Source organism: Panthera onca, chromosome D4 (genome assembly GCF_046562875.1).
Source record: "Panthera onca isolate mPanOnc1 chromosome D4, mPanOnc1 haplotype 2, whole genome shotgun sequence".
In the NCBI taxonomy this organism is placed as follows: Eukaryota; Metazoa; Chordata; class Mammalia; order Carnivora; family Felidae; genus Panthera; species Panthera onca.
The window spans coordinates 62,035,140-62,179,318 of record NC_138351.1 but is presented as its reverse complement, the minus strand read 5'-3'; the positions used below and the strand labels follow the sequence as shown (position 1 = coordinate 62,179,318).

The 144,179-nt window shown below is 42.9% G+C and overlaps 3 protein-coding genes across 8 annotated transcripts; 1 reads left to right on the top strand and 2 right to left on the bottom strand.

The window, feature by feature from the left end:
- Window positions 1–25,061: 25,061 nt before the first annotated feature.
- On the bottom strand, window positions 25,062–32,034 carry SEC61B (SEC61 translocon subunit beta). The gene is made up of 4 exons (XM_060609212.3): window positions 31,831–32,034; window positions 31,541–31,638; window positions 28,840–28,941; window positions 25,062–25,345 (listed from the first exon to the last, which is right to left on the bottom strand). Exons 1-4 carry the CDS (start codon window positions 31,831–31,833, stop codon window positions 25,258–25,260), a joined length of 291 nt encoding a protein of 96 aa, XP_060465195.1. The 5' UTR covers window positions 31,834–32,034; the 3' UTR covers window positions 25,062–25,257.
- A 2-nt stretch (window positions 32,035–32,036) lies between these two features.
- Window positions 32,037–38,629, top strand: ALG2 (ALG2 alpha-1,3/1,6-mannosyltransferase). The gene is made up of 2 exons (XM_060609211.3): window positions 32,037–32,645; window positions 35,839–38,629. The coding sequence occupies exons 1-2, from the start codon at window positions 32,175–32,177 to the stop codon at window positions 36,739–36,741; spliced, it is 1,374 nt and encodes a 457-aa protein (XP_060465194.1). The 5' UTR covers window positions 32,037–32,174; the 3' UTR covers window positions 36,742–38,629.
- Window positions 38,630–85,117: 46,488 nt separating this feature from the next.
- On the bottom strand, window positions 85,118–142,381 carry TGFBR1 (transforming growth factor beta receptor 1). Of its 6 annotated transcripts, XM_060609204.3 has the most exons (10): window positions 142,160–142,381; window positions 119,724–119,826; window positions 113,992–114,237; window positions 109,847–110,089; window positions 104,617–104,847; window positions 100,255–100,422; window positions 98,474–98,630; window positions 96,256–96,380; window positions 94,413–94,543; window positions 85,118–89,646 (listed from the first exon to the last, which is right to left on the bottom strand). In XM_060609204.3, exons 1-10 carry the CDS (start codon window positions 142,379–142,381, stop codon window positions 89,521–89,523), a joined length of 1,752 nt encoding a protein of 583 aa, XP_060465187.1. In that variant the 3' UTR covers window positions 85,118–89,520. The 6 variants fall into 6 exon arrangements, with proteins under 6 accessions (XP_060465187.1, XP_060465190.1, XP_060465191.1 ...); XM_060609207.3 differs by lacking the exon at window positions 119,724–119,826 and having other exon boundaries at window positions 142,160–142,343; XM_060609208.3 differs by lacking the exon at window positions 119,724–119,826 and having other exon boundaries at window positions 109,847–110,077; window positions 142,160–142,343.
- Between the last annotated feature and the right edge of the window lie 1,798 nt (window positions 142,382–144,179).

The following is a 144,179-nucleotide window of genomic DNA, read 5'->3' as shown; positions in this document are numbered from 1 at the left end:
AAAACCATAACCCTGTTTTTTCAGAGTAATTCATTAGATTTTAACTGGAAATGTTAAGAGGCTGAAATGTCCACGTAAGACTCGAGACAAGAGGAATAGGACAGAGGAACAGAAGGCAGCTCAGCCTTATGCCCCAGGTGCTGCTTGGAGAATGAGTCTTCATTCTGAAAAGATGGAAAGGGCTTTTGCAGTCTTGATATCCATATAAAGTGTAGAAATACCATCTTAAAATCATTAAATAACAGAACACATTGAATGCTCACTGTTCAATCATTTATGCAGAGTCTGCTGTGTGCCAAGCACTTGGAATACTAAAGTACATCTAAAACTAGAGTCTAGATGAGGCTTGGAGGTGTAATGTCTCTGAGAAGATAATAAGACCTAGGCACAAAATAACTGTAATCCAAAAACAAAAGGCCTAATGTTATATGTCAGACATATGAGGTTGCATGACTCTCTGTAAAAGGCATTGGAGGAAGGTTTTATGGAGGAAGTGATAGTTAGGCTGGGCCCTTAGTAACACATAGGATTTGAACTCCAAATGATAGGAGGGAAGAACTTCTCATGCGAGACAGCAGTGTGGACAAAGCATCGAGGGTCTAAAGTATGGGCTAGGGGTGGGGGAGTAGAACCCCACTGTGGTCAGAGCATAGAGAGTGTGAAGGGGTGGGGAGGGATTAAGATCCAAGAAGTCATCCTTCAGCAATCCCACTCCCAGGTATATACCCAAGAAAATTGAAAACACGCCTCCACATAAAAATCTGTACACCAATGTTCATAGCAGCATTACTCATAATAGCCAAAAAGTGGGAACAACCCAAATAAATGTCCATCAACTGATGAATGGATAAATAAAATGTAGCATATCTATCTATACAATATTATTTAGCATTGGCAATCAAAAGCAATGAAGTTCAGATAAATGTGACAACATGGATGAACCTTGAAAACACATACTAAATGAAAGAAGCCAGAGACAAAAACCACATAGGAAAATCCATTAATATGAAAGGCCCAGAATAGGTAAATCTATAGAGACAGAAAGACTGATGGTTGCCTAGGGCTGGAGGGGATACATTATGGCATATTTCGAAGGTTACGCTTTAGGTTTTCTGGCTCTTCCCACTGTTAGAGAATTCCTCTGCTTGCAGCTCCCTCCACGACTCTCCAGCCAGACTCGCCCTTGGGGTAAGCCTGGGCAGCAATTCTGAGTGCCCCCCGACATCCCAACTGAACACCCCCCCATCACCATAAATGTCCAAAAATGACTGAGCATGCCTTCACCGAGAACAGCACCGTCCCCAGATTTTCCTGCCTTTTATTAGCACCAAATATAAGTTAACAAGTACATCTTCTCTCTCTCTCTCTCTCGCTCACTCTCTTGCTCTCTCTTTCTCTCTTTTTGGTGCACACCTCTCTCCCATTACAGAAAAGTCAGGAGGCTAAGACATACAGGACTTATTGCCTCCAAGCAAAGCTGGCATAGCTGAAATGTAAAGAAAAAGCAAAGATTCAAATTCTTGGCTTTTGGAGTGGGCTTTGGAAAGTCACAGCAAAAACAGTCTTGAAAGCCAAGAGTGTGGTTTGGAAGAGCCAAGCTTTTTAATTTAAGATCAAATAAGGCTCTGAGTCCTAGAAGCATGGTTTGCGGCATGAGAGGCCTAGCTGAAGGAATTGGGACTTCAATTCCAGCTATTTGTGATATTTCCTTCCCTCCTTAAATATATCCTCACCACACAGGCTCAACCGTTCCCATACCACCTTCCCTCCTGCCCTGCTCCAGACTGAACCCCCAACACTCCAGGCCTGGGCTCCACCTCGCGTTCCCCCTGCCCAACTTACACACCCGACCACCCTGATCTTTCTGCAATCCTACCTCAGACCCCTGCAATGTGTCCTCCTTGCCCACTGGAAATGCTTATTGAATATTTGTTAGATACTAGGCATTGTGCTAAATTGGGGTAAGCTGTGACCCCTGAGCCAAATCAGGTCTGCCACAGGTTTTTGTAAATAAAGTTTTATTGGAACACAGCCCCAATCACTCATTTACCTATCATCTAAGGAAACTGTCATGCTATGAGGGCAGAGTCAGCAGTTGTGACAGAGGCAGTATGGCCCCCAAAGCCTCAAATATTTAGTCCCAGGCCCTTTACAGAAAAAAAAAAAAAAAAAAAGACTTTACTGACCCATGTGTTAGATGCCAAGCTTACCACAGTGAGCAAAACAGGCATGGTCACCTGCCGCTTACAGACTAAGGCCTTCCACTTCCTGCCCTTTTCTTCCATTACCTTCTATTCATGAGTCCTCTGAGAGTACACTGGTTCCTAGATTTTTGGAATTCGTCCATCAGTAAAAATAATTTTCTTAATGACAGAGGATTGACATAGGTTATCAGGTAGGAATGTTTTTAAAAACCAACTACCATCTAATATCACTAACATTTTATAAGAAAGAAACATTTTAACATTAAAAAAGAGCAAGGTGGATGCACCTGGATGGCTCAGTCAGTTGAGCATCCAACTTCAGCTCAGGTCATGATCTCGTGGTCATAAGTTCGAGCCCTACATCGGACTCACCACTGTCAGCACAAAGCTCACTTCAGATCCTCTGTCCCCCTACCTGTGCCCCTCCTCGGTTTGTTCTCTCTCAAAAATAAATACACATTTTATTTAAAAAAGGAAGAAAGAAAAGAAGGAACAAGGATATCTCTTAAAATGAAGAAAAATTCCTCAAGCTACACTAGTTTTGCAAAATTCATTCTATTGGCTTTATTTTCCCCATTTTGCTGTGAAGAATGAACGTTCTTCACAAATCATCACAGGTTTGTGATCATCTGCATAGGAACCTTTGATCTAGTCTATGCAAGCTGGTTTAATTTGTATTACCCAAATTTGCCATGAATCTTCCCACACAATTTTGCATCCAGAAAGCTCTTCCTCCTTCTCTCCTGCTCACTGTTCAGAGCTCAGCTCCTCAGAGGCCGAAGGGTAGGGTTCCCTCCGGCAACAAGCTAAAAGCCCAGCTGCTCAAGCAAGCACCCAGGCTGCTGGCAGCACGGACGAGAGATATGGCTGTGGGTGTCTGTCAGCCACAGAGCAGGGTGACAGGACAGCCAGAAGGGCCACCTGGAGTGTGGCCCTTCCACTGGCACATGCAGGTGAACCCATTTGATACAGGCATGCTGACAGCTCCGTGGCAAAGGTTCCCACCCGAATGCTTGACGGATGAGCACCAGCTTTCTGATAAGTCTCTCACATGACCTGGGATGCCATGCGGCCACGGCCAGCTCCCAGTCAGCACATGGTGGCGGCCAACACAGAGAGCTCACCTTACTGGCCAGCAGCCCCAGGATGCCGGGTCCTCACTGCTCACATGAAGTTTCTGGAATCCCCTTAAACAATCTCGAAGTCTGTGGAAAAATAAGTTATGGCTCTTCCATGAAGAGAATCCCAGCATGGCCCCATACCAAGCACATTTTTCTACCTGACTTCCATTCAGAGACATTCTCCAAAAGCCCCTACTTACCTCCCCACTGGTGGGGGGGGGGCACCATAGCAACAGGGTGTCTTACCTTTTCTGCAAACAGAGTGGGGGCAGCAATTCTCCAATGGCCCTCCACAGTAGAGGTTAGAGGTTTCATTGTCCTGAGCTGGTCTCCAGCAAAATGTTTCATTTCTCAGACATTCCCATTAAACCCATTTGTGAGACAGAGTGGGAAAAAAGGTTGGATTTCCAAGGAGAAATTAGAGACCCTGAGACAAAACCGGAAAGAAACACTTCACACTACAAAGAGGGAAACTGAGGCCAGAAGGGGAAGAGAATTGCTCAAGACACCACCAGTAGAGCTGGAACTAGAAATTAGACCTTCTTGGTCAGTCTAGACCTCTTCAACTATACATTGAAACGTCCGGATTGTCATTTCCTATAATCCAACATGAAGGGACTTTTCCTTCTAGAAAATGGGAAAATAGGGACCAGCTGAGACATAGGACATGGTAAGGACAGGTGAGTCTGTGGTGAAGAGAGAGAATGTCCACTGCAGCACATAATTACACAGCATAGATTTACCCTTCAGAGTAACATTTCCATTAAAGACAGAAGGAACAGGGTCCCCAAATTTTAAGTAAAGACACCACAAAACTTGTTCTCATAATACCTTCATATTCACCCCAGACAGGGAAGCAAGGCCCTGAAGAAGGGCAGGAACCAAGTGAAGGACAAACCCAGTCAGGTGGGAGGTGGCATTAGGGGCTCGGCCTCAGAGGGTCCAGTATAGCTCTCTTCTTGGCAGGGGTTCAGACCATCGCAATCCCCGTCCTGAGGCTACAGGCCAGTCTTGAACTGAGGACTTCATCTCAGCTTTCCCTGCAGAGTCAGCTGTTCTCTCAGGCCAGTTGGACCAGGCTGATATCGCATTCCCCTCCTTGGCCCCAGGGCAAGGGACACGCTTTCCCGCAGCCTGATCCCCTCCCCCACGGTGTGATGTCTGCCTAGTGTGGCCCAGGGAGCAGCTAGTTCAGGAGCTGGCGGGTCGAGGCTCTGAGTCAGGCCTGGCTAGCTCAGTGAGGATCACCTGCCCGCCAGGAGGGCTTGTTTTACTGCCCTCTGGCCATGTGTCACAGCAGGACATACTGAACTCTCCCCGTGATCTGAGGACATAGGTTGAGCTGCCCAGGGCAGGTGGGGCAAGAACCGTGAAATTAATCCAGGCAGCATTTCCCTGGGGGCGTCTTCAGGGCACTCAGCGGGGAGGCACCAGTCTCAGGTCCTGACCTCCTGCAAGGGGAACTGACGTTGTTGGCCTCGGAACCCCTAGCTCTAGACCCGCCTCCAGCATGCCATCTTGTGAGGCCTGCCTAAGAAACCAGCAGAGCTCTCAGCAAAGGGTGGAGCGGAAAGAGATCTCTTTCCTTGGAGAGAATCAACAACATCAGAAAGTAACACCCTGCCCATTACCCAGATCACCCAGCTTCTATGGGCCAAAGGACCTCAAACAGCTTCTAGTTCAAGGCCTTGGTGGTCTAGAAAAGAAAACAGGCCCAGAGAGGGAAAGAAGCTTGCCCTAGGTCACACCGCCATTTAGAACCAGGACGAAAATCCAGTCGTGCTGTGCTGTCCAGTTCTCAGCCCACAAATGTTTTCAGAGCATGGTGGTGACAGACTTCACCCAGGCCCCTGAGCTGTGATGGAGAAACATCTCTAGGAGCCACCAGGTGCCTTCATAGGGCAAGTACTAGGTGCACCTGCTGTTCTTTGTGGTGTCAGGGGTTGCACAGAGCGACTCATGTATATCGCCTTTTTAAACATAGCCAGCAATCTTGTAAGGAAAGGGCGACTCTCATCACCACGAACAAGAGAGTAAACCTGGGGGCGCCTGGATGGCTCAGTCAATTAAGTGTCCAGCTCTTGATCTTGGTTTAGGTCATGATCTCATGGTTGGTGAGTTTAAGCCCCTCTCTCTCTGCCCCTCCTCCACTCACACTGTCTCTCTCTCTCTCTCTGTCAAAAAAGGAATAAACATTAAAAAATATTTTTTTAAAGGAGGGAAATTCTGACACATACTATCACATGGATGAAACTTGAAGACGTTATGCTAAGTGAAACATCAGTCTAAAAAGGACAAGTACTGTATGATTCCACCCCTATAAGGTGCGTAGAGTGGGCAAATTCGTAGAGACAGAAATAGAATGGCGGCTGCCAGGGGGCTGTAGGGGGAAAGGATGGGGAATCGTCGTTTAATGCGGACAGAGTTTCAGTTTTATAAGAGGAAGAGTTCAGGAGATGGATGGTGGTGATGGTTGCACAACAATGTGCATGTGCTTAATGCTAAAAAAAAAGGCTAAAATGGTAAATTTTACGTTATGTATATTTTTTTCCACAATTTTTTAAATAAGTCATTTTTAAAAATAAAAGAATGAGGAGGGAGTGTTCCAAGCAGTTCAGGTTAAGGACAAAATCCTAGACAGAAGAAACAGTTCATACAAAAGCACAGAGGTCTGAAAGCAACTGGTGCTGTCTGCAAAGAACAAAGGCGTCCCTCCATGTAAGACACAAGGGAGGCCACAGTGGGCTGGAGAATGCATTCCCTGAATGCCCCCTGGGGAGTTTTCATGCCACTCTGTGGGCTCACGGGGAGACATGGTCACAACCATAACTTAGAACAGTCAACCTGTGAGGAGCTTGGGGAGGGCGGACGGGATCCGGGACATGTATGAGGAGCAACCTCTAGATAGACGTTCAAAGGGAAACTTCTTTCTAGACAGTCCCAGCTCCTCAGCCCTGTGGTCACCCTCTGTGGTCACCTTCCCAGTGTTGCGGCGACAGTGACTCAAGGCATTTGCCCCATGAGGCCACCAGCTGATGGCAGGAAGGATTCCCCCGAAAGATGAAAGCAGGAGCAGACTAGGCTGGGGGGGAGGGGGGGGAGGGGTATGCGAGAAGCTGCCTTCTGCCCTGTCACCACCCCTGCACTGTGCAATCCATCTGGGTGAAGGCTGAAGGGTGATGGGGGGCTTGTCTCCCCACAGGTCCACTCTGTGGTTTCCACCAACTCACAGAGGCAGGTGAAGACACTCGAATGTGCATATTGGTGTGAGGAGTGGGAGGGGGCCTCTGTGAAGTCTTTGAGTCAAGAAATGTGGGAAAACCCAACTCTGCAACTTATAAATAGTGACCTTGGGCTGCCCCATGTCTCTGTGTGGGTCTCAGTTTGCCCACCTATGAAATGAAGTCAGACTCCATTGTTAGGCCCCCAACACGAGGAGGGGCAGGGCATTACCCGGCACGTGACAGTGATTAGGTCATCCAGTATGCACACACACGGTCCAAGGGATGGGGCAAAATTGATTAGCCCATGAGGGAGATACACATCACCACCTCTCACCTTCCGGGGCCTGGGCCTGAGTCACATGTCTACCACTTCCCTGAGCAGGCACGCTCTCCCTGGTGACAACTCTCTGGAGGCCTGCAGAGGAAGCTCTTAATCTTCAGCGGGGAGCCAAGCCATCTCTGTCACATAGGTGTTTCAGACACAAAGCTCTTCTCAAATGCTCAACATCCTACCCAGCTGTGTGTGGGCCTTTTCTTATACGTGGCTGTTCCTCTGTTTGGCAAACTTGTATTCTGCCCCTGCCTTAGACGTGGAACGTGTAAATGAGTGGACTTTCCCTTAAACATGGCCCTCGTGTAGTGTGTATTTGGCCCCAGCTTTGGTTTCTTCACCTGTATGGCCTCGGCCTCTGCCTCCAGCTCCTCTCTGCATCTGCCCTGGCATCTCCTTCAGCCCTGCCATTTCACAAATGGCTCCCTCTTCAACTCAGACTACGTCTTCACTCCTTAGTAAGACTTGTGCTGTCCACCTTGGAAGGTAAGGCTGGTAGAGCTCTAACAACACCAACTGGGGGCGGAAAGCTTAGCTCTGGAGAGTGAGTAGTTCCACATTTTGAGTTCTCTGTGGTAACAAAAGAAGAGGGAGTCCTTGCACTTTGAAGCCAGGAGAGCTGTCCTGGTCCCTCTTTCCCCTCACCGCAGAAACCTCTATAAACAGACCAACAAAGTACATCTCATTTAAAGACAGGGCACAAAAAAGAATAGGAGATTTCTGCTCCCAGCCAAGAGAAGCAACAGGGACCCACTTACCTCCTACCTAAAACAAGAAAAGAAGGAAAAAAAGAAAGAAAGGAAGGAAGGAAGAAAGAGAAAGAAAAAATACATAAAATAATGGTTTTCAGAGCACGGGTGGTCACACAGCAGAGGACAAACATACCTGAGACCCAAAGCACAGGGGATGAGCCCTGTGGTTGCCCCAACTTAGTATCTTATGATTGTCCTCCGGCCATAGCACAGGAAGGGAACTGGGGCAGAATTGGCCGACTCTCTGGGTTGAGCGGATGGAGCTGAGTCCAGGGGGGAACCAAAGCAGCAAGAGCTTATAATACAGAGGTCACTCAGAGATAGAACCTCAGAAATCTGCACAGGGCCCTTGGTGCACCCGCCAATTACACATGCATGAGGAGAAACTCCCTAAGATGGAAGAAGGAACCACCCGAAAGGACTAGAGGCGATAAAACCTAAAGCCCCACACAAGGCTGGAAGCAGGGCCCACAGCCAGCCATCAGACTGAAAAACTCATAATTCACAGGGCATGGGGCAAAGCACTCAGGAGGGTCTTGCCTCAGCAGTGGGCCAGCAGTCCTGGACTGCACAGCTCCAGACCTGACTAGCCAATCATAACAACAAGAACAGAAGGAACCCCCGGTTTCCCAAGTACTTAACTGCATCCAGAACAATACTTGTAATTTGCAAGAATACAAAATATCTAACATCAACAGTAAAATGTACAATGCCGATATCCCATCAAAGCTTACCAGACATGCAAAAACTCAGGAAAACATGACCAATAAGGAAGCCAATCGATCAACCAAAACCAACTCAGAACTGACACGTATGTGAGAATCGCCAGAAAAGGACCTTAAACAGGTGTTCAAAGAGTCAAGTAAACAGGGAGAATATACAAGAGACCCAAATCTGTCTTCTAGAGATCAAAACTACAATGTCTAAGGTGAAAAACATGTGGATTGCGTGAAGTGATGGGTGAAGAAAAAAAATCAGTGAACTTGAAAGTATAGAAATAGAACCTATTCCAAATGAAACACACAGAGAAAAAAGAACTTTTAAAAAATAAGAAGGACGTCAGTGAACTGTGGGGACAAGCCCAAGTGAGGATGTACCAGCTTCCAACCCTCCCCTTTCAGCCCCTCAAAGGCTGCTGGGTTACAGCTAAGGGTGGCTTTGTCCTCTCCGTGTTGCTCTTACTTGAAGTTTTTAGGGGGTCTGTATGTTTTGTATTTTTAAAAGCATCTTGCAAAGAGAGTACAGAGGTTTATTGGATGCCTTCACCCAGGTTCCCCAGATGTTAACGTCTTACAGAACCGCAGTGCGCTTGTCAAAATTAACACTGGAACATTACTATTAATGAAACTACCAACTTTATTCAGATTTCACCTGTTTTTCCCATTAATGCCCTTATTCTGCATTGTATTTAGCACTTACAGTTTTCAAGTTGAAACAGCAAGTACGTATATCATCGGTGTGCAGCTCACTTATTTTTTTTTAAATATATTTTAAAGCTTTTGGTCTTGGAGTCATTTTAGATTTGCAGAAAAATTGCAATGCACATATCCATCAAGATCAGCTGCCTACGTATCTTCATTCAAGCTAAATGAAACAGCTGGTATCTGGACCACAGCTCGTCTTATGGGGAAGAGGAAAAAGAAAGAACATGGCGTATCATGTGCTGGCTCTTAAAGATTCTGCCTGGAGGTGATTGATGTCACTTTCATTAATTACCTAAAGCACGACCAATGCTAAAGTTGGTGGTGAGGGGAAGGACAACCTTTCCCCAGAGAGGGGCAGCTAATACTTGAGAATAATAGTCAAGCTTAGGAATTGACAAACTTTTTCTATAAAGGGTTAGACTAGCTATTTTAAGCTTTGCAGACCATAGTCTCTGTCACCAGTATTCACCTCTATTCCTGAGGCAAGGAAGCAGCCATAAAAATATGTAAATGAATGAACACGGCTGTGTTCTGATAAACCTTTATTTGCACAAACAGGCAGTGGCTGCATTAGGCTGACAGGTCACCCCCTGATCTAAACTACCACAGTCGCCAATACTCACTTGAGAAAAAATGGAAAACCCAGCTCTTTTTGTAAGAAAGTAAGAACCTGAATGAAGAGTTTTTAAATTCCCCCCCCCCCCAAAGAAAGGATCCTCTAAACTTTCATGACAAACTGTTAGATGTACAAAGTGTGAAAAAACAAAATCCATGAGTTTGGATTATGACAAAGAAAGGAAGCCTTGAAACCATGGAAGCGTGAGTGGGACCCGGTGTGCCTTCTGGGTCATTCTGAAAAGCAAAATGTGTGCCTTGCTACCAGAGGAACGTAAATGCTTCCCCAACTCTGCCTGCTCTTCCCGCCTCCTCATAAACTCATTTTCCTCTTGACCACTCTGGGTCATCATGCTGTTTCCACTTGCTCCCCCTCCAACGACTATCACCACGGTACCCCAATTTGAACAGAAAACTAATGATGGACTTCCCCTTGGGAGAAGGCAATCGTGGAATTCATATTAGACTGAGAAACGGAAACTGGCTTTTGTGACTTTCCTACTGAGTGACCTTGAAAATCTCACATTCTTCATTCTCCAGATAACTCCTTGGTACAACAGGGATTAAGATTACTTTGCTGGGTGGTGATTAGGACGTAACCATTCACCAGTGAGACCGTGCTTGTAAAGGTTCACTCCAGCAGATGCTCCGGCCATCACAGGATAAACAGAACCTCTTGACAGAAGGCTCAGGAGGGGCGATGGGGTCCATCTGCTACAGGCAGGACGAGGTCTAAATCATTATTTTTTAACTTGAATAATGCACTGAAGCCTTAAAAAAAAGTCTCAAACTGCAAGGACCAACTTCAGTGACTCTTATTATACTATTCCTGATACGTGAAGAAACGTGAAACTAGGTTTGGACTTCTGGTGCTTCCTTTATAACTCATAGTGAGAGCGTCTTTTGAAGAAGCCTGAGAACAATGGTGTTGAGGTGCTGTGAACCAGGTGGAGTAAAGGCCTGAGGAAGAGAGTGGAAATAGGGTCAGCGGCCCTTCGAAAGAGATCCTCCAACTTTGGCCTGCTTTCTCTTTCTGGCGTGGAGAACAGAACCAGCTGTCTTAAGATGAACACGACTGTCGTGGGCTGAAGTTGCTCCCCCCAATTCATATATCAAAGTCCTAGCCCCCAGTCCCATGAGGGAGAAGGTGACTGGATCTGGAAACGGGGCCTTTAAAGCAGTGTTTAAGGTAAAATGAGGCCACGGGCTCACAGTGTGGGCTCTAACTCACTCTGACCGGGGTCTTTATGAAGAAATCAGGACACAAAGTGGCACAGAGGGGAACAGTGAGGAAAAGGAGGGACAACCTTGTGAGGACAGAAGTCAGCCATCGGCAAGCCGAGGAGAGAAGCTGCTGGAGATCCCAAACTTGCCAACACTTTCATCTTAGACTTCCAGTCTCCAAAACTGAGAAAATACATTTCTGTTGTCTAAGCCCCCCCCCTCCCCCCCCCCCGTCTGTGGTATTTCGTTATAGTAGCCGGAGCTGACTGACACAATGACATGAAGTTCGTGGTTTCTTTTAAAAGACTTTCTGACGCCTGGATGGCTGTCAGTTAAGCACTGGACGTTTTACTTTTATTCAAAAAAAAAATTTTTTTTAATATTTATGTATTTTTAAGAGAGAGAGAGAGAGAGAGCAAGCATGGGAGGGGTAGAGAGAGAGGAAGACACAGAATCTGAATGAAGCAGTCTCCAGGCTCTGAGCTGTGAGCTCAGAGCCCATCGCGGGGCTCAAACTCGTGGGAGTCAAACTCACGAACCTCGAGATCATGACCTGAGCTGAAGTCGGACTCTTGACTGACTGAGCCACCCAGGTGCCCCAAGTGTTGGGCTCTTGATTTTGGCTTGGGTCATAATCTCAGAATTGTGAAATCGAGCCCCACATGAGTGTGCTGGGTGTGGAGCCTGCTTAAGATTCTCTCTCTCTCTCTCTCTCTCTCTCTCTCTCTCTCTTTCTCTCTCTCTCTCTCTCTCTCTCCCTCTCTTTCTGCCTCTCTCCACTTCCTCACACTTTCTCTCCCTCTCGATGTCTCTTTAAAAAAAAAACAAAAAAAGACTTTGTGCTTGCTTCTTTGGAAGAATACTCTGTCAGGCAGAAGCTATTGTTGTAAATAGTTACAATTTGCATATGTGAATATTTATGGTTAAGCTTCTCTGGACACAGGGTGGGGGTTGGGGGACTGGCAGCAGGATGGGGGACGTTTTGCTTGCTGCTGGATGACTGTCTGCTGACTGCCAGGCTTTGGTGCCAACATAAGGCCAAACTGATTACATTTAAAAGTTTTCTCGCTGGTGTGGGCCGGGCCCACAGTGCTGTATTCATACAACCGAATATTCCACAGCAACTCGAATGAGCAAACCACCTTGCACAACGGGGCTAATCTCACAAACAGAACGGGAGAAAATGCAAGTCACAGGAGATGTGCGGGATGATCTCATTCATACAAAATTCACAAACAGGTGACTCAACTCTGCCCTACTGGGACAGAGACTTAGGTCATAAAACCAAAATGAAAAGCAAGAAATTGACTTTCCCGAAAGTGAGGTTAGTGATGACCTGCAATGGGGAGGGAGGCGTAGCTGTCCAGAGGAGAGGAGACACGGGGTGCGTGCCACGCTCCACTTCTTGACAGGGGTGGTGGTTACACAGCGGTTTGCTTTATAATTGTGCGTTAAAATGTACAAGTTTTAAAAACTTATCTCTTTGTATAAATGACATGACAAAAAAAAAAGAAGGAAAGTTGAAGCAAATATGACTAAACGTTAATTGTTCTCAATCCTGGAAGTTCTACGTTATATTATCAATTCTACTTCTCTGTAAGTTGGGTTTGTGGCTTTTTCTTTCTTATTATTATGCTGAGTGAAAGAAGCCCGGCAAAAAAGAGCACATGTGTGGCATACATTTGCATGAAAGTTAAGAAAATGCAAAGTAATCTCTAACGACAGAAAGCAGACCAGGGATTCCTGGTGGGGTGGCCGGTGGCCAGGCAGGGGCATGAGGGAAGGAGATGAGGGGAGTTTTGGGGGTGATGGATTTGTTATGCTGATCATAGTGATGGTTTCATGGGGGTATACTTATGTCAAAATGTATCAGATTATACACTTTAAATATGTACAGTTTCCGGAACGCCTGGGTGGCTCCGTCAGTTAAGGGTCTGGCTTCGGCTCAGGTCATGATCTCACAGTTCGTGAGTTCAAGCCCCACATCAGGATGCTGTCAGCGCAGAGCTTGCTTTGGATCCTCTGTCCCCCACCCTCTCTCTGCCTCTCCCCTGCTCACTCATTCTCTCTAAAATAAAATAAATAGGGTAGATCTATTTTTAATTTTTTGAGGAACCTCCACACTGTTTTCCAGAGCGGCTGCACCAGTTTGCATTCCCACCAACAGTGCAAGAGGGTTCCCGTTTCTCCACATCCTCTCCAGCATCTATAGTCTCCTGATTTGTTCATTTTGGCCACTCTGACTGGCGTGAGGTGATATCTGGGTGTGGTTTTGATTTGTATTTCCCTGATGAGGAGCGACGTTGAGCACCTTTTCATGTGCCTGTTGGCCATCCAGATGTCTTCTTTACAGAAGTGTGTATTCATGTTTTCTGCCCATTTCTTCACTGGGTTGTTTTTCTGGTGTGGAGTTTGGTGAGCTCTTTATAGATTTTGGATACTAGCCCTTTGTCCGATATGTCATTTGCAAATATCCTTTCCCATTCTGGTTGCCTTTTAGAGGGGGAAGGAGGCAAGCCATAAGAGACTCTTAAAAACTGAGAATAAACTGAGGGTTGATGGAGGGTGGGAGGGAGGGGAAAGTGGGTGATGGGCACTGAGAAGGGCACCTGTTGGGATGAGCACTGGGTGTTGTATGGAAACCAATTTGACAATAAATTTCATGTTAAAAAATAAAAAATATAAGATTTTTCTCCCTCCTGAAAAAAAAATAAATAAATATAAATTAGTTTTTAAAAATATGGATGGTTTCTGGTATGTTGATTATACATCAGTAAAGCAGTTTTTAAAAACACTTTCTTGTGTCTTTTCATAATGTTTCACATGGTCTTCAATATACGTATATTGCTTTGAAATGAGGGAGATATTTTTATTTTTATTTTTTTAATACGAAATTTATTGTCAACTTGGTTTCCATACAACACCCAGTGCTCATCCCAAAAGGTGCCCCCCTCAATACCCATCACCCACCCTCCCCTCCCACCCACCCCCCATCAACCCTCAGTTTGTTCTCAGTTTTTAAGAGTCTCTTATGCTTTGGCTGGAGGGAGATATTTTTAAATAGTGAGAGACACTGGAATAAAGTCTGATGCCAGCTCCCAGGCCATCGTATGTACCTTTGGGTCACTCATGGACATCAATCTTATCAATACATATTTGTTCTGCCTTGGATGTTAAAAGAGCCTCTACTCTTCCCCCTTCCCTCTTCTCTCCCCTCTTCTCTCTCTCTCTCCCCACTGCCTCCGTCCTACCCCCTTGGACTCCTTTGCACTTCGGCTCTGGCTCTTGCTCTCTCAGAAAACCCTTTTCTTCAGCTGAGCGGGCAGCTTTAGCAGACGTGGTGACACTCAGAATAACGATCAACCATCATTTCTGTCACTGAATTGAATCTACAGGAGGTAACATGCTTTCTCATAGCTGACTTCCGGTTGTCAGGAGAATCCCTGGGTGACGCAGCAGGAAAATAAAGGCAACTGTAACTTCCGTTCCAAGCAGGGTGGTCAGTTTCATAAGGGGGTAGGGAGCTGAATAAAGAAATAAATTAATCTCTTCGCTGCTCCTATCACTTTCAGAGATGGTTAGTGAAGACAGCAGATGAAAGAGCCAACCAGTTCTTTCACTCCAGCTCCCTCCCTTAGGCAGCGTGATGGTCTCTTAAGCTTTGATGTAATGAGTCATTGGCTATGCAAAGGGAGGTCCAGAACTGAGTTGGGCCGACATTGCTGGTTTGCCTACCCAAAATTTATTCCTCTCTTCTTACTTACACAGGGCCCTGATTTTGTTGGAGGTAGCAATGCTCCTGGCTGAAAAATTAGATTTCCCAACCTCCCTTCCAGGTAAGAGTGGCCATATGACCAACTCTGGTCCATGGAATAAAGGAATAAAGTACAGATAAGACTGCTGGAAAAGCTTCCTGAAAATGGGGCTAAGTTGACAGGTTACTTGCTGATCTTTCGTCTTCTTCTACCTGAAACATGGATGTAATGACTGGTGCTGCAGCAGCCATTTTGCGGTCCTAAGGTGATCTCGATTGAAGATGGTTGGCTTGTGCTAAGGATAGCACAATAGAAAGACAAGAAGTTAGGACATTGATGAGATTATTACACTACCACACCAGCCCTAGGATGCCTATCCCCAAAGTTCTTTTACACAGGAGAAAATTTTAAACCATATTTAAGACATTGTTTCACAAGTCTGTGTTGAAGCAAAACATAATTCCTAAATGATAGAGAATTGATGAGCTAAGTTATTCTGTGTTTTGAGGTGAGAGGGAATTTCTGGGATGAACCCTACAGAAAGAAGAGTGCTGGAAAAAGAGGGGGGAATAAGCAATACGATGATGCAAACCTCTCTGTTTCTTCAAGCCTTCTGTAGAGTCTGCGACACATGTGTAGATGCCTTGTGCGCACAGGAGGGGAAAGGGGGTTGTGGTCCCTCATCAATGGGTGTGAGGAAGGGGCAGCACCTGTGAGATGGCAAGCTGATCCACCTGCCAGATTAATTCAACCTAAACAGGATCTCAGAGCCAGAGGACAAGGAGGCAGTAGTATTGCCCTTTTATACCAGAGACTGCTAAAGAGGCTCATCTCACTACACATGGGGTGAGTTTTAGACCAATACTGCTTGCATCCCGTGTGACAGATACTGCAGTTAGCATGGGGGCATGGGGGTCACAGGAGGAAGTAGCTCCATTTTCCACATGAAGGCCAGAGAGGTGAAGTGACAGTTGGCTCAAAGGCCAGCTGTTCTAATTCAGGGTTTGTCCACTTTTTTTATTCCACCGCAGCTATGCCTGGGATTCAAGAGGTGCAGGGAGCGGGGCAAGAGGACAGCCACGGAAACACCGGGTGGCCATGTGAATCCTGGCGGTCAGTGCTGACACACAGTGCAGCCAGATGCCCTGGTCATAAACATCCTTATGGGTACACGTCACCTCCCTCCCATGTGGGTATGTACATGAGAGTCAGATAATTATCCATACAGTAAGAGATTTGTGTTAATGTAGAAAGAGCACTCCATCTGAATGTTTGAAATCTAGGCTTCCACCAGTGTGATTGCAGGCAAATCCTTTAACCTCTCTGGGCCTCAGTTTTTTCATCTGTAACAGCAAGGATTGGCCAAATTAAATTCTAAGGACCAATCCAAACCTTCTAGAAGCCTATACAAACTATATCATTAAAATAAGATTAAATCTATTAAGTGTTCAAGGAGAAGAAATTCAGCTTTATATAAACATATGCTACAGGGGCACCTGAGTGGTTCAGTCAGTTAAGCGTCTGGCTTCGGCTCAGGTCACGATCTCCGGGTGAGTGAGTTCAAGCCCCGCATCGGGCTCTGCGATGAGAGTGCGGAGCCTGCTTGGGATTCTCTTTCTCCCTCTCTCTCTCTCTCAAAATAAATAAATAAACTTGAAAAAGTATATATGCTACATAACAATGCAAATCCACTGTTGCAGAAATCCTAAGTCTTAGGAGAACAGTATGGATCTACAATTAAACGAGCCGTGAATGCGTTATGGCTCCTTCCTTCCTATATTGTGCTCCTCTTAAATCATCTCCTGGGTGACTTGATGCATAGGTATATAGGTATATTTACGTGAGAAAACCCGCCTTACACTGCGAAAATCATTTCCTTTAAATAAAAATTAAATAGACACAATGGGAATTTAAAATACATTCTGGTCTGTCCCAATAGCACAAGAGTGTGTGACATGAAGCTGGTAACATCAGACGTGGAAGGATTTTATTAGACAAATCGGGTAGCTTATATTAAACACCCCTGAGCCTTCTCGTCATAAATGCAGCCAAGCGGTCCAGAGTAATAGGTATGGGGCCCCTTGTGGGCTCTATGCTCTTTATTCTGACATTTAATGAGCATGAATAACCAGGAATAGATCGTATCATTTATGAGCGCTTGTGAACCCAAGGAAAGGGTGATTTCTAAGATTCCTTGGGGATCTTTAAGACCTTGTCTATAAAATGTGTCTGGACAAGCTGTGCTCCTCCTTCAGTCCCAAACCTCTTCTTCAGCTGGACAAGAGTCCCAGGAACCAGCTAAGGGGAGAGTCTGGAGTCTGGAACCATCACCTGTGAGGATGTGATTGAGTTATTTGCTAAATTATCCTCCAAGCAATCATTTGGTCCTGTCCTCTGGCCGCCTGCGTTATTGTTGGATAGGGAAGGGCACCTAGTTCCCTACAAGTGGAAAGCAGTTGAAACACATCAGACCTGTAAATACAGCTCCTACTTGGCATCTGCAGAATGGCCCGAAGAAGGCAGGGATTCTCAAAGAGCAGCGAGCTCCCCATCGCAGGAGGTATCCAAGCAGAGTCAGAGACTGAAGACAGGACTTTAGATTCAGATTGGAGATTTGAACTGGAATTCAAACTTTCTTTCCAGTTCTAAAAGTTGGGAATCCTACAACATATGACCAAATGCTCCTCACTGTGAACGTTACTACCTGTTATTGGAGGCTTATTACGTGCCAGGTGCCGTACTGAATGCTTTGCTTGAATTCTTTCATTTATTTCATTCATTCATTTCATTCACTTAACCCTGCCCTAAAAGATAAGGCAGGCCTAGGCCCCTTTTACATGGTGTGATGTCCAAATATCTGTGGACAAGGGACCCGAGGCTCGGGGTAGCTAAGCACCGAGATCACACAGCGGCTAGGTGCCAGGCTGCGTGAGGCTCAGACGCTGGTCTGACCCCCCAGAGCCAGCACTTTCTACCTCTCAGGGGGCTCTACCCACAGGGGCAGGAGTTGTAGCGACTGGATCCACTGGAAGTCACCCCACCTGGAATAGTCCAGTCTCCTCTGGCAACTGTTTTTCAAGATTTGCACACAAAGACAGAGGAGATTCAGGGGTAACAGAGTGGGCAAAAATAGAGTTTGAGGGCTGGGGGTGTCTCTGCAAGGTCAATGGGCTGCTGTACTGAGAACCTAAGGAAACAGTGAGAGACACAGGGCACCAGGGCCTTGGTGTCCTGAGAGGGACAGTCCAGAGAAGGGAAATTCTAGCCCATGGTGTTTCTGTTCCTTTGAGCTACATGACATTCCTCTGAAAGACTCTAGCTGGGCGGGCTGTTCGAGGCCAGAGTCGGCCCCCATTCCCCTTCCTCACCGTCCCAAACCCCTCCTGGCAGAGGGCCATCATTTCTTAAGTCTGGGCTGCCTCCCCCTGGAGCCCCTGAACTGTTCATGGCCAGAGCCATGGGGCCTGGGGTTCTCTGCTTTCTGATCCTGAGATTAGAGTCAGTAGAAGGTAGAAGAAAAATGTAAGAGACTTCGCTTTCTCTCTCTCTCTCAAAAGGCAGCCCCCAGCAGTATTTGTTCTCAGAGAAGCCCTGAGAAGAAGAGTGACCACTTTCCTTTCTCCAGGAGATAATTGAAAAGAAATAAGAAAGTGCCTGTGTTTGAGGGTGAAATGATGACAATTAATCTCTGAGCGGAGGCCCTCGCCGTTAAATTCTTTGGAGAAACAACGCCAGGAGTTTCATGACAATCAAGAGAATGAAATTGAATTAAGGGAAATAGTAATTAAATCAGGAAAGAAGTTTTTGCAAAGGGGATTGTAAAGGAAATTAAAACCAGTAATGCTGAAAAATGTGGTGAGCAGAGCAGGGGTGAGGGGTGGAGGGAGGCTTGGTGGGGAAGAGGAAGGAGCAGACACAGCAAAGCAGGTTGTGAGGGCCTGTGTTTGGCACTAGGGAAAGGAATTTGGAAATTGTTCTCGAGAGGCCACGTGTCTGCTCTTCCAATTCAGGGCTAAGTATGCCCACCTCCTTTAGGAAAATAGAAGTCTCCAGTCAGATAAAGATAAAACAGCGGTAGACTTGAAGCAGGGTGACCACCTGTCCTGGTTTGCCCTGGACCACCCCAACTTTAGTTCTCAAAGTGCCATGTCCCAGGAAACCCCTCGGTGGTAGGGATACTAGGACAGTTCATCACCCTAACGCAGAGGCAGCCGCCTGGCTTCCCAGCTCTGCTACGTGGTCGGTCACTCCATGATTTTGGGTGAGGCACGCCATCTCTGTGGGCCTCGGTTTCCTTACCTGTAAGATGAATCATCGTGGGTACCTCCAAAGATCAAAGAAGTTGCTGTCTGCCAGTGTGTCTAGAATAGTGTGTGTGAAGGAAAAGCTTGACAAATGAGAGCTGAACTGAAGACTATTGATATTAGCAAACATAGTCCAACAGCGCATTAAAAAATAATACATCAGACTGTTTCAGGGGTCCCCAAGACCACCCACATGTTTGCAGAGTTTCTAGAATGACTTGCAGGATTCAGCATATAGTTGTACTCACGGCTAAGGTTTATTACGGTGAAAGGATACACTATAGGGTCATCAGAGGAAAAAGACACATGTGTAGTCTAGAGAAATCCATGCACAGGCTTCCTATACTCTGTCCCTCCTGCAAAGGTCACGTCTAGCACGTTCCTTTCTCTAGCAGTGAAGGATGCAGGAATGTGTGCAATGCTTCTGTCCGGGAGACCCATTAAAAACTCAGTGCCAAGGACTTTATTGGCAGGGGTTTCATAGGCATCTTCTGCCTGGCAACTACCAAAAATTCTAGACTCTGGGAAGGAAAGCTGGTGTCCAGGCTAAACCACATTGTCAGTCTTACGAGTTAGGGAACGGCTCAAATGCCAAGTTTCCAGACCCCCGGTCAAGGGCCAACTTTGCAAACAGACCTTTCTGAAAATAGCAGGGTCTGCCCTGCTGTGCTAAGTCTTCTCATCCCAATGACCAAGTGGAACTCATTGCAGGAATGCAAGGAGACTATGCATAAGTGAAAACTTGAATCTAGATCCCGAGCTGGTTTGCATATCACCAAATCCCAGCTGGCAGTGCTAAGGCCTCCACTGGTCCGGGCTTTATGGCTGGTTGTAGGAATGTCATCCACTCACCTAAACAAGATCTGCTCACTACCGAATTCCCTCCCAAGAACTTGTCACCAACCAAGTTTTCCTACTTGGTCTCTTGAGTCAGAACACTAGGTTTTTCTCAGTTCATCATGAGATGAGCAAGTCTCCAGACTGAACAAGCTGGATGGAAATAGTGCTCGCCTTGTGCATAAACAGAGGCCAGGTTTTTGTTGACAGGGGACATCATCACTGCTGGTGACCCAAAACGGTTGTGCTCCAGGTTTGGGGCACCACCTTCCTCCCTCATGGGTGGGGAGGGGGGCTCCCTAGCTGCTGCAGGTGTCACAGGACTAGGAAGACAAGAAGGGGGGTGTTTAAAAGCATGGCTGAGCTATGGATTGGCTGCCCCTTCAGTGTCCTTGTGTATTAGTTTGCTAGCACTGCCATGCAAAATAGCACAAGGTAGGGAGGCTTAAACAACAGAAACGGAGTGTCTCGAAGTCCTAGAGGCTGGAAGTGCAAAATCCAGGTGCTGACAGGTTTGCTTCTTCTAAAGGCTTCGAGGGAAAGGGCTGGTCCAGGCCTGCCTTTGGCTTGTTCTTGTTGATGGATGTCTTCAAGTTCGCACGGCATTCCTCCTGCATGGCTGTGTGTGTCCAAATCTCCCTGTCTTAAAAGAACTAAGTCATATGGGATTAGGGCCTATGCTGATGGCCTCAGTTGAACTTGACTACCTCTGTAAAGAGCTTGTTTCCATATAAGGTCACATTCTGAGGTGCTAAGGGCAAGGGCTTCAACATATACATTGAGGGGACACAATTCAACTCACAACTTGCAAAAGGATAGGTGAAAATCAGAATTATTTTTTAATAACTTCCACTGGAGGATTGTTGTTTCTTTGCATGCGATAGCCCAGGAATCTGAGTTGTGTAGAACAGAAGAGAGCAAGGGGAGGAGGATCGGGGAGGAAAAGGAGAAAGAAGAAAAGGAAAAGAAGGAGGAGGGTGAGGGGAAGGAGGAAGAGGAGGAGGAGGAGCAGTGAGCTGGGTCAGACTACCAAGCCTGAGGCAGGGTCAGAGGTTGGTGAGAATTAACTCCCCACTTACCAAAATTTAATTGTGGTTTCCTACAAAGCCCACCAACAAGCAGTGCCAAATGCACCAACAAGCAGTACAAATGTAAGGCTGACAAGGTGGTCATGGCATGAACACAAATGTTTCACGGCTCCCTGGCATGTGCCACACAGGTGTACCCCAGGGGGAGATTCGGCAGCTCTCCCACAGCCAGGCAGGTGCAGGCCGAGGAGCACAGCGCCGAGGCTCCCTGCCGATCACACCTCGGGGCTGGGAGAGCGGGATGCCACGCTGGTATCCGATGGCCCACCCAGCAGGAAATCCTCGCCCAGTGAGATCATCACGTTTCAGTGGTACTGCCTCCTGGAGCCGGCTGCAGGTTCCAGTGCAGTGAGCCTCCTGCAAAAGGAAGTCTGACAAGGGCCTGTTCTGTGCATTCGTGCAGCACATCTGTAAAAAGAGGTGCTGCTATGAGAGAGAGTGAGGGAACTGAAGAAGGGGCAATCGGGACTCTGGGCCTTGCAGGGGCTCACGGCAGCCAGCTGACCACGCACACCGCCCCGCGGCAAACATACAAAATGCAAAATCCCACAAGGCAGGGTGAATTTCCCAGCACAGTGCAGACCGCAAAGCAAGTGGTACCGTGGCTGAAGCTTCAAAGACAAGAAAGGGGAACAAAAATAGCACTCCTGTGTCGGTGACAGGCCTGGGCCCACCCTGAGCCCACCCCGGGACTCCCAGGCTGCTGCCAGCCAGGTCTGCCACGCGGCAGGAGCAGACTCCTGCCAGGCGATTCTGACACATGCCAACATTTGAGAACCACTTCAGTTCTACCACCCACACCAGTTTAGAGGGGTTCTAGAACAAGCTGCCCTACAGGATCTATTGTCTACTCTGCCTCCGGCCAGAGTCAATGCGAAGAAAGACAAGCCTGTTTGCAGGACCAATTTAACCCACTCGTGTGTAATCAAGTTCTTCCCCTCATGTCCTTTGTTTTGAGATGCAGAATTCTAGACCTTGCCCCAAAACGGAGCCATATAGACTGTGTATAACTAGTCTCAGACTATTCAGTTAATTTGCACATTTTACTTTATTGTAATGTCTCTGGCACGGGAAAGAGGGCTAGTTGCTAGGAATCGGATTTGGGCAGCGCAGCCTTTACCTGAGCCCTCTTCGGTCAGTCTCGCTGTGTGCTTGGCTCACCTACCACCTGTGGTCCCGAGAATGCAAACATGCCCTTCGGCTGGCCGCTTCTCCCGACTGTCTCCCCATGAAGTCTTATGAACCTGCTGACTTTCTCCCAAATTTAGTGACTTATTCATTTTATTTCTACTGGCTAACCTTGCTGGCTTCACTCCTCCCCCTTTGACCAACACTGCCCAGTAACTCCAAAGCCCACCGCTGTTTATCTAGTCCCAGAGCCTAGCCTCTAGAAAGAGGTCGCTGACTTATGCACGGGCCCAAAATAGGGTCACAATGCGGTTCTGAGGAGGAGCCCTGGTCTGGAATCGGGAAGCCTGGTCTCTGGCCTCTGCTCTATGAACTCGCGGTACAATCTTGCCTCCAGGCCCCAGGCGCTTCTATTAAACACTGGGAGGATGCAGTGAATTCTTAGTCTCTCCAGCTAGGGGACCCCGGCTCTCTGGTTTTCTTCTGTCGGACAAGTGACCATACAGTAGGGATTTCCTGAAAGGCAGTGACAATTTTTCAATCCCCGGCACCACTGCCCATACACCACAAGTGTACTGATTCCGTGCTGGCTTCTGTCCACTTGGAAGTGGCTAGAATTATAGCCGATAGTGAAGGGGGGTTGAGAATTCCTTGGGTCAAGGTAAGCGTAAAGCAGAAAAAGATCTGATTTGTTAGACTTTCAGAACTATGAATAGCTTACAGTCCCCTAGGGCTCAAGAAACAGCCTAGAAATCTCTATTTTGAAAGAAAGGAACACAAAAGGTGGTATATACATTCAAATGGGAGTATCATCCAGCCTTAAAAAGGCTGACAAAGGCAATTCTGAGTACGCAATTCTGCTACAACACTGATGAATCTTGAAGACCTTATGCTGAGTTGAATAGGCCATCACAAAAGGACAAAATGCTATATGATCCCACCCCTGTGAGGTACTTAGAGAATGAAATTCAGAGACAGAAAGTAGAATGGTGGTTGCCAAGGGCTGATGGGAGAAGAGGAGAGGGGAGTTTTTATTTGTAGGTTTAGAGTTTCAGTTTTGCAAGATGAAAAAGAATCCTATAGATGGACGGTGGCAATGGCTGCGTGTGAATGTGCCTAACACCACTGACCTACACTCTGAAAAATGGTGAAGATGGTACATTTTACAGTATGTGTACTTTACCCTAGTTTTCAAAAATGAAAAAGAAAAGAGAAAGGAACAGCTTGAACACTGAAATTCTCAGCTATGGTATTAGCATTGTATCATCAGAGCCAAAAGTAGCTACATAACATAATAGATGTCGTACATTTTTATGCCCAACCACCAATTTTCCTTCTGCTGAAAGAAACATCTCCCTGCTCTGCCACTGACAACTAGTATTTTCTGACAAATCACTAGCTCAGAAAATTCCGTGACTTTCAGCCACCAGTCCACTGGAGATCACTGAGGCAGGCAGGGCTAGCGGGCAGTATCTTGCAGCGAAGAGAACGTGCCCCCCGCAGCCAAACAGCTCCTCCAAGTGACTTCAGCTTCTCCCCCAGAGAAAAAGGGACCCTCTGGAGAGAGGAACAGATTTCTTTTTCAAATGAAATGCATAACTTTTAGTTGTTACTGGAACCATCAACCTGAATATCAGGGAAAAAAATCCATTACGGATAACATAATCTTTCGTTTCTTCCAAATGAAAATTGACTTTGTCTCCTGAATTTCAACATGAAGATAGCTATGCATTTTCATGCAATAAGCAGCGGCCAGGATGCAAAGGAACCAGTTTTTCCTCCTTTTCCCCCAATAATTGGCCATTTGTTTGGATTTACAAGAGCTCGCTCACCCATCTATTGCCTTAGGAAATCTTTTTACAAGATACATACTTTTTCCTTCATTTAAACTTGATACTCTGGACCTAAATTACTTTATAGCCAGGACTTAAGAAAGAAACTCGGGAAACTGCTTAAATGTTCTAAGAAGTTTTTCTTAAACAGACTTAAGAGGTTTTTAAAATCAGCTATTTTTTTTTTTTTTAAATTTTTTTTTTCAACGTTTTTTATTTATTTTTGGGACAGAGAGAGACAGAGCATGAACGGGGAAGGGGCAGAGAGAGAGGGAGACACAGAATCGGAAACAGGCTCCAGGCTCCGAGCCATCAGCCCAGAGCCCGACGCGGGGCTCGAACTCACGGACCGCGAGATCGTGACCTGGCTGAAGTCGGACGCTTAACCGACTGCGCCACCCAGGCGCCCCAACTATTTTTTAAACTAATACACCACCTCTCCATTTTCTGATTGTACAGAACAACTAGGGCATTTCATATGGATCTCTCACTCTTTAGAAATTCTGGCTTAGAGTCCTAGACTCCTGGAATATGCACTGTGAGCTATTCTTGGTATTTCCTAGGGTCTATGAGAAACTGAATGCTTTTCCTAGAAAGACAACATAAGCTAAGTGAAACTTCAAACTTTTTTATTTTGAGTTGGAATTGTATCAGCTCAGTTTAGAAATGCTGGTATCTCACTGATTATTAAGATCTTTAATTTTCAAAATGAAACAAATTTTGTTTTGATAAATCTAATGTACCAAATAAATTCTTTCAAAACAGATTTAGCAACCAGTGATAAATAAATGGACATCTCGGGTCTACACTCACAGAATTAAGAACTGAGAGAGAGAAGAGGCAAAAATATTATCTACAGTTTTAGAGACAAAGAACAGAATGAGGAACCATTTTATCCAAGATATCTGGTTTATGATCCCTATGGCTGTTCCCTTGGGTACCAGCTGCCTCTGAACACAGATCTGCCTGATGGGAGTCACAGACACACTCGTTAACAATCACAGCACACATAAAATGACAATCACCAGGACAGAAATACTTGGAAGAAAACAAGCCAAGGCCAGTTACAGTATCTTGGATTTGAGTGACTACATGGTCATATAAGGAACTGTGAATCCAACAAAGAAAACAATCTCCCCAAGACGTGTTTTCTGCATATTCACCTGTAAATCTGGAGAGACTAAGGGCCCTGGTAGTCAGGGATCAGCAACGAGACTTGGTATAAATTAATTAAAAAGTTTATTAGCCATAGAAAAAAATTGATTCCTTAAAACCAATTCTTGTTAAGTTCCCTGTAAAACAATAAGCTTACAGTATATTTCTTTCTCACAAACAGAAAATCACTATGCTTTTGGTCCAAGATATGTTGGGTTTCTTTCCTTCTTCTTCAGATGACAGACAGATGGATGTAGCCGAATCTATGAACGAGTGTACTTGCCCCAAATGTGCAACATAAATACAGAAGCGATGAACAGAAGACTCATAACCAATACTGGAACAGGGCCACTGGAAATAAGAAGAGAAGGCAGGCTTACTTTTAGTACTAATACATTATTTTATCTGTAACACTAAAGATTGCCTAGGGGAAAAGCAGGGGGCGTACCTGAGATTCATGCAAGAATATCATTACAACATTTAGTAATATTCCCCCAAATTATTATTATGGATATTTTGAGGCTGTGGAAATGGCATGATGCTTACTTAGAAAGGAAAAATCCTTATCTTTTAGTAGACATACTAAAAGATACATAAATAAAATGATTTGATGTCTTGGAGACACAAGTCTCTGTAATTTCACGTACTTGATATTTTCCATAATAAAAAGTAGGAAGAAAAATTTCCCAAACTCTCTATGTGCAAATAACCCAATTACCAAACTGTTATTTCAAGTTAATATTTATTTAAAGACAACCTTCATTGTCTAACTAGAATGTATCAGGCATAAAAAGACACATATCACATTCTAAGTTACAAGGTGTTTTCAAATATGTAATTCCACTTGATCAACAAAACTCATGACCCAGAACAAATATTAATCTCATTTTATAAATAAGGAAAACTGATGTTCAGAGACTAATTATTACTTGCGTAACAGCACACAGCCAGAATAGGAAGGAAGAGATTTGAGCTCAGGTTTCGTAATTCCATACATAGTGCTCATCTTACTCTTTAAGGTTCCCATCTAGTTCAATTTAGGAGTTTATCATAAGAAGGAAACAGATTCTACCCATCAACGCTTCCCTAATCAAATCAGTTTTTCAAGTTGAGAATTGGTACATGGGTTTCTTAAAGGGAGAACCCTTTGATCTCACACAACCTGTGAATGCTAGCTGGTGAAATGAGCCCACTCCCCACCCCGTTAAGATGTTGCTTCACACTGGGTGTTGTATGGAAACCAATTTGACAATAAATTTCATATATTGAGAAAAAAAAAAAAAAAAAAAAGATGTTGCTTCACCTCCCAGATACAACTGGGGAGTGGATATTGGAAAAGACCCCAGAATATCGTGAAGGCAGTGAGTGGAGTAACCCAGTGGAGCAGTGGAGTAAGAGTCCATCAGTGGCCGATAAACAACACAGATCAAAGTCCTTGCTACACTATTCCGTTCTTCCAAAATCTGTACAATTACTGAAATAAACAAATTTAAAAATACATGGGAAGCAATCTTCATTGAGTTACACTTGATCATACCCTCTACTTTGGTGCAATGTTAGAGCAACACCAGACACGGAACATAAAGCTGAGAGCGCAGCTCCCAGAGAGCTGGAGTCTGGGACCCAACTCTGTCACTCATGAGCTGTGACCATGGCCCTGTTACTTACCTTCTCCGAGCCTCATTTTCCTCATCTGTAAAATGGGGATAATCCCGGCGCCTCTCCCATAGGGTTGTTGAGGTGTTAAATAAATAATACGAACACAATGCAGGCTTACACTAAGCTCCAGGAAATGCAATTATTATCAGCCTGAAAATAATTCTGAACTCCTAAGAAGAACCAGCAACAAGACCCAAGATGTGAATCTGTGGATATAAATTCCCAACTGCATCCTTTCATCAAAAATATCGCTCTCCTCCTGAGGATGAAACTGTGGTTTACGACACTTCAAGGAACAGCTTCTATCCTGGGAGGACTCAAGCACTAAGCAGCAGCAAGCAAGCCTGGCGGTTCAACAACACAAAGCCCAGAGCAAGCACAAGCCAGACGCCTACGAAGAGGTTTTACCACCTTCTTGACAAGAGTATACAATTAAGTCCTCTGGATACCATGAAGAGCAAGAGGCTTCAAAATTTCTCTCTGAAATACTCCTAAAGATTACCTCGAACAAAGACCAAAAGGTTTTTAATACCAACTCACACATCCCAACCCCAAGAATTATTTCCTAAATATGTTCTCACCTCATAAATCTTCACGACAACAGTAAAAAATCAAGTAAAACCAAATCTCAAGAATTCCAAGGAACTCTTACTCAACTACATTTGCGATCCGAGTCAAGCTACTAGTCAAGTTAATTAAGCTAATCCAAGTAAATGTAATTTTGTCTTTTTCTAGCAGACAAGCCATGTGGAAAGAGCATGGGACTGCACAGTCAGAAGGTGTATTCCAGCTCCTGCCCGGCTGCTGGAAGTGCAAACTGGTGCAGACGCTCCGGAACACAGTGTGGAGGCTCCTCAAAACATTAAAAATAGAACTACCCTATGACCAGCAATAGCACTACTGGGAATTTATCCAAAGGATGCAGGAATGCTGATGCATAGGGGCACATGTACCCCAATGTTTATAGCAGCGCTTTCAACAGTAGCCAAATTATGGAAAAAGCCTAAATGTCCATCAGCGGATGAATGGATAAAGAAAATGTGGTTTATATATCCAATGGAATACTACTTGGCAATGAGAAAGAATGAAATCTGGCCATTTGCAGCAACGTGGATGGAACTGGGGGGTATTATGCTAAGTGAAATAAGTTAAGGACAGACACTGTATGTTCTCACTCATATGTAGATCTTGAGAAACTTACCAGAAGACGATGGGGAGGGGAAGGGGAAAAAAAAAAGTTACAAACAGGGAGGGAGGGAGGCAAAGCATAAGAGACTCTTAAATAGTGAGAACAAACTGAGAGTTTATGGGGGTGGGGGAGAGCGAAAAGCGGGTGATGAGCACTGGGCGTTGTATGGAAGCCAATGTAACAATAAATTGTAATAAAAATAAATAAATAAGTAAGTGAGGGGGAAAAAAAAAAAGATGTAGTTCCAGCTCCTGCTGTCTTTGCCTTGTAAGTGCCTCTGTGAGCAAACGAGCGCATCAGTATTCCAGTTCCTCAGCTGCAGGAAACAGCTGTAAGCAGTGGTGTTCTGGAGCCTCACACGCAGAGACCTGCGGATCAGGTCTGGCACACAGTACCAGAAACTGCAAGGCGAGCGAGGCCTAGGGACCCTGGGGACCCTGGACGCCCACTTCCCATCACCTAATGAGCACTGCCGGACCTACGAACTCAGAAAGTGACATGTTCACCCTCCAGGGTCTACTCACCGCCCAGCAAACGCAAGGAGGCCAAAGAACGTCTGGTAACACAGCCTGACGGAGAAACTCCCATTAGGCTGTAACAGTATCAGCCTGTTCCTCCAGGAGAGCTTTGCAAACTCACCCGACGCCAATTCAAGCGGTCACTCCTATTACTCACGGTGGGACAAGAACACCAAACGAAGAGCAATTTCACCTCATTAAGCAGCTTTCCCTCCAGCTCTCTCTGTTCCCATTCATTTCTTCTGACACAGCCACGTGAAGATTCTCCCTTGCTGCCACTCAATCCAAGGAGAGATGTTATTCCAGGCCCTAAGCTGATTGACTGATACACAGACAAACCAAACCCAGCCCGCCTGGCACGAATGCAGCCGTTGTGCACTGTAAATCTCATCAAAGCAAACCCCGCTGGTGGCAGAGACAGCGCTGCCGACGGCCATGCGACACTGGACAGAAATGCAAGGTCGGCTCCCAAAACTTACACCTTGAGCCCAGGGGAGTCTTCGGTGTAGAATCGCCACATGCCCCCTGTGCCTGCTGAGGTTGTGCGACCCGCACTCCTTGTTCCACAGCTAGCATTTTTTCTGGAAAGAAAAGAAATATTACAAACGGCTACTTCTCTGATGCCCTTATGCCAGCATTATAGCATTTGTGACCACTACGTTGTTAAAGACCAAACAAACAACAAAAAAAAAAACCCACAAAAAAACCAAAAAACTTCTCTTCCCTTGAACCCCCCAAATTCTTGCTTTTACTCCATTATCAGGAAAACCACTAAGGACTGAGTACTGCCATATCCCAAGGAATACAACAACCCCAGTAAGTAGTCACCATTTCCATTTTATAAATGAGGGAAACAGGCTCATAAAAGGTTAAGTAAAGGGCCTAGGACCACACAGCCAGCAAGCAGCCAACCTAGGCAGTGGACCCAGTTCTGACTCGAGCCCATCCACTTGCCCACATACCATGGGTGCCTCATTTGGACAATGCACTTCAGTTTCTCTTCAAACGTGTTTTTGTGAAGTCAAGTAATAAACCCCTGCTTAAAAGCCCTGCATCCATTTAATCAGATTTTAAAATGACTACTTTAAAATGTTTTTAAGTTACTGTACTTGCTACCAAAAAAACCAAAACAATTAAGCTCTTACTGTAATCCAGGTCCTAAAATGGAGTATAGAGTTTAGAAAAAATTATTTTGTAATCCGTTTTCTCTATTTGGATATACTATCTATAGATCTTGGGCAGAGAGGTAAGATATGAAAACCGCAGACAACATCCAGCCAGAACGTCCCTCACAAGGGGATCAAGGGTTGGCAAACGAGTTGTGTGGTACAGGCAGCCCTAGAACACAGAAGTAGCCAAATAGCACTTTGCCACCGACCAGGGTACACAGGGAAAAGCCAGAAGTGAAAACCCTGCTGCCCCTATCTCTTCTCGCTGCCCTTCCAGCTCTGCTCCTAATCCCCTTGCCATGGGGCCTTTACCCCAGACTCTAGTGCAGACACATTGATTATAGGCTATACGGTAGCCTGGGGACTTAGAAGTCCATGTATATGGCTGTTTCTATGAGAAAGCTGATTGTAAATAGCAAACATAATCATACAGGGATTGGAACAGCCTTTACACACAAGGATATACATCGTTTAAGCTGTGGGGTAGGTACCTGAAATTTTCCTCCTTGTTCATAAAAAGGAACTTGAACTAGATAGTAAATCCAGTATGGACAGGATAAGTCACCAGTTGAGCCAGGACTAGGACCCACGCACTTCCCACTATTCCCACAACCTCCCAACTGCAGTGCTTATTCTCAAAGTCTCCCGGAATTACAGGAGATCCAAAGAAATCAGTCTAGGCTCTTTACAGATTTTTCATATCTACTGGCACATGGGACAATGCAGAGGACTTGATAATCAGGGTATCTGGAAATACCAAATGTACTCAAAACACTACCCATCTCTCCACTGGAAAGCCAGGTAGAAGTTGACAGAGCCCATTTTAATCCCTTAAATTTCTATTAGGGGTCTATTTTACCCTTCCTTTCTGGTCACAGTGTAACTGCCTCCCACTTCCTATGCCCTATGGTTCCTTCAAAAATCCCAAGACTACAGGATGGCTATATTCCTTCCTTCATTCATCATTTATTATGCCAGGTCTTATAGTAGGACAGAGATGATGGGCCATTTCTGAAAAAGCGTAACAAAACAGATGAATACAAAAATATAAATGCTACTATAACCACATGAACAAAATGCTTTGGGAGCCAAAGAGAAGACTCATAGCTACTGCTGCTTTCCAAGTCAGGAAAGGCCTCAAGAGGAAATAACCCCTGAACTTGGTCTTGCAGAATAAATATAAATGGGTGAAGGGGCTGCCTAGTGAGTCCTGTTGGATTAAGCTCACTGCTGCTAGATCACAAAAGAGGAGAAGAGGCAAGTGGGCTGAAAAAAAACACCAAAAGCATTGGTATCCACCCCCACCCATTTTCCTTTAAAGGTTCAGCAAAAAGAAGTGAGACAGAAACTAAGAAGATGTGTGACAGAATCAGAGGGCAGTACAGATTGGAGTGGAAGTGATCTGGAGACAAGACTTTGGTAGAAAACGCAAACGTCTAGAGGAGAGAAGTTGGGCTAAACTAGAACAGTGAAAATAAAAAAGAAAAGGACGGATGAGAAGCTTTCTGTGTCCCATTCGGTCTCACAAATGACTAAATAGAGACAGAGCATAAGAAAAATCCAACACCACCCTGAAGTTTTGGCTTTGGGAAACAAGTGTTTAGTAACAGTGCCATATGGAAGTAAAGGGAAATATAACTGGGGCAGAAGCTAGGATGAAAGGAGACTGAGTTTTGTTATCAGACAAGTCCTGTTAGACTGAGTGTGATGGGACCTCCAAATAAAAATGAGACGGGAAAGCTCAGGACCAAAGACCAGTTTAATAACATCAGTTTTCTCAAAGTTGTCTCTGATCCAACTCGTGTGTTAACTTTACTCTTTTAACAGCGGTGTCCCAAACTGAACAACTGGAAGAAAACATTGCCTCCCTCTCGAGACACAAAAGACCTACAGCCACGTCGCCTGAAGCTCATTTTGCCCTGGTGATTCATTCCGGGGTCTCCTCCGGACCAGCGAATTCTTGGGCCCCATCTCTCTGACACCACAGCCAGAGGGTCGCGGGAATCCTTACCTCTGCCGGACCGTGGATCCGGCCGCCCGGGCAGCCACCGCTTTGCTGGGAGAGCGTCCTGACGAGCCCACATTAGTACCACTGGGAGTCGGACCAGGCTACAGAGAGAGACGAAACGAGAGTGTGAGCGCCGCCGGCACGCCCCCAGACCCCAGGCCCTGGCGGCCAAGACCAGCACCCGCACAGGCTGGGGACAGCGAGGCTGCCACAAGAGGAGGGCAAGGCAGACAGCAAGAGACGGGGCGCCAGGGAGAGGAAGAGTCAAACAGGGAAGACCGGGGCCGCCATACCATGCTGGAGACTAGAAGGAGTTGGAGGCAGAAACTGACGGCCAAGGCTCCGTGAAGACCTCAAAGGCCCAGCGGCAGGAGAGGCTGGCTCAGACCCCGCCCCCAGGCCCCTGGCAGGGTCCTCGGTGGCTCCAGGGACGCCTGGGTTGTCCCACCATATGCCTGCATAAATTTTGTTACAGGAGACTTGATCAGTCGCTGCGTGGGAAGTGCAGACCTTCCGCCTGCTTCCTTTGGATCGCAGCGTCCTCCATAGAGTCCATTCCCTACCAAAGGGAGGATACAGACACGGTCAGACGAGAAATTCCCTCTGGCAGACACGGGGCGCCCACAGATTTGCGCTGATGTGGCCTAACCGACGCAGGCGCCGCGAGGCGTGGTCGGCCCCGCAGAGGCCCGCTGGGAGCCGGAGAGGAGCATGCGCGGAACCCCGCAGGGGCGCGGGGCGCTGGCGCGACATCCCGGCCATGGCGGAGGAGCGGGGCCGAGACGAAGACCCTGGTCCCAACCCGTCGGTGCTGTTCCTGCACCCGGACCTGGGCGTGGGCGGCGCCGAGCGGCTGGTACTGGACGCGGCGCTGGCGCTGCAGGCGCGCGGATGTAGCGTGAAGGTCTGGACCGCGCACTACGATCCGGGCCACAGCTTCGCGGATAGTCGCGAGCTGCAGGTGCGCTGCGCGGGCGACTGGCTCCCGCGCAGCCTGGGCTGGGGCGGCCGCGGCGCGGCCGTCTGCGCCTACGTGCGCATGATCTTCTTGGCGCTGTACGTGCTGTTTCTCGGCGACGAGGAGTTCGACGTGGTCGTGTGCGACCAGGTGAGGCGGCCGTGAGTTCGGCCACGCCCGACCCCGCCTCGCCTCCTTTTCCCAGTAGGGAGGGCGCACTGCATGGCATCTGCTGAGCTCTCCCGGTCTGCGGTTCGGAAAGATCCGAACTGATCTGGAGAGATGAGAATTGGGAGTGAGACTAGTTCTCGAACTTTAGTGTGGACACATTAAAGTTGTACGTTGTCACAGGGCCCCATTCTCAGAAGCTTTCATCCTGGAGCCCTGAGGTGGGGCCCAGAAAGCTGCATTTTCGCAGGATCATCGGCGATTCTGAAATAGATGGGCCTTGGGGCTTGCTTTAAGAAGCAGAAGCGTTAGAAGTCAGCCTTCAGCCACCTTTCACTTCTGAGTAACTTGCACGTCTTCTCTCTTTGCATTATTTTTGTTGACACTTCCAGGCCACATGCATCCCACTGCCTGTAGCTTTTGAGGCCAAGCCACCCCATTCGTCCTCAGTGTAGTGTTAAAAACACCAAGCTAAGCATGTCATGCCCCTGTTAAAACTTTAACATGGCTCCCTATTAGGCTTGGGAGAAGTCAGAGTTCTTTATAAATAATGTCTACTTGGATCTGGGCTCTAGCTATTTTGGACTCTACGCCTTCTTCTTTTCTTCTTTTTTTTTTCCCTCAATTTATTTTAGAAAGTAACGTTTATTCAGAACAAAAATTCAAATAGTATAAACGTTCCATCCCAGTTCCACTCCATAAAAGTAGCCACTGTTAGCAGTTTCTCCTGGATTCTTCCCGAAATTGCCTGTGGCTGCTCTAACGTATGTGTCTGTTCTCAGATGCATCTTAATTGTAATAATGAGGATTGTGGCACACCTACTATATGATAACTTAACCTTTTTTTCACCCCAAATTTCTGTTTGAGACATCCGTATATATCAATATTAGAGATTCACTTCATGCTTCATAATGGTTGCTGGAAAATCTGCTTTTGTTTGAAAGTACTATAATTTATACATTATTCTGTTAAAGGATGCTCATTGTGACCAGTTTTTTGCAAATAGATCAGTGTTGTAGTGGGCATCCTTGTATCCTTTTTCTTTGTACTTCTGTCCGCATGTCCTTTGAGTAAATTCCTAGAAACAAAGTTGGTGTCCAAGAGGGGTTTTTTTAAATTATTTTTTAAGTATTTATTTATTTTTGAGAGACAGAGAGAGACAGAACACGAGCAGGGGATGGGAAGAGAAAGAGGGAGACCCAGAACCTGAAGCGGTCTCCAGGCTCTGAGCTGTCAACACAGAGCCCAACGTGGGGCTTGAACCCACAGACTGTGAGGTCATGACCTGAACCGAAGTTCCAAAGTCGGGTGATTAGACTCAGCCACCCAAGGGCCCCTCCAAGAGTTTATTTTATTTTATTTAAAAAAAAAATTTTAATGTTTATTTATTTTCAAGAGAGAGAATGGGGGAGGGACAGAGAGAGAGAGACAGAATCCCAAGCAGGCTCCAGGGTCTGAGTTGTCAGCACAGAGCCTGACATGGGGCTTGAACCCATGAACCTCGAGATCATGACCTGAGATGAAGTCAGACACTTAACCGATTGAGCCACCCAGGTATCCCCAAAGAGTTTATTTTAAATATCAATAGCTATTGCCAAATTAAGCTTTCAAAGAGGTCGTGTCACTTTGCTCTCCCACAGTGTTATTCCTTTTATTCCATGTTCTTCCTGTTCATGTTATTCCTGTTATTCCATGCTCTTGTGCACATTGGGTGTTATCAACCATTTTAATCTTTGCCAAACTGATAAGTGGAAAATGTTTAACATTTGTAATTGTGTGTTCCTTTAATTATTATTCCTGAATTACTTTGGTCATCCTTGCTTGTATAGAAGCTGTTTCTTTTTAAGAAATGTGGACATTTCCAAATATCCTGCATGTGTAACTAGTCATTAAGCATGAGGCAGCTGAGGGGCGCCTGGGTGGCTCAGTCGGTTGAGCATCCGACTTCGGCTCAAGGCATGATCTTGCAGTCTGTGAGTTCGAGCCCTGCGTCGGGCTCTGTGCTGACAGCTCAGAGCCTGGAGCTGTTTCGGATTCTGTGTCTCCCTCTCTCTCTGCCCCTCCCTCGCTCATGCTCGCTCTCTCTCTCTCTCTCTGTCAAAAATAAATAAACATTAAAAAAAATTTTTTTAAGTAACTGAAGAGTCATCCCAAGATCATCTGTTTCGTCCTAAAATTTAATTAAAAAAAAAAAAAAAAAAAAAGGAGGCAGCTGAGACTAGTGAATAGGGGAAAAAAACAGCTTGGAAGTAGGAGACCTGGATTTGGTTCCATATCTGCTACTTTCTAACTAAGAAGCTTTGGATAAATCTCGCAGTATTCTTCAGGTGATAAGTGAGCTAGAGATCAAGTAACTTATACAGATTACCCAACAGGAAGGTCTCTAGGAATGCCAGCATATAGTTCATGCTTAGTAATGATTATGGTTAACATTTATTGAGCACATACTGTGTGCTAAATTCTTAAGCATTTTACACACACCTGTGCATTTAATAATCACAAAAACCATACAAGGGTTTTTGGAACTGCAGCTGTTGCCTTGTTACAGAAGAGAAAACTGAGGCACAAAGAGAGGTAGATTACTTGCTCGTGATCACACAGCTGGCAATCTTGATTCCAGAGCCTATACTATAAACTACTGTAGTTCATCTAGTTCCTTAGGAGGAGAAACACTAGATAGAGCTGCTGTGTCCATTGTGGTAGCCACTAGACACATGTGGCTCTTAAGCACTTGAAGCGTGGCTAGTCTGAACTGAGATGTGGTGTAGTGTAAAATATACATCTGATTTTAAAGGTTTAATAAAAATCAAATGTAAAGTGTCTTTTATGATAATTGATTACATTTTGGAATAATAAGAATTTGATATTCTTTAAATTTCACCCTCAAAAAATTTGTAGTATGGTTATTAGATTTTTACTTCTGTCGAACAGCGCTGTTCTAGAGGAAACATTTGGATCTGCAGCTGTAAGTACTTAGCACACAGCCAGCAGGTGTCTGTGAGCCTTCTATACACCAGCCATTGTACTGGATGAGAGTCTAGGGGAACACAAGCAGAATCAGACATTGCCCACAATGAGCCCACAGACTAGCAGGCAGGGTGGATGGGTATGCTTTTGACTGGTTGAAGTTGAGTTGACCAGTCTATATCTGCTGTTGATTTTTGCTTTGGCTAGGTGTCTGCCTGTATCCCAGTGCTCAAGCTGGCCAGACGGCGTAAGAAGATCCTGTTTTATTGTCATTTCCCAGATCTGCTGCTCACCAGGAGAGATTCGTTGCTTAAACGCTTATACAGGGCTCCGATCGACTGGATAGAGGAATATACCACAGGCATGGCAGACTGCATCTTGGTCAACAGCCGGTTTACAGCTGCCATTTTCAAGGAAACATTCAAGTCCCTATCTCACGTAGACCCTGATATCCTCTACCCATCTCTGAATGTCACCAGCTTTGACTCAGCTGTTTCTGAAAAGCTTGATGACCTCATCCCCAAGGGGAAGAAATTCCTGTTCCTCTCCATCAACAGATACGAAAGGAAGAAAAATCTGACTTTGGCGCTGGAAGCCCTCATAAAACTGCGTGGAAGATTGACATCCCAAGATTGGGACAAGGTTCACCTAATCATGGCTGGTGGGTATGACGAAAGAGTCCTGGAGAATGTGGAACACTATCAGGAATTGAAGAAAATGGTCCAGCAGTCCGACCTTGCACAGTATGTGACCTTCCTGCGGTCTTTCTCAGACAAACAGAAAATCTCACTCCTCTGCGGCTGTACCTGCGTGCTTTACACACCAAGCAATGAACACTTTGGCATCGTCCCTTTGGAGGCCATGTACATGCAGTGCCCAGTCATTGCTGTTAATTCGGGTGGGCCCTTGGAGTCCATCGTCCACGGTGTCACAGGGTTTCTGTGTGAGCCTGACCCTGTGCACTTCTCAGAAGCAATGGAAAAGTTCATCCATGAACCTTCCTTAAAAGCCGCAATGGGACTGGCCGGGAGAGCCAGGGTGAAGGAAAAGTTTTCCTCTGAAGCTTTTACGGAACAGCTCTACCAGTATGTCGCCAAACTGCTGGTATAATCAGAATTTTTTAAAGGCCTTTATGCTGTATTCATAATTTCATTTTCTGTAGCTTGTAGACTCACTTTTGAAACCAAGAAAGAAACCTAGAATCTATTACAGACAAGATTAAAAGAAAAATATACTTGAATCTTGAATCTGAGCCACTTTACTATACACCACACCTTCCCATCTACTTTTTCAGAAAAAGAAGGTATGTTTTATGCTATGATTATTCCACGTCTTACCAGTATTGATTAAGATATAAAAATGATACAGTTCTACATTCAGCAGAGTATTTTAATTATATTTTCTCTGGATTTTTGTTGCTCTGCCTATGAATTTTGAGTCATAGTGTGCCTTACTTGGTTTTGATAGTCTAAGTACGTCATCATTAAAGTCGATTAATTTGGGTTCATAGCATAATGAAAACAGGGTCACCGTAGTTCCCAAAATCAATGCACCTAAGCCTTCACTGTCCTCCATTAGGAAATTTTTGTTAGTCATACCTTTTGCCTGGATCCATAGCAAGAATGTTCTGTACTTTTTTACAAAGATGATTTATTATGTTTTTGCACACTGAGACATTACATTAATAGATGTTTATCATAGGAAAAGAAAATAACATTAGATTTGGACCTCTTGATCTGTGTGGTATTGTTAGGAACGTAGACAACCAGGTCTGAAGTCCAAAACTAGAGTAAACTAGATGTTGAAGTGAGGGGACAGTGTCACTCATGAGTGTGCCTCTTCCGTATGGTTGGCATCTTCATGTCCTCAGAGTCCTCAGCTTTGTTAATGTTGGTGTTTTGTTAAGTGAGCTCCTACCAAGTGTAAGCCACAATTGCTTTGTATCCTTCAAGGCCTGCCTTAGGTGCCATGGCTGTGAGGCTTAACCCTCCTCCCTCCTCCCAGCCTGCACGTGGTGTTTGCCTTCCATGTACCCTAGCCCTTTCGGGGCACTGACCAGTCTTACAGTTCCTTACTTAGCTGTTGGTCTAAGGACAAATAAACATTAAAGCACTTTTCAACGTATCTTTACAGATAAACTTATTTATTTTTTTATTCCCTCCCAGCGTGGGGCCTGAACTCACAACCCTAAGATCAAGAGTCCCATGTTCTACCAACTGATCCAGTCAAGCACCCCAAAGGCTAAATTCAATTTTTTTTTAGTTTATTTATTTTGAGAAAGAGCGCATGTGCACATGTGAGCCGTGGAGGGGCAGAGAGAGAGGGAGAGAGAGAATCCCAAGCAGGCTCCGCATCGTCAGCACAGAGCCCGACACAGGGCTCAATCCCACAAACCGTGAGATCATGACCTGAGCCGAAATCTAGAGTCAGACAGACACTCAACTGACTGAGACACCCAGATACCCCAAATTCATTTTTAAAAAAGAGCAGTGATCGCTAGCCAAAGGCTCCACGTTCATCAATTCTCAGAGCACAGACCTGAGAGCCTAACAGCCTGTGGCAGTGACTGGGCAAATTACTTAATTTTTGTGCCTCAACTTCTTCATCAGCTGTAATATTCTATGTTCTTCACAGAGTAGTTATGATAGATTACCATACTATATGTAAAGTACTTAAAACAGTACTTGGCACGTGGGATGGGCTACATAAATATTAGCTATTTTGTAATGTGGGGATATTGAAAACTGCAGAAGTTCCATGTGGGTTCATGCTGCGCTTTGGGGGTTCTTTACAGAATGAACTTTCAGGTTGTAATTTATCACCTTAGTCTGTATCACAGGAATATTTTAATATTTAATATGCAATAAAATGACTGTACCAAAAAAGGAGTTCTCTAAAATGAGAGTCAAATATATGAAGTCTTTTGTGGAATGAAAAGTTGACTTTGCTTTTCTTTGTCATTGTGAAAGCTTACAGTCCAATAAAGTTGGTCATCCCCATTTTGTGGGTTTTGTGTTTTGTGGCCTGGTGCACGTGTTCCTCCAAGGAACCACAGGCTTTGCAGAAAGGCCTGGTGGCTCAGACCACTGAGTTTAGGACAGAGTCATGCATGCTCTGATCCATAACTGGTGTTTACCCCTTCAGAGCACTACAACTTTTGCCTATTTGGCCATTTTTACGCAGATCCTAGCAAAATGGACTACAGGACTTCATGGGCCTTAAGTTTAATTTCCCTTCTTTGTCTACCCCGGCAGGTGACAATAAGACCAAAGATGGGGGGTGAAGGATGCAGAACTCTGCGTGCCGTGAGCTTCTAGCCCCTGATGGATTCGCTCCTGGCTCCTAGACCTAGGATGGAGCTTTGCCCATAAGACGTATTCACAGCTTCCAAAACTAAGCTGGAGCTAGGGAAAATAGAAGCATGGCACACTGAAGTGAGTTGTCCAGGACCCTATCAATAGTAATTCTTCTAGCAATCACTGTGTGCTGGGCATGACAATTCATAGCAGACAACTGATCTATCCTAACGGTTCTATGAGGCGTGTGGGTTCTTGCCTTTATAGGTGAGTGTGGTTAAGCAGCTTGCCTGTGTCACACAGCGCGGAGGGATGAACAGTCTCCAGGCTCTCCGGTTCCACAGTCCAACCACTCTACCATTCCGTTTGCCTTCCCCCTAACCAAACTCATTGTGTGGCCCTTCTTCCGTGAAACCCTCTACAGCACTGCAGGCAGGCCTGTTGAGGTCCTCAGGGTTAGAAAGGTTTTGCCAGTCGTTTTCCCTTTTCAGCCTCAGAGCCATCTCGTGAGATGCCTCTGGTTATCCCCCATTTTATCCCCCAGGGAGCTCAGGGAGATGAAAGGCTTGCTCAAGGGCACACAGCTAAAAAGGGAATGAGCCAGGATTCACCACAGCTACCCAATCCATCCAGGACTGCACATACCAGGAAATCTTAGCCCGTCCCCCCTCGGTAAATACCGCAAACTTCAGAGTTTGCAAAGGTCTTTCCACGTTGTCTCATTTGCTCTTCACAGGGTCGCTGCAGATAGTTCTTGTAGCTGTGTTGACAGTGGAAAAGCTGCAGCTTGCAGCTAGGAAGCCCTGGGGCTGTAACGAACCCAGCTGTCTGATGCCAGATCGGCAAGGTCCAACAGATGCCTCTCCAGTAAATGCTTCGCCACCTCTACCCTGCCCAGTCCCCAGCCCCACGTGTGCTACCTGGCTCCACCTCTCCTAACGTAAGGAGAATGAGGCACCTACGCGCACGCTTCACCGACCTGCTGTCTGTTCGCCTCTGTCAGTGGCGCCAACTGCCCTGTGACCGCCTTTCTTTGCGTTTCCAACTCCCACTATCAAATCCACTCAGCTGAATAGGACCCCAGAGGTCACCCAGCCTAATTTGTTCTTGCACAGGTGGGAAAACTGAGGCCTCAAAAGAAAAAAGGACCTGCCTGAGGTCACACAGTGTCATCGTAACTCTCCTCTAACTTCTTAATGAAGCCCCTCACATCCCCTCCACTTTTATCAAAAACCTCATCTCCTGCCACTTCCTTTGAACCCCTCAGTTTTTTATCCCTAACCTGAGCCTCTGCAACTCCATCCCCAGCAGCCTATGAGAATGCCACGATCCAAACACCAGTGCCATGCCTATTAGCTGGGGGATGGGAGCTTTCCAAATGCCAGACTCCGTTTCCGACCTGTCCTCTGATCAAACGGTAACCCTTGGGAGGGAGGAAAGAGAGGGATTTTACCATACTGATTCCTGAGCCAAGGGGCTGCTGGAGCCAGCACTCTGGCCTTGTCAGAAGGATCGGAGGATTGCGTGGGGCTCACAATAAGGGTGAATTGTTGTGACCCAGAGATGTGAACATGAGCAAAACTATCACTAGGCCAGCTACTGATGTCATTTCAGACAAATATAGAAGACAGTGTGTGTGTGTGTGTGTGTGTGTGTGTGTGTGTGTGTGTGTGTGTTGGGGGCGGAGGGGTACAGGCGTAGATGGGGCTTACCTTTGTGACCTGCCACTCACCCAAGATGTTGGCAGGCACAATTAGAACAGACTGCTAAAACGATTAAATCAGATTGGCCTTTGTTTTTCTGGATTACTTCTAGAATTCCAGGGTTCCACAACTATTGAGAAGGTGTCTTGATGCCAATAATCCTGAAGTCTACGTTTCCTTATCCATAAAGTGGTATGATCAGAACTAAGTAGCCTGCCCCACGGGGCGGTTGTGGAGAAGGACAGATAAGAGCGAGTTGGAGGGGCTGAATCAGTATGTAAATGAGTGAGCCAGAGGATGTGAAGCTGATTTGTAAATTACAGCGTGTCATGAGCTTGTTAGGGATGAAGGCAGTGTTTCACAGGCTGGATGAATTGCCCTTAAGAGTAGCGTTGGGAGTCTGCCTGTGCCAGGGCAAGTCACACCATGGGGCAATGGACAGGTGGTTTAAACCACCCCAAAAGGAGTAGTTCCCTGTCAATTTGTGCACTGCTTAACTCAACATTGGGAGGTTTCCCAACAGTCAAGACAGTGTGGTACCAAAGTGAGGACAGACGACGAATAGATCAATCCAACAGAACTGAGTCCTAAAATACATCTGCACATATGCAGTCAATTGATTTTTGCCAAAGGTGCTGAGAAACTCAGCGGGGAAAAGATTTGTCTATTCAAGAAATGGCGTGGAACAATTGGATACCTGTATGGGGGAGAAAAAAACCTCAACCTTTACCACACACGATACACAAAAATGAACTTGAAGGGGATTCTAGGCCTAAATATAAAAGCTAGACTGCAGAACTTAGAAAAGAAAACAGAAGAAAATCTCCATAACCTTGGGGTAGGGAAAGATGTCCTAGATAGGACACAAAAAGCACAAAGCCTAAAGGGAAAGATTGATAAGTCAAGTCTCATCAAAATTAAAAACTGCTGCTCTTCAAAGGACACTGTGTTTTAAAAAAATGAAAAGGCAAGACACAGACTGAGAGAAAATATTCATAGTTAATTTATCTGATAAAGACCTGCAGCCAGGATATGTAAAGAATTCTTAACAACTCAAAAGGACAAATAACCCACATTTTTTAAAGAGCAGAAGATTCGAAAGGCCACTTTGCAGAAAGTATGCACATAGCCCATAAGCACATGAGAAGATGCTCAACATCATAGGTCATCAAGAAAATGCAAATTTAAACCACAATGAGACACCAGTACATGCCCATAGAATGAAAAACTCTCAGTAAGAATGTTGACAAACATATGGAACACCTAGACTCTCACCCATTGCTGGTGGAAATATTAAAAAGTACGCTTTGGAAAGCACTTTGACAGTTTCTTACAAAGTTAAACATGACACCAGCCGTCCAAACCAACAATTCCCCTTCTAGGTATTTTGCTTAAAATAAGTGAACACATATATCTGAACAAAGACTTATTCACATATTCATAGCTGTTTAATGTATTAATAGTCAAAAGCTGAAAACAATCCAAGTGCCCATCAATAGGTGAATGATAATAGATCAACAAAATGTGGTTGTATTATACAATGGAACACTTCTCGGCAATAAAAAGGAGTGAACTAGCAGTAAACACAATGACACGGATGAATCTCAAAAGCCTGCTGCTGAGTGAAAGAGGCCAGGCACAAAAGAATTCATACTGTTAGTAGGAAACTTCAGAGAAAAAAATCCAATCTACAGTGACAGAAAGCGGGTCACTATTTTCTTGCAGCCCAGGGTGAGGCCGAGACCAGCTAGATAAGGGCATAAAGAAACTTTGTGAGGATGAAAGTGTTTTATGTATTTATTATGATGCTGGTTATAAAGATGTATGAATTTATCAGAACTAATAAAATATGGGCTTAAAATAAAGGTATGTTATTGTATGGAAATTAAACCTCAAAGTTGTTTTAAAGCACATGTGCTGCAGTTTCATTTTTATGGGAAATGAAAGATGTTGTAAGTGAATAAATGTGAAAGGACAGGAGCGTAGGTAATTATAAAAGTTTCTACTAGAATATACACCTATGTGATGACTTTGGTTGCCCCCAGGTAAGTGTGACTATCAAAATGCATTAAATTCTTCTTCTGTGTGTATTTTCTGATGTGGCATAAGTTGCCTTTCTCATAAGAAAATAAAAGAAAATTGAACATAAAAGTATAAAAGAATCTTAATGGTCAGTTATGTTTTTACAACATATTTTTAGATATTTGTGTTTCTGACGATGGCCCTACTGGGGATGTACAGTTTGTTCTATATTAATCTGTATTATTATGTATCAAAATTAGTCCAACTTTTTACAGTTATGAGCAGCCTCAAGGAGAAATAACTTGAATTTCTAAAAGCAAATATTTAAACTTTTAAGAAGGAAATTTCAAAAGGAGAAGCATAAAAAAATAGACACATGAGAAGGTTGCCAAACTGCCTACCAATACACACACACAAAAATAGCAGTTGTCAAAAACAAAAATCACTAACTGGTAATGTTTCTTTTCAACCCAAATCACCATGTTGACCAGCTTGCTTTCAGCCAAATGTGAGGCCTCTGTTGTGTTGTTGGACCAGGAAACCTAACTCAACACTCCAGTTCACTAGAGCAGTACAATATCCTGTGTCAGGACGTATGTACCACTCTTTAACATTCTTCACAATTAGGACTCTTGGTTGCAAGTGACAGAAACCCAATACTAGCTTAGGCAGGCAAGGGAATTTTGGGGAATCTGCAGGGATGGATCATGTTATCACAAGGAAAAGTTGCACACCGGAACCAGGAGAAGTGCAGGGGTGTGTCTGGCTTGAGGATCAAATAAAACTAGAAATTCAGATGCCACCAGAATACCATTTCTGTGTAGCAGACTTCGTTGTCATTCATTGTAGACCAGTTTCTTCCTCGTGGCAGGAAACACAGTCACCAATAGCAGCAGAGACCTCCCTCTTACTCCCTCTTGCATCGTCCAGGTGGATCAGGTCCTCTTTTTCAGAGTTTGGAGAAACATCAGTGAAGGACGGAGACAGACCCTTCTCTTAATGCAGCAAGTCAGGGGCAAGTTTCTACGGTTTGCTAGGCGCAGGTTGACTCCCACAGACTGTGGCCAGGATCCAGAATCCAGGATCCCACAGCAGCAGGACTCATACAGCTAGGAGAAGGAAGCCCAGGGCAGAGGAAGGAGGCAGAGGTCAGTGAGTCAGGCAGACAAAGCAGGTGTCCTCTCCAGTACTTAAAATGGAGATCCTTTAAAATAGTCCACTCAATGGCCCTGGCAAACAAACCATCCCTTCCCACATACATTTTGCCAATTGCTTCCACTTTTACAATAAACCTACTATCTGTTTAGGACCCACCTTGTGCAAGGGACTGGAATAAAGAAATGAAATTGCTAACATGTAATACTCTCTAACTAGAATTCTGCCTTGTTTGATATTAATATTCCCAAACCTGATTTTCTTGATCACATTTGAGTAATCATATTTTACCCATATTTTAACTTAGAATATTTTATTTTTTGGTTTGTTTAATAAGAGGAGCAACCTTGGATTTAGGGGTTTTTTCCCCCTTCATATCTAAGAGTATTGGCCTTTGATTTTTTTTTAAATTGTTTTAATGTTTACTTATTTTTGAGAGAGTGTGAATGGCGGAGGGTCAGAGAGAGGGAGACAAAATCTGAAGCAGGCTCCACGCTCTGTCAGCACAGAGCCTGACATGGGGCTTGAAATCATGGACTGTGAGATCATGAGCTGAGCCGAAGTCAGACACTTAAGTGACTGAGCCATCCAGGTGCCCCAGCCTTTGATGTTTAATGAACAATTACCAGAATTGCTTTTATTACACCTTTAGATAGGTAGGAAGGTAGGTAGGTAGATAGATAGATAGATGATAGATGATAATCTGTTCTACCTTCTTTTTTTTTTTCTTAAAAAAATTACCTGCTTTCTGGGGCATCTGGGTAGCTCAGTCGGTTAAGAGTCCGACTCTTAGTTTCAGCTTGCGTCGTGATCTCACAGTGTGTGAGTTCAAACCTCTCGTCAGGCTCTGTGCTGACGGTGCAGGGCCTGCTTGGGATTCTCTCTCTCTCCCTCTCTCTCTGGCCCTCCCCCACTCCCTCTCTCTCCCTCTCTCTCTCTCTCTCTCTCTCAAAAATAAATAAATAAAACTTAAAAATTTTTTTTTAAATCACCTGCTTTCTCTTTCCCATTCTTCATTCTTTTGATCTGCATTGTTATATGCTGTTATCCCATTATTTTAATATACATAATTTCTTTCAAGGTATTTTAATCTTTTGATGTCTATTTAACAAGATATTCGCTATGATTGCTTAGACTTATTTCAGTGCAATCCACTGGTCTCACTGTGTTCCTACAAGCTCTTAGCTGCCATCCTTGTGTTCCCTCCATGTGGAATACTACCTTTGAATGACATATTTTTCAGAGAGAATATATGCATTTGCATAATTAATTCCTACTGCTTTCACATATAAGTAGCTTGATTATATATACACTCTTGAATCCCATGTTTTTCCTTGAAAGCTTTGCAAATGTGTTATATTCTAGGCAGCTTTTCCTATAGTATGTTCTGGGGGAATAAGCTGTAAGAGATGCTTCAGGTAAAAGGACTCTGTGATCATATAAATACAGGAAATGTCCCATACACCTGGAGTTGTGCCAGATAAAGCAGCATAGTGAAGGCCAGGAGACATCCTGACGTAATGAACATGGTTTAACTTTATTTTCAGTGTATCCAATCTACTTGACCACAGTAACATTGAGAAAAAGCAAATGACCAATAATGTGGTAATTGTTAACATTTGTTGAGCACATGCTTAAGCCAGGTGCTGTTCTAGGACTTATTCTATGTACATCAACTCATTGGATTCTCATAGCAGCTCTATATGGTTGATAGAATTTTTCAGCCATATTTTAACAGGCAAAATGAGCTTAAACAAATAAGCTAGAAAACGGTGAATTCAAACCCAACCAGTCAGCTCTGCATTACTCACAGCCTCAAGTGTTGGTAGGTGAGGGCACGATAAAGGCAACTTCTATACATTTTCCAAGTCTGAAACACATAACAAAACATCTCGTTGCACCAAAAAGGAAAGGGAACTTTCCACCAACCAGTCTCTAACAGAATTTGCTGCTAAAGTACCGCAAAGGTACTTTGCAGGGTAATCTGATTATCCTCAGCACAAGTTCTCAAACTCTGCTGTTGGCCAACGTCCAGGACTCATCACTGAATACTCATCACCTCATCCATTCAGCCTCTTCGACTGACGGGCAAAACAACATCCAAATATTCATTGCACATCTGTGCCGGGCAGATTATACATTAGCAATTCAAATCTGGCCAGCGCACCGGCCATCCCTGCACATGCGTCTGTTTGGGTGAGATGCCTTGTTGTCTGGGACGGATAATAAGGCAACTCGGTCTAATCTTGAAGAACAATCAACCCATCTTGCGAAGGTGACTGGCTGTGTGTGTTCTTGCCCCGGCAGCGTTGGAACAATGGCCCCATAATGCACTCGACTCAGCTGGCGATGAAGTCCCATCCTGATTAGTAGCCATGGCTGGTGTCAATCACCACGGGATGCACCATTGTCCTCTGGTCCCAACACCGTTTATTTACAGGAAAACAAAGGCTTTGGGGGGCTATGGCTGCTTCCCAGAGATTGCAAAATAGATTGAGCTGTCAAACGCACAAAGTAGATGAAGATTAATGAGTCGTGTGGACAATAAATGTGAAGAGATGACCATGAATATGCTAATGGGCATTATCCAGATACACCGTAATTGCTACCAAAATTAAAAGGTGGCATGAAGAAGATGGGTCACAAGGTGACAGGGAGATAATCTTGGATGCTTGAGACACTCACCCCAGATAAGACCCTCTACAGGTTTCCTTTCCCCGATTAAACCATCCCGAAGCATCATTGTTCTCAAGCTGTCTGAATAGCCTCCTTTTAAACAGGGACAGAAGGGGTGGGGTGAGGGGTAAAGCTGGAAAAGTTACTTCAGGGGAAGGTGCAATTCGTATAAGGAAGGTGCTTATCAAAGGCAAGAAACGACGGGCTGTCAGGCTCCCTCCGCACCCCCGGGGACAGAATGAGGGACGCCACTTCAAACTTGGGGACCCCCAGGCCAGAGCCGCAGAGATTATGACAGGCACCAGACTGTTATTAGATCACCTTTCAGGCAGGAGTGGGTCAGTTTTCAAAGTATTCCAATACACTGGTGATTTTTTTTAACTAGACATAACAGAGAAAATTGAAGAACATAATGTTTAAAAGCGAATGAAATTTTGTTTCCATGAACGATTTGATTGGGGAGAATCCTTACCCTGTGGATCTGTGGCGTGAGTGACTCTCACCCAACCCTGCAGCCAGTCCACACAGTCTTCCACGTGGCGGGACACTGTTCCCTGTTCCCATTCACCCCTGTCTTCCTTTCCATCCTCATGTCTGTGGATGGTGGCTAAGTTTGAGAAACAATATACTGAAAGTAACTCTCCGAGAGACCATGAACACTAAGAAGAGAAAATGGTTCTTGTTTCATAGTTTCTATCCTCTGGGGGATCTGGGACCTTGGACCTCATCCCCCGGAGGTCTATGGAGCATCACTCCTTGATGGGAAGAACTCTCCTCTGCTCCTTCAGGTTCGAGACCGAGCTCATATTCCCCGGCCCACCCCAGGGAAAGGGCTAGCAGGTTTCAGGAAGACGACAGAGGATAGAAAAGAGGAAGGATGGTCAGGAGAAAGAAGGGGTCCTAGGGACTGTCTGAGACTGACTCCGTCTGGGCTGAGATCTGCGTAACAGGAGAAAAAAGGGATTTTGCACAAAAGTCAAACAGCCTTACTGAAAGGGGTGGAGCAGAAGGTGCTGCCTGAGGTAACTTTGCGAGTTAGTGGTGTCTGCAAAATTAAAGGCAAAAGCAGGCAAAAGCGGGGCCCCTGGGTGGCTCAGTCGGTTGCGCGCTGGACTTCGGCTCAGGTCGTGATCTCACAGTTCGTGGGTTTGAGCCCGCGTCGGGCTCTGTGCTGACAGCTCGGAGCCTGGAGCCTGCTTTGGATTCTGTCTCCTTCTCTCTCTCCCCTCCCCACTTGTGCTCTGTCTCTCTGTCTCTCAAAAATAAATAAATGTAAAAAAAAATGTTTTTTAAAACAACTAAAGGCAAAAGGAATGACACATAAACCTCTTCTACTGTAGTTGACAAAGTTGTTTCCCATCGGGGTGAGGGTTAATTCTGAACCTACTTTGTGGGTACACTGGAATTGGACACTGACGTAAATGGATGGCAGATGGGGGAGAGGTTTCTCATTGTGGGCGTGGGAGGTTCGCAGGTGCTGAGTGCGCAATGGATGGGAGCTGGGGATAAGACTATGAATTCCTACTCAACTTAATATAAACAGACGGTCGCACATAGAGTACGTATAGGCGTGCGTATACACACAGGTTAGTGTACCCATGTACATCTTGTCTTCTCAGCTGAGAGGCTTAGGAAATGGCCAGAACCGTTCAGTAGCTACAAGCATACCTAGCACCCAAACCGTGGTTTCAAATACCATTCTCCAGTGAAAGGAATTGACACTCCTTAGAGAAACGGCCAACCCCAGCATGGTGCGGGAAATAGGTAAGATGAGCCTTGAACACCTTACAATGCCAAAGGAAGAAAGTGCTAACAAAACAAATTTTAAAGCCCACATTGATGGAGGGTATGCTAATGGGATACGGAAGCAACAAAATAAATAAAATAGTGCTGGATTATAATCCAAAATATAAAATAAATACCCATGAGCCCATACTGATCTGAATAAGTACTAAATACCTACATATGGAAGGAAGGAAGGGAGGAAGGAAGGAAGGAAGGAAAAGAAATTTTTGTGCAGAAGCTATCCCACCCACAAGGAAGTGAATCATAACTTCCTCTGTTAGTTGGGGAGCTATGCATGGCTCCTTCCTTCCAAAGACTACACAATGGAAAGAAAGAACAAAAGTGACTTGATAGAGGGGCCTGTGTGGCTCGGTTGGTTGAGTGTCCAGCTCTTGATTTTGGCTCAGATCATGATGTCATGCGTTCATGGGATCAAGCCCCACATTGGGTTCTGCACTGAGTGTGAAACCTGCTTGAGATTCTCTCTCTCTCTCTCTCTCTCTCTCCCTGTGCCCCTCTTTTCCCACTCATGCTGTCTCTCTCTAAAAAAAAAAAAAAAAAAAAAAAAAAGAATCACTTGATAGTCGAGAAATATAACAAATACAACCTGGGCCAGCTGACCAAGGTCAACATCAACAGTGATCAGTCATGTTGATGGGATGTATCCTTGATATGATAGGATGAGAAGGGCCACTTACCTCTGTGGTCTTCCTACCCCCAAACCCATAACCCCAGTCTAATCATGAGAAAAATATCGGAAAAGTCCCAATAGAAAGACATTCTATGCAACGTCCAATGAGTACTCCTCAGAACTAATCAAACACGAAGGAAGTCTGAGAAACTGTCATGGCCAAGAGGAGACTAAGGAGACATGACAACTAAATCCGGGATGGGGTCCTGGTACAGAAAATGGACATTGAGTATAATAGGTAAAAACAAAGAAATCTAAATAATGTTTGGACTTTAGTTAACAATAATGTATCAGTAACAGTTTATTAACTGTGACAACTGTAACATACTAAAGTAAGATATTAATAATAGAGGAAACTAGGGCGCCTGGGTGGCTCAGTTGGTTGAGTGTCCGACTCTTGATTTCGGCTTAGGTCACGATCTCACAGTCATGAGATCGAGCCCCATGTGGGGTTCTTCATTGAGTATGGAGCCTGTTTAAGATTCTCTCTCCCTCCCCCTCTGCCCCTCCCCCATCATCTCTCTCTCCAAAAAAAAAAAAAATAATAATAGAAGAAACTGGTTGTAAAGTATATGAGAATACTCTGCACCACCTTTGCAATTTTTCTGTATGTTTAAAATTATTCCAAGAGAAAGAGTATATTTGGAAAGAAAAGGAAGTTTGCAGCATCCCTTGTGCTTAGCTAATAGGTAAGACAATTCCTTTTAGTAATGGATCGTGCCTGCACGGCCTTCAGAGGTGGTGAGGTAGCAGCCAGAGTTCTTCATTGCAAGTGGCAGAAATCTACTCAGTAATTCACACCGACAAGGACTTTGCCGTAGGACGCTGAATAGCACACAGAACATACGAGAGGGCCTCAGAAGCCACGCAGCTGGGACAGTGTTGGAAACCATGTTCATCACTGGCCCAATGGAGACCCCACTGCTGCTGCCCCACTGAGGCAGCCGCCAGATCTGCCACCTCGGGAAACTGGCTGCCGTTGCTCCCGACGCCTTGCCGGAGGGGCTTCTGCAGGATCCCTCCTCCGCTTCAGCAGGCCACACTTCAAATCACGGGCACGAGTCTGATTTGGCCAAGCCCTGGTCATGGTCCTGCTTGGTGCAAAGGAGACAGGGCAGTGAATATTTGGCATTTTCAGTTTCTACAGTGGGAGGGTGTGAGGAGAAGACTATAGGAAGAAACTGAGGGCTGAGCTGGGTTTTTCTCCAGGATGTGATCAGTTGGCATTTCCTTTTGCTGGGTCAACGGGTAAAGCCAGGGGAACCTCGCTTAAGCAGGGGGAATGGTCAGGATTGAAAAGAAGCATCTAGGCTAGGCAGACCACCATCTACACTGTGCTAAACCCAACTTAGATGCAACCAAAATATTTGCTTTTCAGTAAAAACACTGAACGGGCGTGATGGATTGCATTGTGTTTCCCAAAATCCACATGCCGAAGCCCTAAGCTATAACTATATTTGGAGACAGGGCCTTGAAGGAAGAAACTGAGGTTAAATGAGATAATAACAGTCGGGCCCTAATCCAATAAGGACTGTGTCCTTATAAGAGACACAAGAAAGCTCCATCTGTCTCTTTGAGTGCGCACAGAGGAAAGGGCACGTGAGGACACGGCAAGAGGCAGGTGTCTATAAGCCAGAAAGAAAGGCCTCACAGAAACCAACATTGATGGCACCTTGACCTTGGACTTGTAGCCACCAGAACTGTGAGAAGGTAGAGAGCTGCTGTCTGAGCCTCCCCGGTCTTCAGCATGTTGTTATGGCAGCCTGAGCTAAGTCAACAGGTTGTCAGGGGAGTCACTCTGGAGAAGGCAATGCTCTTGTTTCCTTGAAGCTCTTGCCATGGTTTCTGTGGCATACTGTGAGGGGAATCACCATTGGACAGTAATCGCCTCCACTGAGCTGGGTCCGCTTCCTACTTAGGTGCCAGAGTTATTCACTCCAGTGGTTCCTGCACGTGGGAGAAGGGGAGGCAGGGGGGATGGGGTGACAAGCAGAGCTCCATCTTTGTTTTCTTTTTTAAAAAAATTTTTAATGTTCATTTATTTTTGAGGCGGGGGAGGGGCAGAGAGAGAGGGAGACACAGAATCCGAAGCAGGCTCCAGGCTCTGAGCTGCCAGCACAGGGCCCCATGCGGGGCTCCAACCCATGAACTGTGAGATCAAGACCTGAGCCGGGGGGACGCTCAACTAACCGAACCACCCGGGAGCCCCTAGAGCTCTAGCTTTGTAATTACACAACTCAGTTCAGAGTCTCTCTGCTCTGCCACTTTCTAGGTGGTGACATCAGGCAAGGTGTGTATCTGAGCCTTTGCTCTGGGATGAGAGCGTAAGCTCTTCCTGGGTAGCTTGGGTAGGGGAGTCAAAAGGGACCAGCTTCTCTTATGAGACATGATATTTGTTGTCACATAAGGGGAAGGTGCAAGGCAGCCCTGCTGAGCCCATGACTTTCTTTCCAACAGGACTCTGCTGTGCAAGCGGGTGCTAGGGGATGAACACAGTGCCATTGGCTACACGGAGCAAAGGTCATTTTTACTCCAGCCAATTCAAAACACAGCATCGGTGTCGATGACAACAAAACAGCTGAAAAGAGAGAGTGCGAGAGAGTCGTTTGAATATAGACTTAGATATTACAGAATTTGTAATGATTTTTCTTAGTAATAATAGCATATGGTGATACAGGACTATGTTCTTATCTTTAAGAGGTTTATGCTGAAATCCGTGGGGGGTAAAGAGTCACGTTGTCTGGAAATTACTTTCAAATGGCTTTGCAAAATAATTTTTTTTTTTTAAAGTTTTTTTTTTTTTTTTTCAACGTTTATTTATTTATTTTTGGGACAGAGAGAGACAGAGCATGAACGGGGGAGGGGCAGAGAGAGAGGGAGACACAGAATCGGAAACAGGCTCCAGGCTCCGAGCCATCAGCCCAGAGCCTGACGCGGGGCTCGAACTCACGGACCGCGAGATCGTGACCTGGCTGAAGTCGGACGCTTAACCGACTGCGCCACCCAGGCGCCCCTGCAAAATAATTTTAAAAGAAATAGCAAAATAAAGCAAATATGGGGAAATGTTAAAGTAGGTAATAAAGCTCATGGAAATTGGAGCCCTTGATTTATCCATTTTTCCTCATCCACTCGCCCAAATCCACTCTCCAGTCTACCCGGCATATGGTGGACACTCGATATGTATGGTGAATTAAAATTAGAAATAAAATTCGTTTTACCTGCTAACATTTGCATAGCTAAACAAAGATGCGGTTTCAAGCCATTTGCAAAGAAATACCCACAACTAATGACTTTCTTAAGTAAACATAATCTCCTTAAAACCACAATTGAACATTGATTTTTTTTTTTTTCCTCCCGGAGTCCAGTATCAAGCAACAGCCCGCTTGCCCCCTGTCCCAAGATGCTCCCACCCAACCCTGCATCCTCAGAAGACCCGGCTTCCTGCACCCCACGCACTTCTCCCAGGGCCGCGTGCCCCACTAGGGTCCCTTCCCCTGCAAGGTCTTGGGAACAAACCACGTGGGCAAAAGCAGTCTGTTGTGCTTTTTTAAAAAATGGTTTAAAAGAACTGGCATTGGAAAGCATTTATTTGCAACTAGCTTGTAAAAATTAAAGTAAATGGGAACATTACCCAAGAGGCAACAAACTCCATCTAGCTCATTGTTTGAGAACAAATCAGACATATAAAAAGCTCTAAACATTTTCAGATTCTTTCGTTGTTTCAATTCACCTGGTATTGTTTTTTCTCGTATTCCAAAGGAAATTTTGTCCATGATAGAAAAATCAGAAAACGAGGACAAAAATAAAGTCATCCTCACCCCAAGATGACTGTCACATTGCTGTAGGTCCTTTTGTATAATATAATAATAATAATAGATATTTCTGTTTAGTGGGTGCTCACTGTATAGCAGGCACATTTCAGTTCCCACAACAACAATATGAGATTTACCGATGCAGGAATTGAGGCTGGGAGAGGGTAAGTCACTTGCCCAGGATCACACAGCTGGGAAGCGTGGAACCAGAGGAAGACCTCCAGATCTGTTTACCTCCAAAGGCCGAACTTGTAACCACAGCTCTATACTCCCTCCCATAAATCTCTGTCATTTTTTTCTTTACAAAAACAAGATTATATCAGACAATCCCCTGCTGCTGGAGAGTAGCAACAGGCTTCCAGCTTGCAGTCGTTTTCTGTTGCTGCCGTGGCTTAAAACAACATGTATCTATTCTCTACTGCTATGTGTTCATACTATAAGGGCAGCCTGTGCTGGGGTCTTCCCTGGGGACCCCCAGTGGCTGGTCCTTGTCTGATCTGGGCATGTCAGGCTGATAACTGGAGACCTTGTGCAACCTGAGATCCCAAGGGCCTGTGCTTTGTGGTGCCCCTGTGCTAATCTCTCATCTATATAAACCAGAGAGCTCCCCCCAGACATTCGTCACCCCCTACCGGACATGTGGGAATTCCTAGATCTCTGTCCCAGCATCGAATATGAAGCCAGGGCACTACCTCTGCCCATTTCTGGAAGGTGCTGCCTCCCCACGCACCACTATCAGACATGGCATCGCACCGAAGGTGGACTCCTCTGAGAGGCTTAGAGCACCAGCCCCAATATTTTTTAACTCCTCCGAAATTAGCAGATGGTTTCCTCTACATGCACTTCCTCTCTGAGCTCCGGCCCCAAGGTGAAATGGTGCATCAGTCGGCTGTTGACACAGTATTGCTGCATAACAAACCACTTCAAAACTCAGTGGCGTCCGACGATAAGCATCTATTTTTTTCACTCACGTGTCTGTGCTTTGGTGAAGGCAGCTCTGCTCCAGGCTGAGGGCAGCTGGGCTTGGCTCCAGACAAGGGCTGGATTCAGATTGGCTCCAGGTGACTCCATATTCTCCTTGGGAGAACAGCTGTCAGAGACACATTCTTCCCACGGAAAATCAAAGAAGCACTAGAGAACACGAAAACACATGGCCTCTTAAGGCCTTGGCTCTTCTGTTCACATCACACTGGTTTAATCAAGCCCCTTGGCCAAGTCCAAGACCAGTAAGGCAGGGATGTAGGTTCTGTCATTCTGTGTACAGGGAGGTCCGTAAGACAGAGGGAGAGCGCGATGTTCAGGGTTTACCAGAAACTCAAAGGAAGGAGAAACTACCTCTCCCCAGGAGCCATTGAGAAGGCTTGAGAGACAAGAAGACCGTCGTGCTGTTTTTAAAAAATAGCAATTTGTGTACCAAATGGCTCAAAGAGGAAGGATATTTTGGGAAGAAGCTGCAGGTTAAGGGACCAAGAAGTGGAGAGTACGTACTGAGTCCCGAAAGCCTGGTGTGATGGGAAATGATCCTGGAGAAAGGAGCAGAGTCAAGTCACAGAGGATTTTATGACCCAGGCTAGAGCTTCTGAGGGTTCGACTTTGTTCGAGAAGCTATGAGGAGTCCGTGATGGATTGTAAACAAAGAAGAGGCCTGCCTAACCTCCCAGAGAGCTACTGAGTGAGAGGGCACACGTGGGTCTCCTCACCCCCAAAGCAATTCTCTTCCCAGGAGGACCCCCTACTTCCAGTCACCCGAGGCCCCAGAAGCTGACACAGCTTTCTCTCCAACCCCCCAACGTCGAGCATCTCACAGCGGGGGCCTCACCTGAGTGATGGTGCAACAGGGCTGAGGGGGGATCTTTCAATGACCCTAGGAACAAGAACCTCCCTGTTTCACATGACCTACTTACAAAACTTGGATGGCTGTAGACCGTTGATATAAATTCTTAGTCTCTATCATATTTATTTTAGTGGGTGGCTAGGAATGTTTGAACAGCATACAAATTTACGGTCAGAAAATATTAGCTCCTAAACACTGCAACCCTGCACCCCAAATCACCTCTTTAAATTCAGATTGTTTCCCCATTTCCATCATCTGCAATCAGAGTTTTCATCTTGGACAGATTTTTACAGGTCAGCCCTACACCAGGGATTTATTTGTGCCCATAAACAAAACCCCGATATTAATCGCAAACTATTTCTGATTCTCAGTTAACGTTCTTAAACATCTTGTGTCCCAGGGGACTCTTTGCCCTGTCCTATGAAGATGATGTTTCAAGATTTATATTTCCCCAAGGAAGCGAGTAGATCATAAAACCTAATGTATTCCGTGGTTTGGAATGATAATTTCGCAAAGAGGTGAGGGAATATTTCACTGTGGATCATTACAACATCCATGTAAGTTGTTAATATAGTACTTACTACTTCCCTTTAAATATTCATCCAGCTCCTGTTTATGGAATAGCTCCTGTGCCCGTGGTGTTGGCTGTGGGTGGGCCATGCACTGGGGACAGGGACTAGAAAGGACAAAGCTGTGGACAGCTCCCTCACTTGGGAGGATGGAGGGCTGTGGATGGAGACAGAAGAAGCCCCTGAAGACAAAATGACCCGTCGTAGACAGCACACTGGAGACCCAGAGGGGAGAGAGCTTTGGCAAGGAGAAAGAAGGGCGGGGAGCTCAGGATCCAGAACTGACACTTGTATGTGCCTCAGAGTGTCTGTCCCTGGAGACCTGGCCAGGTTGGGCAGAGGCACGTTTGTTTGTTTAATGGAATCAGAATCAGGAAATTTTAGCACCAATATGAACTCTGTGTGTATTTACTGAGACAGGGTGAAGAGACAATGGTTAGAGATCACCTAGTCTAACCTGCCCATTCCACAGATAAGAAAATCGAGGCTCAAAGGAAGAGGGAAACTCCCATCTCCAGGTGCATGGGGGCTATTCTTCATCCCCTCCCTCCAACTCCCACAGCAGTGATCTTTCTCTCTCAAAACAGCTCAGAGGACCGCAGGCTGGGAGATACTGCAATGGCAGAGCTGGGAGGGCGCTGGGAGGTCCAGAGGCACAGATGGTCACACGTGAGGTCACACTGTGAGGCGGTGTCAGAACCAGGGCCAGAGCCGTCACCCTGTGAACTACCACCTACCCTGTCCCAGCTTCCCTGCCTCCCTCCTGCCCTCGGAAGTAGGGACACAGTCACCTTCCGGGACACCCGAGGTCATGGTGGGCGGGCTCCTTGGCCTCCCCATCCTTCTCCGTGACCAGCAGGATACTGCCACTGACACCAGGAGGAGAAACAGCTTTGATCAAAACTTCTTCGTCATGCATCGTGTCCTTCAGAGCCCCTTCACTTCTCTCCTGTCATGGAAACCATCCCATTTTACAGAGGAGACAGTTCAGGCTGGGGAGGGTCAGAGCCCGAGTCTGAACCAGTCGTCTAGACTCCCCGGATCTGGTATCCTGGTACCTAAGGTGCTATCCCTAAACTAGGCTGCTCCCTGGGATTGGAATACGCCGCTTTGAAGACGTTTAAAAGATGGGGGGGGAGGGGGGGGGAGAGAAGTCCCCACGAAATTTCAGTGACAAAGTCCTCTTCCACAGCCTCCCAGATGTCCCAGGCGGATGCCCCAGGATGCAGCAATAGCCGCTGTGTGGGCGACTGTCGCCCTCTGGTGGCCAAAGGACGAAGTGCTTCATAGCCAACTGAGAGAACAAAGACGCGTGTCTCCAGGTCTCCTCCACCCGCCACGGCAAAGTGTCCGTCTGGGGACAGCTTTTCATCCCGGGGGCCCTGTCCTTGGCTGCCGTGGCTCTACTGATGGAGGAGATGGGCGTCAGCTCAGGAGGGAGCTGCCGGGGCCTGGTTGACGGGCTGAGTCTGAGGACTGAGGTGAGGATGGGGCTTGCCTGTTGCCAGGCAGGCACTTGCCTGTGGGTGCTCGCTGCTCGCCAGGCGTCGGTCGCCCTCAGAAGCCCCCAGAAGCCCCCAGAAGCCACCCGCCTGCCCCTCGGCTGCCGCTGAAACCCGACCTCAAGGCCCAGCTCTCGCCCCCTGCAGGAAGCCTGGCTGGCTCCCGCCCGCTCTCCCAGAGCAGGTGACAGCTGGGTGACACCTCCGCTTCCTCCTCCGCCCCGGGGTCAGGGTGAGTGGGGACTGTTGGCTGATGTCTGCTCCACTTTCAAATCTCCGAAGGCAGGGGCTGGTCTCGTTCAGCTGCTGGAATGAGGCCAGGCCCAGCCTGGAGTGAGTGAGCGTGTTTGTTCAACGGGAGAAAATTTCAGCCCAGCCCCACTTTGCTGCAGGTTTGCGGAGGAGGCCACAGAAGGAATTTCTGGGTAGTGGGGAGAGTGGGGAGGACTGAACACGTGACCTGTGGTGCTAGTCTCTCCACCCCCGCTGCCCTGGGGAGTCCTCAGGGCCCCGGCTGTTTGGCAGGTGTCCTCCAGGCCAGCCTGGGGACGGAGTCAGCAGGAGCTGGGGTGGATTCGGGGGGGAGGGGGAATATCGGTGCCTCTATCTTGTCATCTGTACAACAGGTGCAGCTAATCCCGATTGACAGCTCCCAAACATTCAGTAAGACAACTGATAAAAACCCGTTAACACCACGCACAGTCTTGCTGGTAATTTCTGGGTTCTGAGCCCTGGATAGGCCTTTCCGACCAAATTGCTCACTCCGTCACAGCTGTAGCCACACAGGGTGGTGGTCCAGAGTCCAGTGAGGGAACCAGGCAGGTTGCCTGAGTTTGAGTGTCTGCTCTGACTTTTTTCAGCGCTGGCACCTCGCGCAGGCTATCCAATTTCTCTGTGCCTCTGACAGCCCGTCCAGAAGAGGGCGCTGAAGCAGCCAGCGCTCACGTCATGGGAGAGTTCTAAGCATCCCAAGAGTGAACGCCTCTAAAGAGGTAAGAACAGTAGCTAGCACTCAGGAAAGGTTCGGAAAAGCGAGCTCTCTCCGCATTACTACGTACAAGCTGATTGTTGTGAGCCTGGCTCAGCCCAGAATGGTGTGGCTCAAAGATGGAGCTGAGCTGCCTTTTACAGAAAAATTGATCTTTCTAACGCACGCACTTGGGATAAGCTTCTTCACCCTGTGGCCCACACGCCGTTGGAGTGAGAGGAAAATCATAGCATGCCTTGAAGACGTTTTGTTGCTCTAATGTTTATTGAATTGATTCATTAGGTAGTTCTATTTTCCTCTACCTAGATTTACCCTGTACGTGTGGACTTGTAAAGGAGGCAAAAACCTTCAACCGAAACACTGGCTGCGATGTCCAACCTATGACGGCACCGAGAAGAGACCAGTGGCAGTTATAGGAGCCATACATCTGCAGAGAGGCCTGAAGACCGTTGTGTTAACCCAGCACCATTTAATATTTTCATTAATGACTTGAAGGATGGAATCGAGACCCAGCTAATCAGATGTCGGCATGATACAAAGCTGGAAGGGATCTTAGCTACTCGGGAGGACAAGATTAAAATACAATCCAAGCTTGACGAATTGCAGAGGTGGACCTAAATCAATAAAGAGAACGGCAATAAAGATAAATGCAGGCTGCCGTGCACAGCGCCTAGGAAATTATCCGGGTACCAAATGGCAATGAGCGAAATGAGTTTTGAGGGGGCCAGCAGGAGCTCACCTGGAGGTGAATTCATCAAGTCATAGTATTTGTAAAGTGGAGGGTCGGCTCTGTCGTCTAGCGGACCTCAAACGCCAGTGAGTTTTGAGAATTACCAAGAGAGCTTGGGAAAATGCAGATTTTCAGGCCATGGACCCAACATTACATTTAGTAGGCCCGCAGTGAGGCTAGGATGATTTTGATGCGGGCAGTGCTCTGAGAAAGCTAGAGCCTGGCAGGTAAGGAGGCAGCCTCTGACCACATCGCTGTGTCCCAAATGTTTACTCTAGAACCCTCGTCCCACGGCATGCTCTGCAAGAAGTGATTTCCATGATCAAATAAGCTTGGAAATGCTCCCTTTTAGAAAGGAAAACAAAAAATCATAAGGTATGTGAGCATGTTTATGACTCCAATTTTTTTTTTTTATTTAAATAAACAGCACTTAACTTGTTTTAGTCCAGAGTTTCCCAGCCTTTTGGCCAAGGAGCCATTTCTTCGTGTAACACAGAGCGACGTCTTGTGGAACGCACTTCAGAAAATGGGATTCCTGTTCAAGTCCCTCCCTCATCACGTTCTCTGGATTTCTGAGTCCTTTTCAGCACCCTGCACTGAAACTTATCCGGGGAGCTGGAACTTGAAATCATTTTAAATGCTGCTCTGTCACACTTCCCTGGGTCTGAACTTCCCTTTAACGTTTAAAGAGAGGGTGGAAGAAAATTTGCTAGAGGCTTTTATTGCCTGTTAATAGTGCACCACGTACTCCAGACTAAGAAGGGGAGGGAGGGAACTTTCCCTTCTTTGTTCACTGTCTTCCTTGAGCTTGTGTCCAAAACTGCTAGTTGCCTCCCCATGGCCCATTCTCTTCGCTCTCTTAGTAATCAGAATCTCCAGAGTGTTGAATGCGGCCATGTGTCTCGCTTTAAAACCACATTTCTCAGCCTCCTTTGCAAATGAGGTGGTCAGTCAGATGTATGCAGAAGTCGCTGGGGAGATTTCTGGGGAATTACTTTAAAAGGAACTTACACATTCAGAAGGCACCCTTTTTGCTCTCCCTCACTTCCTTCTTCTTCCTGCCTGGAACACCAATATAGTAGGAGCAGTGGCAGCCCTCTTGGGCCATGAGGTAAACTTGCAAATGGAAGCCCCTCACTAAGTAAGGATGGTAGAGTAGCAAGCAGATTTTGATGGCATATGGTGAAGCCCCCAGAGCGACCCTGTGCTAAGAGAGAAAAAAAAATGCAGCCCTGTTTGGTTTAAACCATTGTTTTTCAGGTCCTTGAAAATGCAGTTAAATGCAACTTTGAATTCACAGAGAGTAGAACCATCAAAACCTTTCTGTCATTTTCCACACATCTTAGTCATGCTGGGCTACTATCCTGACCCTATCCCTACGTGTCCTTGCTGTGTGTGTGTGTGTGTGTGTGTGTGTGTGTGTGTTCTCGTCCCATCTTTGGCACAAGGCAGTTATGTTGCTTGGATCCAGCAGTTTCCAGTGCGGCCATGCCTGTGTCTTTGGCTACCTCTCTCTTTTCTCCTTTATGGGAATTAAGCGCAGAATGGAATCCACTTAGAATGACATTTTTGAGAGCTTCACATCATTCTAGAATGAACTTCCCTTTTGGGATCCCTGTCCCTAGAACACTTTTTTCTGAAGTTTTGTAACCTGCATTCCTGTGTGAAACCAGTGAGTGGCTCCTGAGACAAGGGAGGCTGAAGAGAAACTCTATCGCAAGTCTTCCTTTGTATCACCCATGAGATTTGCTGAAAAGGAGAGTCATGCAATTGCAAAGAAAAACTAGAAATGAGCATAATCCTTTTTTTTTTAATGTTTATTATTTTTGAGAGGGGGAGAGAGAGAGAGACAGAGCACAAGCTGGGGAACAGGAGAGAGAGAGGGAGACACAGAATCCGGAGCAGGCTCCAGGCTCTGAACGGTCAGCGTGGAGCCAGACACTGGGCTCGAACTCTCGAACCACGAGATCATGACCCGAGCCCAAGTCGGGCACTTAACCGACCGAGTCACCCAGGTGCCCCGTGCATAATCAAGAGTCAAGATACACGTGCTTCACTCCAGGAATGGATGAGACAGCAGAAGGGTCCCCTCCGCAGCCTATGTCCTCTGTCTCACTTGGCTGCCTCCCAGGGCCAGGGGGCACCAGATCTGCTGGTCTGGGCTGCTCAGCTTTATAAGAGGCCCTCCCCTGCTTCCCTCTACAGGCCCCCCCACCGGCTTCCCCCCTCTCCCCCCGGAGCAAGGCTGTGTTTTGCTGTGTAGGTGCCTCTGCCAAAAGGAAAAGGGAGATCCCCAGGAGTTCCCCTTTGCTTCTGGCCATGTGGCCTCCAGAGCAACACGAAAGTCTTTGAGCTTTTCCCGTCCGTCCCTTGACTGGGACATCCATTTGGAAGGGGCTGTTTTCCAGGATCAGGCCTAGTGAGGCTGTTGCATTTTCTGAGAGACTCACATGGGAGACTCCTGCGAGAAGGGACTCACATCCAGTGAATGCCTGGTGGCCCACCGGTGCACGTGTCACCTGTCACCTTCACTCCAGCCTTGTTCTCATCCTCTTATTGATCCCCGGAACCAGCCTCACTAACTTTGCCACAAGGCCTCTTAGATTTTCACATTGCGACCCCGATGTACATACCAAACCCACACACGGTCTATTATTTTCTCCCAACATACAGGCAACCTGTCAGAACCTTGAGATGTGCAGGAGCCTTGCGTCGTGGATCCTACGTCCCCAGTGCCTCTGGGTGATTGAATAAAGGAACGGACGAATGAGTGAATGCTGAATAAATACCGAACACATTAAATATTTATAAACATGCATAAACTGTGTCCCTGCCATAAGGGAAAAAGGTGAAAGTGAGTCTCACAAGGTTTTACTCAAGGATAATCAGACTCTCATCCCTGATAGTCAACACAAAAGCCACCCCGCTCTTTCCTACCCTGGGTCCAGATTATGGCTTCTCCTTGTAAATAAAACTGTTCCCCCTACAACATCATGAAACACAAGAGGTAGGCATCTAATATATCAAGTCATTTTTTCCAACCTACTCCCTGGATTGCGTATCAGATGTCCTGGGTTTTGTTTTCGGCATCCTTTGGCCAAATAAACCAGTCAGGGCTCAATTCTCCAATTGACTGGATGTCTCAAGGAACAAACCCTCAAATCTGATTACAGGAAAATTCATTACTTTAAGTCTTCCCTCAGGGTTCAGAGCTCATAAAAGAAACCTCCAGAGGCCCCAGCTTAAGGGAAGAGAGGTCCCTGTGCTGTGAATCTACAGATCGGCAATAATTAACCTGAACTAATTATGGTCAAGCCCCCGGTCAGTCCCCCCCAGATCAACGCTGTCCCCTGACACGCTGGTGTCCAGAGCAAGAACTTTTCCCTCAAACACAAAAGGAACATTCAGTAGATCTTGGTATAAAAGAGCATGACCTGAATAGGATCCTCTACCAGGCAAAGCTGGGGCCCTGGAGGCTCCCCAGCAGAGCCACAGTTCCAGCCCCTGGAAGGGAACCGGGAAGGATGCTTCCCTGGACTCTACTGCCAGATCCGGAAGGGTTTTACCACAAACACAACCACAGATATCGACACAGAAAGACAGACAGCAAGCCGGGATAGACGTGCACATTTTATTTAATATGTTAAAAGATGAAATGAAAAAAAAAAAAAAAGGAATGCTCCAAAAGAAAAAAATAGTTATAAGGAAAGATAGTTTGCCAAGAAACAACAGCCAGTCAACACAATCAACGTGGTTTTTTAAAGGTCCAACCTCACCCTAGAAATAAACACACGAAAAAAAAAATCAAACAAACACGGAAAGAACGTTTTCTTTTGAGATCAGTAAAGTGGTTTTTTATGTTAAGGCGCATATTCACAAGGGGGATGAATGGGGCACCGCCCTCCACTGTTGGTGGGAATAGATCCTGTACCTTTTGGAAGGCAATTTGGCAACAGGTAACAGAAGTCTTCAAATATGCGTATCCTTTAACCTTGTCACTTAACAACTTTATCCTGGAGGCAGTGGTCCTCAAGCAGGGGCAATTTTGCCACCCAGGGGACACTTGGCGATCAACAGATATTGATCGTCAGGATATCGGCGGGGGGGGGGGGGGGGGCGGGGGGAGAGCAGTCTGCTAGTGGCATCTAGTGAGTAGAGGCCGAGGATGCTTTAAACATTCTACAAGGCACAGGTCAGCGCCCAGAACAAGAATTATCGGTCTGAACATCACAAGTGTCACTGTAAAGAAGCCTCCTTGCCTTAGCGGAGTCCACAGGGATATATATATATATATATATATATATATATATATATATAATACTAAAATACTAAAAACAGTCCACGTCAGTAGAAGACTAGTTAAATAAATCATACTTCGTGCATATGCTAGAATACCATAAAGCCACTGAAAATTAAATAAATCTGTGTTTACTGACATGGAAATACATTCATCCTATGGTGCCAAATGAGGATATCTGGTTTCAAAATCAATGCCTGGTGTGATAATACTTTTTCTGTACGTATATGTATAGAAAAAAAATCAGAATGCTTTTAACCACCATGTCCCATGTTCGATGGTGATTTTCTCTAGGTGGAAACATGATACGTGATTTTAATTGTTTCTTGTAGCTTATCGGTGTTTCCTATTTTTCTTCCAAGAGCACAGCCAGCGGGGACCTTGTAATACAATGCTCGAGACCAAGGGTTTTAGAGTCAGATGCTGACAGTGTGGCTGGGTCCTTTCTCAGCCATACGCAAACCTGAAAGATCCGGTGCCAGTGAGCTTGTATTCCCAATTGCCAACAAGCAACTGGGCTGCTCCCCGTAGACAGATGCACCCCAGTCCCCATAAAGTCATCTCAGGGCAGGTCCATATTTTCCTTTTCTTTTCCTGGAAATCACCCAAAGCACCAAGTTTTTATTAAGCATGGAGACATTTAAGATTCCAGAAGCAACCTTGTAGGTACGGGCAGCCCAGAGCAGGGACATAAAGCAGGAGGCTGAACAGGAGAAACATGAAGAAGCGGAGAGAAAGCCACCAAACACAATTCTGAAAACACGAGACAGCCCGACATGCAAGACTGGAGGAGCATATTTAGAGCGATGGGAAAGCAGGGGTTATCGGCTAGCCAAAGGACACTTTATGGACACAGTTTGGTTTGAAGAAACAGAGGAGGCAGGCTAAATGAGAGGTCACCCAGACTGAAACAGTTGAGGAGAATGCATCTGCGTGGCAAGAACAAACACTGCTTCCCTCCACGAAAGAAAAACAAATAAAAACCAGCTTCTTACCTCCATTGGCTTCAGAGCAATAAAGCCTAAACAAACTCATGTACGATACCTCGCATTATTTTTTATAAAAAAAATCATTGCCCTGGGGACATAGTGGTGAAGCAATCAGACGTGCTTCCTACCTCTGCAGACCTCCCAGTCTGGTGGGGGAGCCAGAGGTTAGTCAAATAATTCCACAAACTCCAAATACAATACAGGGGGTAAGAGCTTGGGCTTTAGAGGTAGACAAACCCAGAATCTACCCCCTACTCCTCCATGAAATCTCTGAGACTCTTTGCTTACATGCCAAATGGGGAAATACAACAGCACCTCCCTCATAGGATCGTTGTGGGGTTTACCAAAGGTAATGCATATAGGTCAGCAGAGAGTCCAGCACATGGCGGGTGCTTGCCACTGTCAGTGTTAACTGACAATATCAGTAGCAGCAATAAGCAGCAGCAGCAGTAAGAGTACTATGAAGGGAAAACGGAAGTTGTAAGAGCTTCACAGCAGAGTGGGAGCAGGTCTCTTTTAGATGGTAAGTCCCGAAAGCCAGAGGAAGCAAAAAGAACATGAGTCCCCGGGAATTTACAAAAATCTGGGGGATGATTTGGATTCCACCAGTGCACGGCACCAGCATTCTAGCTGAGCTTAGCTGGATCTCAGGGGCCAGGAGACCCAGGCTGACATCTGTGCCTATTATAAAGCAGAGGGCCTCGACCCCCGCCCCCACCCCATTCTGCCTCTCCTGTCAGCAGGTGCGAGCAGCCTGGCAGGGGCTAATGAAATGTTTACTGAAAAGATTAGCTTGTCAGTGGAGCCTGGACAGATGGCTATTGATCCTCTGCTCGTCTGTCATCCCTATCCCATCTGAGACTAGGTGTGGGAGCAGGTTCTCTGTGACCCAGAACTCAGGGTGGGGGCTCAGGTCCCAGGTACAGTGGCACACGGGAAAAGGTGTTTGCAATGTGAGAAGGTCTCTTAGATCTATGGCATGGTCAGAGTGGTCTCTGAGTCCCTGGAAGCCCCCTCCTCTTGGGTCACGGAAAGAACATAGGAAATAACAGACGGGTGTTCAAATTGATTATTTTGTGACCTCGGACTCTGTGAGACTCGATTATTCTCATCCATAAAATGGGAAAAATAGCACCTACCTCATGGAGGTGTTTCAAGACCTAAATCAGGAGGTAGCTATCAAAGTCCTAAGAACTGACATTGTTGAAAGGATGTTTGATTTTTAGAAATGAGAAAAAGGAGCCCACAGTGAGAACTCTTGCCTTAGTCCATGAATTTCTCCAATGTGGAACGCCATCTGGTGGTCTTGAGGAGTCTGGCTTGTAGGATGTTCTAAAGAGCTTGCCCAGTGACCCGAGGGTGGTGCTGAGCCACTGAGGGGAGTGGCTTGATACACTATGGGTTTAGGAAGACCACTGTGGCTGTAGGGGGACAAGACTGGAATTTGTCACAGCTAAAGAAATGGCAGTAGGAACACAGAGGCCCCTTGGAGACTGAATGTATAGGCCTTGACAATTAACTGGCTGATTGGACATGAGAGATGGAGGCATGGACGACCCTCAAGTGCACGGTGACCCTGTCACCCTGTCACCCTGTCAACGAGTGGAGTCGGGAGGCCCCAGGGAGAAGCAGGCAAGGGGAAGACAATGAGCTTGTTTTGAACACAGGGAGCATGAGATGCCTGTAAAACTCCCAAGTAAGATGTCTCCAGGGTGGTTGGCTATGAGCCTGAGGCTCAGGAGTCAGATCTGGATTCCATACAATTCAGGAGTCCTCCTCCTCCTCTTTCTCATGGTCATCATCACCATCATTTGGTTGGTAATGGAAGCCACCATCAAGGACGGTGCTCCCAGGAGGATGCCTGATGGGGAGAGAAGGGGCCTGAGGGGACAGGCAGGAAGAGATGCTTGTAAAGGCAAGAGAGGTTTCATGGAAGCCAGGAAAGAGTGAGTTTTAGGAAGGGGGGGGGGTGGTGGGGGTAGGCAGTGATCAACTAGAAAATTCTACAGAAAGGTCATATTTTTTTTTAAACTCTAAAATATGTCTTCTGAATTTAGGAACAAGGAGGTCGTTTTCAACTTAGGAAAGAACGTTTCTGTGGGGCAAGTGAGAGTGGATGGGAGGTGAGACTATGCAATGAGGGGTAGATGGCTCGACAGCCAAGGAGAGGAGAGAGGGGGGCTGCTGGCTACAGGGCGCTCAGGAGAGCAGGCTACTCCAGGACTAGGACTGGGTCACTGGGGACTATTGCAAAGTGAGGGAAGAATCCAGGACAGAGAGAGGGTTGAGACAGGGGAAAGGAACAAGACCGCAGAGGGCCACAGACTCAGGGCCCCCAAAGAGGCCTCAGGGAGCCTCTACAGCTAAAAAGCAGCCCCAGGACAGCTGAGCCCCACCATAGAGGAAAGGACCCTAAGCAGAACCCCACCCTCACCTCCCTTCCCCTCCTCATCCTCCCTTCCCCTCAAACACCCTATCTTCTTGGAGCAGGAGGTGAGTCTGTCTGACAAGGACATGGAGGGATGAGGTAGGGACTTAAAACGAGGAAGGAACTTGTAAACAGTCTCTATGGGGCTGGAAGAGGGAGTGCGGACTGGGGCTCAGGAAAGGGAGGAGGGGCCAGTGGAGGCCCCCTGGGATGGAGGCTTCAGAGGAGAGCAGGAAAAGAAGAGCTAGGCTGAGCAAAGATTCAGAGCAATGATTCCTGGCGGGATCTGAGACCAGACAGCGGGAATTGAGGGGAGGAGGGTCTGCGAGGACCCCCAGATTGCCCGGCTGGAGGAGGAGGGTGCCAGTGCACCCAAAGGTGCACACGGGGACAGGCAGTGAGAGCAGGCTGCCTGGGGACACCGCTGCCACTGTCCACAGCAGCCTCTTGCTCTGCAGCGACATGAACGGTGACACGCCCTGGCACCCAGAAGCAGAGGGGACTCTGCTCAGCATTTCAAGGCGGAGCGGAGGGAGGAGCAGGCGGGGGAGCAGCCCGCCGCTGACGGGGGGACTCCAGGCAATGCTCTTCCTTTTCCTCAGCCTCAGTTTCCCCGTCTAGACAATAAGAAGAGCGCTTCCAGGAACCTCTTCGGACCCCCCTCCCCCACCCCGGTCAGTGGGGACATTCTGCAGAGGGGAAGTTTTATTCCAGTGTGTGTTTTACAGCCTGGGGCGCTGGCGGGGCTGGGCGGGCGCAGAGCAGAGCCGGGACTCGACCAGATCTGAATGTGCGATGTGTCCCATTCATTAATGGCTCCTTTCAAGGTTATTAAGTTAGACTAGGTGGGTGTGTGGCCTTTCTTTCTATTGCCCTTCCAATTAACTGGCACTTTGCTTGGGAAATGTTAATTTGGAGGGTGAAGGAAGCCAGGCCAGGGTAACAATGCTCCTCTAACACAGGTTAATTGCTGGTAAGCTTTACAACGTTACAAGGGCAGCTCTGGTTCCCAATGATTAATGGCTGAAAACCTGGAGGGTCAGCAGAAGCTTAACCCCTCGGTGACCTAGATAAGGGCGGAGAAAAATCCCAGTGGGCCGTCCTGGGTTTGTGAGTAAGTCTGGAGGTGTGTCCCTCGTGGGTGAGACGAGCCATTTGGACCCCTTCCATTGGTTGGTCCTGAGAGTCAGGCATCCATCAAGAGAATGTTGGCAAAAATGCTTCCTGCCACCATAGCCTCCGCTAGCACCTCTAGTCCCTCACAATTACCGTTTCTTTTGTGCTGTAAGAACAGTTAAGATTTACTCTCATAGTAACCTTCAAGTATGTAGTACAGTATTACTAGCTATAAGCACCTTGCTCTACATTAGAGCCTCCAAACTTGTTAACCTCATAATCAGAAGTTATAAGACCAATATCTTCCTTTGACCAGTATCTTCCCATCCCCACCCCCCCCCCCCACTACCATTCTTTGTTTCTATGAATTTGGCTTTTTAAAATTCCACATATACATGATTTACATATGAAACACATATGCAGAATCAGTCTTTCTCTGTCCAGCTTATTTCACTTAGCATAATGCCCTCGAGTTTCATCCAAGTTGTTGTGGATGGCAGGATTTCCTCACGTCTCATAGCTAAATGATATATCTTATTTATCTTATATACATGTACTATAGAAAATAAAAAATGATATAGTAAATAAATAATATATATAGTAAAATAAATAAATGAGATATATCATTTGCCGTGTGTGTGTGTGTGTGTGTGTGTGTGTGTGTATCACATCTTCTTTATCCATTCCTCTGTTGAAGGACATTGGTTGTCACAACATTCGGTTGTGTCCACATCTTTTTTTAAAAAAAATTTTTTTTTTTTTAACGTTTATTTTATTTTTGGGACAGAGAGAGACAGAGTATGAATGGGGGAGGGTCAGAGAGAGAGGGAGACACAGGATCTGAAGCAGGCTCCAGGCTCTGAGCCATCAGCCCAGAGCCCGACGCGGGGCTCGAACTCACAGACCGCGAGATCATGACCTGAGCTGAAGTCGGACGCTTAACCGACTGAGCCACCCAGGCGCCCCTGGTTGTGTCCACATCTTGGCCACTGTTAATAACGCTGCAGTGAATATGGGAGTGCAGGTATCTCTTTTTAGATGCTGTTTTCATTTCCTTCTGATATAGATCCAGAAGCGGGATTGCTGGATCATATGGCAATTCTAGTTTTAATTTTCTGAGGAAACTCCATGCCATTTTCCATAATGTCTGTACCATTTGTGGATTCTTTCAGTGCATTACCTATCAATAAATAAGGTTTTTCAAAGGATATCGGTTCCACAAGCAGCTCCTCCACACCCTTGTGAGTGGAGCATGTAGTTTTGAGCTGGGCAGGGTTCAGATAGGCAGGAGGGGTGAGAAAAGTCAAGAAGACACAGGTGTGACAATACCGTGCTGGCCCAGGCTGCACAGGAAGCGGCCCTAATAGATTGTCTCTCTGTTCTGAGACTGATCCCACCCACCTCTCCCTCCAACACACAGACCTTTTCCGTTTCCCACCAAGCTTGGTAGATTCCTGGCTTCTCCCTTCTTTTCAGAAAGGGTAGAAATAGAAAGTTCAGGATAGATGCCGTCCCGTTTCCAGTGTTTTCTCTCACAAGATCAATTCAGGGCACTGGAACCCAGCACGGGAGTGGCAGTGGGCGGGGGGGAAGATGGGCAGAGAGAACAGACCTTACAAGGAGGCCTTGAAGAGTCAGCTCATTGTTGAGCTGAAACGTCTGCGTTTGGAGCTTGTGGAAGCAGCACCAGGGCTGAGATAACAGGGTGCCCGCTGGGCATCCCCCAGAGCACAGCTTCTATCGTGCAGACCCCTGGAGATGCAGGATGGAGGGGGAAATGAATTTGCTGGAACTTCTCACAATGATTATTCTGTGTGGTTACAACATTTCAATAAATGTCCTTTTTTAGAAGGGGGAGGAGTAATGAGTCATCTGGGCGACGTATTTGGGTAAGAAGCTGTCTCAGAGTAGAGGGGGTTTGGTTTCACTAGGGGGGCAGTGTGCACCTTTGGAGGCAGAGATCAGTCTGTCAGCACAGAAGAGAAGCTGGAACAATCCTCCTTTTCAGAGCTCAGTCTCTTCAAAAAATAGCTGCTTGGTTTAATATCATTTATGTGAAAAGGGACAGGGGGCTATATATATGTCTGTGTGTATGTGTGTGCATATACGCATGCATGTGTGGATATATATGTTAGTCCCTGCATGAAAGGTTCCTGGAAGGATCCAGCGGTATGTTCACACTGGTTGCCTCCAGGGAGGACCGAGTAGCCCAGAAATTCTTCCAGCTAGGAGATAGGATAGGCTGCTGTAAGAAGTGACCCCAGGATACAAGGCTGAAACAAGAGAGCATCTCATTTCTCTCCCACATACGAGGCTGGCATAATGGCAATGAAGTGTCAGGAACTCCCAGGCCCCTTTCCATTCTGTTGTTCTTCCATTCCTACGGCGTTGCCCTCCTCTGCATGGACAAGGATGGCTCCCCACCAAATCTGCATTCCGGCCAATAGGAAAGGGGGAAGCAAGGAATTGGCAGGCACATCCATGTCCTTCAGAGGAGCCCAGGAATGTTCAGCACACAGCTTCTGCTCCCCTACCATTGTCCAGAACCCAATCACTTGGCCACACCTAGGAGGTACCCTCCTTAGTTGAGTAGTCATGAGATGAGCCCCGCTAAAATCTGGGGCTTTATTTCTAGTGGAAGAAGGAAAGAACAGGCAGAAGGGGGCAACTGGTGGTCTTTATCTGCAACAGGATGAAAAGGGCATTTTCACTTTATATATCCATCTTATACCTTTGGGACCATGTGCATCAAGACAAAATTTGAAGTTTGAACAATACATTGCATTGGAAGTCACAAACCGAGCACATGTGTCCACCTCTCCACTAAGCCATGGGCTCATTAGAATAAGTATAGGGTAGTTTTTAAAGAATTAAGTCATATTGCTGCTAGAAAACAAGAGAGGGTGGCAGCAGATCGGAAAGTCTGAGAAAATGCAAGAAGCTGGAAGTAAATGGGAACGGAGTCACTGAGAGAGAGCAAAGATAATCCATAGCGCCAAACTCCAGGACCAAGAACTTTCCTTCTCAAGTGAGTTCCAGAGAAACTCTCAACTCAGACCCAAGAACTCCAAAACAGAAACACAGGACATCACCAGAATAACGGACTACATTCAGTACGTGGGCCGGTAGGGACCCCCCACCTTTCCCCCTCCCCTACTCCCAACCCATAAGGAGAAATTGTGTCTCTTGGGTCCCTAGGACTCAAAAATTACTCTCCAAAAACTGTGGGTGATCAATCTGGGAAGGGATCCTAATATGGGTGTCAAAACTCAGCAGAAAAGTAGAATAGAGCTTAAAGTCTCCCTAGACATTCACAAGGGACATTTATGTCAGGGGAGGAGGGTTTTGCTCTACCCAAGAGGAAAACATAGTGAGCTGCTCATTACTGAAAACTCCTCTTACGGTGGCAAGTGTGGGCATCCCCAGCTTGCAATCTAGAGGTAAGCACATGGACAACACAGCCCAATCACTCTAGGCGCCTGCAGCCAGGCCTCTCAAGCCTGGGAAATGGGCCTTACCAGCCACTTAGGCAGATTAGTCTAGTCCTTCATTTACGAAAGTGAATGAACAGCCAGGGGTCACCAACTTGAGGAAAACCAATAGCAGGAAAGCTAAACAAAGATGAATAAACAAAAGGAACCACCACAGACAAAACAAGATGCAGTAGGGAATGTTCAAAAGGAAGCTCGAAGTATCTTTGGAGAGATTTGAGAGAATGTTAAATCTCTGAAATAAGAGCTAGCTGCCATTAAGAAGGGAGCCATCAGAAGAACAAGAAATCATTTCTGTACATTTAAAAAGGTCATCAAGGGGTGCCTGTGTGGCTCAGTCAGTTAAGCGTCGGACTTTGGCTCAGGTCATGATCTCACGGTTCAGTTAGGTAGTTGGAGCCCTGCGTCAGGCTCTGCACTGACCGCTCAGAGCCTGGAACCTGCTTCGGATCCTCTGTTTCCCTCTCTCTCTGCTCCTGCCCCCCATCCATGGCCCTTAAAAATAAAAATAAACATTACAAAAAATAAAAATAAATGAAAGGATTGTCAAAATTTTAAAATACAGAAAACTGAAGGAATAATGTGGCCAAGACTGAAAATGAGGCTGGTTATCTGGAAGTCAATGAAATCTACAACGCAGGAAAAAGCACAAAGCATTGAAAAATGAAAGAATAGTGCATACAGAGGGAAGATCCAGGAAGTCCACACTCATTCATTCAATAGGAGTTTGAACAGAAGAAGAGAAAGGAAGGGAGGAAGGGAGAAAAGAGAAAAAGGAAGGGGGGAAATCAAAGACATAACAGAAAAGTTTTCTTAGCTAGGGGAAAACACAAATCTTCAGATTGAAAGGGCCCACCAGGTACCAAACAGGATAAATAAAAATAGATACTTATAGAAATTTCAGAACCCCAAGAACAACGATAAAGTCTCAAAGGCGTCCAGAAAGAAAAAAAAAAAAAAAATAGGTCAGTCACAGAGGAGTGTGAATCTAACATCAGACTTCCCATCAGAAATACTTTTAAACTATGCCTTTAGGGGCGCCTGGTGGCTCAGTCGATTAAGCACCCGACTTCAGCTCAGGTCACGATTTCATGGTTTGTGGGTTCAAGCCCCACATAAGGCTCTCTATGCTGACAGCTCAGAGCCTGGAACCTGTTTCAGATTCTGTGTCTCCCTCTCTCTCTGCCCCTCCCCCACTTGTGCTCGCTCGTGCTCACGCTCTCTCTGTCTCAAAAATAAGTAAACATAAAACAAAATTTAAACTATGCCTTTAAAATTCGTGGACTCTGAATTTAAAGCTAAATTATATTTCCGGCCAAACCAGCAATCAGCTGTGCTGGGAAACCTTATGATGGCAGCACTCAAATGCACACACTACTCAAGGAGATACTGGAGCAGAGCAAAAGGAATGCAAGAATGAGATTTAAGAAACATGAGATGAAAACAAACTAATAAAGAAGAGTGGTAGCTGAGTAAAAGTGAGGAAAGGAAAAATGAAATTAAAAGGCAGCTTTGACACAGGGAATATAATCAATGACATTGTAAACAACTCTGTATGGTGATGGTAAATTGCACTGATCACTTCATCGTGTATACAGATATTGAATCACTGTGGGGTATAACTGAAATGAACAGGGTATTGTATGTCAATTACAATTTGATTACATTAATTTTTAAAATAAAAAAATAAAGGGGGAAATTCCATTAAAAAAGAAGAGACAGCTTTGAACCTTAACAATTTCATGGTAGGGGATAAACTCATGGGTTTTCTTTATTTTGCTGTAGATCTGATTTCATTTTGTTCTGCTGTGATTAATATTTACATAACCACAGTATGGTAAATGCTATTTTTATTGGGTTTAAGTATTCAGAAGTTCAGGCCTGGAAGACTTGACTACAGTTCCGGAACAGAATGTAAATGTTATAAGCCACGAAAGTGGGAAGAACGTAGATTGTATGTACTGATGTGGAGGAATGCATACGCTGTGAGGAAGCTAATGTAAGGTGCAGAGTAATATAAATAGTATGGCCCCATTTATATATACATATATTGTCGTATACATACTTTGCATGCCCAGTAAAACACCTGGAAAACCTTCACTCACTTTTACTTCCTACACTTCTGTATCTTTTGAATTTTTACAAGCACGCATAACTTTTGCAATTAAATTTTTTTTTAAATAGGATACTAGTTTGAGGACTTACTTAATTCTTAACCTGCCTAGGGGACTTATGGTTTTTGGTAAGGCCCAAACAAAAAAGACACTGAGTAAAAAGAACTACATTTTGTGGAACCTGCAATCTAAATAAAGCAAGGCAGAAACGTTGACTGTTCTAAATTTGTGAAAACCAAACAAAAAAACACCCTCCACAGACCAAAAACCAACCCCCCAAAAAACCCACAAAAAACAAAACAAAAAAAACAAACAAAACAAAAAAAATGGAAGATCAACACTGCCATCTGCTGAGGACTCTTTGGAGGAGTGGGGAAGGCTTTGAGTGGGAAAGGCTTTCTGTTTTGTTTTTATAAATAACTACCTTCTGAGACTAGCAGAGACCTGAAATCTGGTTTATCTTCTACCAGGGGCATGGATTCCTAGCAATATAAGTAAGAAGTCAGAATCATACAGAGAGATGTGTGGGAAGGCCTGGGCAACAGTTTAAGAAATAGGGTTTGTTCAACCCAGCAAAGAGCTGGCCCAAGGGAGAACATGGTCTCGAATTTCTGACACGGCTGCCCTGGGGCAAAGGCTTGGTGTGTGGGACCAATGAAGAGGAATGAGAGCATACCAGAAGGGACCTTTTAATAGGTATTCCTTCCAAAAATAACTTATACTGTCCTGTGAAACAGTGAATGCCTCTCTGGTCACTAAAAACGAGTAAACAGAGAGGCAGGGGTAGCCCTCTATCCTACAGTCACAGAAAGAAGGGCTGCCTGCATTTCTGAGACGTTACATTACCTGACCTGGCGTGCAGGCATTCAACAAATACCTATTGGGTACCTACTATATGTCAAGCACTGTGCAAGTCCCCTTACACCCAGAGACACAGATCCACAGACTGGCTTTTGGAATAACTCCAACATAGCCAAGGCACCAAAGAGTCCAGGAGGAATCAAATTATATCTGGTCAGCCATGCTGCCAGACCCAACCTGTGTTTAGCAAGCACGGGATTTCCAGATCACACTCATCCACGCTCAGGATACATTCCTTAAAAGCTCAGGCCGTACAATCTAATGAACCAAACTCTTGTTCCTAAGTTCAAAAATATCGAGCTCCCAATAAGATCAAAGCAGATTTCATTCACTTCTTACTTTAAAAAAGAAACATAAGGGAAAAACTATATTAGGATCAGAAAATATTAGAACTGGAAAGACTTCCAAAATCATCTGGTTCACCAAGCTTACAAGCTGGGCTGAGGTCTGGAATGCTGTAAGAATTCTGATAGTGATTTAATCTGAAAGAACAGTACAAGAAAATAGACGTGAATGATAATGTATAGAATTTGTTGTATCGTCAATGCTCAATAAACAGTTATTGAGAATGTAAAAATATTCTTTCATTTTAAATAATTTAAATCAAAAAGCCCCAAACTTACTCTTACCAAAAAGGTGCTGGGGGGCACCTGGCTGGCTCAGTTGAGTGTCTGACTTCAGCTCAGGTCGTGATCTCACAGTTCGTGGGTTCAAGCCCGTGTGGGGCTCTGTGCTGACAGTTTGGAGACTTAAGCCTGCTTCCGATTGTGTGTCTCCCTCTCTCTCTGCCCACCACCCCCCCCCACCCCCGCTCATGCTCTGTGTGTGTCTCTCTCTCAAAAATAAACAAACATTTTAAAAAAGAGGTGCTGGGTTCTAAGGAGAGCCCACTGGTTTAGAAAAAAAAAATCAAGTGTGAGAAAACTACAGAGAGAAGGACAATGGAAGTAGCTGATGGAAGAAGTAAACAGAACAGCAAGAGGGAAGCCAGGGATGGGTGGGGCCATGAGGAAGGACAAAGAAAAAAGTCTTCTCTAAGAAAGCCTGAAGGGAAGCTGGAGGCTGGAATGCCTGTATAAAAAGCTTGCAGGCCCTCCATTTGGGGAGCCCGTGGGTGAAAGACTTTGCTTCTATAAAGTAAGTATCCAGCTCCATAGTTACATTCTGTCACATCAAATCCATTCAGGATTCCTTAAACGGGATGCTCATTCATCCACAAGCTCTTCGTGGGGTCTGCTCCGAACCAAACCCCCGGCTAGGCAACAGGGTCACAGTGAACGCCCCTGGCCCCTGTTGTGGGGATGCTCATTTCTAACTGCAGAGGCCAGACTTGGAGCCAGTCAAGGACAAGGGCTTAGAAGGAAGCGTGTGCATGCTGTGACGTGGGCTTCAGAAACAGCGTGGCGGGGAGCGCTGCAGAGAAGATAGCCTGAAGAAGTGGAGGTGTGCTTCTGACAGGGCACCCCCATCACGCCATGCTCCCTGAGAGGTCAAGGGCCCCGCAGAGTTAGCATCCGAATAATCCGGATCCAATTTTGTTAGTCCTCAGGCACTAGACAAGGGAAAGGTAGGAAAGCCCTCTTCTTCCTTCAAGGCGAGGAGGGAGACGAAGTCCTGAAAATCCTACTGGGGCTAAAATGGGAATGAGGGGCAATTAGAGGCTGTACCAAGTGATTTGGAAATGCTGCAGGGGATCAGTGATGTACCACCAGGCAGGATGAGCAAACGTGGAGGAAGTGACATTTGAGCAGAGGCTAGGGGAAGACCTGGCAGGCCAGAGAAGGAAAGCCACACCAAGAGGCTTTGAGGAGCAGGGTGTGCAGGGCATTGAGAGGGCGATTCAGTAGGACTAGCGATAAAGCACGGGGTGGCAAGACTGGCAGAAGTTCTTTAACAGATTAATGAGGTATGATTTACACCCGCCACATTGTGTGCATGGGTACAATGAATGATGCGTAGCGACTTTTAGGGTTGTATATCCATCACCAAAATCCAGTTTTAGAAAATTTCTATCATCCAAAAAGTTCCCTCATGCCTGTTACAGGTTTGTCATCGTACTTATTAAACTTGGCCAATGGTTTTGACATTCATCCATGTTGCAGTATGTACCAGTAGTCCATTCCTTTTTTTTTTCAACATTTGTTTAGTTTTGAGAGAGGGGGAGGAGCCAAGATGGTGGAACAGCATGGAAGTTTTTTGTGCATCTCGGGTCCATGAAATACAGTCAGACCAATACTAAACCACCCTGCACACCTAGAAAACTGATCTGAGGATTGACACAACAATCTGCACAACCTGAACCACAGAATTCAGCAGGTACGCAGCACGGAGAGGTGAACTGGGGGAGAGAGAAGCTGCGGAGGCTAGGGAACTGCTTTTGCGTGTGGAGAGAGGACAGAGATGGGGTGGGGGATGGAATTCGGGAAAAGCACTCCCCCCAAAAGCAGCTGGAAAGAAAGTGGAAAAGTGGAAACAGCCACAGGGACTGAACTAAAAAGGGAGAAAGGAGAAAGGAGGGGGTTTAAATTCCATTAAGACTGTAAACAGGGGGAGTGCAGAGTCTGAAACTCCGCAACTCAATACCTGGTGGTGCTCTGGTGGGAAGGGCGAATCCCCAGGAGCAGAGTGGAGTCTGGGGTTCTTCAGGCCACACCGGGAGAGGCAGTTCCTCTGCTGGGAGGACACCTGGTAGAGGCTGTGTGGGTCCCCCAAAGGCCAGGCCCCAGTGGACCCAGGAGAACAACCACATTCGCTGGTGCTGGAACAAGGTCGTTAAGGGTGAAACCTGGTGCTAGATGTGTGTTGTGATTTGCCATAATTCCTGAAATGCTGCTGCTACACTATCTCACGAACTTTTGCTGGGGTGGGCTGGCACCTGGCTGCAGTCTCTGGGCATCAGCAGCAGCACAGTCCTGTGAACGTTCCTGGGTGTGGCTGGCACCTGGCCATTACTCGGTGAGACCCTCCTGCAGAAGGGCAGAACGGGTCAAAGCCACAGACCTTCAGAAGTAAGGGGTCGGGAAAAACAGCTGCACCTGAGACAAAACTCAGGAGGGAGGTGCTTCCTGGAGCTTTGGTCACAGACTGTGTAAAAGCGGGGAGTGGATGGAAGCCGAAGACAAAGGACAGGTGTGCGATTGCTGATCTGGGAGAACAGAGTCCCGATACTAGAGACTGGGTAGCTGGGTGACGCCATTTTCACCGCTCCCGCGCATGTGCATTCGCACCTACAAGCACCACAACAAGCCACCCCAGTAGGCTAGTAGCGCCATCTAGTGGAGAACGGAGTTGTTACACTAAGCCCCGCCCAACTGGGCCAACCTCCCTCTTCAAGAACAGAAGTCTCACCGCCTGCTTAGTTTATGGACTATAAAGCACTTCGTAGTTTGATTTCTAGGGGAAAGTGAAGTAATTTCAGTCGTATTTCAGTCTGTTTGCCGGTCCATCTATTCAATTTTCTTTCTTTTTTTTTTCCTTTTTCCTTTTTTCTCTTTTTTGTTTCTCTTTCTTGAATACAGAAAGAGAAAAAATTCATTGCTATTTTCAATTTTTATTAAAAATATTTTTATTTAATTTTTTTCTACTATATTTTTTACTTTTGTGTAAATTTTTTCAAATTATAGTTTACTTCCATCATTTCATTTTAGTCTACTTCAGTGTATTCATCTTTTCAAATTTTCAAATGATTTCCTTTTTTTTTTCCTTTTTCCCCCCTTTTTTCTCTAATCTATCAAGCCCCTTTCAACACTCAGACCAAAACACACTTAGGACCTAGCATCATTTATTCGATTGTGTGTGTGTGTGTGTGTGTGTGTGTGTGTGTGTGTGTGTGTTTGGTTTTAATTTTTTATTTCTAATTTTTTTTTATTTTATTTTTTTTAACCCATTAATTCCTTTTCTCTCTTCAAAATAATGAAATGAAGGAATTCACCCCAAGTGAAAGAGCAGGAAGAAATGACAGCCGGGACTTAACCAACACAGATACAAGCAAGATGTCTGAACCAGAATTTAGAATCATGATATTAAAAATACTAGCTGGAGTCAAAAATAGATTAGAATCCCTTTCTGTAGAGATAAAAGAAGTAAAGCTAGTCAGGATGAAATAAAAAATGCTATAACTGAGCTGCAATCTCGAATGGATGCCATGGCAGCAAGGATGGATGAGGCAGAACAGAGAATTGGCGATATAGAGGACAAACTTATGGAGAATAATGATGCAGAATAAAAGAGGGAGATTAAGGCAAAAGAGCATGATTTAAGAATTAGAGAAATCAGTGACTCATTAAAAAGGAACAACATCAGAATCATAAGGGTCCCAGAAGAGGAAGAGAGAGAAATAGAGGTAAAAGGATTATGTGAGCAAATCATAGCAGAAAACTTTCCTAACCTGGGGAAAGACACAGACATCAAAGGTCAGGAAGCACAGAGGACTCCCATTAGATTCAACAAAAACCGACCATCATCAAGGCATATAGTAGTCAAATTCACAAAATACTCAGGCAAGGAGAGGATCATGAAAGTAGCAAGAGAAAAAAAAGTCCTTAACCTACAAGGGAAGACAGATCAGGTTTGCAGCAGACCTATCCACAGAAACTTGGCAGGCCAGAAAGTAGTGGCAGGATATATTCAATGTGCTGAATCAGAAAAATATGCAGCCAAGAATTCTTTATCCAGCAAGGCTGTCACTCAAAATAGAAGGAAAGATAAAAAGTTTCCCAGACAAACAAAAATTAAAGGAGTTTGTGACCACTAAACCAGCCCTGCAAGAAATTTTAAGGGGGACTCTCTGAGGGAAGAAAAAATGAAAAAGAAAAAAACAAATAAATAAAGACCAAAAGCAACAAAGACTAGAAAGGACCAGAGGACCCTACCAGAAACTCCAATTCTACATGCAACATAATGGCAATAAATTCATATCTTTCAGTACTCACTCTAAAATGTCAATGGACTAAATGCTCCAATCAAAAGACATAGGGTAACAGAATGGATAAGAAAACAAGATCCATCTATATGCTGTTTACAGGAGACCCACTTTAGACCTAAAGACACCTTCAGATTGAAAGTAAGGAGATGGAGAACCATCTATCATGCTAATGGTCAACAAAAGAAAGCTGGAGTAGCCATACTTATATCAGACAATCTAGACTTTAAAATAAAGACTGTATCAAGAGATGAAGAAGGGCATTATATCATAACTAAGGGGTCTATCCACCAAAAAGACCTAACAATTATAAACATTTATGCTCCAAATGTGAGAACACCCAAATATATAAATCAATCACAAACATAAAGAAACTCATTGATAGTAATACCATAATACTAGGGGACTTCAACAGCCCACTCACAGCAATGGACAGATAATAAAAAAATCAACAAGGAAACAATGGCTTTGAATGACACGCTGGACCAGATGGACTTAACATTCAGAACATTTCATTCTAAAGCAGTGGAATATACATTCTTCCCCAGTGCACATGGAACATTCTCCAGAATAGACCACATATTTATTTTTGAGAGAGATAGAGCATGAGCGGGGTAGGAGCAGATAGAGGGGAAGACACAATCCAAAGCAGGCTCCAGGCTCTGTGCTATAAGCACAGAGCCTGATGTGGAGCTCAAACTCACAAACCGTGAGATCATGACCTGAGCTGAAGTCGGACATTTAACCGACTGAGCCACCCAGGCATCCCTCAGTTTGTCAATTTCTAAACAAACAATCCTGCTGGAATATTGACAGGGATTGAGTTGAACCTATGGAATAATTTGGGTAGAATTGACATTATAATAGTACTGAATCCTCTAACCCACAAACATGGAATGTTTCTCCATTTATTTACATCCTTAATTTCTCAGAAACTTTTGTAAATTTCAGTGAAATAAATCTATTTCTGTATTCTTTTTGTGCTATTGTGGGTGGATTTTTTTTGTTGGGGGGTATTGTTTGTTAATAGAGAGGATTTCAATAGATCTTTTTTTTTTTTTTTTTTTGGTATATTGAACTTGTATTCTACAGCCATATTAAATTTACTTTCTAGTAGTTTTGTGTGTGGTGTGTGTGTGTGTGTGTGTGTGTGTGTGTGTGTGTGTGGATTCCTTCAAACCTTACAGGATCATGTCATTTGTGAATAAAGATAGTTTTTTTTTTTTCTTTTTCCACTTTGAATGACTTTATCTTTTTTGGGAGAGGAAGAGAGGGAACTGGATAGAACCTCCATTACAGTGTTTAATAGAAATAATGAGAGTGGATATTGTTGACTTGTTCCTGATTTCAGGAGAAAAGCACTCCCCCCTCCCATTAAGTATGTTAGCTGTGGTTTTTCATAAATTGAAAAGTACTTAATTAGGTTGAGGAAGTTGCCTTCTATTCCTACTTTATTAAGTATTTATCATGAATGGGTGTTGAATTCTGTCTAATGTTTTTCCTGTGTCCATTTATAAAAAGAAGGGTTTTATCCCTTTTTATAAATATGGTGTAAAAGATTGATTTTTGGATGGTAAATCAAGATTGAGGCCCTTGAATACACCCTATTTGGTCCTGCTGTATAAATCTTTTTATTTATTATTGGATTCAGTTTGCCAATATTGTGTTAAGGATTTTGCATCAATCTTCATGGGATTTAAATACCTTTTTAAATATAGGTATTTAAAACTATAAAATTCCCTCTCAGCACTGTTTTAGCTTCATACACTAAATTGACATCTCATTTTCATTCAGTTAAAATTATTTTCTAATTTCCCTTGTGATTTCCTCAATTACATGAGTTATTTAGAAAGTGTGTTAATTTCCATATATTTGGGGATTTCTTTTTGTTGGTGACTTCTAATTTAATTTCAACATAGTGGGAGAAGATACTTTCTATGATTTAAAATTTCTTGTTGAGACTTGTTTTACGGCACAGCATATGGTCTTCCCTGGAGAATGTTCCATGTGGACTTGAAAAAAGTGTGGTCTGCTGCTGGTGGGTGGTGTTCTACAAATGTCAGGACAAGTTGACCAGCAGCATTCTTTTTTTTAAGTATTTATTTCTTTATTTAAAGAGCAGGGGAGGGGCAGAGAGAGAGGGAGAAAGAGAACCTCAAATAGGCTCTGTGCTGTCAGCATGGAGGCCAACATGGGGTTTGGTCCCAGGAACTGCAAAATCATGACCTGTGCTGAGATCAAGAGTCAAAAGCTGAACTGAGTCACCCAGTCACCCCAGCAGCATTCTTTTATGTGCTTTTTGTCAAGTTGTTCTATCAGTTATTAAGAGTGGGATATTGAAATCTCCAAATATTATTGTTGAATTGTCTATTTCTCCTTCCAAATCTGTCACTTTTTCTTCATGTATTTTGGGGCTCTGTTGTTAGGCCCATATACATTAATAGTTATTGTATATCCCTGATATATTGGCCCTTTTATCATTTGAAATGTCCTCAACTTCTAGTAGTATTTCTTGTCTAAAAACCCACATTACCTGATATTAATATAGCCATTACAGCTTTCTTATGGTTATCACTTGCAGTATATATTTTTCTGTAACTTTTTAACTTTTTTTTTTTTTGAGAGACAGAGAGAGAGTGAGCACACACGCTCAGAGAAGGAGGAAGAGAGAGGATCTTAAACAGACTCCATTTTCAGCCCAACGTGGGGCTCGACTCCATGAACCATGAGATCATGACCTAAGATGAAATCAAGAGTCAGTCGCTTAACCAGCTGAGCCACCCGGGCACCCCTCTGTTGATTTTTTAACTATATTTTTTGAGTATTATTTCAGTGGTTCCTCTAGGGACTACAATAATATGCATTTCAATTTAGCACAATATTCTTCAGATTAATATTAACATAATTCCAATGAATACAGAAGCTTTGTTTCAATATAGCTCCAATTCCTACTCCCTCCTTTGTGCTATTATTATAATATACATTGCACCTATGTTATAACCCCAACAATACAGTGTTATTATTGCATTATACAATAGCATGGCATTTAAAAAAAGGAAAACATACATTTATTGTGTAAGCAAATGTCTCCCCAAGATTCCCATCCTCTGGTTATTCAATCAAGGTGCTGTCTTGAAAGGACTTTGCAAATGAAATTAAGGTTACTACATAGGGCAATTATCCTAGATTATCCAGATGGGCCCAGTGTAATCACATGAGCCCTGAACAATAGAAGAGGGAGGCAGAAGAGTCCATCAGAGAGAAATGTAGTGGAAGAGAGATACAGAGATGAGGCAGAAGAGACCAGAGAGATGAAGTATGAGAAGGAACCAAATTGCTGTTGCTGGCTTTGAAGTTGGAGGAAAGGAGCCAACAGCCAAGAAATGTGAGTGGCTCCTAGAGGCTGAGAACAACTCCTGTCAGCAAGGAAACGGGGGCTCAGTCTTACAACCATATGGAGCCAAATGTTACCAACAACCTGAATGAGCTTGTAAGTCAATCTATACTGAGCCTCCAGAAAAGAATACTGTACAGCCCACACCTTGATTTTGACCTTCAAAACCAAGGATCAGAGAGCCAACTGAGCCACACTATCCCTGAACTTCCGAACTACACGTAGAAGTGTGCGATCTTAAGCGGGTATCATCAGAAGCACGTTTGTAGTAATTGTTATGTCAGCCATACATTTATACAATCCTTTATATTTACTCACATATTTACCATTTACAGGACTCTTCATTCTATCCTGTGGATTCGAGTAGCCATCATATTTTCGTTCTGAAGAATTTAAAAACAGATCCATAGGCAAAAAAAATTGGTTTAGTTTATCTTTTTATTTTGCCACCTTATTTTACGCCTTCATTTCTGAAAGCTAACTTGTGTCCAAATCCTCCAGAAGTCCCTGGAGCTTCCTGAAAGTCCAATGATCACCTATGAGCCCACAGCCCCTTTGCTGGTCTCGAGTCAGAGATCCCAAGGGGACTGTTACGCCAGTGGGCTTTAAGATTAGATGTAGAAATATCAGATACTCTGGAGCCTACTGGGGAGAGTGGCAACCTAATCCCAAATCTACAGGCCCTAAATCTGGGTCATAATCACAGGATGCCCAGCCCTTCTAAGCTGACTAGAGCTCAGGGCAGCAGGAATCACCCTCCCTACACTCTCAGGAATCCAGTAGTTGGAAAAGGAAGGAAAGATCTGAGCTTGGTGTATATAAACCTGCTCCATTGTACCTAGGTGCCCTCCCTGAGCCTCCCCTACCCAGGAACCAGAGAGACGTGCACCTGTAGGTCATCTGTGGCCTATTCCACCTGTACTGCTTATAACTGCTCTAGCCTGTTCAGGTCTAGGTAGGTCTGCTACGTATTGAGAACATCTAGAATGTTCAGCTTTCTAGGTTTTTTGAGTGTTTTGGTTTGTCTGTTTTGCTATGAGGAGAGATATTTTGAAGTCTCACTCTCCTTGGGTCTGACTCTGGGACTTGGCTGGCTGCCACCAGCCTCCCAAGCTACAAGGCTTTGAACTCTCAGGGAAGAAGCCAGGAGTGAAAGAAGCTTCTGGGTTAAAGAAGCTCACCAAGTGCAAAGCCAGTGAGGGAGAGAAAGCTGCTCCTGAGACTCTTACACAGCATCTGCCCTCTCTGGCCTCACCCCTCTATCCAATTTGCAGCCAGCTCACCTTCAGTCATTCCCTAAAGGAAGGACTGCCAGCCTCCTCCAAGTCCTCTCTACCCTCCTCAGGACACTCAGTTGGCCACCATCTGTCCTAGTTGCAAAAGTCAGGTGAGACCATACATATAAAAGCACTTGGGAAAACTCCACATTAGGTGATGATCAGTACAATGATCTCTGCACATCTGGAATTAAATCTCAAAAGTGCATTTAATCCATCACTCGCTGAATGCCCACATGTATTTCAGTTTATGAATCCAATGACCAGCTGACTCCTCTTCTAGGTATCCGGGGTGCCAAGCAGCAGCTCTAACTTTACTTTATGGTTGACATCCATAACCCTTCCCACAGTTTTTCCTTTTAAAAGGTCTAACACTAGGGCGGGGGTGCCTGGGTGGCTCAGTCAGTTAAGCGTCTGACTCTTGATTTCAGCTCAGGTCATGATCTCACAGTTCGTGGGATTGAGCTCCACCTTGGCTCCATGCTGACAGTGCAGAGCCTGCTTGGGATTCTCTCTCCCCTTGCCCCTCTCCTCTGCACTCTCTAAATAAATAAAATAAAGATTCCTTTGAAAAAATAAAATGTCTAACGTTACCAAATAGTCTATCAACCACACCTCTAACAAAGAACTAGACTTCCCTGCACACCATCTACCACAACATCAAGATCCCAGTGTTTTAGTGCTGCCTATGACATGTGCACATTTCATTACTGGTCCATGCCAATACTCCCCTTTACTTCCTATTTTTCTGTACCCTCCGTCAATGGTTTCTTTCCCCTTTCCCTTTTGAAATACTTAAGTTGCCAATCCCCCTTTATAATTCTATTCCTTCTAACAGGAAAGAAAATAGTTCTCTTAAGTTTCTTACTTTTTCTATTTCTCTTTAGCTCTCATAAAGAATCCTTTTTTTTTCCCATAATGATTTAATATAGTTTCTTTCCCAATTCTGAAAAAATATGCAGGGCTGAGCCCTGCATGACTCGGCCTTACCTTTTATAACATCAAGATTTTCTTGTCTTTCAGAGTAGCCCCACTCTTTTGTAAATCCTCAGTGGTAAAGCCAAACAGACGGTGAAGAGCTACAAGATATGTCCGGGAGGCCACATATGTAAAAACACTTTTTCCAAAATAGAAGAGACCAGTATAAAGCTAGTTCTGCTGTTTCTCTGAATCTGTATTTTAAAAATAACTTTACTTTTTTCCATCTTTCAATAAAAGCGCTACATCCTGGTGATGTGTCTTCTTTAGTATAGAGAAAGAAAAAAAAAATCCCTAAATCCAGTCTTTGAACTGAAGTGACAGTGTTTAACGCAAGAACAATCCAATCCATAAAACCTTTCTCAATGTTAGTCAAGAGTTTGGGGACACATCACCTCTCTCCACTGCTATTTTCTCAGTTTCCTTATCGGCCAAGTTAGCATACTAACTGTTCAAACTGACTTAAAAAAAAAAAAAAATGCCAATTCTCACAAATCCTTAAATTAGGAAAGAGGATGCACTCAATTTCCTTTGAAAATCACTGAAAAAACTTTGAGAATCAAAATAGTAACATCTTTAACAAAACATTAGCAAACCTGCGGAGTGAGAGACAATAAGCAGTTCACGTGGAGGCAGGTCCATCCCATCCCCTGACAGATCAGGCACCCCCACGCATGTGGGAGGACGCCACGGATGCACCTTCAAGGCAGGTGGGCACTTCTCAGCCCCGTTACCATGTTGCAACTTGTACTGAGGAATAATCCAAAGACTCTAGTATCTGTCTATAGCAACTGCATTTCATATCAGCATGGCTCAGTCCAATATACATACTTTATTTTAAATGATGCCACTAGCACTTGGGAAAAAAAAGTCATTTATTTGCATTGCTTCCACTTCTCTACTGTAGTGTTAGGACCCGACATAAGCATCGCTCTTCTACTTCCTATTTACAGCTCATTCAGAATATTACTACAAATACAATATACAATTTTTAAAAACTTCTGGGGAACTGTCGTCTTTGTTTTTCTTTCCTCTTTATAGGTTTCTCAAAATCATTCAACTTAAATGAAAATTTACATGGACATTTTCTGTACACATCCGAAAGGGCAGAGGTTACACTGGTAAAAGCCAAAAGAATTTTGCACGAATACAATAAAATACAGAAAACAGAGAGTATAGAAGATGTTATTTGGGGTACAAATATAAACAATACAGTACCATTTGAGTAATTTAGCAACATAACACTCATACTTTATAGAAATAAAACTGCAAACCTGGAGAATGCTCTGACAAATATTAAACATTATATATACAATGAGGTAAATGTACCTTGGTCTCTTGAGAGGTAATTTAAGTTTAAAGCAATTGACATTTTGAAGCATCTCCTTGACATAGAAAGAAATATCAAACACCCCATTCCATTGGCACAAGGTGAAAAAGGGATATCAAAACACGGTTCACGATATTCAATTCATAAATCTTGTTAAAAAATAAAAACAAATTCACTTAAGTTCTTTTTAAGTTTTAAGAAACAGGTTGAATATTATTAACCACATTCTTAGAAGTTTACAATTACAAGTAAGATTGCATAATGGTGTGGAAAAGCTTGAATGTACTGACAATCTTCAGAATGACTTAGAATCCCAGCACTGCCGGAAGGGGCCCGTGGGTATTTCAGTGTTCTTAATCACACTCAAGAAGCTACAGATTACATGTCCAGAGCTATTCTTTAGGATCTCAAAAATATCTGAATTGGCATTTCCTGCCAAGCTGTAACAGAACCACTGTTTGGAAATTCCATCATTTGGAGCCAGAACACTGCCACAGTCAAGAAACAAAAAGAAACAGTTGACTTATAATCACTCTTTCAGTGCAAGGATAAAAATAAACTCTTGATATGACAGGTCTACTGGGATACTGATTTTGTTCTGCATTTTAATTGGCAATAGGCCATCTTGTTTCACAAAACAGTCTAAGTGGGACAGTTCGCGATGTAGGGGGGAACAGAAGGTAGCTCACGCATGAGCTGATCACTAAATGTCATAAGGAGAACTGAAATTTGGAAATCTTGATGGCCATGGCACTGTGCACTGACTCGAGGCACTTCTTGAGCAATATCATTACAGCAGAATCACAGGCTCCCTTCTTCAGACCTTACCCTGTCCTACAGTGGGTAGGATCGGCCACTGCTTCTGGCACAACTCCTATTGCCATACTGCCACCTTGCTGCCTTCCCACTCCCTGGCCATAACTGAAGTCACAACAAGGCAGCCAGCAGAGCCATCACCCACCCAGTCTCCAAACTTGGGAGAGCCCTCCCAGCAACACCCCATGACTCGAAGAAATGGAAGCACGTCCTACGTTTCCATCAATCATTTAGATACCAAAAGCAGCTATTCAGTCAAAAGGCTGCTGAGGGGATATGGGCAGGGCATGGTGGCGGCAAGGCAATGGTCTCTGAGCAGGGACCAGCAGGAAGGCCGGTTGAGAAAACTAAGCTGAAGTTATAAAGGAAGGACCGGGGACACCTGTGCCCCACCGGGTCGTACCTCCCTCATCCCCAGTCCTCCAGGGTACTGACAAAATGGACGTGGACAGGTAACTGGTCTGAAGGTACATTTTAAGCCAAGTTTAATCTTGGAAGGTGAACGTCTGAAGACAGGCAGCATAAACAAACGCTTGTGTTTCTGAGTGACAAAATTAACACTCTAGTCAAACTTATCTGCAGTTATGGCCGTAGCAATCAGGATCTATTTCATCTTTTAAGTGACTTCCGTTTCCAATATTAGCCAAATGGGGTTTATCAAACTCATTAGCCAAAAAAGGAATTTGCTGCAATAATAAACCCAATTTAGAACTAAACTCCAACTTTAAAAAAAATTCCCTGACTCCCCAAAAGTACATTTTATTCACTTAGGCAAGAACAGTATAACTGCAACTCAATCTTTGATTCAGTAAAGAATATCTTCAGTAAAAGTTGATTACTTTACCTTATAGGAAAGTGAGAAATTATGTATCACAATTTCAAATCAGACAAGAACTTTTGGTATGTTCTTAAAATTATATAAAAATAGTTTTAGCATTGGTCCCCTGGATTTCATAAAGCAGATCTGGTAGGCTTAGAAATGGCCAAAAAAAAAAAAAAAAAAAAAAAAGGTACTTATAATCACAGAGCTAGAGATTATTAAACAGGAAATCTAACATATTTATAAAAACAAACCCCTCAAACTCATTCATTTGCTTTGACAAAATTAAAATCATGGTAACTACAGAAAAAACTCAGATTTGGAGTCAAAATATTAACCTCTAAGCACATTTTCCCCATGATGTTTTTAAACACATGAAATTGACACTAAATTCCTATGTATATGTCATTCATTCTAAAATTACTTTGGCTTTAAGACCAAATAGTCTTTCAAATTTATTCTATGTATAAGAGATAAGACATTATCAGAATGCAGCCCAGTCAGTGTAAATGGCCACTATCTCTTACTGACCAAAATACTGTAAAGGTTATTCTGACCCTTTCATTTAGAAACTGATAGCAGTATAAAGTCAATGTCTTGCCTCATTGCTATGATAGTTTTTTCTCTCCCGTCAGAATAAGATCACAGTGATAAAGAGAACTCTGAAAATTATAAAAGCCCTAAAGGACTTTTAGCACTGGAAGTAAAAACCAGTTATTGTAAGTTAGTTTCAAGTTAATGTGAAGACCATGACGAGTTTGCTTGAAACATTTAATTTGACTAAAAACATCTGTAAATGGAGAACCTATACTCAGGATGTTCTTTAGCTACCACTCCCAAATATCAAGGGTGTACTGAACTCGTTACATAACCATGGAGATTAAGCACTTGTGCACAGTATGCGCACACGGAGGGAAAGACTGAATTAGAAGCTGCCTTCTTCAAAGGGTAGTGAGACTCCAGAACCACACGAACTCTGACCTTAGTTACAAAGACAGAAAGCCCACTGAACACTGACTCCGACATAACGAATGTGACTCTCTTGCACACCTGTTAGCTATTCAAATTATTAATTACCTTTACCTTCCTAGAAAAAAACCTATTATTTAACATCAACCATATCCTAATTTTAAATGTAATTCATTTCTTAAAAAAATAACACTGTCTTTGATCAGATAAAGAAAAAAATGGCTTACAGAATGCCACACAACTTTTCACAAGCAGCTAGACAAATTTTCCCTTTTAGAAAAATTAGTCTGTAGGCTACAAGTTTTAAATTATTAAAGTACTATAAGCATCTAGAGTGCCACTTGACTTAAGGTATACTTAGACAACACAATTTAAATGCAAAAGCTTGAAGTGAGAATATTCAAATATGACCATGATAACATTTACCAATTAATGCCACTTCATTTCTTTAGTGGTTTAAGCACATTTTGGTAGGAGAAAGGCATTTTCAAAATGGACTACCAAATGACATACTACAAAAATTCCTCCAAAAAACTAGACAGAGAAAGTCTGGGCTACCCAGATAAATAAATTTCTTGAATTGAAATACTATAGGTTTTAAGACACACAGACTTTAAGCAATTCTATTCATCTCCATTAGAAAGACACAGAAGCGGCACTTACTGGTATAGTACAATCCCATTTTGAAGGCATGTAATGTTCTGAATATGTGAAAGAACAGTAATAGTATACAAAATACAATTGCATAAATTATGTTCCTCACTACTATATGAGGTCATTTTTAGACTCAAGATAAGAGTTTTATAAGTGTTAGTTTTAAGATCCTGAAAATTATAGACCAGTACATTCAAAGTCTGAATCAAGGAAACTCTTTAGTGGTTCAGAATCCTCTGAGAATGTACTAACCAGGAATAAAATCACTTTCCTGAAAAATAAGAAATGTTTCATGTAACTCAACAATCCAGCTCCTTTACCCTTAAAGATGATCTTCAGAACAGCAGAGTTAACCTAAAGTTAAGATCAGCAATCATCTTTAAAAAAACAAAAAAACAACCAAGTTTTGTGTTAATAAAAAATAAAGGTAGACTACACAACACTTTGTAACTGTCCTGGGAAAGAAGTGTTCATAGTGCAGAGAAAGGACCCACATGGCTGTTTCCTGGGTCCAAAGAAATCCTGGGGAGTTTCTCATTGACCTTATTACACTGTTGCAAAAGGAAGCAATATCCTTCTATTCCCTCTCAGTGAGGTAGAACAGCTGACCTCCCAAATTAAAACCCAGGAGCAGATCTGAAGAAAAGCAGAGTTCAGGCGAAGCCACAGAACTACATTTTGATGCCTTCCTGTTGACTGAGTTGTGACAATGTTTTCTTAATCCTCAAAGCTGTAAGTCTAGCAGCTCCGTTGGCATACCAACATTCTCTCATAATTTTAGCCATTACTCTCAAGGCCTGCAAGAAAATAGAAGAAAAATTATAGTTAACGCATGCACCACTTTCCATTCATCTGGATTAGATCTTTACGCTGTACAGTTTCTTTCCAAGTGACATACGTTCAAGTTTTTGTTTGTTTCAGCATTATCTGTAATAACAAATGAATAGAAACCTCCTCAATTCCCTTCAGTAGGGTACTGTTGTCAGCAGCTGGAAAGCAGATGGACAAGGGGTGACTTACTTATTAGCAGACCTAAAAAATCTGAATCCTAAACCAGAGTTGTACATGGCAAATAAGGAACTTGACTCACACTGAAACGCCCCCAAAATCCGAGGAATTAACTGCATTGAGTTCCTCTGAGGTGAAGTGCAAGCTAAAAATAGGATCAGCCAAAAGAGCTGGAACCCCAGATCCTTGCCCCTCCCTGAGCATCACATAGTTGGGTGACTGCAGCCCCCCACCAGCAAAAGACTAGAGATTGGTATCTGAGAGGGTAAAGCAGAGACCTCTGACTTGGGGAACATGGGGGCAAAGTTCCATACTGACAACTCACTAAATGAGAAGACCATAAGCTTTCTCCCCAAAACACAGGCCACAACCTGTAGACACTCCTCCAGGCAAGAGACTGTAAGAGTCCTCTCTGGGGAATGCGAGCCCAAGTGGAAAGACCTGAAGATACTGCCATCAGTGGCTCTCCAAGCGAGTAACCCAGTTAGATCACCCTAAAGATCACAGGTGATAAGCTCCCTTCATGTGCACAAAGCTTCCCATCGGCTTTTAGCATCCTATTTTTAAACAGGAAGAGAGCAGGAGTTTGATTAGACACCAGAGAAAGCAATATGAATGCAGAAGCTGATACAGAACAAAGCAACTTGGAAAAAACAGTTGTACAGAGAAGAAAACATCAACAACTTATCATTAATATCCTTAAGGAGATAAAAGAAAATGTTCATGTTAGATTTACCGTTGATCGTTTTTTTGCTTCCTGTTTGACTTTGGAAAAACTTGACAGAAGAATTGGAAAATAAACCTGATAAAAAAAGATAAAAGTTGATAAACCTCCCGGAAAGTGTAGAAAAAAACCAGAGCTGGAGGAAAAGACAAGAAAATTAGAAGGCCTCTTCAAGAGGTCTACCATTCATAAGTAGACTGTAAGAAAGAGAACAGAGGAGGAGGCGCCTGAATGGCTCAGTCGGTTAAGTGCCTGGCTTCAGCTCAGGTCATGATCTCATGGTTTGTGAGTTCAAGCCCCACATCAGGCCCTGCACTGACAGGGCAGTACCTGCTTGGAATTCTCTCTCTCCCTCTCTGTCTCTGCTACTCTCCCACTCGTGCTTTCTCACAGTCAAAATAAATAAACTTAAAAAAAAAAAAAAAAAAGAATGGAGGAAAATGGAAGGGAACAAATCAAAGAAATACTTCAGGGACATTTTCTAGAAATGAACATTTGTTTCCAGATAAAAAGGATCAAGTTCCTATCACATACATATACTCATTCAACAAAATAATAAATTTACTGACAGCCTACCATCTACCAGATACCGTCCTAGGTACTGGGGATACAATAGCGAGCAAACAGACAAAATCCCTACCCTCATAAAGCTCACATTCTAGAGAGCCAAAGCATATAATTAATAAGTAAGTAAAATACATGGACGGGCAGTGGTAAGTGCTACAGAGAAACATCATTTAGGGAAGCAGATAAAATATGCCAGGGAAAGAAGATGATATTTGAAATGGGTATAACAAGGTAACGTCTGAGCAGAGACTTAAAAGAGGGAGGAACCTGAATAAACCAGAAACAGGAAGTCATGCAGCCAGGAAAGAATATTCACCATAACAAAGGGAAAGGGAATCCCAGGTGAGGGAATCCTCCCAAAGGTGAGGGATATCCCAAGGGGAAAGCTGCACAGTGGGCCTAGAGATCTATAAGTCCAGACTGGAAAATATCAGAAGATTTTGCAAGACATTTCTTCAGTTATTCTATCAGTTTCATGTTCTTACTGTGTTTCAACTATTGAGAGGAGATTCATAAAACCCTAGAAAAGTGTAAGACTGAATTAGTATAAAGTACATATAAAACTAATCAAATTGAGAAAAAACAAAAATGACAGCGATGGCATTAATTCAGTAAACTGCATGTGTGCTCTTAATGTTAACTGCTACCTTTTCCTCATGCTTAAAAAGCCATCTGTTTAGAGGTGCCTGGGTGACTCAGTAAAACTAAAGCTTCTGACTCTTGTTTTCAGCTCAGGTCATGATCCCAGGTTCGTGGGATCTAGTCCCACATCAGGCTCCATGCTGAGCATGGAGCCTGCTTCAGATTCTCTCTCTCCCTCTGCCCCTCTCTGCAGCTCACGCTCAGGCTCTCGCTCTTTCTCTAAAAAAAAAAAAAAAAAAAAAAAAAAAAAAAAGCCATCTGTTTAATAATGTGCTCTACTTAATGAGTGCATGAATACTTCCAAGTACTCTTGATTTCAGCTCAGGTTATGATCTCACAGTTCGTGGGATCAGGCCCTTCACCAGGCTCTGCACTGACAATACAGAAACTGCTTGGGATTCTCTCTCTCTGGCCCTCCCCCACTCACACTCTCTCTCTCAAAATAAATAAATAAATAAATCAACTTGAAAAAATTTTTTAAAATCTGTTGCAGTTCTATACACTAATAATGAAGCAGCAGAAAGTGAAATTAAGAAAACAATCCCATTTACAATTGCACTGAAAACAATAAAATATTTCGGAATAAACTCAACCCAAGAGGTAAAAGACCTATACTCTGAAAACTATAAAACACTGATGAAGGAAGTTCAAGATGATACAAAGAAATGGAAAGACATTCCATGTTCATGGGATGGAAGAACAAATATTGTTAAAATGTCTATTCTACGCAAAGCAATCTATACATTTCATGTAATCCCTCTCAAAATACCAATAGCATTTTCATAGAACTAGAACAAACAATCCTAAAATTGGTATGGAACCACAAAAGACTCTAAACAGTCAAAGCTATCTTGAAGGAAAACCAAAAACAAAAACAAAAAAACCAAACTGGAAGTATCACAGTTCCAGATTTTAACTTATATAACAAAGTGGTAGTAATTCAAATAGTATGGTACTGGCCTAAAAATAGACACATAGAGATCAAAAGAATAGGACAGAAAACCAATAAGTATACCTATAATTATTTGGCCAATTAATCAACAAAGCAGGAATGAATACACAATCGGAAAAAGACAAATGGTGTTGGGAACACTGGACAGTCACATGCAAAAGAATGAAACTGGACCACTTTCTTTCATCATGCACAAAAATAAACTCAAAATGGATTAAAGACCTAAATGTAAGACTTGAAACCATAAAAATTCTTGAAGAAAGGATGGGCAGTAATTATCTCTGATATTGGCTGTAGCAACATTTTTCTAGATATGTCTCCTGAGGCAAGGGAAATAAAAGCAAAAATAAACTATTGGGATTACATCAAAATAAAAACCTGCACACCAAAGGAGATAATCAACAAAACTAATGGGAGAGGATATTTTTAAATGACATATCTGATAAAGGGTTAGTATCCAAAATATATAAAGAACTGATACAAGTATATACCCCCCAAAATAATCCAATTAAAAAATGGACAGAAGAAATGAATAGACATTTCTCAAAGAAGATATACAGATGACTACAAACACAAGATGCTCAACATCACTCATCATCAGAGAAACGCAAATCAAAACTACAATGAGCTATCACCTCACACCTGTCAGAATGGTTAAAATAAAAAACCAGAAACAAGCATTGGTGAGGATGTGAAGAAAAAAGAACCCTCTTGCACTACTGGTGGGAATGCACATTGGTGTAGCCATTTTGGAAAATAGTATGGAAATTCCCCCCAAAATTAAAAAGTGAACCACCCTACGATCCAGGAATTGCACTACTGGGTATTTACCTCAAAACTACAAAAAACACTAATTGAAAGGGATACATGTACCCCTACATTTATTGCACCATTATTTACAATAGCTAAACTATGGAAACAACCAATGGATAAATATTATTCAGTCACAAAAAAGAATGAAATCTTGCCATTTGTAACAACATGGGTGGATCTAGAGGATATAATGCTAAGTGAGATAAGTCAACCAGAGAAGGACAAATACCATATGCTGTCACGCATATGTGGAATTTAAGAAACAAAACAAGAAAAAAAATGAGAGACAACCAAGAAATAGACTCTTAAATACAGAAAACAAACTGATGTTTACCAAAGGGCCAGTGGATGGGGGTATGGGTTAAATAGGTGATAGAGATTAAGGAATGTACTTATCAAAAAAAAAAAAAAAAAAGAGAGAGAGAGAGAGAGATGGTGAACTTAAATTCCACCAGACCGGTAAGTGCATTAGGATTAAACACTCCATGTAAAAGACAGATAGCAAAATAGGTAGATAAAATAAAATGCAGATGCCTTGGTTCACTGGTAGATTTAAACACTATTCTGATACACTGACAGCCTCTGCAAATGTTCCATGGCCCTTTTGATGGACTGGAGATCGAACATGAAAACTGTTTTTCACTCACTGGTTTAATTGCCATGAAAAAAAAAAGAAAGGAAAGGAAAGGAAAGGAAAGGAAAGGAAAGAAGGAAGGAAGGAAGGAAGGAAGAAAGGAAGAAAGGAAGAAAGAAAGAAATTCTTGTGTCTATTTTCCTTAAAAAAAAAAGAGGCAAATTTCCACTTAACAAGCAGAAACAGTTTAGAAAATTGTATAGTATCCAAAAGAAATACTCACTTCACAACTCTGCCATCTGTTTGGAATATTTGGCCTTAACTTCTGTTCACAAACAACTTTCCTCATTTCTTCAACTGATGGATCAGAAGGTACAAGATCATAATAAGGCAGCTGGTAATCTTCATGAATTCCTATATTGGTTAAAAACAACAACAACAATTTTGAAGAATTTATTGATAATGCCAGACCATTCTTTGTCCAGACAGAAAAGGAACACCTGAGAGTCCTATTCAGGGTTCCATTCATGAATTAGCTAAGTGCTTATGGCTTGGTCTGTCTCATCCACATCTGCATCAACAACCCATCTTTCTGAGTTGGTACTGGGTCCAGTACAGCTTGCAACTAAATATCACCATGGGATCAGCAAAGGCTATTTTTTTTAACATTTATTTATTTTTGAGACAGAGACAGAGCATGAACGGGGGAGGGTCAGAGAGAGAGAGGGAGACGCAGAATCTGAAACAGGTTCTGAGCTGTCAGCACAGAGCCTGACACGAGGCTCAAACTCACGGACCGCGAGATCATGACCTGAGCCGAAGTCAGACGCTTAACTGACTGAGCCACCCAGGCGCCCCATCAAAGGCTATTTTGACGATGGTTAACCATGAGCTATGTTGACCAGATTGACAGTTTCCTATAGAACCCTATGGTACAAAAAATGAGAGTTTTTATTCTGTGAGCGCTTACCCTCTCACTTGGCACAGGGATCTACACTCTACCACGGAGAGGTAAATCCTACAAGTAAATCGGAGGTGCAAGTCCTTTACCTCTACTTGGATCTGTCCTCTTCACTGTAAGAGACATGCTCCCCCTCTTACTGTTACATAAACTTGAGACCCTAGTCTCAACCAAGCCTGGGCCCCCAAGGATAAGAAACTATTCCTCAAGTAAATATGGGAGTTTCTCAATCTAAAACTAAACCTAAGTTAAAACTTAGTTTAAAACATAGTGTAAGGGTGATATAACTGTATTCTGTATTTGTAACTTCCAGCTATGAAGTTGGACAAAATACCCACAATCTCAGGGGGGAAAATGAGTTTGACCCAGTTATAATTTAAAATTTTTTTTTTTTTTTTTTTTTTTTTTTTTTTAACGTTTTATTTTATTTTTGAGACAGAGAGAGACAGAGCATGAATGGGGGAGGGTCAGAGAGAGGGAGACACAGAATTGAAACAGGCTCCGGGCTCTGAGCTGTCAGCACAGGGGCCCGATGCGGGGCTCGAACTCACGGACCGCGAGATCGTAACCTGAGCCGAAGTCGGCGCTCAACCAACTGAGCCACCCAGGCGCCCCGACCCAGTTATAATTTAGAAACAGCTTCCTGGGTGGCCTCTCAAGTAGTCATCCACTCTAAATAACTATATGTCAAGATAACAAGGGCTTGGTTTCTGATGCTCCCAAGATTTAAATGGAAAATAGAAAAAGAATACACTAGAATAAGTGTGTCATGTCATTTCCTCTCACCACAGATTTTATCTCCTTTATTTTCTCTGACACTCTCAGTGATCACTGCTGATATGTGTAATTACACTCAATAAAAAAAGGCTAGGGGCACCTGGATGGCTCAGTCGGTTAGGTGTCTGACCTCAGCGCAGGTCGTGATCTCACAGTTCATGGGTTCAAGCCCTGTGTCAGGCTCTGTGCTGATAGCTCAGAGCCTGGAGCCTGCTTTGGATTCTGTCTCTCTCTCTCTCTCTCTGTCCCTCCCCCTCTCACACTCTTTCTCTCAAAAATTAATAAACATTAAACAAAAATTTTTTTAATTAAAAAAAAAAAAAACAAGGCTATCCCTGAACAGCTTCTCTGTTCATGACAAACTAATGGGGGAGGGGGAGAAATTTACCACCAATGGAACATCGTCGAGCTATTTCCCAGAATACTAAGCCCATTGCATAGATGTCAGCACGTTTGAAGGATTCAAAGTGTTTCATGTTTATGGAATCATCTAGAACTTCGGGGGCCATGTACCTAAAAAAGAAGTCAGCATTTTACTTTATGTAATGGTGGCCACAATACTTTTGAACTCTTTCATAGATTTTTTTTCTCCTGAGAATTAAAAAAATAAAATAAAATAAATCAGTATTACCAGTATTACCTCTGAGATTTTTCTTCCCTTTTAGCATGGTTCTGCTACTTTTTAAAATGATTCACACTTCTTATAGAAATTTTCCCAAAGTTCATAAAGTACAAAGTAAAAAATCATTCCATTACTACCACCCAGTGTTAACACTTTGATCAACATCCTTGCAGATATCTCTCTCTATATATGGACATATACATACAATATTACATAACTAAGATCATATTACCCTCAAAAATATTAAATATCCATACTGATTTGAAAATTACTGATGTTAACTAAATCCCATGAAAAGTTGAAACAGCAATTTCATGCTACCTGCCTTAATGATCTTAGTTTCCAATGAAAGACACAACATATAATAACCATGACTATGAAAAATGTCCTAACATATACCACCTACTTTGTCAAGTACCATGCAGGGACCATACATTTTAATCTAGAAATCTTCTCACTAGAAGAGGATGAAAGGAAGGACGAACACATAATCCAGGGAACAAAATAATAGGAAAAAATGAATGCCAGTCCTCCTATTTTTTAGAGAGCAAGTGGGGGAGGGGCAGAGAGAAAGGGAGACAGAATCCCAGGCAGGATCCACACTGTCAGTGCAGAGCCCGATGTGGGGCTCAAACTCATGAACTGAGCCGAAATCAAGTCAGACACTTAACCAACTGGGCCACCCAGGCTCCCGCCAGTCCTCCTATTGATGCCACATTGTAGGGTTTTCAAGTTTTAAAAAGCCTACTAAAGTTAGAGATCAGGATCCACGAAGACCTGATCTGCAGCAACCACTGTCCTGGAACCTAAGTCAAAAGTTCTGAGAGTCCCTGTTGAATCCAGAAATCACAGATACAACTGAGACAGAATGAAGCTTGGCTCTATCCAAAGCCGAGGCAGTAGTGTGAACATATGTTGTGGCAACATGCTGTGATACAGAGTAAGGCCTTTTGGGTCAGAAAGGCCGAGGTTCATATCTCAGCTCTTCGGGTTACCATCCTTATGAGGCTGGCCTCATTATTTAACTTCCATGGGGCTGTTTCCTCATCTATGAAATGAGGATAAGGACACCTACCTAGTTATGTTCTTTTGAAATTCATGGATTCAACAAATGTTTACTGAAGACCTGCTCTGTATTAAGCACTGTAACGGATACTGGGAATCCAAGGCTGCTCTCAAGCAGCTTGCCATCCAGTGGAATATACAGACAGATAAATGGAGAATTACAATGTGCTAAGTGCCTTAACCGTCCAGGTTCAGCCTGCTGAGAGCCCTTGGTAAAGGCACTTCACTGTCGAGAAAAGGCTTCCTATGAGAAAGGAAGGGTGAGGACAAATCAGGGAAACAGCACATGCAAAAATTCTGAGGAAGAAAGAAAGGTGTATTCTCAGGAACTAAAAATAAGAAAATGGGGGCACCTGAGTGGCTCAGCTGTTAAGTATCTGACTCCCGATTCTGGCTTAGGTCACAGTCTTGAAGTCTGTGGGATTGGACCCCATGCTGGGCTCTGTGCCAACAGCACAGAGACTGCTTGGGATTCTATCTCTCCCTCTCTCTCTGCCCCTCCCCTGCTCTCTCTTTCTCTCAAAATAAATAAATAAACATTTTTTAAAAATAATAAAATAAGGAAATGGTTGGGCTAGCTACAGTACAGCATATAAGGAGAGCATTAACTGAGATGATATATATACAAGACCCATTAAAATGATTGGCACATACTGGGCAGCCTATTATCGTCAGCTAATATTGTTATTATAATTAATATAACTAATGATAATATTCTGGAAGGGCCACCTTTCATCAGCAGGCATCTTTTAAAGTCAGGTAACCTTGGCTTCAGAGCAGGCAAGACCATGAGATCTTCTACCTGTGGGCAATCTAATAAAGTACAGGTTTGAGTTTCAGAAGATACGTATATACAAATGAGAAGGCAATGAAAAAGAAGTTGATTTCAGAAGGTATTAAATACTATTCACAAGTATACCTTTTTGTTCCCACTCTGTGGTTTGGAGCAATATCAATCGTATCTGTGGCTGAATCGTGTCTTACTGCCAGTCCTAAGTCTGCAATGCAGCAAGTTCCATTCTTCTTTACTAAGATATTCTTGGACTTCAAATCTCTATGAGCAATGGCTGGTTTCCCTAAAGAAACAAAAATTAAATGTGATTATTTAAAAGGTGATACCAGTCACAATTCTCACCTTTAGGTTCAAAGCCTCTACTCCTGTCCCAGCGCAGTGTCAAAGCATCTCAGCCCACATCATCCACAATACCTGGACAGTTACTCAACAACCCCAAGCAAGTCATTATACCAAAAGTTGCTGAAATCACATTTCTTCAAAAAACATAGAGAAAATAAGATTCTCTAAAAGATGGTGCTCAAAAACTGTAAGTCTAACAACTGGAAGCCTAGGGGTTAAAGACGTTAGTTTGTTGACATCTCATGAATTATTTACAGAACTCTAGTCACAGACTGATATTTCAGTCTAAGAACCAAATATCTACATCACTTCATCTACCTCCCAACTGTAATGTACTCAGTTTTAGATTCACAACCTTTAATACTAACCACGGGAAGACATGCTATTAAAAACTCATAATTACAGTGTGGAAATCCTAGAACCCTCCTCCATTGCTGGCAGGAATGTAAAAAGGTACAGCCACTTCGGAAAAAATCGTCACAGTCTGGCAGTGCCCCAACACCATCAATTACTATATAATCCAATAATTCCACTGTGTAAGAGAACTGAAAATATATGCCCACACACAAAAAAATAAAATAAAAAAAGCGTACACCAATGTTCATGGCAGCATTACTCACAACAGCCAAAAGTGGAAACAACCCAAGTGTCCATCAACTGATGGGTAGATGTGGTACGTCCAAACAACAGAATACCATTTGGCCATAAAAAGGAATGAAGGACTGATATGTGCTACAACATGGATGAACCTTGAAAATACATTAAGAGAAAGAAGCCAGCCACTAAGGAGTTTGGGAGGAACTGGGGAGCGACTGCTATGGGCACAGTATTTCTTTCCGGAGTGATGAAAAATGTTCTAAAATTGACTGCAGTGATTCACAACTCTGTGAATACACTAAAAACTGAGCCATACACTTAAAATGGGTGAATTGTATGATACGTGAATTATAACTCAGTGGAGCTGGTACAATCAACAACAATAATAATTACAAAGATGAGGCTAAGATGTGAAATAGCATGTGTGCAGTAAAGTGCGGAGTGATGGCAAGTGTAGAATCTCTACAGGAGAGAGAGATACTGGCATCTGATATCCTACATGGCATAAAAATCATACCACAACAATTTCGTAACTAAAATTTTTCAACTATAAACTGTCTCATGCAGTCTCCTTATCTCAGGGTTATATATGATTATTAGATGGCCAGATAATATTAGATAGCATGTTAATTTTTATAAAGCATCTTTCACATTACATTTGATACTACACATAAAAATACATTCTTTTAGACTTTAATTCTAAAATGAAGATCCTCAAAATCACAAGACTACATGCCACTTTTAAGAACTCACGAGCACGTCAGTGGTGCCACAATGACTAGAGAATCTCTAAACAAATTCCTACATTGCTAATTCCCCCTGAGATTTTCAACAGAAAGATAAAATAATTTCATTTAAAACCTCATTTTAAACATCTCCACTTAGGCTGACCTGTCACAAAAATTTTCTAACAGACATTAGATTCAGGGGAATTTAAAGCTTAAATAACAGAATTACTTGGGAGTTACCTTGGGTACCAACAATCTCCATGTGAAGATGGGCAAGTCCACTTGCTGTGGACAAAGCGAGTTTTATCATTCCTTCCACGGTCACTGTGTATCTGTTCAAATAATCAAAAAGGGATCCATGCTCATGATAATCTGACACCAACCAGAGCTGAGTCCATGTACCGTTGTCTATAGAGTAGAATAACAATGCTTCAGATGGGTTGTAGAACATTTAAGATTTATCAATTCAAAAGTTACCACTTTTTACTCTTGAAATCCACAACTGTAACATATGATGATGGTACCGTAAGTGTGCATATTATTTCCTTCATGTTTTGTCTGTCTTATACTTTTACATACATATCTTTCAGATACTCTGAGTAAGCCCCCTAGTCTTGAGATAAGGCAAGGATAACTAATCCCATTTAAGAGATAAGGAGTCATAGTTCCAAAATGGTGACCTTGAACCTACACAGACAGTAACAGAGCGGGGACTCCTTAGTGGCTAGAAAAATGTCTGGTTCAGGTTAGGTGCTCGATGGTTGTTTCTGGAAGGAGCAGGGAAATGAGAGGAAGGAAGATGGGAAGTATCTGGAGCCTAGTGTGGCCACAGTAGGAATGGAATAGTACAGGACAAAACTGACTGTGAGCTTAAATGAAGAAATGCAAGCTTTATCACAGACTGTACCTTCAGTTCACAAAGAAGCCAGATAAGAGGATTATGAACCCAAGGTTTACAGCTTACAAAAAAATATAAAAATTGTGGTATTTCCCACTGACACATGGGAAAGCAGAGACAGGAACTAAAACGTCCAGAGGAAAAAAGCGAGGGCTGAACCCAGTTTTACATAAGGTGATTCTGAACTTTGACAACTAGTAATATGTATTTCAAAAAGGTTGCTTGTAAACTGATACATGGATTTGAAATGTGTTTTCCCATGGGAATCATGGTAAAGATTCTGGCTAGGCTTCTGGGCTAGGCTGGTCCACAAAAGCCTATTTAACCTAAAAGTAGCAAGAAAATCACATATTTCGTGAAATCACGCATTACGACAATACTAGGAGGTAGCACAATTCAGTAAAACATGCAGGCTTGGAGTCATTCTGACCTGGAGTGAAAGCCAGGGCCTTGTTGTTATGGATTATGTGACCTCAGATAAGTTTTGTAACCAATGAGCCTCTGTTTCTTCTTTTACACAGCAAGAATACCTTACTTTTGCAAAAGTGTTAAAATTTAAAATATAAGATAATTAGTTAAGCAGTTAGTGTAACGCATGGCACACAGGAACTTAAAATAGGCTGTTTCCTGTTTCCTGAGACACCTGGGTGGCTCAATCAGTAGAGGGTCCGACTCTTGATTTCAACTCAGGTCATGATCCTGGGGTCATGGGATCATACCCGGCATCAGGCTCCATGCTGGGCATGGAGCCTGCCTAAGATTCTCTGTCTCCCTCTGCCCCTCTCCCCCACTTGTGCTCGCTCTCTCCCCCTAAAAAATGAAAAATTAAAAGAATTTTTGTAAATGTGATGTTTCCTACCCTACTGGTTGTAAAAAAAAAAAAAAAAACCCACACAACTGACATAAAACAGCATCTATATTTTGAAGGTTTTTACTTGAAGGAAAGCAACTCTGATTAGAAGAGAATAAGAAAGGTATTTTCAGAAGATTCTAGAGGGGATTTCTGGGTACTTTCCAAAAGAATTTAGATATTCATGACACTAGTTCTTTATAAACTGTTCTTCATAAACTGTACAAACGAATTCTATTCAAACTTACACGTTTTTCTTTCCCTTGACACGGATGCATCACTACCTTGATCTGCATACTTACTAATCAAGACTGAATTCTGAAAGGCTGACAAATAGGAACACAGGCAGATGGAAGAAAGGGAGGTTTTCTGAGGTAATTAGCAAGAAAGGCAGAAGAGGGAGAAGGAAGAGGCTGAGCAATATAAAGGACTGTCTCAGGTGGAATTAACTAATTCAGGGGGATAAGGATAAAGGAGAAGGGAATTGGTGTGGATGGACTAGGTTCTGGGCAAAGTCCATTAACCCCTGACAAAGAAAAGAGGAGAGGGCAGGGAAGATGCAGCAGGGGCAGCCAGTTCCCATGTTGACCACCAGAGGACAGCACAAGCTTGGCTGCGGCCTGAGCAACCAGGAAGAGAAAGGCCAGGGCACAGAGCAAGAGCACCGTGTGCCAGTGTGTTTGCAACTTGAAATACGCCTAAAACAGGTTGGGCTCATTTAGAGCCCCAAAATACAGATTTGAAAGCAACCACCACAGCCAAGTTAGAAACTATGCATGTGGGTAAGTTCTTCAAAGGAGCAATTATTGTTCGTAGACATAGAGCTCTCATAGGAATCAGTAAGAAGGGTTTTAGAAAACAAAGACAACTACTAAGAAATAAGAAATGACAGAAAATCTAGTCACGGAACATTATTTTTAAGGTCCTTTTAAGGGTTGGAGAGGAAGCTAAATGACGTAAAAGGCAGAAGAAAATGAAAATGAAGGACTTGGTCAAACAATGATCACTGCTTTTATCTGTTTTTAAGGTAAGTAATATGGAACTGGTAGTAACCACTGATAAATCACTGCCTACATCCATCACACCCATCACTACCCCTAAGTCACAAAAAAGAGATAATCAAACATTATATGCCTCCTGATGTGATACATAGGAAGTATACAATATACAGGAAGGTATACAATATCACCAAGAAACCAATAAAATGTAATTAGATTCAGTCTCTAATTCTAACTACAAGGAGCAAGTTCTGAGATACTATGGAAACTCAATCAACAGAGTCCAGAATGAGCCAGACAGGACAAACAGTCCAGTTTCTTCAACAAATAAACTTCAAGAAGAAAAAAAAAGATTAAGAGGGAACATAGCAATTTTAAGTTTTAAGCAATTTTAAATCTAAGATAATTATCAACCAAACGCATTGTGTGGACTAAAGTGACACAAAGTGACAAGTGCAATGTGTGAACTCAAGTTATTCGTAAAGTGAATGACCAATTATTTAAAAAAAAAAAAAGACAGATGCAGAAATTTCAAAGTGACTAGATACCTGATGACATTTTAAAAAGTGACAATGGTCGTGTGGTCATGTTTCATTAAAGATTCCTTAATCTAAAGATGAAAATTAAAAATTTTTATAGAGAAAATATCCATTATCATGTCTTTGGCTTCAAATAATTCAGACAGAGGCAGGAGGTGGAATCAGAGATCAAATGTGAGGCAATGAGCTAACAATCAATGTTGAAGCTAAGTGACAGGCATTCATTATACTCTACTCACTTCACTTTTCTACATACCGGAAAATTTCTAAAACTGAAAACTAAAAACAAATCAAAACAACCCAAGTAATAAATGCTTACTGCAAATAAGTTTGAAAATTCAGAGAAGCAAAAGGAAAAATATTCTTAATATTTTAAATATCTTAAATACACTTAATATTCTGAAGAAATACTGTTGAGGAAAACGGGAAGGGAGAGGATGAAAAAGAGGACTATGGTTCTGGTCAATCTAAACAAGAAAATGATAACGTTTTTTAAAAGTAGGAAAGCTGGGAAATACATCTGATTCTGGGTTGGGATGACAGGAGCTCTAACACAAGTCTCTGATGAATCTACGGAAGCAGGAACAGTGGACACGACAGTAGTAACTGAAGTCAAGACAGTAGGCGAAGGACATTCTGAAGCCACTGCTTGCAGTCACACTCATTCTGACTCTCCACTGACGTGGCTTCTTTGCTTCCTGCGGCATCGGATCTGTGCCACAGGCAAGAAAGCGTCCGAATGATCACCAATAGGCAAGGTGGTCTTGGACAAACTATTTCTCTATTTAACTGAGTTTATTTAAAAGTTTATTTTATTTATTTGAAAGGCTACTTAGCCCCTGGCAATTTAAAACACAAAATACACTGAGCAGTTATTTTCACTCTTCCTATAAATACGGTCATTAGTATAGATCAGAATGCCCTAACAGTCATGAGGAAATTTAAAGGAAACAGATCTCTGGGCTCTATCCTATCTCAATTTTGAGCAACCAGAGTTTATAAAATTTTTTCTATGTTATGACTATACTCAATAACTAACTGCCTAGAAAAAAAGAACATCGCTTTTAAAAAATATACATTGCTCTTTATATTTTATAAAAACAATTAGAGATTTAGAAACATGTAGTCAAGAGTCAAGAAAATCTTTAAGAAATTCCAGTTTCTAAAGGCTTCTAATATATTCTATTTGACTTAATGGGTCTAATCTGTATGGCAAACATTGATTTCTCACCAAATCTGACAATGTTTAGTAGCCATATTTGTGGAAAGGCTCAAGTAGAGTTCATTCTACTCAAAGGAGAAGGAACTGTTACTGACCTTTATTGTCTGCCGCTATAAATCCCAAGATGTTTTCATGGCGTAACATTACGGTCTGATAAATCTCGGCCTCACGGAACCATGAGCGTTCTTCTCTAGAGGAGAATATTTTGACAGCAACTTCTTCTCCTCGCCATTTTCCCCGCCAAACTTCTCCAAATCGACCTTTGCCAATACTTTCTTGTAACACAATAGTTCTTGCAATTGTTCTCTGAACGAGCAATGGTAAACCTAAAGATAAGCATAGGCATTAAAGAGTGACTCAGGAACAGAATAACTCTTACAGCTCTATCTTTAAGGAGCTTACAGTCTCACTGGGAGACACAGACTTTATTTACAAAAACAACAATTCATATTTAAAATGAAAATAATAAATATAAGAATCTAGAAACTCCTGCCTAGAGGGTCCAGGTAGACTTTGTACACTAAATTGAATTTTGACTGTCCTTTACAGAAGGGATAGGACCAAAGGATAAGAGGAGCTAAGAATTTAGGTAGGAGGAATATTCAAGCAGAGGTAGAAGAGGAAAATGAATGGATGTTTACAGAACCAGCTTGGACACACAGACGGGGATAGACATGGTAAAGCAATGGAAGAGAAGGGAAGCTGTCCACAGAGTATGACGAGTACTGTATGTTGAGCCCAAGATGACCAATGAGAGCTGTGGATAAAACAGGAACTATTAAAAATTTCTGAAAAGGGCCCATGAGGGGAATGAGGAGAAGTAATTTAAAGATCTTATCTTAGAAGGATGAATGTAGTAATGGTTTTATTGACGGGAGAAGAAAAGTATGTGAACACAAGAAACATAAAATCAGTATGTACAATCCATACTGGTTTTTTTTTTTTTTTTTAAATTTTTTTTTAACGTTTATTTATTTTTGAGACAGAGAGAGAGACAGAGCATGAACGGGGGAGCGTCAGACAGAGAGGGAGACACAGAATCTGAAACAGGCTCCAGGCTCTGAGCAGTCAGCACAGAGCCCGACGCGGGGCTTGAACTCACGGACGCGAGATCATGACCTGAGCCGAAGTTGGACGCTTAACCGACTGAGCCACCCAGGCGCCCCAATCCATACTGGTTTTAATAAATCAGTAAAAATTATCACAGGAACCATTTCAAGACAAGCAACTTACTTGCTAGGAACGGGCTGCCTAGGCAACATTAGTATCTTAAAGAACGATGCCAAGTAACTTATAACTTGGTGATGGGACATTGGCATTATTTCACCATCTGAACATGCCTTACTCTAAAATATGTATTTTTAAAATATTGCCACACTCACTCATTTACAGAAAAGGATTTATCACTATCTACAACATTTAAGTAACACTGTATTTGGAACTATTCCAATTCACTTAATATCACATCCCCTATGGACTAAGGAAATGTCATCTTAAATTATACTGACCCTAACAGTAAAAATACCAGTTTAAACTATGTTCTACACTTGTATTTTATTTATATGACCTATACACGTAAATTTATGTAATTTATAATCTATATTCAGAATTGCTTGGTAGACCAAATTAATCCAATGATAGTAAATGAAAATATGTGCTCTCTTGGTTTCCTAGTATAAAATGCTTATTAATCAGAACATTAAGTTTTTGCTTTAAAGTGACCAGAAAGTTTTTCCTCTTTTCATCTAGAAGTTTCTCAAATGGGTCCTTTTCTCTCCTTGCTCTTTATCCTCCCCACCTATTGCAAAGTAGTTAGCAGTCTAATTATAAGCAATTGTTTTTGTTGATAAGGAGGCTGCTAGCTAAAAATAGATCTGTGAAAATTTCTTATTTTAAATCAAGGAGCTCTTTAATATTATGAATAATCAATTCTTAGTTATGTTATTTAGTATAGATACTAATTCACAAGATTTTCTTAAAGCCTTTAAATGGGGTCACACGTCTAAAGATATAAAGTATACTTAAGAGTTAACTTCAGGAAGCGACTCTGGGAGTTAGAAAGGCAAGGATAGGCACCTGGGTGGCTCAGTTGGTTAAATGGCAGGCTTGTGATTTCGGCTCAGGTCGTGATCTCACAGTTGTGGGACTGAGTCCCGCATCAGGCTCTGCACTGAGCTTGGAGCCTGCTTGCAATGCTCTCTTTTCCTCTCTCTCTGCCCCTCACCTACTCTCTCTCTCTCTCTCTCTCTCTCTCTCTCAAAACAGACAAATAAACTTTAAAAAAAAAAAAAGGCAAGGAGTACAAGAGAAAGGGGAACTGCAAATGGGAAGGATGAAAACGTCTAACACATTCAGGCCTCATGTAAATGATACAGTCAAGAAAGGGGAAAGTTTTTGTCTCCCCATCATCACTGCATTCTAGATCCCAAACTAAAATTCAAAACCAAATCTAGATCTGTCATATTATCTATATTTAGTTACCACAACCTGTATGAATAAGTGAGCATTTTTAAAAAGTAATAATTTTCTTCTAAAGAGAAAAAGAAACAGGCCTAACTCAAATCTCTATGTTATCTGCTTTCCTCTTCTGTATCCTTAGAAATGCTTGTGAGAAACATCAATATGCAGACAGGGTCCAAGCAGCTTCACATGCAGCAAATGAGAAAAACGAGACCGGAACAACCACGTACATTCTAAAAGACCATAAGCATGAATAAGACATAATGAACAGTGGCCTAAGAGACTTACTCTCTTCCCCAAACTGGCACACATGCACATGCTCACACATAGTTTACAATCTAATGACAGCTTAAATAAGGGCCCACATACAGCCTGTGATTCAAATGAACGCAACAGGGATCAGGCTAGCTTCAGGGGTAGAGCTGCCCACGGTTTCCAAGTTAAAGACACAGTTTTTGAGAAACAGAGATCAGGCCTTTCCTCCATTATGGTCATGGTACTGAATAATGAACATATGAATTCATAACATGAAATGATTAGTTTCTTCTTTTCTCAGTGAGTGAAAGGGCTAAAAAGGCTTTTATGTAAAGACATTTTACTCACAGTCACGAGTCCCATGCATGAGACTAAGGCTTTATAATGAATAGAAGGTAAACGAGTGGCATTTTCTGCTATCATTCTACATAAGATAGCTTCTGTCTCAATAAATTTGGAGGCTATTCAGCACATAATGAACTATGACAGGGAAAGGAGGCCTTCAACTATGTTTTTTTTTTGTAATGCAGCAAATTATACTGCATGTCAGATTCTTCTTCCAAATACCTTTCCAATAAGAGTAACACCTGTCATTTGGACCTAACTACAATTTATCAGAACATCTTGTCTCATTTGAACCTCACAACAATCCAATGACGTGCAGAGGGCAGGGTTCATTACTTTCATTTTAAAGATAAAATAACTTGGGCATGAGACATCAGCTAACTGTCCAAAGCCACAGGGCTAGCAAACAGTGTAGACCAGTTTTTGCAGGGTGGAGCATAAAAGGAGAGAAAGAAAGTTTCAGACAGCAGAGTTGTAGTTCCCGATGTATCTAGAAATACAGATAAAATGGAAAAAGAAGAATTTCATTCTTTACTTCATGTCTGTATCTTAAAAGGTTAATAAATGTATTCTTATTCAGAAATCAGCTGCCATGCAGACAGAAACTTCTTCTAATGCTTTAGGTGGGCTTATTCCCCTTGAGGCCTGATACATTACTGCTATGCAGGAAGTATGGCAATAAGGAATTCCAAATGATTTGTAGCCACTCTGATTTTCTGTGACTTTGGTCTTTGCTTATCATAGTTTTTTGGTCTAGGGTGACTTCTAGAATGAGCCAGATGTTCCTTGGGAACCCTCTGGACTATACTCAGAATCAGTGGAAAACCCCAGAGAAGCCTTAAAACAAGCTCTCTCCATTCCTCTTAGCACTCCGGCCCAAAGACTATCACACTTCAGCAGCAAGGCTGCTCTATCTCAGTCCAACCTCTCACTGCCTCCCTGCTCACAACGATCTCAGAGGTCCCTACAGGCTGCCTTGAGAGACCTGAGTCGCAGCACAAGCCTGTGTGTGTACTAGTGTCATGGACACAAGTCACTTACTGAATGTATATGGCCAAAGTCCACAGAAGACTTCAGGCCAAGAAGCCGGTTTCCTCGCGCTTAAATGAATAAACAGATACGCGTATAAATCTATATTCATTTCCTTAAAATAAACAGACATTTGTCACAGTGTGAAATTTCATTGGTATCAGATGAGATTTCATGCTTCAGTCCTATTCCTACTCCAGTCACAACTTCTGCTTTAATGTTCCTTTAGTTACTTGATTATAAAATTAGTGGAATTTTCATCATATATATTTTCAAATCTTCATTTTATCCATGAATCCAGGCTTTATCTGAAGTTGATTTATACTTTTCAAAAGACAGTGTTTCTCAGTATCTGCTCCAAATTTGTGATAAGGACATAGAAGCCCAAAAGAAATACGGTTTAACCAAGGTCAGAGAGCCAACCAACGACAAAACTTGCACCAGAATCTTGATCTCTTGATTCCTAGCCCAGTGTCAAATTATACTATTATAGAGGACAGGGGTCTTCCTCTCTCAGTGTCTTTTCAAGCTCATGCAACTGAAAAAATAAATCCCTTTCAGTTTAAACATGAAGTACTGCCATACCAAAATCCACTTCAAGAGATGATTCTGGCAATTAGCCAGTCTACTTCTGAAACCACAAGAATCAGCAAATGGAACTGAGAAAAGCAAACATCACAGAGGTCATGGATCCATAAAGCTATATTAAATAACAAGGTGGTTAGACATTTTTCTAAAGTGAGAAAACCATTCATTTAACAAAAAAAACTAGGTCTGAGCTAAGGACAGCAATTGCATATGTTAAAAAAGCAAATAACCTTAAAAATTCCAAAAACATTTTCTGCCATGTTTGCTTTCAAACATCAAAATAAAGCTGGTAAACAATCCTGAATAGAGTAGGTAGCTACAGATCATTTGAACATCTATGAACTTCAGCCTCACTCCCAAGAAATAATTGTCCTTATTCTTTCTATCTCATGGGAGTCATAAGAAGGTGAGAAAGCTTTGAAATTTATACAAACATGAAGATGACTTACAAACTTACTTCAACATTAAAAGTACATTCTAATTCATCTACGATGAATTAGCCGCAGACCTTAACTGGCCTTAAAGCTGGAATTAGTATTTACACTATCTTAAGTTTTACACAATACACCAATTGGCTTAGCCAACTAATAAATAACACAGTTAATCTTTAAAAGACTTCTTAGGAAAAAGGAAAAACAAGTACATTACCTGATCCAGAACCCGATGTTGTCATATCATAAATTAAATCTTTCAACGTAGTGCCCTCTGAAATAAAAGGACGATCTAAGGAAGGATCCTCTTCGTTTGGCACTCGATGGTGAATGACAGTACGATTATGGCAGATATAAACCATTAACATGAGTGAGATGCAGACGAAGCAGACTGGTCCAGCAATGACAGCTGCCAATTCGACGGGACCAAGGCCAGATGATGGCTTTCCTGAAAAAGGGCCTCAAATGAAATAAACATCAACAATAGCAAAAACACTGAAGGTGGCATCCACAATTTCCTAATCCTCCCCATTTCATGCACTTGGCCACTACTCCCATTAGTCAGAGAGCCTCATTCCAGCAGCTCATAGGGCTCAAACCCAGAACAAATAAATCATTTAGTCTTCTCCCATTGGCCCCCCTTTCATGATCGTCAGGTCAGACAACATCCACTTACTCTTCCTCTGCTCTTCAGCCTCGTCTAAATAAAGCCAGCGACCACCAACATTCCAGGACATCCACACTATCACTCTCAGGTCACTAATAAAAGAACCAATGATCTGGGGCACCTGGGTGGCTCAGTCACTTAAGCATCTGACTCTTGATTTCGGCTCAGGTCACGATCTCATAGTTCGTGGGATTGAGCCCCACACCACACTCTGTGCTGACGGCCTGCTTGGGATTTTCTTCCTCCCTTTCTCTCTGCCCCTCCTCCTCCTCCTCCGCCTCTCTCTCTCAAAAATAAGTAAATAAACAAATTAAAAAAAATAATCTGGAAAAACTCCCATTAATGTCTTAAAAGTCCTTTTTTTAATCAAGTTTTTAAATTTTAATTCCAGTATAGTTAACATACAGTGTTATATTAATTTCAGGTACATAGTACAGTGATTAAACAATTTTAATTTTAATCATACAATTTTACTCGGTGCTCATCATAAGTGTTAAGTCTTTTTTTTTTTTTAAAGAAGTTTGGCTTGTCTTCTTATTCCAAGGCCAATAATATATACAAATGGCAGGCAAAAAAAAAAAAAAAAAAGTATAAATATAGATGAGCAAAAGTAAAATGAAAAAAAATTTTCTTTAGCCTTACTAGCCCCAAACAATTCACATTTTAGTATATGTCTGTGTATATATATCTATCTCTATCCATTTTTGTAAGTTTTTATTTACTTAATCTCTACACCCCACATGGGGCTCGAACTCAGGACCCTGAGACCAAGAGTCATATGCTCTTCCAACTGAGCCAGCCAGACACCCTTCCATCCATTTTTTTAAATGTAAAATATATCTTTTGCTTTGTTAATAGAGTTTGCATGTATATACTTCCTAGTCTATGTTAACCACTTGGACTTTTTTTAATTTTTATTTTTTAAAGTTTATTGGAGTGTGTCCATGCTCTCATAAATGGGAGAGGGGCAAAGAGAAAAAGAGAAAAAGAGAGAAAGAGAGAAAGAGAAAGAGAGAGAGAGAGAGAGAGAGAGAGAGAATATGAATCCCAAGCAGGCTGGGCACTGTCTGCTCAGAGCCCAACATGGGGCTTGATCTCACTAACCAAGAGATCATGACTTGAGCCAAAATCAAGAGTCAGACATTTACCACTTGGACTTTTATTTCAAGATCATTTATATTCTTATAATCTCTTAATAACTAACATTTTGCATTATTTCAGAAACACATTAATTACATTGGCATTAATCCTGAGCCTTGCTGGTTCACTGCTCAGAACCATTTCTTTTATATCACAACTTTCCCATTCTTGAGATCTTTACTTGGATTGATTTCTTATGATAGAATCCTAATTCTTATAATTTCTTTTAAGAAGAGTACATGGGTTCTCATACACTGAATGCTTATTATCTAAAAATGGCTGTTGTTTTTATACATAAAAAATCTTGGCAGACCTAAGGAATTTTAGGTAACAATTAATATATGATGTTCCATTAACTTCTGATATTTAAAAAAGCAGAAAATCTGAACTTTTTCTTCTTTTTAGAGGTAATCAGTGTTCACTTGTGCCGAATGCATAAGCAATTTTTTTCTTCATTCTTGAAACTGACATTTTATTATATGTATTTCATTACGTATTTTTTCATTAATTTTGCATAACATTCTGCATCTCTTCTGTCTGCTCATTTGTCATTTTCTGGAATTTTTGTAGTAAGTATATTGGATCACCTAGATTTATCCTCTATAGCTCTTAATTTGCTCACCCTCTTTTCTCCCTGAATTATAACACAATTTCTCAAGCTTATCTTGCCTTAAGCTTGTATCACACTTAACTATAAAATATTAGTATCCAGTCTGCTATTCACTCTCAATACTGCATTTTTAAAAATAATTCATCAGTTGAGCTTTTCATCTAAAAGTGATCTTTAGGAGCGCCTGGGTGGCTCTGTCAGTTAAGCGTCCGACTTCGGCTCAGGTCATGATCTTACAGTTTGTGAGTTCCAGCCCCGCATCAGGCTCTGTGCTGACAGCTCAGAGCCTGGAGCCTGCTTTGGATTCTATGTCTCCATCTCTTTCTGCCCCTCCCCTGCTCTCTCTTTGTCAAAAATAAATAAACATAAATAAATAAATAAATAAATAAATAAATAAATAAATAAACAAACAAATAAAATTAAAATAAAATAAAATAAAATAAAATAAAATAAAATAAAATAAAATAAAATAAAAGTGATCTTTAACTGAAAATGGACTTTAGACTGTCTGGGAGTTCTTCCCTATCATGAGGTAAGTCTTTTTCATAGGATTGATTCATCCAGTTCAGTTCACTTCTGAACCACTGAATCTTCATTTGGTAAAATTTTTTTTTTATTTTTATTTTTTTGTTGTTTGCTTATCAGAGACCTGGGAATGAGGGATTTTTATGTATGTTGAGCATTAGAAATGAAGTGAGTTCTTCACAAGGCTTTATGAGTCTTCATTTAGGTATTTCAAGCCAAATGGAAATGGGAAATTGTGGAATTATAATTTTTCTTTGTCATTTTAGAATTGCAGATGCCTAAACAGAAGTCAGAAAAATCAGTCTGATAGAAACTTGCCATGGGGAGCTTCCCCACCATGCTGAAAGGTCTGGTTTTACTTTGCTGTTATCACTTGAATGAAGTGCAGGACTGCCTCGCTCTGTAACCTGTAGGGCTGGCCCTTTTCTGCTGGGCCACAGCAGTGCTTCCTACTCTAATTAGCACGATGCCTGGACCAACTCGGAGTGGAGAGGGAGCACTGTGGTTGCCTCCGTGAGCAATGAAAGCAGGTGCTTCCTAAAGAAGGATGGGGCATTTCCTCCTGTAACCTCCTCACCCGAGTGCCTCAGTGTAAGGTTAGGTGGGATTCTGTAAGAGGTGCTTTCATGTACTTCTCTTCATCTGGGTAGTCAATTCTTCACTAGTCTGATGCTATCTGCACTATAAATCATAGAAGTTTCTCACAAATATAGGCACGAGGCTGGTATTCTTCCATTAATTCTGCTAGCATGAATACAGGTTTCCCCCACTTTTATATTGAATATTCTATATTGCCACTGTAGAAATTCAGGATTTGAGGAAAGTGATGGAAGGAGTTAAATACATGTGCTCAGGCTAACATCTTAAACTAGAACCTGAACATTAATCTAATTCTAAGAATTTATGAAGCCTTCAAATTCCTGGCTCGGCCAGGACACTGTTAAATGTAAACTATGGTGAAGGACCAAAAGCCCCGAAATCATATATAATGATTTGTATATAAAGATCATAAAGCAAAGTTAAATTACAAAATGAAGGCATCTGGACTGTTTAGTGCTGCGCTCAATTCCTGCCCATTACCGACTGCTTTAAAAGGCTGGGGCATCATACAAGGAAGAGAAGGCTACTCTGAGGACAAAGCAGGGACACTCTGAGGATGTACTGCTGCAGCAGCCCTGTCAGAATCCGCCTTGAAGAGGATGGCCTTTTAGGCATAACAGACCTCAGAGAAAGTCTATTATTGGAACCACGTTCTCCAACAACACACACCCAGCAAGCAGGATCTTGGCTACTCCTATAACTCTACAACTACGGACAAGTTCCTTCTTGCCTCTCCATGGAGCAAGGTTTTAGTTCTAAAACCAGGGTCAGAATCAGCTTTTCGTGCAGTATTAGAGAAAAGTCTTACACAACCACTTACCAACAGTCGGGAGTTCTATTTTATTGCAGTGGTCCTGATTGCAGCAATACGTTGTAGTGACAGAGCCGGTTTTTGAAGACGGTGCACACACAAACGGCCTGTCTCGGGGAATTAGGTCAATTTCAGCTATACACATGCTATTGTGTATAACTTTGTCTGTGGTCTCTGTCACAGAGACAAAGCAGAGCCCATCTGTCACACAAGTAAAATTGTCTTTTGTACAAAGGTGGCAGAAACACTGTAATGCTGGGAAAAGAGAAGATTCTATTAGAAAAAATTCTCAAGGTTCGCAATGTGAAGTTATCCCATATTCACTAAAATAATACATTCCTGATCCTATTATAATACAATTTCTTTGCACTGTTCAAAAAATAAAATGCTTATTTCTGTCAGAAGTTCCAAATTCTGTTCAGAAGCACACATACATAGGAGTCAAATGTGATAAAATCGGGACCGAGGTTTTTTTCTAAAACTTTTTGGTTTACAACTACAGAAAAATTCTCACAAGTAATTTCATCAAGGTAAGGCTCTCCCATTTGAAACACAGTACATGTAAATTTTTAATGGTTATTCTTATCAGCCCAAAGCTATGTATTCACATATTCCCCCACCTGGAAGCAATATGTGAAAATACAACTACCTACTTCACTAGAGGCTGGAAATGTCATTTGGGTGGATTTATGGTAATGGAGTAATGGAAATAGATTTGTATTTCTCTTTCCTCTTGTGCAAACCCTGAGAAAGGCATGTATCTTCTAGCTAGGATTAGGGTGCTTGCTCAGTAAGCCAAGGAGACTGCACCAGTTAAGGTAATCATAGACTGGAGAAACACTAGCAACATGCCCAGTTGTATCTTTTGATCTTTATGGCTTAACTGGAGAAGTGACTCCTTCAGGGAAGTCTTCCCGTAATTACCAACACCTTCCCCTACAAACAGACACAGACCTTCCACCATGGTCTCCAATGAGGTTAAGTGCTTCCCAAAGCACACATTAACAGGATTGCTATATTTTTTCTCTCCCCTATGAAACTATAAGCACATTGCAGGCAGAGATCCATATTAATCATTTCTGTAAATCCATGTCTAACAGGCCTGTTACATACCACCATTCAAAAAACTTTTGTTAGGGGCGCGTGGGTGGCTCAGTCGGTTAAGCGTCCGACTTTGGCTCAGGTCGTGATCTCGCAGTTTGTGAGTTCGAGCCCTGCACTGGGCTCTGTGCTGACAGCTTGGAATTCTGTGTCTCCCTCTCTCTCTGCCCCTCCCCTGTGGGCCCTATGTCTCTCTCTCTCTCTCTCTCAAAAATAAACATTAAAAATTTAAAAAAAAAACACTTTTGTTAAATGAATGATAGAATGGGCACTTAGATTTCACTACAAACTCATGAAACTGCAAAACACAGTTATGTCCTTAGGTCCAAACAAACTTCCCAATTACTCGTTGGAGAGGAAAACGTTACAGTCCAGATATGTAGTACACAGAATGGCTACCTATGATGAGACCAAGGAGGTCCACAGAAACAGCATATCTAGAAAAAGAATAGCTAGACAGGCAGGCCAGAAGAAAGCTAACTCTCTGAACAGCTTACTGTGCAGGAAAGGAGAACTCAACAGGCTTGTGATGCTCAAATGTTGCATATTCCCAAGAAAGGCCTGTTTAGGACTGGCCCTTGGCTAGTCCCTAGGCAATAAGCTCTGAGCCCTTGGCACATTCTCCCTGATACGAACACTGCAAACCTGTGTGACTGAGACCCAATAAAAACCCTGGACACCAAGGCTCCACTGAGCTTGCCAAGCTGCAACACTCTGCACGTGCTGTCACAGTGATGCTGAGCTATGGAGTGAGTGCACCTGTGCCACTGCACTGGGCCAGCACACCTGGAAGCTGGCACCTGGTTGCTCCTGGGATTTGCCCCATGTGCCTTTTCCTTTTGAGGATTTTACTATGTATCTTTCCCACTGTAATAAGCCATAACCATGAGTACAACAGCTTTTCTGAGTCCTGTTAGTCCTAGCAAATCACTGGGCCTAAGGGTGGTCTTGGGGACCTCAACTCACTTGCTAAAACCAAACTCAGGAATGTCAGGAATGCCTCAAGCAAGTGCTTCTTGGTTGCTGGCTTAACTAATATACTTACTACCTTTACAGACCAGCAATGTTTTACCTTAGTCGTCATAAAAAAAAAAAAAAAAAAAAAAAAAAAAAAAAAAAATTGTTCTTTCTTCTTCTTAAGTAGTTCAGCTATTTGAATTAACTCCTCCCAAACACAAGAACTCAAAAAGAGTATTAAAAAAGACACAGTCATAGTCCATAGTCTAATACTTAAAGATTATTAAAAGAGACAGTAGTTATTCACAGTGATTATAGGTTCCCCGGGTATAATTTCCTAAGGAGGGATTCTGACTAAAAAATCCATGGACTGGTTTCAGGGATACATGAATGCCATGAAACTGCAGGTCAAATATATGGCTTTCAAGGTTTGTTGCTTTCAGCAGAATCACAAAGGAGTCTGTCACCCACAAAAGATCACAACCACCACCATAGGAGACTGTCATAATTCTCTCCTGAATCCTCTGTACTCATGGTTAGTCAATCGACCAATACTGTCTAACCATTAGTTTTATCAGTTACTCTACCAAAAGCTTAGTGTACCAAGACCAACTTATGGTTCCAGCACTTGAAGAGCTCCAAGGCCTACAGAAGGCGAACGCTACGATACAGTGTGTAATTGCTATGTATAAAAAATACTGCCATGAATACTCTCTCAATTCTAAGATCTTCATCTTCTCTCTTAGCATATATGAAATGAGACCTACACGCTTGGCCTAACAAGACTTTTACTTTGGGATTCCAACTTACGGCTCCCTTCGCAAATGCCATCTAAGGCCACACATTTCCCACCATCATGTCTTTCATGGCCATGGTCTTCACACATACTATCTTTCTGCTTCATTTAAACCCACCTCTCATCCTTTAAGACCCTATTCAAACAAGATCTTTTCCATGATATGCTCTAAACTCTTCCCCACCCTTAAGATAACTGGGTGGGTCCTTATGATATGTTTCCTAGTCTTCTTTGTGGACCTTTAAGACTTGTCATATCGAACAAATCACTCTATTTATAGTTTGCTGTTAAGGTGTCTCTCATTACATTAAGAAGGGCCAAGTTTTTTAAAATTTGTTTTCCCACCGTTTAATCCTGGACTCTTAGATGGTGATCACAAAAATACATGCTGACGCAGTATTTCCCAAACCAGAGGTCCCAAGTATGTTGGGAGAAGAAGGGGAGTCTACAAATTGTGTACAAAAAAATTTTTAATGCTTTCATTTAAAAGATAATCTAAAATGAATGATAAAAATTCTGGATCATAAGTAACCACAATCTAAACAAGTACTGTCAGTAGGCTGTCTTTCACTGATGCTTCTTTGGTTGTATTAAGATCTCCCTCAGGCCAAACGTTTCTCATGGCACACTGTGCAAGGAAAGGTCTCATTGTAACTGTAACCAACAGTGAAAAATACTGTACAGGAAACTAGAATCATCAGAGCATATGACAATACAGGCATCGTCAAAAGCCAACAAACAGTCTAACAGCTAATGCCACATATATATGCTGCAAGTATTACATGGGTCCTATCTTTGCAGTACAATTGCAAAAGTTCATTAGAAATAAATGTGGATGGAAGTATCCAATGACATTTTTCCATTCTCACTTCCAGCATGAGCTGGTATAGAGAACCATTTAATAAAGACTTCAGTAATGTCATCATGTTAACCTCATCTCCGAGTGAACACCACAGCTGACATCTCATTAAAACCGGTATTTAAGGAATGTTTGCTGGCAAGTGTTTTGGTCAGACATGAGGTCTGATTATCCCGAACTTAAAAACAAAGCCTTAAAGTCATTAATAGCACCTTGCACAACATTACTTACAGAGAATGGATACTTGCAGCTTTTAGTATCACTCACGTGAAAATAGAGAAACAGATTTAAAATGGCATGAGACCTGAGGCTATTTTTTTCTATTGTGAAACCTAAACATCACCTGTCTCACTGAATAACTATTAACTTGAAATTTGTTAGTTTCATAGTTGTCTTTGTATTTAATTTGCAGTCTTGGTTTATAGTTATAAATGAGCCAAAAACAACAAAAAATTTTTTATCTAGTTTCACAGCTATACAATTTAAGTAACAGGAAAAATACATTCTGCATGTTTCCTTTTAAAGGGGTTACTACTTATGGCAAGTTTGAGAAAATTAGGGCTAAAGGGCTTCTCTGAACAAGTGTCCTTCAACAAGAATAGGTCACTGGACAAATATAAACTTCACTTAACATAAAGCTTAACCAGATTAGGGTTTATTTCTTGCGAGAATTTTAAAATTCTATTTTACTACTCTAAATCAGAGTTGAGACTGAATACAAGATTGCTGTTAAACATATATGATGTTTAGAGTTGACATATATGATGACAGTTCAGAGAAAAAATAAAACAAGAATTTAAAAATTTCCATGAATTCATGAGCTTTAATTCTCATTTTTTAATTCAAATTTATTTTATGAATAGATAGATCTGACCCCTAGCTACCTCTCTTTATTAATTAGGCTGTTGTTAATTTTTAAACGCACATACAGGGCAAAATTTCTATCTAAAAAAGGTGTACAATGATGTCTTCTTCCCACCCCAGAGCCCAGGTTTCACACCCTCCTCTGCAGCATCCTTTAACACAAGCCCACCAACTCGACTCTTTCATTCTGCAACTTCTCACTGAGCATATCTATCTATCTGCCAGGTACTGCGCAGGCTGCGGGGTGTAGGGATGAATAAGACAAGTATCTGGACTGCAAGAGCTCAGCAGCGTGGATTAAACGGAGCACTAAAATCCAGGGTCTGGAGGACAATGATCAAAGCGCTTCAACTCTGCCAAGGTAGAAGGGATATCAAGAAAAGCTTCACAGGCCATCTGAGTCAGAACTTGGAGCATATGTAACTCTGCTAGATAGCTGAAGGTGAGAAAGTTGTCCTGACAGCTTTTTGTCCTGAGGTTTTTTCTCCTCAGTGGCAGGATTTTATCCTTGGCGGCTAGCATCCCAAATGTTAATGAGACCATCAGATTTCAATAACTATTCAAGATATTAACCATAATGGTTTCATTTCATCAGCAAAATGAACATAATCCCTTCCTGACCTATTTCATCATCTCAACGAGATCATCAAATGAGATACTGTACAATAGCACATCTTGAAACTACTAATATAAATCATATGTGACCACACAGAATTATCACATATAATAAATGGCGTTGTTCCACACACAGTTTTTATTTGTAGGCCACCAAAGAAACGCGTCTTCCCCAAAGTAGTATGTAAAGTTCCACTGTACAGTCCTAGACAGGGCCGCAGGAAACCTTGAAGACCGTCTCATTCTAATTCAGTTCCGTCATTTTATTAATGCAGAAACTAAAACTGAGGAGTACCAAAATAATTTATAACAACATCCTACCCATGTTACAGGTGGATGTGAATTCCCACTACGTTTTCATCACAAACATGTGATGGTATTGGTATCTGTATGTTTCTGAGTTAGTATCCAGATGTTAAATAACTCAAATCTTTCAAGACTCCCCAGTGGTTCAATAGGACAGCTTCTTGCTTGGACCCCTAGAGTTGGGCTTTTCTGCCTGACAGCAAAGATACGAATCAAACTCCCTGTTCAGTACCTTTCTCCTACCTTGGTCACCTTTTGCTTCCAGGCCCCAATATCTACCAGCAGCTACAGCTTCCTCCATTCTATGATGCACATTTTCCCACACTCTCACTTCTGAAATCTGCATCTGCATTACAATCAAGGTGAAAAGAAAACTTCAGCCTCTGGACAGAAAGGTAAGACACGATATTGCTCCTGCAACCGAACCATGTACAAACTTGGCTATGTATAGAAGGAATTACTAATTATCACTTTAATTATTTGCATTGGTATCTCTCCTGCAAATAAAATTTAGCTTAACCTTATTCCCCATTAAGGTCTTCAGGCAGATTTCACTACGATTCAGCACTGCAATGAAAAGCCACTGCGTTCACAGAAAATTGTCAATCCCATGCCAGGAAATACAATTACTAGCAATAGAAATTTCCAAAGACTGCAAAATAAATCACAGAATTTTCAAAATTAGAAGATGTTGGTGTGATGTGAAGGGCTGTCAGAAACCAAACATCTAGCTGTCAAAGAAAGTGACAACAGTAAAGAGAGACAGCGGGACTCCTGGGGTTATCAACTTCACTGATGGTGATAAATCCCAAGTTGAGATTCTAGCACTTGGTCCCAACTATAAAGGAAATTTCCATCATTGCTTCATTTGAGTGTGTCTGGAGGTCACACATCAAAACCCTATTCCTTCTACCTCCCTTCACTGCTAGATAGTCAGCTAGGGCCACCCAGGGCTGATTCACAAACCCAGGTACCCTGCTAAACAAGTGGAAAAGCAGACAGCCTGCGAACAGTACACAGAACAGACAGGTCTATGACCTTTGTTGATTAAATAAAAACTGGCACCAGAAACCTTGTCTTCTCAGGCCAATAACTTACTCCCCGCTTTATGCATATACTTCAATACTCCCTCCTTTTTCAACCCTTGTTGTTTGGTCTCACGATCCTTCTTTCCCTCTATCAAGTACTTGACTGAAACATCTGTTGAAATTACTAGTGATGCCTTTCTGGTGAAATTCAATGTTCTTTTCTAAAATTCTTCAGGATATGAGACACACTGACACATTGTTCTTTATTGGTTTACATGACACCACTCTTCCATGTCCACAGTCAGCCCTCTGCTACCTCTCAGATCTACATCTCTATACTTCTTGGCCTTGTGCTCCAAACTCATATTTTAACTGCCTTCCAAGAAACACTCTGCTTGGCTTGCCTTTTACTGCAAAGTCAACACATTCAAAACCAAAATACAACATTATTCCTCTAATAGTGGGAGATGTAATCAAAGGGCCCCACAAGGACTCAGGTTCCTTCATTGCTGAGACAGCTCAGCAGTAAAAAAGCAACAGGAGGATGCAGATTTCCCTCTCAGAGACTGAATTCCAATCTTTTCACCACTCTGACTTTGCGGGTGATGACCCTTACTTTCCCTTACCCTTCCCATTATAGCACAATTATGTATTGCTACCTAGTGAGAGTATTCCCAAATATTACAAATATGCACCAAAAGACAGGTAAAGGACATGAACGATGTCTTTTATTCAGTCTGCTTAGCTACTGTTAAAAACTGAAGATCATACCACTGTTGGCAAGGATGAAGGCAAAAGTTAGAATACATACAAACCCTTTTAGGTACTGCTGGCAACCCTGCTACAATCTTGTCCGAGTCCCACTCCAGTTCTGCCTCCGGTCTTCCCTCTCGGCCCAGTGCCACACCCTCTCTCAAGGAGTCTGGTCCTCTCTTCTCTTCTCCCTGCTCCAGCTCTGGGGAAAGCATACTAGGTTCTCTTCTTTTGTAAATATGCTGCCAATCTCTGTAAACAAGGCTAAAACCCTGACCACCAACAGGGTTTTTATTCTTCCAAGTACTCAGTGGTTCTTCTCAACTCCACCCCTTAGGGTTACCTGGCAGCTGTAATGTCAAAGTGAGCTTGTCAAAACACCAAGCACCATACAGCGTGAAAGCGAATTCTCTAGTCTAGTCCGGATAACATTCCACTCCCAAATTTAGGGCTTTAAAACAAAAATATGATTTACCCAGAAATGCTTCCAGAAAGTCCAAGGACTTAAGAAACATTTCTAATTCAACATACAACTCCAACCTGGAGGACTAGGGGCATGCCTAAATTCTCAATCACTTGTTTTTTGTTTTTTACAATACTTCCATTTTCTAGTCTCCTGAGCTCCATGGAATTAGTTGATATAAAGTTAACTGATATCCAAGAAAAACACACTAAGAACAGGCTGCCTCAATGGCAAGATGAGATTTAACAGGGACAATTAATATAAAGGCCTTCGTTTAGGCTCAAATAAAATAAACTGCATAAATACAGGATAAAGATTTGCTTAGCAAATTTGGGGAATCTGTTTAACAACAGATTTTTAAAAGTCAACAGCATTTACTGTTAACTGTAGCCATGGTGATAGGGGAGACAGAGAGAGAACTGGGCACAAAATTCCACAAATGTCCAAATAATAAATAATCAATGTTACTTGAACATCCATCTGCTATGTAAATATGGGTCAGAAAATCAAAGAACGAATTCGACAAAGTTTGACTGGAAAGGTATCCTAGCCGTGGAGACAACTACCTCATTTTATAGACCTAGTGTCTATTTGTCTCACTCCAATACTAAATCAAATCATGAGGTCAGGATGTGGTAAATTTTGTTTCATAAAAAGCATTTCCTTACTACAGCTCCTCCCTACAATGAACTGACTGCCTCACAGAAGATTATGACTTCTCTATCATTAGAGATATTTAAGCAGAGGCTTAATGACCAATAGTCAGAATTTGTGAAGTAGGGATCTCCTGCACTAAGTAAAGGGTTGATATAAAACTAAAACTCTACAATTCTTCAAATAGTAAGATTCTATTGTTACAAGTTGCATCAAATATTAAACACCCATACTTTCCTTTTTTTTTTTTTTTTTTTTTTTTTAATATTTGTTTATTTTTGAGTGAGCAAGGAGGGGCAGAGAAAGAGGGAGACAGAGGATCCGAAGCAGGCTCCACACTGACAGCACGGAGCCCAATGCAGGGCTCAAACTCACAAACTGCAAGATAATGACCTGATGCTTAACCAGTTGAGCCACCCAAGCGCCCCTCCATGTTTTCATTTTTTGACTAATTCAACTTAAGTTGACATCTTCAAGGTACAGCATTTAGGGTAGCAAAACTCATTGTATAATTGTTTGTTGATCTATTTCCTCCATTACACTGTAGGTTAGTATTTTATGAGTATTTTATGCATCTCTGCATTCCTAGGTCCAGAATCCAGAAAGGATCCAGTATGATTCTTGAATAAACATCCCAGGAGTATCTCTTTTGTATGTGGGTGGTCACTAGCACCAGGGTCCTCAATTAAATGGCCAAGCAACCAAATTTTTTTACTTTTAACTACCTTCATTTTTGAAGTCTTTTTCCCATCTCTCAATGCTCTCCTTTCAACTGTCTGAAATTCCCACTCAAGTACCTCCCTTAAGCCCATTTGATGGACAATACCCCATCATCCAGAATAACCTCTTCCTCCATATAAATGGAAGGCAACCTGACACTTCCAAGATTACAAATGAACATACCCTCTGACCTAGAAGGAATGTAGCCTACAGATATACTTTACATGTGAAAAGTGCCTAACATACATGGTTATTAATTTCCTAAGAATTTTATACTAGGTTGTTTCTAATCCTGCCTATGCATCTATCAATAGAACTGGTGAAATAACATGATGGTACCACTAAAATGGAAGCCCATACAGCTACAAAAAAAAAAAAAAAATTGATGTTTTCATAAAAAATTGTTTTCAAAAATTTGATGATGATTAACATAGACTAACCCCTAAGATGTATTAAGTAAAAATCTGGGGGCGCCTGGGTGGCTTAGTCAGTTGACCATCTGACTCTTGATTTCAGTTCAAGTCATGATCCTGGGGTCGTGGGATCAAGCCCAACATCGGGCTCTGTGTTGAGTATGGAGCCTGCTTGAGATTCTTTCTCTCCCTCTGCCCCTCTTCTCTGATCAGGCTCTCTCTCTAAAAAACAACTGCATAGTGCAGAACAGTATATTTAATACACTAACATTTTGGCTAAAAAGCAAAGGTAGGAAGGAAAGAAGAAAGGAAAATGCATATACACATTGGCTTGTACATATTACAAAGCATCTCCCTGGAAATACAAAAGCAATAGGTAACACTGACTTCCACGGAAGGGAACTGGGTACCCAGATGATAGGGATGGGAGGAGACTTCACTACACACACATTTGTACTTTTTGAATTTAGAAAAATGTGAGTATATTATATCTATTCAGTGTCATAAAAAAATAAAAAATGCCTATGCTCCATCCCTTTCTCCTATACTATCTTCAAAACTCCTAACTTAGTACATTTACTATATGGAGTATTGCCACCTCATGCCAATTTCAAAACTTTAATGTTCTTTCTGTGAAACAATTTGCCAAGATACAGTAATAGCCTTTAAAATATACTTTTTTGGGGGCGCACCTGGTTGGCTCAATCAGTAGAACATGCAACCTGTGATCTCAGGGTCATGACTTTGAGCCCCACACTGAGGGTACAGATTACCTAAATAAATAAAACTTTTAAAAAAACTTAAAAAAAAGTAAATATTACTTAAAAAAATAAAACTTCTTTAACTCTATTAATACTACTTCTTAGAATGTTGTCTAAAGGAGTAACATGAGATAAGAGCAAAGATATGCACGCAGATGTTTGTTACAGCATTTTATGGTTGAAAACAACCTATATGAATGACAATATGACAATGACAAAATAAATTATGGCACAGTCATAAGTGGGATGCTATATAGGCATTAAAGCTGATATTTTAGAAGCATTTTTAAGGACAGGGAAATGGTTATATTACTAAAGCTATATACAATGTGATTATAATTCTATTGCTATCATGTGTCTTGTTTTTTTTTTTTTTTAACCACTTCAAAGAGTTGAAGGGGTATGTTGATATACAGAGCAGATGTGTACCCTAGCCCCTAAAAAGAATAGAGAAACTTTTACCTCTGATGGTTAGCGCTACAACATTAACTGAATTTCTTGGTTTTTCCCAATCTAAACATACCTTTATAGTTTCTCATTATAGTTTATGTGGACTAGTGGTTATTACAAGAGTATGATAATATAAGGGAATTCAGAGACAAAAAGAAGTTCGAATCCTATCTCTGCCAGACAGCCTGTAAGTAATCTTGGGGAAGTTGCTTAACTTTTTTGAGACTGTTTTCTAAATTTATAACAACAGCAATCTCAGAAGGTTTGAGATTGAGATAATATGTACAGAAATAAGAATACTCAGGGGACCCTGGGTGGCTCAGTTGGTTGAGTGTCCAACTCTTGATTTTGGCTCATGTCAGGATCCCAAAGTTGTGGGACTGAGCATGGCAGCAGATTCTGTGCTAAATGTGGAAGCCGGCTTAAGATTCTGTCTCCCTCTGCCCCTCTCCCCCATTCATGCTCTCCCTCTCTCTCTAGCTCTCTAAAATTAAAAGAAAGAAAGAAAGAAAGAAAGAAAGAAAGAAAGAAAGAAAGAAAGAAAGAAAGAACACTTAGCATAGTACTCAGCACATAAAATGCTAAAAAATTCATTTATGCATTCATTCAACAAGTATTTATTAGCACCTACTATGTGCCAGTCCCTATTATACCTGCTGTACAGAGAATCAGAGCAAACCTTTACATAAGTCCAGAAGACAACACTGACACAGAATACATAATATAAACAGTGTGCACATAAAGCAGTGAACATTCCCGTCAGCTATTTCTGTCTCTTTCTCCATTCATGGGTACCCATACAGAGTTTTTCAGCAGTATGACTGTTTGAACAGGGTTATTAGAACTTCAGTAGTTCTTAGGCAGCGTGAGATGTAAGTAGCATGAGACGTACCTACAAGAAAGTAGATTTTCAGTTCCAACCCAAATTAACAAAGTGTTGGAATACATCCAGTGTGCACATATCCCTAACAAATAGAGAATCATAACTCATAAAATATTCATGCTTGGAGGAACCTGGTAATTACCTGATCCTTTTCTCTTATTTTTCAGATGAGGAAACAGAAATGCCCAAAGAGTTACATCAACACAATCTAGATATATTCTAAAAGCACAGGGGAAAAAAGCATATTGGAAAATCTATGATGATCTCTCCCAAGTAGGACACGATGAAGGACTCAAGCCTTTCCCTCTGGAAAGCAACAGTGGCTCTAGGTGATGTGACTCAGTTGCACAGGTACTGAGGTACAGGGATGAACCTAAATGAAAAGTGGCAAATCATTCTGGGCTACAATAAAGCTAAAATAGAACCGTGGTAAGAGAAGGAAGTGGTGACCACCCACCAGCTGCCTTTGAATGAAAGGAAGAAGAGAGTCACACCTGGGCCTGCAAATAGCAAAAGACCTACTGGAGCCATAAAGAAACGAGCACTGTGTAGTTCATATTTTAGAAGCGCAGAGTAAGGCCTAAACACCTTTCACCAGAACAGTGTATGTAACCTGTGTAGGAACAAAGGAGGAACACCTTCAGGAGGACCGAGAAGCCTAGGAGATTCCTAGGCTGCTGAGGAGCTCACAATGTAAGGTAGAAAGCCAGCACGCCATGGGTAGAGGGTAATGCACAAAGTGCGGTGAGAGCAGAGAATAGGGACACTTCCCTCAAAGATGGTGCCTCCCCTGAGACTTACAGAAGGCTAAAGAAGAAAGGGAAGTCATTCCAGGGAGATGCTGTACCAGGATTCTGTACAGATTCAGGAATAAGAGACTTCAAGCAGTTTAGGAAAATGTAAACAGATCATATAAATCATCTTGATATAAACAACATGAAAAAAAGAATAACAAAATTCAACACCTATTCATGATAGGTGTTTCTCAAACCAGCAATGAATAGAAAACAAAAATTCAAATATGTATCATTTACAAAAGCATCCAAAATCAAATACACAGGAATAAATCTAACAATATATAAGACCTGACCTCTACAGGGAAAGCTTCAAAGCATTACTTGACAGAAATTATGAAGAATACAAAAGAAAATTAATTTATTTATAAATGGAGGGACATTCAATACTATAAGATGTTAATATTCTGCAAAGTGACCTGCAGATTCAACAAAATCAAATCAAAATCCTACAGCTGTGTGTGTGTGTGTAGGAATTCACAAGCTAATTCTTAAACCTATATAGAAAAATATCCCAAGAACGGCCAAAGCAATTTTGGAAAACAATGCTTTTGGAAGACCTACACTACAGAATATCAAGACCCATCATAACATGATAATAATTAGGACTATTAATTAAGTATTGGCATGAGAACAAACAGAACAAATAGATTCCAGAAACAGATTCTCACATCTACAACTATTTGATTTATGATAGCAGTGACAATGCAGGGCCCTGGGAAAAGGAAGATATTACCAACAGTAGTGCTGGATCAATTAGGCATACAAATTTTAAAAATAAAAAATAAAACACATACACACACATACATATACACAGTGAAATATTACTCAGCCATAAAAAAGAATGAAATCTTGCCATTTGCAATGACATGAATGGAGTTAGAGAGTATTATGCTAAGCAAAATAAGTCAGAGAAAGACAAATACCACATGATTTCACTCACATGTGGAATTTAACAAACGGAACAAATAAGCAAAGGAGAGAGGGAGAGAGAGAGAGAGAGAGAGAGAGAGAGAGAGAGAGAGGCAGGCAAACCAAGAAAAAGACTCTGAAGTATAGAGTACAAACTGATGGTTACCAGGGGGGAGGTGGGTAGGGGGATTAAATAGGTGATGGGGATTAGGAGTGCGCTTGTTGATATGAGCACCAGGTATCGTATGAAGTGCTGAATCACTAAATTCTAAACCTGAAATAAATATTACATTGTATGTTAACTAACTAGAATTTAAGTAAAACTTGAGAGAGGAAAAAAGTAATATTATGCTGTATGGTAACTAGCTGGAATTAAAATTAAAAATTAGGGGCGCCTGGGTGGCTCAGTCGGTTAAGCGACCAACTTTGGCTCAGGTCATGATCTCGCGGTTCATGAGTTTGAGCCCTGCGTCAGGCTCTGTGCTGACAGCTCAGAGCCTGGAGCCTGCTTCAGATTCTGTGTCTCCCTCTCTCTCTGCCCCTCACCTGCTCGTGCTCTGTCTCTATCTCTCAAAAAATAAATAAATGTTAAAAAAATTTTTTAATTAAAAATTAAATTAAAAATAATATATATATATATATATATATTTCATTCCATAATGAAAAATCAACTCCAGATGGACTATACATATCAACATTAAAGTAAAGCAAGATGACTTCTAGAATAAAACATAAATATTTTCAAGACATTGAGTCCAGAAAGATTAATCAAATAGGATTCAAAAAGCCCTAACCTTTAACAACAACCTTTAAGAGAAAACAACAGAAGTTAAACTACATTAAAATACATTAAAGTCTGTCAAAAAGATACTGTTCTCCTATATCATTTTTCTTATTCATGTCTTTTTCTTCTTTTAGATTTTCAAATATTTGTCCATTTTAGCACTGTGTTTAAAAAGAATCAATTTGGTGTTTTATAGATCAAATCTACTGTAATTTTTTCTAAATCTTTATTTCCTTAGCATGCAGTTAGGTTGATTTGTACTTAATTCCTTCTCTAGCTTGAAATCTTCTTGCTTTCGAATTTTCTCTTGGGTAATGCTTTAGCAAAATCCCCACTAGTTTTGTTATGTAGGGCTTGTGTTGCCGGTCATTTCTAAATGGTTTGTAATTACAACTGTAATTTCTTCTTTACTACAGGGATTATTTAGAAGAATAATCTTATATTTCCAAGAGGATATATTATTTATTTTGACTTTTTCTTTTAGTTGTTGTGAATTTCTAATTTGGGTATTCTTTGCAGACCTTCCTATCACCAATTTCCTGGAAAAGTGAAGAAGTATTTTAAAAGAATACTGTTCATGATTATAAAATTGGAATACATTAAATCTTTATTATTGTGTCATTCAAATATTCTTTTCTAATTTTTTTAATGTTTATTTATTTTTGAAAGAGACAGAATGCAAGCGGGGGAGGGGCAAAGAGAGAGGGAGACAGAATCTAAAGCAGGCTCCAAGCTCGGAGCTGTCAGCACAGAGTCCAGCATGAGACTTGAACCCACGAACCATGAGATCACGACCTGAGCCGAAGTCGGATGCTTAACCCACTGAGCCACCCAGGTGCCCTGACCATTGATTATTTTTTTAGTTAGATTTTATTTTTATCAAAGTTATGTATGTACAGAGTCTACAGTGTCAAATAATTCTACAAAACTGTTACCCCTCCTCCCACAAAAAAGATAGCAGCTCTCCAACATCCAGCCCTTTCTATTTCCTGCTCCACGGAAGCAATCACACTTTCCACACTTAATTGAGTCTCTTGGTATTTAGCTTTATGTCATTCCCATCCCTTTTCAGAACAAAGAAACACTTACTGAATTTAGCTAAAAGAGGGATGGCAGAGATAAACACTGCTGGAAATCTCAAAGACTTGGTGAACCACACATATAGGTACACAAGTTTTAATTTCTTGACTTCCCTAGTCTGATATGTTCATCTTCTTTGTCAAACAAAATATCAAAGCAAGCAGTTCAATTCTGGTTGCAGTCTCCTAGAGGAATACAGCTAAATTAAACCAAATAAGGACAGAAAAGACCAGCCAAAATGAGGTGACTTTTATAATATTTTGTAATATTTCTAACCACTAAATCCATGGCCTTTCTTGGGGCATGAGGATGTGAGAGTATCTAATGTTGTCTGAGCTCCTTTCAGAAGAACCAACCAAATACAGTTTTCAGACATCACGATATAAATGTCCAGAAGCTTAGCACTAGGAATATGGGTTTCAAATTGCTGTTAGCATTAATGCTAGCATTTTGGTTACTGAAGAAGGCCTCTAGTAGAAGGCTGGTTATTAAAAGGTAAGGGTCTATCAGGACTTGATGCATAGAATTATGCAGCACATGTACAGAATTTATGACATCTATATAGAAGTCAATAATTACTATGCCCTAGCTACGGTTTAGAATGGTTCATAGGTGATTACACCCATTTGTTCCATGAGACTTTCCCCCCAGTTCCAGGATCTCTATGCTAAATTAGATGCAAGCACCCCAGCTATTTCCTTAGGGCATGCCATCTGTTTGCAATGCACAGCTAATTCTGAGTCTGTTGCTCCTTGAAAAGTATCCCCTAAGGTTTCTGCCTGACTCCTAAATTCAAATTTATTGAAACTCCTCCCTCCTTCCCCTTCTCTCATCATAAGGCAAGGGAAGGCTAGATCTGACATAACGTATATGATCAATGAGAAATGGTGGAAAGTCTCTAGCTAAAAGAATATTTATGTGACCTTGCCTTTTGTTTGTTTGTTTGTTTTTTAAAGAATAAAGTGGAAGAAGCAATTGTAATCTTGGGGAAAAAGACTGCATGAGAGCAGAAAGACTCAAGCTCATAAATGCATTATAAATAGGGGTGCCCGGGGTGGCTTGGTTGGTTAAGCATCCAACTTTGGCTCAGGTCATGATCTCACAGTTTGTGGGTTCCAGCCCCACAATGAACTCTCTATTCAGAGTTCAGAACCTGAAGCCTGCTTTGGATTCTGTGTCTCCCCCTCTCTCTGCCTCTTCCCCACTCATGCTGTCTCTCTCAAAAATAAACATTTTTTAAAAATGCATTATAGGGGCGCCTGGGTGGCTCAGTCGGTTAAGCGGTCAACTTCGGCTCAGGTCATGATCTCACGGTCCGTGAGTTCGAGCCCCGCGTCGGGCTCTGTGCTGACAGCTCAGAACCTGGAGCGTGTTTCAGATTCTGTGTCTCCCTCTCTCTGATGCTCACCCGTTCATGCTGTCTCTCTCTGTCTCAAAAATAAATAAAAACGTTAAAAAAAATTTTTTTTTAATGCATTATAAATAAGGAAGAGAACAAAAGTTAAAATTTACCACGGGAAAAATAAAAACAATGGAAAGAGAAAAAATAGAGTATGTGTTCATAAGAAAGTGATCTACAGTGATAATTGTGTTAATTGGCTTGCTTTGTTGGTGATTAGAGAATTTCAAATAATTTACAAAAAAAAAAAAAAAGGAGAGAAAGAAAAGAAAGAAAAGTAAAGGACAAAAGACAGATCTGTGGTTCTCAATCCTTAAAGAATGTCAAGAAAAGGGCCGACTGTGTGTATCCCAGAGGGCACTGGGCCCTGGCTTTTTTACTTCACTTGGCTATAGCAAGTACTGTTGGTTTGTCTATGTTTAGAGAGATCAGTATTAGAAACATATCTGGGATGAGGAGATACTATAGATTTTTTTCAATTATCCCCACCAACTTTTTAGTATGAAGATTTTCAAACATTCAGAAACATTCAGAACATTCAGAAAAACTGTGAACACCTAAATTCTGTAATTGTCACTATTTTGCTATATTGATTTTATCATTATTTATCCATCTGTTGAGGGTCTAATTTCAGAGCATTTAAGGAGATCTTCCATAAATTTAGGCAATTAAAAAAAACCATTCTCCCTAATGGAGACTTGAGTGAGAAAAAGGGTGCTAGGGGTGCCTAGGTGGCTCAGTTGGGTAAGCGTCCAACTCTTGATTCTGGCTCAGGTCACAATCCCAGTTTGTTAGATCAAGACCCGCATCGGGTTCTGTGCTGACAGTGCAGAGCCTGCTTGGGATTCTCTCTCTCTGACCCTCCCCCACGTGCTCACTCTTTTCTCTCAAAAATAAACATTTAAAAAAAAAGGGGTGAGGGATGCTAAGTGACGTTTTAAGTGAAATTCCTGTTTAGTTATTAGCTGAATTATTTTCCTAAAATTATCCTGAAATACCATATATGTTCGGAGTCCCAGTTTCCTCACCTGTAAAATAAAGTGAGACAAAATGTAATCATGATCCCCATACTTACGGTTGTTTATAGCCTAAAAATCCTATATTTCTATGAAATTTTCTTAAAAATAACTGCCATTTACTTTGTGTTTTCTATGTGGCAGGAAGTATGCTATAATCTCATTTAATCTTCATAGGTTCCTTAAAATTTTGAGATACCACATTCATGAAAACTACCCACTGTTTTCAGTAGCATGCAGCCACTCTGACCTAATTCCAGTTGCACTTCCCCTTCACATTTTCAGTACCTTTTACTAACATCAATTTTGTACTGCTTTGGTGGAACTAGCTAGAACTGGCAAACAGAAATTTTCATTCCTCACTGAGAAACATGAGCAAACTCTGGTCCGTGGTGTGTAATTTTTTTCCAAATGTAAAATGCGATAAAACAGCCAAAACTACTTTAACTTGTTTATTTTGGTAAAATAATTACATATAATTATTGTTGAAGGAAATCTACAATACACAATCTTGGTGTTTTTATTTAAATCTGTTGCACATTGAATAACAAAATTAAAATGTCAGTTTTTCAATTGGAGAAAGTACTCAAATCAACAGCCATGTGCTAAACAAAGAGACTCAATTAGAGCACATTATGGTTCCATTTGGGAATAAATACATCCAGAAAAAAACCAACAAAGACCATACATATATTGTGCGTGTTCATATAAATTAAAAGTCAGTTACTAATTTTCTACCTCTACATTCCTCTTCAGGCTTACCTATCTCCTCCATGTTCATTGCTCCCAAATATTAGCCCTCACTTCTAGTTAAAAAAAGCTGTTTGTTTTTGCTTTTTTCCATGGGAGCTATTTGTATTTCAATGCATATTTAAAGATCTTATATTGTAGAAATGTAACAGGATGCCCGCACAAGGTGTCCTAGAACTATAAATACACACTATTATGTAATACGTGAGGTTCACACCTAGGAAATCTAGATGGAATGGTTATCCTGAAGCAAATGAACAAAAATAAGGAGGTTCAGCCCTGTTGATTAGAACAAGGAAACACTAGGACTGAGAAGTAAGAAAGGAAAGTGAATCTACTCAAGTCATGGACAATGATAAACCCAAACTCTTCACTTGATTTCTCTCTCATGCCCCTTATACAAAGACTTCTATAGTAGATTCTGCTCGAGAGCAGGGAGAAACTTGTTTTTCCCAATGAAATTGGCATGTTTCTAACAAAGAATATCCTTCATGGTAACATATGTGAGTATCTTTTATATGAATATTGGGGTTACTATGCATCCTACCTGTGTAAGGACACACTCTCTGAGTATGTGTGGTCTCTCCTAAAGGAAGTCATCGATCCCAACATCCATCACCCAGAAAGGAGGCAGCTCTTCAGATGGGAAACCTAAGCAAAGACACTCTCTGGACCCTGCTGTTTTGGCCCTGTTTGAAGAAAGATAAATGCCTGGCTCTATTCACTTCTGGTGACAGTACTCAGATGATGTCTGCCAAATGGAGACAGGCCAAAAGATAAGGACATGAGGAAAATGTCTTTGTAAGCCAGCTTGAACAGTTTCATGTTGCTTTCTCTATTCATTATCCTCTAGCTTTTAGCTAAGCTTGATTTAAATGCTGCAGCCTTACATCAGCTGTTCCACTGGCATTAGCGTAAGACTAGTGTGTCCATACTTGGATCACAGCCTTTGCATGGAGAAGAAAAATGGTAGCACAACCCTCAATACATGTTGAAGAAGAAGCCTGCGAACGAGAATCAGGGCTGAGGTCCAGGAAGCCTTTACTACTTAGAGATTCTCCGTGCATTGCATCTTTGTGTCTGGGGCTCCTTATTATTAAGGAAGGAGGCAGCCTCCCATAAATGCTCAATAACAGGCAATGAGATGCAAACTATCAGGTTCCCTGATTGCTCTCACTGCTAGAAAACTCAGAGCTACGTATTGTGTTCAACTACAAAAGCTTTCCCCAGCTAAAAGTTATGGAGAATTGTTCTTTCTTTTCCCCTTTTATTTATTGGTTCTTATCTTTCTGGTCATTAGTTCTGATCTTACTGCATATGTTTTTATTTCAAGTTTCCTAAATCCTTTCCTGGAAAACAGTCAGAGGACACAAGCCAATCACTGAATAATTTTTCCCATACAATAAGAAAGTTACAAAATAGTGCTCCTCTCAAAGGTATGAATGCTAAAGAGTATGAATGCTATACGTTGGCCTCTCTTCTACCTCATCCAAGAACCAGAGCAGATTCTCAAGAGGTGAAAGAGAGCTTGAACGCTAATGTCAGTACAATCAGAAGATCACAAATAATTCTGAATACATATTTCTTTGGTGTTGGAGGGGGTGGAGAGAACAAAGCATGGACCTGCAATCCAGGAGGGAAGAATATCTCAGTGAACTGAGCAAGGCTCCACATCTAAGTTAGGAGTTCAGAGTCAAAATAAGTACTTCGCTTAAGGTGGCTTTTTAGGGCACCAGAAAAAAAAAAAAAAAAAAAGGAGAGAGAGAGAGAGAATGAGGTAGAAGGCAAATGCTGATAATTGTTTCTTTGCCTAAGATTCTCTCCCATTTCCAACCACATTCCAATCTTACATCTTTGCTGCCTACTGAAAAACTCCACTTGGTTATGCGACCCTCACCTCAAACTCAACATGTTCAAATCAGGTTTCATTTCCCCGTCAATCTTTCTCTCACCTAATTCCTTACTAGTTAAAAGCATTATCCAGATGTAAAAGTCCTGGAGTCATTCTTTTTTTATTTCATGGAATCCTTAATTTTTGTACTCCAACTTCCTACAACTAAGATCTACTGCCGTTCAACAAATATTTACTGCGTACCTATGATGCACCAGACACTTTCTATGCCCTTGTGATACAGTGGGAACAAAACAGAAATATCCATTTTCATAAACTTATATTCTAGTAGGAAGAGGGAAACAACAGACAGAGTAAATAAGTAAATACGGTTAAGTAAGTACAGGATCTCAGAAGGTAGTAAATGTTACAAAAAAAGAAAAAGCAGAGTAAGATAATGGCAATTTAAAAAAAGGGTGGTCAGGGTAAGTCTCATTGAGAAAAAGGTGACATTTGAGCAAAGATGTGGAAGAAGTAAGGGAGGAGGCTGTGTGGATATGTGGGGAAGAGCAGAGGCAAAGGGACAGCCCTGCAAAGGCCCTACTACCAGCTCCTCCGATTTCTTTGAAATGTCATAAAAACATGTCAGATTAAAACCACTCACCTGATTTTTAAGGCCCATAATTCCTTGAACCCATCCTCTAAATCATGAACCTCCACTCCTCCCTTTAAAATTCTTGGAACTTAACATGCTCCTTCTTCATATGCATCATCCTCCCCTACCTAGGAGCGCTTTCTCTCTGCCCCAATCTAAACTCTGTCCATCCCACAAGGCAGGGGATTAAGTCCTACCACTTCTATAAAGCAGTGTCTATGGCTATTACTGAATCTGTATTTATCATATTTCCCAAGTATCATATTTCTCTATTTTATTTTTTTTTAATGTTTGTTTATTTTTGAGAGGGAGAGACAGACAGACACAGAGTGCAAGCGAGAGAGGGACAGAGAGAGGGAGACACAGAATTTGAAGCAGGCTCCAGGCTCTGAGCTATCAGCACAGAGCCCGATGCAGGGCTTGAACCGATGAACCGTGAGATCATGACCTGAGCCAAAGTCTGATGCTCAACTGACTGAGCCACCCAGGCACCCCCCAGGTATCATATTTCTTAAAGGAAGTCAGCCTCTTTCTCTACTTCCCACTGTGTTGGTCACGACAAGCTGAAGCTCTTTACAACTTAAAAACACTTTTATTAGCTTTGATAAACTACTGAAAGAGATAGAATGATTTTTTTAATGACTTTATTATACTAAAAAAAACCCATGGGGAATGGATGAGTCAAAGTGTTAGTGATGGACAGTGATAGCTTTTTTCTTTTCTCTAATTCAAATTTTCAGCTATTTTCAAGTCTGTGGTTATGTTACTTTAAGAAGCAAAGAGTGTGCTATGAAAATATATAAATCAATACAAATAGTGTGTGATCAACTGTCATTAGACTCATCAGAGAGATTAAAATTACCTAAAAATAGAAGTCAAAGACTGCAAGCATCTGAGTAACTTGCAGTTGCAAAGAGGCACACTATAATTAAGACAAGCTGAAGCAAATTCTCATGGTTGAAAAAAAAGAAGAAAAAAAAAACCCCTTCCTGATGAAGTGACCGAAACAAGATATTTACTGTATACAAAAGCAACATGATGTGCAGGAAAGAGTCCACCCTCTGAAAATGTTCAAGTACAGGTCCCACCACTTATTAACATCATGACCTCAGTTTCCTGGTCTATAAAATGGAAACACAGAAGCTCTTCCTTTTACAAACTTTCACAGATACAAACTAAGTTCCAGTCTGAGCAAAATCCTGTTAACTCTGCCTACTGGAGTTAGTGGTAATGCACAATCATTCGAACCTCAGTGGTTGGACTGTTACTAGCTTACAGATCTCTATTCTATCTGAAGCAGTATCTTTTTTTATAAATATATCTATGACTAAAAGATGAAAGAATATTGACATCTTTGAATAACATGTAAGATAGCTGAAAAGAATCCTGGGTTTGAACCAATGTCATCAGGGCACCTGGATGGCCCAGTTAAGTGTCTGATGCTTGATTTTGGCTCAGGTTATGATCTCATGGTTCATGAGATCGAACCCCGTGTTGGGTTCTGTGCTGACAGCACGGAGAGTGCTTGGGATTCTCTCTCCCTCTCTCTCTGCCCCACTTGTATACATGTTCTCTCTCTCAAAATAAACATTAAAAAAAAAAAAAAAAAACAATGTCATCAAAATCTACAGTTAACTCTTGAGCATTGGTCACCCGGACCTAGTAACAAATGGACTTAAAAAAAAATCTGGAAATTAACTGGTACATAAGAAACTTTTGTACTATTATACAACTACCATCAGCGTTGGTTCTGAGAATTAAATGAGACAAGGCAGACAGAATGCCTGGCACATTCTTATCATATATTCTTTTCAGATTGATAAATGGTACATGGACCACTGAATCTTCAAGAAATGTCAAAGTAACCTGTGTGCACCCATCTCCTGCAAGTCATAATTTTTTTTTAAGTTAGAAATCATTCTTTATAATGTGTATTCTCTTAGATTGCCAAACAGGGAGTAGCTTTCCAAAAAGCCAGATGTGATCTACGAAACTGGACCCACAGAAACTGGACCCAGACTTACTCCTCTCTCTCACTAGTGTTGGAGAAAGTGTCTGTCTAAAGCAAATAGCCTATAAGTCAACCAATCATTAAGTTCATATAAAAAAAAGGGTAACCATAAGAAACCTACCTGCATCACCTGGCCCAAAACTGTAGAGGTAAAACTGGATCTCATTCAAAGTAGCAACAAATCTTAATGTTTATGCGTAACACTTGGATTTGATAATGAAGAAATTCAGTTAAGAAAGTCATTAATTACCCTAAGTATTAGAGTTAGGCCGGGTCAAGACAGACCATAATTTTTAAGATTCCAAAAGTTTTCTCAAGCCAGTTCTATGGGACAATGCATGAAAATCCCTGAGATACATGCCAGCATCTGCCCTCAATTCCAGAAGCAGGAAGCAAAGATGTGACCCAATCACATGATAATAAACCACAGTCCATCTGTTCAGAGAACTTGCATTATGTAAGCCACAACCAAGAAAGAACAGCAAAAGGCAGGCAGTTTGTCAACATGCGCAGGAGGCTCTGTGGTTTGAAGAAACATGTTCTCACATCAAAAGGGCCATCCATAAAAAAAATGGCATTTTTAAAACCCATGTCATTAGACATGAAAATATCTGATGAACTACAAAGGTACTACCAGAATGGTGTTGAGTTCAGATAACTGTTTCAACTAGGCCTAGAAGAACCTTTCAGCAAAGGTCTTCTCCACATAAGCAGCCCTCCTCAGAGGAACAAGATTTACCTCCCTCTCAATTATTTTGATCATGTCAGTTCCCTATTTAATTTCAACAAAGTAGATCATCTAAAACTCTAAACCTAGACCATGTACTGCAAGGCCTCTCAATTACATCCACTTCAATTAAACCCCAAACAGCTTTACCATCTTTTAAACTACTAAAGCCTACTCTTCTCAATCAATAAGCTCTACACCAGGTCTTTTTATCAGCAATATAAAAAGGATATTGACCTTCTCTTGAGGACTTTTTAGCTCCTCCCCCATTCCATCAGAAGTCACTTTTCATAAATTCTGTAAAATTCAAGATAACTAACTTCACTTAGGTAAGTCACTCCATTAACCCTCCCCTCCCCTCCTCAAAGCCCTTCATATTTTAAAGAGCAGAAGATTTGTGGGGCGCCTGGGTGGCTCAGTCAGTTGGGCGTCTGACTTCGGCTCAGGTCATGATCTCACGGTCCGTGGGTTCGAGCCCCGCATCGGGCTCTGTGCTGACAGCTCAGAGCCTGGAGCCCGTTTCAGATTCTGTGTCTCCCTCTCTCTCTGCCCCTCCCCTGTTCATGCTCTGTCTCTCTCTGTCTCAAAAATAAATAAACGTCAAAAATTTAAAAAAAAAAAAAAAGAGCAGAAGATTTGGAATGAGATAATCTAAATTCCTGTCTTAGTTCTGCCTGACCCTAAGAAATTCACCTAATCTCTGATGTCATTTTTTTCCCTTATAAACCAAAGGGACTTACAACTTTCAGCATTAGAATGCTTACCCCTGGTGGGCAGTCTATAATATTATTTTCCCTTATTTATCCCACTTAGATTACCTTTCTATTTTGTTTCCATTCACATATTACAGAGTTTTCAGAATTGGGGGAAAGAAACCGTGGTAATACATCCAAACCCTGCAGGATAGAATAAAGAACTGAACTCTAAAAAGGAACTTGCCAGTCAATAAAAGCTTTGATTCCTGCCCTGGTGTAGGCCCCAGGACAGTGGGGGACACAGCTTACTACTCATCAACTCTCCCTCTCTGCCCATTTGAATTTAAGCTACCTTTCAAAGTCAGTTCAAGTCCTAAAGTGTCCAGAAAGCCTCCCCCCATTACTTCAGCCTACATTAATCATTTCCCTCTTTGACTACTTGATGCCTCTCTGCAGGGGTAATTTAAAAATATTTAACAACTGGCTCCACAATGGTACCAACCAATCAGAAAGGATGTCTGATCAGTCAAAACACACGTGGCCCAGTGGAAATTGGTGGCTGAACATCAATCCAGTAATATCAACACAAAATAGCAACCTCAAACTCCAATACAACTTTCTCATCTGGTATTCAAAATCTCATGAATTAGGAAAAGTAGGTATGATCCAGAGTTTCTGTATAACTAGGGGTGAGGTTGAGACTAACAAGCAAATCTAATAACCAACTGCTTCTTTCATCACATTATGCAATTTCCATATTATATACACAGAAATGCCAATTAATATTGCATAAGCTGTACTTACATAAAACAGTATAAATACTAAAGGAAGGCTCAGTCAAGTAGAATTCACTTAATCAACGAGCATTTAAGTGGAACAGAATATAAAACACAGTGCTAGGTTCCAAAAGTATAAAGGAAAAGGCATAACCCTTGCCCTCTGGGTACCTATAACACATTCAAAAGTATAGTTAAAGAACGGCACAGGACTGGTGGAAATAAACAACACAAACTGTAAGTACTATACAGTTCAAGGAAATAAAGAGTTCAGGAACTAAATCAGTACATGAAGACAGGACTGAGAACTTCTCTCCTCACATTCCCAAAAGGGGTAAAGTTAAGTATGTAGTTAAAAGGCTAAAAAGTCAAGAGTCAGTGGGAAAACAGAAATCACCGGAATTGAGGGTTTACAGTAGTAACGAGTTGAGAATCTTTGGTTGAATACTCAGAGATGGCTTCAATCATAAGCCTCAAGTATTGCTCTAACTGCTGAATACAAATGGAAAATCTTGTAAACCCTTTGTGAGGATGGCTGAGGAAGATTAGCTTGGCAATAGCCTATAGAAAAGCCTAGAGGAGAGAAACTAGAAAGCAACTTAGAGTCAAGGGATAACAGGCAGGGCTAAACTGATGGCTGCATACAAAGAAAAGAAGAGACATTCGAGAAGCGTTTATGGAGGAGTGCTTGGGTGGCTCAGTTGGTTAAGCATCTGACTCTTGCTTTACGTTCAGATCATAATCTCACAGATCTCACAGTTTGAGGGATCAAGCCCCTCATCGTGCTATGCACTGACAGCACAGAGCCTGCTTGGGATTCTCTCCCTCCCTCTCTGCCTCTCCCGGCTGGCTCATGCTCTCACACACTTTCTCTCTCTCACTCAAAATAAATAAACAAACTTAACAACAACAACAACAACAACAAAAGAGTTGGGGGTTTTAGGCATGTTTTCAAAGAAAAAACTTACACGATGGCAGAAAGGAAACCAGACTCTCACACGGGATATATATGTGGACATACTGGTATGGTACTAATCTGTGTACTAGGGACAGGGAACCAATTTCCCTAGAGAAATCTATGTTAAAGAGAGGAGAAGCTGGGCAGAGAAATACAAAACTGATAGATACCCAGACAATAAGGAATAACTGCAAGGTCTTAAAAAGGAAGCTAAATTATAAATTTAAAAGTGCATTTGAGCTGCTTCAGAATCAATGAAAGATCAACACAAACAAGCATGGGCAGACCAGTTGAGGGAGTCTAGACTACAGAGTAACGGCACCAGGATCAACTTTGTGCTGTATGCACACCAGTGTAGTCTGGAAGCTTCTCCCCAGCATGGACTGAGCACTGTTCTGGATGCTAATTAAGTCCAATATTGTCAAGTGAATACATGAACACTTAGTGTGATGGGTAGGCTAGATGGAAAGAGTGAAGTATGCTATTCGAATTATTAGTGCTGTAGAAATGTTACTTTTGCTTGATACCTGACTATGGATTCTCCTACCTGTCCACATATTTACCTTGCCCCCACTCCTTAGGCCATTGTCAGAAAACCAGCATTTCCTCTAATGTAGGCCCAGTATGAAGGGATTCCAGCAATGGACGAGGTAGGCATCAGAAAAAAGCCAACCGGATTTTCATAGTGTGAAGACAAAACCAAAAAGGTAATCATAAAGACCAAGTGCTCATTAGAGGACTGAAAAGAAATATGGGCTACGTCAGACAGGTGTATATATTAAGGCATATAGGTTCTGGAAAGACTGAACTCTGGGTGGAAATCCTAACTCCAGCTCTTAGTAACTAAGTACTTAACCTAACCTGTTTGAAACTCAGTGTTCTCATCTATAACATGGGGCAAATGCCACAAGGCCTGAGGGTTTCATTGTGAGAATTGGATAATGTACTTTATGCATCTACAGCATGGTAAGCTTTTAACAGACAGTAGCTATTACTCATAATTGGCACTCTCATTCTCGAGTTGTTTGTTTTTTAAAACATTTGGTATTCAATTTTAGAAACAGAAATGTACTTTCAATGTAATTTAGTTTCTAACACTAAGGATTCTATATTTTAGTTTCTAGTATTTTAGTCTGGATGTTAACAAAGTTTTTCACTGTTCCTTCCACGGAAGTAGGTTATTACCACATATCCCATCCTGACTTCATATTTTGGGAAAAAAGGAGCAAACAAACATTCTCCCTTGAAAACCAAAGTACACAGAGACTACTGATTCAAACTACTGTCACTCAAGAAAAGGAACATCACTAGCGATGTTCCTTCGAGGAAATAAAAGCGTTTGATCAATTCGGAGTCATTCCCATTCAAACATTCCAAACCCCGCAGAGTGAGCAAACGTTCAAGTTTCTACTACGAAAACAATCTGTAGCCTTCTGGTTACTGGATTCACTTCAACACTTCCCAGACGCACCAAAGAAGAAACATTCCGCACATCTTCGTGCCTCCTTCTTCTCACACAAAGCTTCGCGGCTCCCCCTTCCAAGAGCCACCCCCGGCTGGGGAAACAGCCCCTCTCGGAGGGGTCGGGCCGGTGCCCAAAACCAGGGCACCCCCATGACCCAGGGGTCTCCCCACACGTCGCCCCCTCCCACCGCTCGGCAGGCTCAGAGTTCATACCCAGCCCGGGAAACCTCCGGCGACCCCAACCCCACCCCGGGCCCCGAAAACCTCGTGCGACCCTCCCGCTCGGGGTGGGGTGCCCAGACAACGCCACAAGGCGCCCGGGCTCCTCCAGGCCCGGCCGGCCGCACACCACCTCCGGCCCTCGGCCCGCGCCCCCTGGCTCCCCGCAAGGCAGTCCGGCCCTCGGACCGCTCCGCCCGACGCCACCTCCCCGGGGGAGCTGGGAGCAGGGGCGGCCGCCCGCTGCCCGGCACGTCCACCCGCGCCCAGACACACGCCCCCGCCCCGCCCCGCCCCGCCCGCGCTCCCCGCCCGTGATTCGCGTGGCGGCCGCCAGGCCAGGCCAGCCGGGCCCCGGCCCGGCGCCGCCACCTGCGCCCCCGGCCCCGCGCCATGTTTGAGAAAGAGAGGTAGCGAGCCAGAGGCCGGGCCCGGCCCGCGCGCCCCGCAGCCGCCCGCCAGCCCTGCCGCGCCGCCGCTCACCCGTAGCCCCCGGGGCCAGCGTCGCCGCCGCCGCCAGCACGAGGAGGAGCAGCCGGGGACGCGGAGCAGCGGCCGCCGCCTCCATGGTCCCGCCGCCACCGCCTGTGGCCCGGTCCGGCCCGGCCGCCGCCTCGCCTGAGCAAGCCCTGCCTCGCCCCACCTCCCGCCGCCGCGGCGGCCTCGCTCCGGCCCTTTGTAACTGCTCCGGGGCTGCGCGTCCATTGGCTGGCGGGCTCCCGCCGGCCCCGCCTCCCGGCTGTCTGCGAGCGGCCAAGCGGGACCAATCCCGGAGCCCCGCCCACGGCCTCGCTGGACAGCCAATCCGCAGCCGCGGGCGCCGGCCTCTGACCACGCCCCCAGACTCCCCGGGGGCCGCGCTGCCAGACCCCTGCCCCAGCTCGAGCCGCTCCCTGCTTGGAGGAGGCCGGGTAGCGGCAGGGTCTAGCGAGCCCTGCCCTGGCTTAGCCTCCAGCCCCGGAGGGCGAGGGTTGCACGAGGGGTGTGTCTGGGTGTAAGTCGCTTTCGGAAAAAGGCTGTGGCAGCTCTAACGCTCTTCTCTTGTAGCCTTCTCTCAGCACCTAAGATCTAGTACTGACCCCAACCCCACCCCGATCCCCCCTTCATGGCCCTGCACCACCAATCCTCAACACAGTCGCCCAGATCCGCGGTCGTCAGGCAGGCTTCAACTTCCATTTCCCAAATCCAAGCTTCAACTTTCAACAGCCCGCCCCCCAAGTCCTTCCTCCGTGCCTTTGATATATGACTCAGTCTTCTCCTCCCGCTGTCAGTGTCTAACCCCAACCTAGCCCACCGCTCAAATTCCAGGCCCTGAAAGTCTTCAAATCCTGGTCTCAGGTCTCAGATCTCAGACTTAGACTTCAGATCCTGAGCTCCGACACACCCCCGAAGAGCCTCTCTCCCTTCGGAACTCAGAGCAGACCCAGAACGGGTTCCAAACCACACTCCTTTCTGACCTCCTCCTGATCCAGGTGGGAAAGGGAAGGTTCCCACCCCCACCCCCCAAGAAGGAGGACTTCCCTTCTTAGCACGCAGCACTCCTCCCGTGGCGGAGGGGGCGTAGTTAATACTTTGACTTGCCTCTGACACGCCTGCACAATAATTCTGAGGTGTCACTAGAAACCCAAATAAACTCGGCTACGTTTTCATTCTGAATTCCTAATTTACTGTGAGACGCTCCACCCACCTTCCCTCTGGGACACCAAAATGAGCTCCAGATTTGTAATTCTTCCTGTCAGACTAGTCCTCTCTTCAGACACAAACACAGCCGAGGAGGCTGTTACATAGAACAGAGAACATTTTTCCACAGAACCTTTTAAGGAGAAAATTTTATTTTCTGTGTGATTTGAGCTTGGAATTAAATAAACCTTGGTGGCGGGAATCAGAATCACCCTCCAGCATCAATTTGTAAATTAGCGCTACTCCTCGCTGAGCACTTGACCTGCCAGTAAAGACTTCCCTCCCGAGCTGTAAAAGGGTAGGTAGGGTGTTGGAGTGGAGATCTGAGACCTGCCCCATTCCCCTCCTGAACAGGATACTTATTTGAACAAGTCAGTTAACCTTTCCGAGTCTCCATGTCTTCATCTGTAAAATGGAAACAATACCTCCTCTTTAGTGAGAGGATGTAAGATTTGGGGTTCTTCTCCCCCTCCTTCAAGCTTTACTTCTAGGCCCTCCCTCCAGCCACTGCTCTCTGACAAGTAAGCTAGGGTTCTACACCGAACCGCCGAGCTAGGGATGCAGGTACTACCAAAAACAAAGCAGAGCCTGCCCTCTTGAGCAGCTGGAGAAAGTGGGTAACAAGTTCTCCTCCAGCTCCCTGCAGCGGGCAGACCAGGCAGGGAAAGACTGCCACTGGCTGGCTCTGGTCCCCATCTGCTCTCTCAGTTCCAGTTTCTTCCATGGAGATGTGGTGGGTAAGGGTCTTGTGATACCATGGGGTCTGTTGGACTGATTTTTCAGGACTCTATTCTCAGTGTCTTCCATGAAAGCTCAGGAGACA

Excerpts from the sequence above, each read along its gene's own strand:
- SEC61B (XM_060609212.3), bottom strand. Across the intron at positions 28,942-31,540 it reads GGATCCACGGTCCGGCAGAG|AAAAAATGCTAGCTGTGGAA; the intron begins GTAAGGATTCCC and ends TTTTCTTTCCAG. Across the intron at positions 25,346-28,839 it reads GACTCCCCTGGGCTCAAGGT|TGGCCCTGTTCCAGTATTGG; the intron begins GTAAGTTTTGGG and ends TCTTATTTCCAG.
- ALG2 (XM_060609211.3), top strand. The coding sequence starts at position 32,175 with ATGTGGCCTAACCGACGCAGGCGCCGCGAGGCGTGGTCGGCCCCGCAG. Across the intron at positions 32,646-35,838 it reads ACGTGGTCGTGTGCGACCAG|GTGTCTGCCTGTATCCCAGT; the intron begins GTGAGGCGGCCG and ends TGCTTTGGCTAG.
- TGFBR1 (XM_060609204.3), bottom strand. The coding sequence starts at position 142,381 with ATGGACGCGCAGCCCCGGAGCAGTTACAAAGGGCCGGAGCGAGGCCGC. Across the intron at positions 110,090-113,991 it reads AATAGAACTCCCGACTGTTG|GCCCTTTTTCAGGAAAGCCA; the intron begins GTAAGTGGTTGT and ends ATTTCATTTGAG. Across the intron at positions 89,647-94,412 it reads ACAGATGGCAGAGTTGTGAA|GCCTTGAGAGTAATGGCTAA; the intron begins GTGAGTATTTCT and ends ATTTTCTTGCAG.